The 133841-nt window shown below is 32.1% G+C and overlaps 8 protein-coding genes across 9 annotated transcripts; 2 read left to right on the plus strand and 6 right to left on the minus strand.

Moving 5' to 3' along the window:
• Positions 1–1314: 1314 nt before the first annotated feature.
• Positions 1315–4707, plus strand: LOC132750958 (uncharacterized). The gene is made up of 2 exons (XM_060741053.1): positions 1315–2257; positions 4477–4707. Exons 1-2 carry the CDS (start codon positions 1357–1359, stop codon positions 4635–4637), a joined length of 1062 nt encoding a protein of 353 aa, XP_060597036.1. The 5' UTR covers positions 1315–1356; the 3' UTR covers positions 4638–4707.
• A 3391-nt stretch (positions 4708–8098) lies between these two features.
• On the minus strand, positions 8099–36074 carry LOC132750913 (transforming growth factor-beta-induced protein ig-h3-like). Its single transcript, XM_060740984.1, has 13 exons — positions 35818–36074; positions 26928–27142; positions 26048–26234; positions 25539–25637; positions 25040–25156; positions 24569–24691; positions 13241–13254; positions 11945–12128; positions 11432–11646; positions 10535–10721; positions 10016–10114; positions 9245–9361; positions 8099–8899 (listed from the first exon to the last, which is right to left on the minus strand). The coding sequence occupies exons 1-13, from the start codon at positions 35957–35959 to the stop codon at positions 8766–8768; spliced, it is 1833 nt and encodes a 610-aa protein (XP_060596967.1). The 5' UTR covers positions 35960–36074; the 3' UTR covers positions 8099–8765.
• A 3101-nt stretch (positions 36075–39175) lies between these two features.
• Positions 39176–40780, minus strand: LOC132750914 (uncharacterized protein SYNPCC7002_A0175-like). Its single transcript, XM_060740985.1, has 3 exons — positions 40678–40780; positions 40170–40268; positions 39176–39297 (listed from the first exon to the last, which is right to left on the minus strand). Exons 1-3 carry the CDS (start codon positions 40778–40780, stop codon positions 39176–39178), a joined length of 324 nt encoding a protein of 107 aa, XP_060596968.1.
• A 3919-nt stretch (positions 40781–44699) lies between these two features.
• LOC132750932 (uncharacterized) lies at positions 44700–50566 on the plus strand. The gene is made up of 2 exons (XM_060741022.1): positions 44700–45687; positions 46341–50566. Exons 1-2 carry the CDS (start codon positions 44853–44855, stop codon positions 46499–46501), a joined length of 996 nt encoding a protein of 331 aa, XP_060597005.1. The 5' UTR covers positions 44700–44852; the 3' UTR covers positions 46502–50566.
• Positions 50567–54528: 3962 nt separating this feature from the next.
• Positions 54529–58415, minus strand: LOC132750933 (protein sll1483-like). Its single transcript, XM_060741023.1, has 6 exons — positions 57937–58415; positions 57435–57649; positions 56521–56707; positions 55910–56008; positions 55134–55250; positions 54529–54792 (listed from the first exon to the last, which is right to left on the minus strand). The coding sequence occupies exons 1-6, from the start codon at positions 58076–58078 to the stop codon at positions 54659–54661; spliced, it is 894 nt and encodes a 297-aa protein (XP_060597006.1). The 5' UTR covers positions 58079–58415; the 3' UTR covers positions 54529–54658.
• Positions 58416–63566: 5151 nt separating this feature from the next.
• Positions 63567–85636, minus strand: LOC132750934 (carboxypeptidase B-like). The gene is made up of 13 exons (XM_060741024.1): positions 85610–85636; positions 81641–81740; positions 80066–80141; positions 79468–79604; positions 75937–76051; positions 75442–75552; positions 74663–74770; positions 74178–74288; positions 71050–71073; positions 69216–69285; positions 68542–68744; positions 68245–68329; positions 63567–63824 (listed from the first exon to the last, which is right to left on the minus strand). The coding sequence occupies exons 2-13, from the start codon at positions 81718–81720 to the stop codon at positions 63625–63627; spliced, it is 1320 nt and encodes a 439-aa protein (XP_060597007.1). The 5' UTR covers positions 81721–81740; positions 85610–85636; the 3' UTR covers positions 63567–63624.
• Positions 85637–92368: 6732 nt separating this feature from the next.
• Positions 92369–109025, minus strand: LOC132750936 (uncharacterized). Of its 2 annotated transcripts, XM_060741028.1 has the most exons (15): positions 108908–109025; positions 104968–105109; positions 103934–104082; positions 103560–103649; positions 102929–103082; positions 102465–102507; positions 101823–101984; positions 101140–101195; positions 100630–100767; positions 100255–100426; positions 99150–99251; positions 98641–98689; positions 95519–95685; positions 95033–95249; positions 92369–92423 (listed from the first exon to the last, which is right to left on the minus strand). In XM_060741028.1, exons 2-15 carry the CDS (start codon positions 105036–105038, stop codon positions 92386–92388), a joined length of 1608 nt encoding a protein of 535 aa, XP_060597011.1. In that variant the 5' UTR covers positions 105039–105109; positions 108908–109025; the 3' UTR covers positions 92369–92385. The 2 variants fall into 2 exon arrangements, with proteins under 2 accessions (XP_060597011.1, XP_060597010.1); XM_060741027.1 differs by lacking the exon at positions 108908–109025 and having other exon boundaries at positions 104968–105190.
• LOC132750935 (uncharacterized) lies at positions 108830–119759 on the minus strand. Its single transcript, XM_060741025.1, has 5 exons — positions 119609–119759; positions 117246–118122; positions 115704–115862; positions 115170–115605; positions 108830–114183 (listed from the first exon to the last, which is right to left on the minus strand). Exons 2-5 carry the CDS (start codon positions 117789–117791, stop codon positions 111497–111499), a joined length of 3828 nt encoding a protein of 1275 aa, XP_060597008.1. The 5' UTR covers positions 117792–118122; positions 119609–119759; the 3' UTR covers positions 108830–111496.
• Between the last annotated feature and the right edge of the window lie 14082 nt (positions 119760–133841).

The following is a 133841-nucleotide window of genomic DNA, read 5'->3' on the forward strand; positions in this document are numbered from 1 at the left end:
TTCAAAATTTACAAAATTGTGCATAAAACTTCTTGCACACTTTTTCTTCTTTAAGCGATGACTGGTTTACCGTACCTTGTTTGCTAATCATTTACACGTCTCTGATGCTCCAACTAATAAATCATAGGTTCTCTAGCTACCTGTTATCATTTCAGATAATCGACATTTGTTATAAATTATTTTTAGAAGATATATAACACACTGTACATGATTCAAGAGGTGTGGGACCAATTGAGCAAAAAGCTTTCTGTGTCAACACTTTATCAGCTGACACTGACGTTACAACAGCACTATAAGCAGGTTCTTTCGTCGTAAGACGGGCTTCTTGCTAAATTAAATTCTTCAAAGCAACAACAATACTTTTGATGCCAGTAGTTATTGGGCTGACCAGATCTCGGTGTTATCTTTTTAGAAAGCTGTATTTTTAAATTTCTTATGCCACGTAAACATCGAAACCACGTCTTTCTTATATAATTTACCATGTATCTTTCTTTGAAGCTATAAAATAGTAAGGCATTTATTGTAGGCCTTTATTTGAATACATATTATACAGAGTAACATAACATAAAAAAATATCTAGTTTATCTTACAACTGCAACTATTTTAATTGGCACAACTTGAGAAATACATAATGAAAACGGAATGAATATTACAAATTACAATACTTGCAAGATAGTAGTAGCTTACTACATAAAATGTTGTTTGGACTTAATACATAAAACTTGCAAATTGGACGTGTAATTTACTTTTAGGAGAGACAAAATTAAATTGGTTTATTCTAAAACTGTAATCTGTGGGTCAAGAAATTTTAGAGAAGATGCTTCTAATTTTTAATTATTGTAACCGAGGGCTGGGACAGTTATAATCTCAGAGAAATTCTTCCGGGGCTTGAAGATTTTTAAATTTCCATTGACCTTCTTATGCATCATGTTATGGCTATGGCATATGGCATCTGTAGAAGGTTACCTAATGAGCATTGCTTTGAAGTATTGCCGAAATCTAAACGGTATTTAGGAGGAAACATTGTTAAAAGAATATTGTGAATAGCGACAATTGTTATAATTTAATCAATCCAAAAAGTATCATTAATGAATATATCGTCTTGAATGTAAAGGCGTATATTAAGGATCTTTTTAATGCATGAATCAATTATTATTATTTAAATACCTGTTTAAATGTTTTACATATACATGCACTAAAAGGTCCTCAGCAAAATTATTTAAACACGGCACGCAGTTTATGCACCTCCCTGTAAGATAAGAAATGATGTTGTGTCAATGCAATAACTCATGACTTGTTTTTTCCATACCTGTTAAATACTAGACGCAAACTCTTTGATGATAGTACATTTTAAAAATGACTAAATTGAGTCTTAGAATATTTTTTCCTGTGTGTTTATTCAGTCTCTTGACATTGATACTGTTTAAAAATCCTGCATGGAAATTAGTTAAATTTACTGAAGACAAAAAACATGATGTTGATTACGAAGATCTAATTAACAAGAACGCTAATAATGCTAAAAGTAATGCATTAAGTAAGGTTACAGATAGAAAAAGTTTTGATCTACGTATCATTGTACTAGTATATGACAGAGCTAAGTCTCTTCAACGACTTCTAAACTCTTTAAATGAAGCGGAATATGCCTCCGATATTATCAAACTCGAGATTTGGATTGACAGGTCAGAATATGGAAACGTTGATAACATCACTTTGCAAGCGGCAATAAACTTTAATTATCTACATGGCGATTTTGAGGTCATTGTCCATCAACACCATGTAGGTATCGTAGGACAATGGCTTACCACTTGGAAGCCGAATATAAACAGCAACGAAATTGTTGTTTTTCTCGAAGACGACGTTACTGTTTCAAAATATTTCTGGAAATATTTGAAAATGGTTCATCGGAAATTTGATAATCGTTCAGATATAAATGGATTTTCGTTGCAAGGTTACTCTAGAACATTTAGTTTAAAACACAAAGTTACAACGTTACGGGGACCAAAAGATTATACAGTATTTCTTTTTCCTGTCCTTGGTTCATGGGGATTTTCACCAAGTACAAAAAACTGGAAGCAATTTTTGGACTGGTTTTATTCTGAGGATAAATCTTCGTTTAACCCTTATGCTCCTGGAAATATAGCATCGAATTGGTATAAAACTTTTTCCAGTCAAGGAAAGGCAAACACAATGTGGACGATGTGGCATATTTACTACGCCTGGAAAAATAATGAATATACCTTGCATTGCAATTTTCCCGGTAAGTTTATTCTATCATTTAGATAAGATTGCCGGCATTTTTACAAATATATAGAGGATATTTGTTTAGTTCAGTGTAAGATCGGAATATATTTCACCGAGTTAGCACCAAAAGGTATATTTCACAAGTGGCGCAGCCACGAGTGAAATATGAACTTTTGGTGTTCACAAGGTGAAATATATTATGATCTTACACTAAACTAAACAAATTTTCTTTTTATTACATGCAAATAAACGTTTTAAAAAGACATTAAACCTAATACTGAAATAAAAGCGCGCCAAATAATAATGCAACGTGACGTCATCTACGACGTCACGTCATTAAGTTGGTACCCAGTACTGTGTCCGCTTGTATTTCACTGAAAAAACGTTAGGGGCTTAAGTTAAAAACAGTGAAATTATCAATGTGGTAATTTCACTGTTTCAAACAGTGAAATTACCAGTTTTATATCACTTATATATTTCTATAAACCACCGAAATCTTATGATCTCAATGTCTTATTAGTATGGCAGAAAATCTCCAAAAAAAAAATATTAAAAACAAAACAACAAAACAATCCTTATCTTTTCCATATCTTTATAGAAGCCTTGGTTACAACACCAAGGTATCTTCGTCTTCTGCTTTCAGTTTTAAAGGTAACATATAAACAAGAAATATCATGCATTTGAAACAGTTTTTTTCCCCCTGCTTTCCTTTTTTAAACCGAAAGGTGGTTTTAAAAAAAGGTGTTTTTTTTATACTGGAAATAATAAGCATTTGGGGAAATGTAAAGAATTGCTACTTTTCGTGATTTTTTCAAGGGTTTTTAAAAAAGCATTACATTTGTTTAATATTGACCGGTAAAATTTCATTTTCCTTTCCTCAAAAAAATAAAAATAAATTCATATTTTTGAGAAGAATAAAAAAAATAATTTAAAAAATGAAGAATGACTTTTCTATTTCGAAATTTAAAAGACAAAGGGGATTTTTCTGAAATTATATTAGGGGTTTTCCCTATTTTTACTTTTGACAAAAAAACTTTTGAAGGTGAAACTTAAAACAAAATCAGCTTTCAATTAAACTTTTTGTAAATCACAGTTTACCGAAAGTTATATATTTTTTTATTACCCTTCCAGATTTTTTCCGCCTTTTTGGTTGGTTATTGATCACCCGAAAGAAATTGATATAACCGAGCCAGACGGGTAATATACACACTAAATTTCCCCGTTGGGTACCCCACATTGTAAACAACATGCGCTGAGGTGATGCGTGTACGGTTCGATTTTACGCGGTGTAAATTCCGATTTACAAGCACTTTTTAACTGTCAAATGATAAATATTTACCAAAGTAAAGTAATGATACATATTCTCATCAGTATTGAAACAAATATGACCTTGTGAAAGCTTGATATTAATTACAAAAAATTGCGTTCAATAGACTACTCCTTTTCTCTTGTTTACATTCGTTAGGTACGGGAAAAAATACATCATGTATTTATATGACGTCATGTTGTGATGAAGGGGTACCCTAAAGGGAATCTTATTTCGACGTTTCATTTGAAACAACAATAATTTTTTAAGAAATCGTCTAAACTCGGCAGGGGAGGTAATAAAATTATTATTTTGGTTTTGGAGTGATATATGTGGATATATTACCTGCCAAGATAAAATATCACCCTCGCCTAACGGCTCGGTTGATATAAAATCTTAGCAGGAAATATATCCACATATATCACTCCAAAACCAAAATAACATATAATATATAAGCAAAAACGCTATTTAAATTTGCCGTAGCTTTCGGCCTTGTGGCCTTCCTCAGCAGTTTTATTTCACATACAAATATATCAAACAAAACAATGGAAGTGACGTAAAGTCAATGAACGATATAATGGGGCTGGAAAAGCTATACGGTAATGACCAATACAGAAAAACAATAGAAAATTTGTGGAAAAATAAATTAAGAACCTATAGACCGTATGGAGTAAATACAAAAGAATAACGCGGCAGACGGCAACCAACGCCACGTTCATTGTCGTTACGTCACTTCCATTGTTTTATTTGATATATTTGTATATATATATTTTATACGGCAAGTTAGAGATTAAGAATATATATATATATATATATATATATATATATATATATATATTATATATATATATATATATATATATATATATATATATATATATACACGTAAAAATCATAAATTAAAGCATGTTATGTAATAAAAATTACAGAGAACGCAGGCCTGACAACAAACTGGAGAGAAAAGGGTTTACACTATTCACACACGGAAGGATCATCTAACAAGCTCCTAACGGAATGGAAATCAGAGTATGACAATCTTCCTGACCACGTCCCATACCTTAATCTATCTGGACATGTTATTCACTATTAAGCTGGTATCGTTTATATTTTTCCTGAGTACAAAAGAAACTATATCAATTCCACATTGTACTTAAAGCTTCGTTTGTTTGTTTTTTTTGTTTTTTTTTTTGTTTGTTGTTTTTTTTTTTTTTTGTTTTTTTTTTTCAATTAAAAAAATTCACAAGAATCTTCCGTCAAAGTTCACGTCAAAAATATTGCACATTTGGTGTATAAATTTATAAACTCTACACGCCCCTGATATCAATTTAAACTTATTTTATCTTGTAAATTGAATAATGTATTATTGCTTAAGAATATATTCTCAAATCTTACATTTTTACTTTGCAGCAGTTAAATGAATGTACATATACTGCCTTTATTTATTAATTAATTTATTTCTTTATTTATTTTATACATAAATAAAACATGGCTGTATGCAACCACTCAATAAAAAATATTAAAGACAACATAGAGCTGTTATTTTCATAACATTGACAATCTGTCTTCATAACAATCTTTTTAAACTATCATTGGGGCCTGTTTCATTTAAGTAAAGCTTGATAATCAATAGTCATTTACACCCCCTTAAAACCTTGACACTTAAAAATCACAAAGAACAACATAAGAGTCCAGTACTTTACAGTATTTGAAATAAATAAAAAAATAACCTGTCCATTAAAGGGACTCCACTGAGGTTTGAAAGCCTAAAAACATAGCATTGGATTTTCTTACATAAATGAGCTGGGGCACTTTAAACAGAAATACATACAAAGATAGTTAAGAAATATACTTTGAAATAATTTGAAAATCGCATTTTTATGCTTTTCTTAGCCCGATTTGAGTGAAAAGAGTTTAAACGCTTTTCATTGTGGGTCATTTTTTTACAATTTGGAAAACAAAGTGCGCGAATGATCTGTAATTTTGCGCAAAGATTAGTGGTATGAACCTACATCAAATGGTACAATTATCTGGAAAAAATATTTTCAGTTCCATCATGTCTAAAAAACCTCAGTGGAGCCCCTTTAATCATAAGTGAGTGTTTGTGAAGCAAAAAGACGTATTTTATCTCAAATTTGAAAACATGTACTGGCAGTTGATTAAACTATGATATTGTTTCTTCCTGTAGTAAAGATTTTCATATTTTCATGTGAAAGTTTCAAATCTATCAAATATACCTTTGGTTTTGTTTAAATATTTTTCAGAAAGTGTAGAACTTATCTCTCATTGGATATTTACTTTTATCTTTTACCAGATTCACGTGCATAATTCACGAACACCCTTTAAGAATAGAGTCCAAAATTGTTTACCACGGAAAGAAAGATGTTGTCAATGTTGTAATAGTCTTGATATTGAAGATGAATTCCTTTCGTTCATTTATGTCCTTGAAAAAATAACATTTTTAAATAAAATAACTTTTATATGATATGTTTTAATATCTTCATTCTCGAGAACTGATGCTTATTTTTCACAAAACTACTTCAAACACATCTGCGAATGTTTTTAATTGACGGTAACTTGCATGTTCCATTACGGCCATGAATATGCTCACTGCAACATATTCAAAATATTTGGGCGTTCTTTAGGGATTCCCTTTTTTGTTCTATTTTAATATTGGTAAAATTAGCAAGGCACATCAAGTTATAAATTACAAGCAGTGTAATAAATTTGTAATAACATACTTAAATACACTTTAAAAGTATTTTTTTCTTTATCTGATTTAAATTTTGTTGTATGTTTTGCGAAAATTGAAAGTTAAACGAAAACTTTAAAGTCATACGCGGTGTTATTTTGGGATATATGATCCAATATTATCAATATAACAGATAATAAAGTGTTCTAGAAGTATATGTAATATAAGATCATGTATCTTACAAAAAAAAATACAACATCTATATAAAATCATTTTGTTGTTACATAAGAAACAAAGTTCTATCAAAATCTAATTCATGATACCACAGAACTCTAAAGGAGAAAATATTATTCATTTTTGAGACATAATCTGCATTTTTTTTATGTGTATCATATGACTGGACTGATAAAAATTGTGATTTTAAGTGGATTGGTCTTCAATTATGGCATATCTTTTAAAATATTTCAAAATATTTCAAATATTGATTAAAACAATAGAAATATATCATTATAGATGACAAAAATGTCGTTCACTATTAGTCATGTCATTTTTCTAATTTTGCAATAATTTTGTCCTAGTAAAATTAGAGTAGGGTTCTCATAACTAACATGATTAAAGCATTTAGACTCTTAGGTAAGATTTTTGGAAAATAGAATGTTAATAGAGATCTGAATTTATATGAACATGTTTATGAGGAATAATTATATTTTGTTTTAGAACACTTTATTATCTGCTATATATTTATATGTCATATCGTATCGTATCATGTATCCAACACAAAAAAATCATCCATATTTAACCTGTTTGTAGTTGGTTTTCACGTATGATACGTAATAGAAAGAGCACCGAAACACGAGGCTATCTGATTTGTACGAGGGGGCGTAGCCCCCGAGTATAAATCAGATTGCCGAGTGTTTTGGTGTTCTTTCTCTTTTGTATCATAGTCAAACATGACAGCACGTTCCCTGTTGTCATAATATGAAACCCCAGAAAAAATTAACCAATGAACGAGCATTTGAATATGATAGTTCTGCCCCTTTCCCTTTCTCTGCCGTCACAATATGTAAACCCCGACAAAAATGAACCAATCCACGGGCATTATCTGGAGTGCGGGTAACTGATACCCGCACTCCAGTTACCGCACTGTGCATGTATATGTATACGATTTAACTCTGACACTTTTTCAACAGAAAGGTACCCAAACTATGATACAATAAATATTATAAACATTATTATTTGTGGTATTGCAGATCTTTTATTATAGACCAATTCACATTAAAGAGATAATTACCATTCCAATAAGAACAACATTTATTCTATTTCCATGAACAATGTGTATAAATATCAATATTATACTACTTTCTTAGAGTGAAAATAACTTTCTCGGTACTTCACTACATTAAAGAGAATAATTTAGTTTGGAGTTGACATAAATTAAAATAGCTTGCTATTGCATAGACCAATATCAAAGTTTTAACTTGTCCTTGTCACATTGAATTATATGTTTGAATTTAGCTAAATATTTGAAAGAATCGATTAAAATCTGGAACACCATTGTAAGTACTAACAATTGAATTTTGTTACAAATTTATACTCAAAATTTAAATGATTTCTTGTATCAAATATGTTTTTACTCTACCAAATTGTTTTTAGAAGTGACATTAAATTTTTCTTTAACTATTGTTGCTCACCTTCCATCATTAAATGAAATTCAGTGCTTCATATCAAATTATTCTATATTATTTGTTTACAGTTTGTATATTTATATTGAAGTGATGATGTACTATGTACAAATCAAAAATAAAATTATGTTTTGTTCTGTTCTGTTCTGTTCTGCTCACATTGATTTAATAGAATTTAACGTCTTGGTTTGAAATTTAAAAGCGCAGCACAGTTATATATGCGTTTTTCATGTTCATGGACATCTTGGAAAATTCAAGCTCAAATGACAGAACAGCTCTTTTCTCGCCATTTTTTATCCTTAAAGTTAGGTAGTGCCTGCATGATGTGCCAAAAAGGCGGGTTTCTTTTAATTAAAGTTTAAAGTTGTTATAAAGAAGAATAGTAGTAAACAAAATCAGCGTTATGTTACTGTCGGGATGTCAGAATAGATGTACTCGTATATATGAGAACATGTATATTCCTTTCATGACACTTTGTCATTATTCTGTTGAGCTTTTAAATGGTAAATGTTCATGAAGAAAGTTTCCTTAATTGTTGATAAAACTCAGTCATTGATGTTAAATACAGTAAAATAAAATTTTAGAACTGATAGTGCGTTGAACTTATTATCATATTTATATAGCTTTGATTCGCCCCCTTTTTGTATCCAAACTTTATGATACAAACATATGTATACTGACTTAATGATTTGCATTGAACATACGATAAACACTTCATTATTATTTTTGTAATTTATGTATGTAACAAAACTTCATATAAAACAAACATTCATCTATCTACACCATCTTTTCCAAACAGTATAAAAAATAAATACATTTTTAAAAAAAAGTCTTTGAGTATTTCCATTTATTTTCGGCCAATGGCCAGCGTGAGGTAGTATCTGGCTGGAATAAGCACATGATCGATGAGGTGAATGACGCCATTGGTTGTTCCGATATCAGCCTTGGTCACGTGGGAGTTGGTGTTGATTCGGACTCCAGCTGCAAGAATAATTCATAGAATGAACGTTAATTAATGATAGTCAGATACTTTTCTTGATAATTTATCAAAGGTTGTTATCAGTAGATATGTTGTCATAACGGAAATCCTCTGACAATATTGCTTGGTAAAGCAACATATTGAAATTGAAATGTCAGTCTTTCGAGATATGTATAATTTACTTGCTTTCTATATCCTTTATTTTACTTATTCTTAAATTTGTAAGATAACAATATAATGTCATTTGCTTTAAAATATGTTCAAAAATAATATTAGGTACTTTTACGTACACTTATAGGGATTTGCAGCATTTTATTTGACTTTGTGTAAGACATACAAAAACTAACCTCCATCAAAGTGAATGCTCAATCTGTCATTGTGTCTATCAATAGTTCTCAGGTATTCTCTGTTGAACAGTCCAGCTGAATATTCGGTGTGTGGTACCACGTGATACTCTAACACCTCTGTATCAATAAACAAATCTTTATGTTACACAAGGATACAAAAGACATACGATTCTTCATGATAAACCACACCCGCTTCCCCTTGTTTCCTTTAATGGTTTAGGCATAAGGATATTGCAGCCATGGTTTGCCCCTACGTGATCATATGAGGCAACTAAATGGGTTCGAATAACTGGTGGTGAGGTGGTGTTGACCCCTGGTGTTGCTTTAAAGTTGGTAACACCCGAAGTTAGTCAAAGTTATCTTTCCTGTTTCGGCGTCATATGACCTATTCTGTGTTTGTGCGCTGTAAGACCATAAAAACAAGCACACCCGCCCCCTGTCTTAAGGATTTTTGGTTCTTTAATTCCAAACGCCACACATTTCAAATACGATCTAGACATTGCATTCTGTCAGTTTTATATATCCAGAACATTATCAAGTTCAGCAATTAGCATTTTATTAAAAACCTATAGACTAAACGTAACCGAGATTGACCAAGCAAGATACGTTTTAAAATCTAGAAAATGGGAGACCCCAGTGAAATCCAAAATAGAGAAAATCGCATATACTGTCTGCGTTCGACTTGGTCGTCTTATAGTGTAAATATATTGATCTTCAGGCAATAACGGAATTCATCAATCAATTTTATATTAATCATTTTTAAAGTCTCACCTGTAAGAAGATTTTTATCGTTGGTAAGTTTAGAGACGACGGAGCTGGGTAAGCGTGCAAAAGCATCATTAGTTGGAGCAAATACGGTTAAAGCATCACCTGAAATTAATCACATGAAAACGATATCAGGATCAGCTTAAATCCATTTCATTAAATATCAGATCATCGTTTGCGCTACCCTTCGGAGCGAAGGGTAGTGTAGCATCAGCTAGAATATCATTTTTATGAGATTGGTCTTAAATAAGCCTGTCTCTAAAAATATTCCTTTCGGTGACATATTATTTATCGTAATGGTGGAAAATATGAAAGAATAGTTTTTCAATCAGGAAAGAGCATTTACAAATATTTATAATTCTTTAGAAAATGTTCCAATTTAATTTCCTCTTTGAAATTATCTTATTCTCCATATTTTTACATCAGTGTATCATGAATGCTTAGCATACATTATAAGCATCTATACACGTCAATTTTAGTCAATTTGTCTAATTTCAGAAACAGATAGTTTTATTTTTGTCTTACCTTTCAGGGCATTAGCAATGCCAGCTTGCTGTACCAAACTCAAAAGTGTGCTAACATCAGATGTTTTAGCTACGATATCAACAATGTCACCCTCTGGTGGCATCATTACTTTATTTAGAACATGAATGATTCCATTGGATGCAATCTTATCAAGAGCAATGACCTGAGATCCTTGAACGGTTACAGCCTAAAAATGAAATCATATACGTTTTTTTGAATACAAATATCAATCTATAATACCACATATTGGTTGAATCAGTATTTATTTGTCCAACCAACATAAAAGAGATTTGTTCTCTTTTGATGATCATGAAATCTGGTTCTTATTACGGCATTTGTTATGTGAATCGTCTACGAAAAGTATTAAACATGTATATTTAAATGTATTGATAACAAGTCCGTGTTTTCTTTCCATATATACGTCTAGTTTCAGTTCCTAAAGCGGCATTCCGCATTTCTAAAGGTTATATATGTAAGTTTTTGATAAATCGTTACATATAATTGTCGAATTAAATAGATAAGGTGAAAAATGAAATTTGCCGACCATAATATACATCGGCTCTCTATATTTAAGTAAGTAAAGCGGACGATTCGTTTCCTGATATTTTTAGAATCGAACGTCACTGGCACGTTATAAATAGCTCCCTGTCGCAAATTTGAGGTAGGCTTAACATTGATATGATGCATTTTTTTAAAAAGATAAAATTACTTAAACAACACAAATTTTTTTTCCAAACAGAAAATAAAATCTGGAGGCCGCTTTAAATAAAGGAAGCCCTGGCTAGTTGTTGAAAATGTCATATATCTTTATATACGCATTTTGAAATATTGTCCAAATAATTTAGAAAATTTAAATGTTCAGGAAAATTAAAATTAAAGCATGAAAAAATGACTTACGTTGTTATGATCATAAATGTTAAATCTGACTTTGTCGCCGTTAAGTGTTGTCAATTGTAGTTCATTAGATGCAGCAGAGCTCGGAACTTTTCCTTGGACAACGTGGTATTTCAGTACATCAGCAAGAGCTGTGACGTCATTTCCGAGTGCAGTCAATGTTGCAGCAGGCAGAGCTGAGAAAGCGTCGTTGTTTGGTGCAAAGATTGTAAATTCACCTGAAATATAACATAGACATGTGTGATTTCTTTCGTAATGATGATTGTTATCCCTTTTACTAAAATGTTTTATCTTAGATAGAAGGAAAAAAACACTGTGATTGCAAAATTTCAAAAGAAAAGCAAAGGAAAAAGGAAACAAAACGAAAGTTATATAAATTACTTCATCATCAAAATAAAAAGTAAAGGCAAGTAAAACGTGCAAGCGAAAATTTTTTGAATCTATAAATTATCACAATTCATCTCGGTAGCTTTCAAGAGCTAATTCAAAATAAAATAACGAAAAAAGAAGACTTACCCCCGTTTATTGCATCAACAAGTCCGGCTTTTGTCACTAAGCTAACCAACGTCGACATTTTTGGGTCTGCCACCAGCGTTTCAATTGTCGTAGCCGCCAGGCACTGGCTGATGATAGCGCAAAGAATTACTGCAACCTTCATTTTGCGTTTCGTGTATTGTCTTGTAAGTACAGTATAAGAATGCTAGTGTCCAAATGATGAGAGGGAGCTCTTTTATAGAAGAACCACACATGGCAAACATGTGAGTCTCTTCATTACAAACTATAAAATCACGTTTATCAACGATCTCTCACGTTTCACTGACGGTCATTTTCGGACACTGGTACCGAATCTTTAAGTCTTTACATGGTCAAATTTAGATAACGGAATGTGATATAAGCGCTGCATTTGCACAACGTAGGAATGTCTGACCATCGCGTTTTTTATTGTACTGATAAATTAAAAAGACCCGTGGTTTAAGGCCTATAGTTTGAATAAGTTACTGCTGCATAAATTTCTTATATTATGTTGTGTACATGAAGAAAATAAAGTTGATTTTTGTTTGTTTGTGATAATAAAATGTTATTGTAGAAACGAAGGGATCACCGTTATCAAAAAACGAACGAAAATTACTTACGAATAGGATAAGCTTGAAAGGCAGCTTAATTACAGAGGGAACACACATCATTTTAAATTAAGAAATGAACCTTTGTTTCTAGTTTTTTCCGTTTTTTATTGGGGTTTTTATTGCTTTTTTGTTTGTTTCTTTTTTGTAATCAATTAGATAGATGAAAATATGTACTTTCCATGTATTATCGATTTCATCTATTGAAATTAAACATTCTTGTTTTGCATTTATTTATTGATAGCATCTGTATAAACATTCTATTTTGCTATACTAGAATTGACAAGACAATGTGGGGCTTTAAGAAATGTTGATTATGTTTTGAGTGATAGTGCGTTGATACTCAACAAGGGTTGTTTTATTTTTCGTGTGAGTTTTCATTTATGTAACTATTTTTCTTCTTCTTTTATATAACTGTTAAAATAGTTCCATTTATGTAAGCCTGAATGTTTGAAAGTGTGCAGAATTTAAGCAACGAGTCAAAACGAGAATACGATGAGTCAGTAGTTTTGATATCTACTAACGTCTTCATTGTTTGAATATAAATAAAACGACCTTGGGGGAACTAAATTTGACGCTTAATGTCCTAAATTCTTTAATTTGTCTAGTTTTGATATACAAGTTATTTAGATATAGGTAAGAAAAAGATTAGGTTGTGTATCTTTCTGCTCTATTTGAAAAAAGGGCTTACCCATGACCTCAAGCCTTCAATAATTTGGTGAAAAGTAATCTTATTTATTACTAGTATCCAAAAAGATTGAATGTATAGAAACAAAAAAGAACAAAATTTACAAGCAATAGCATTTTAACAAAATCCCTAAACGTATAACTACAATCTAATGATATTTGCACATATAATGTTTAAATAATGGTTTTAGAGAATGTTAAATGCTTGTTACCAGGAAAAAGTAGCGATAAATGTGAAATAATTTGTCAAAAATTTAGCAAAATGTAAACTAAATAGTATTTTGACTTCCATAACTACAACTGTACATATTGCAAAAAAGCAACAGATAAAAAAGAAGGTTTAGGAAATTGGCAAATGAATAACTTTTTGGAAATTATAAAGGTACACCAAATTAAAAGGTTTTGAGAAATGAAAATAAAAAACATCTCTGAGGCATAATGGGCATTTTAGATAAATTGAAACAAAAATACTATTCACCTTTGGATAAAATGCTACAGTACCGAAAGTTTGTTATGTTATAGTGGAGTATCAGGATATAGTATGTGGTATTGTCATGTACCTTGGAAGAAAATAAAGAGATATATTTTTCTTGCACATCAGACAGGATTATCTACCGTTTACACCGGTGCTAGAAAAACCTAACAACCCCATGTAAGACAAAATAGAGAAAATATGAATCCCTAATGAAAGCCCAACACGGCAAAATTGAAAATGTTGCAGGCTCGGTTTGATTGAGCCTGTTCATGGACGGTACTGTCAAGCGCAAACTACCGTCCACGCCCCCTAGCACCGCCTTAAGCAGAATTCAACATTTAAACATGAAATGGTTAAATTTTGAATTTAGAAACATCCGCAGATGTGGTCATACGACGGTTATCATGCAACCTTCAATATGACACTTCCGTGCCATTACATGAAAAGCGGCGTATGGTGCCCAAGTAATAGAAAGCGTGTGCCCTAAACGATGAGAAAACAAGGTGCAGCACTAAACAAAAATTGAATTTTGAAAGTGGATCAGAGGTTATGAACCCTGCATATCACAGATAAGACGCCAAAAGACAAAGTTAAAAAGCAGGCAACATATCCTAAGGGTGATTCAACATTATTCCAGAAGGAATATTGGAACCACCCAACTAGAAAATGCGAAACAGTTAAAACTAAAAATGCCACAAACAACAATAATGTTGTGCTGAATTATCTTTAGGGATCGGAAATATAACATATCTGGTTAAATGTACGGGGCGATTTTTTACAACCTCTACACGGCACATCTAGCTCTCGGGTAACTGTTAAGAGCCTCGATACCGCCGTAAACAGCTACCTTCGAGCTAAATATTCCGGTCGGTCAATTTAAACATAGTGCTGTGTTTGATACTTTGAACGTGAAGTATTTTACCTTAAAAATGGCCTTGGTCTCGCGTGGTGTAATCAGTTGGGCCGGCGTATTTGGTCTAAAACATTCCATTGTAAATTTGTTATGTCTTGTCTACAAACTCCCATTCAGGTACTTGATCATTTTAGAGGAAACGATTTGGATTCCGCAGCTGTGACCGATGTAATCTTCTAACAAAAAAAATCAAGTTGATTTTGGTGAATATTATGATGTTTTTTTTTCCATAATAAATGCTATTCCATAATACAGGAATACTATTGGTTCATGTATTTACCCAATTTGGTTTGTCGATATTCATATTATGATAAAACAGTTGACAAATCAAGGGTTTGTATAAATCGACACTACCCTTTTTTCGATAACACATTACCATAAACGCATATAGTCGTAAAACAATGCTACTTGTGATAAAATGAATGAGACGATGTACATTTATCACAAGAGAGACTTCCGGTTTGGAAAAAAGTGTAAACACCAAAAATTTTTTTTAAAAAGGAAAGGCTCAAAGGTGTCATCCAAATATTTATTTGTTTTTAATTTTGGTAAAAACAAAATTTTTAAAAAGATTTAAATATTCTCAAATATAAATAATGAAATAAACAAAGTTAAAAATATCGTAAATTTTCATACTAATGGAAAAAAGTTGGCCCTTTCTTTATTAATAAGTTTTTTCCCCGAAATACGTGCGGTTAAAATCCATGTAAGGATGTTCCTTTGGTTTTTTTTAAAAGAAATTTTTCTTTAAAATTTTTATAAATAGTCGTAAACACCCTTTTGAAGAAAAAAGTGTAAACGTTTAAAAAAATAAAAAAATTTTTTATAATTTATTAAAATAAACAATTTAAATTTTAAGTATAAAAGTATTAACGGGTATATTGGTCCAAATTTCGGACACTATTCTGGTAAAAACATTTTTAAAAAGAAATAAAAAATATTCAAGATTCAAATAATGATTTACATGTTATGTGCAATTAATGATTTTTCAGTATCTATATCTATACTTCTACTGCGTTACTAACGCAGTAAGGGCTTTTTTTGTATATTTTGTCCTCTTTTTAGTAATTTACGTGGGTTGAAAATGCCATTGATAATGTGTTAATTGCTTCCTTTTGGTTATTTCACTAAATAACACTTTTAAACACATTTCAAAATTTTCATGAAAATTAGCATGAATCTGGAGGCGTGCTGCTTTAATGGCATATATTTTTTTTTGCCTGATAATTCACATTTCATGAATGCATCGATGTCTAGTCTCTGAAAGTTTATCACTATCTTCAATGATTATTTTACAGATTACTAAGACAAATTCTGAGGATCAAATTATCCTGAATATGTATTCATTGTTTTATGAAAAATAAAAATTGATTTTTCTATTATTTTATAAACATGCTCCCTTAGGTCCACTTTAACTTATCAAGCTGATATTGAATATTTAATATATAAAAATGAACGATAGCGAATATTTAAGTTTTGAATTTTGATCCTGATCTTGATGCTGCTCCTCGATGCCAGGGTTTTACCTGGTGTAGCTGTATGATTGTCTGTTTGTTTGTTTGTTTGTTTGTTTGTTTGGGCTCAACGTTACATTGACACATTCTTTTTTGGGTTGGGTTCCAAATTTTGGTGGATTTAAAGTCGTACCAACTAAGTATATGCCATATTGGTTTTTGGCTTTACTTGTGGAGGTCCGTAAGCTAGCTGGATAGCTTTCACACATGAATGAAACCTAAGTCCCTGTGGGCATTCGAACACACAGCGGTGACGGGCAAGCCATTTAAAATCAACGACCTTTACCAATCGGCCACGGACGCCCCTCTCTGGCTAAATATGATGCAATGCAAAAAGGAACATCAGTATAAAGAAGATAATGTTTCCCCTTTTGACACATTACTTGTCATACCGCACGAAAAATATAATTATTAACATATCAGACCTAAAAATGGTAAGTGAACATGTTACATAGAATGTTATATTATCTTAGAACACAAGTTTATTTCTTTAAAATAGTTGATCAATGTTTTTTGAAGGAACTGAGTCAAAAGGTTCTGAAAGTTAATTTACTAGATAATATCTATCACGAATCGTACAAAATAGAGCATCGTCTCCTGTTAAAAGGTGATATGTTAAAAATTCTAGCGTGTCCATCCGACATCTGAGAAAAATCAAAGCACCGAAGCACTAAAAACAAAACAATGTGATCATGACGGTTCAGGGGAGAAAAAAGTGATGATACGTCAAACATTTTATGCGACTTTTTTCACCATACATATTACGTAATTAAAGATAATTAAGTCACTGATTAAGCTAATAAAAATCCCTGACACGGTTCCCTCCGTAAATGAATCCCCTTTCATGTGCTTTAAACCGCATGTAAATTGCTTGATTATTAAAAAAGTTATGCCTATTCAAAGTTAGTCCGACCCGCATCAAATGAAGTGTCATAAATCGGCTGTTCTCTCTCAGACCCCTGCGTTTCACGCGAAATTAGTGCATAACACGCAAATATCGCACCAAAGGGGGTCACAAGTTGCGGTAACATACTCTAACAACTTTTTATGACCCAGTGACATCTGACCAATTAAATATCTGCTGATTATTATCATTTTATTCCGCAACAAGGAAAGTCCACGAATTTTTGGAGAACCCTTCGTTTATACAAAAAGTTTCAGTTCTTAAAGTGGTCTTCAGCTTTTCTTAAGGTTAATTATGTAATTATAACGTGTGCTGATGTATTTGGTCCGAACTACATAAATACCCAACTACTAGTTTGTAATTCAAATACAACGTATCCTGATGTATTTGGCCCGAACTACAAGATGAAAACCGAACTACTAGCTTGTAATTTAAATATCATGTATGCTTATGTATTTGTCCGAACTACAAGCTGAATACCCAACTATTAGCTTGTAATTCAAATATAATGTATGCTGATATATTTGTCCGAACTACAAGATGAATATCCAATTACATCTTGTAATTCAAATATAGTGTATGCTGATGTATTTGGTCAGAACTACAAGATGAATACCCAACTACTAGCTTGTAATTTAAATATAATGATAACTGATGTACTTGTCTGAACTACAATATGAATACCCTACTACTAGCTTGTAATTCAAATATAGTGTAAACTGTTGTATTTGGTCTGAACTACAAGATGCATATCCAACTACTAGCTTGTGATTCGAATAAATGTATGCTGATGTATTTGTCCGAACTACAAGATAAATACCCAACTACTAGCTTGTTATTCAAATATAATGTATGCTGATGTATTTGTCGGAACTACAAGATAAATACCCAACTACTAGCTTGTAATTTATATATCATGTTTGCTTATGTATTTGTCCGAACTACAAGATGAATACCCAACTACAACCTTGTAATTCAAATATAACGTATGCTGATGAACTACAAGATGAATACCCAACTACAAGCTTGTAATTCAAATATTGTGTATGCTGGTGCAGTTAGGGTGAACTACATGCTGAATACCGATATACAAGCTTGTAATTGGCGAACTACAAGTTAAATTACGATGTACAATGTACAAGCCGATCTACAAGCTAAATACCCACTTACAAGCTTGCAATTGGCGAACTACAAGTTGAATAATTATGTACAATATACAAACTGAACTACAAGCTGAATACCAAACTACAAGCTTGTAATTGGCGGATTACAAGCTGAACTACGATGTACAATGTACGAGCCAACTTCACATACCTATTTTTCACGAATAGTTTTTAACATGGACAGTTGTATAGAACGGGCCTGTAGAGAAAACCTTTCATGACGAAATTTCATCTCCTGGTAAGACACCTACTTCCACTCTGGAGCATTATTTCAGTCTCTAGACACCCTAATACGCTAAATTCGTAATAGAGCTTAAAAAGAGAACCCTGACTGAAGCTTAAATAAAAAATGACAATGAAATTGTAAGTACTATTAGAAAAACATACAAGGTGCGGTACGAGCTTATAGCATATTGCCGCATATAGCATACTGCGTCGGGACCAACAACACACTATGCTATATGAGGAAAGTCGACTTAAAAACATCGTATGGCATAGTGCGTCGTTAACAAAGCATGTGTAAAACATTGTTTAGGAAAACCCTTAATCTTTAAAACAGACAATCGAATGACAATTGTAAATTGATTTTTTTATTTTTTAAGAATTACACTAAAACGTTTTCAATGTATTTAAGATAAGTTTTACAATTCACCTTTTTGAAACAAGAGCCGGTAGAACCAGTGATGTTTCCCGAGACCACCTCTTGAGTTCAAAGTTGACATCTCTAGTAGTTTAAGAGTAAAGTATGAAAAACTACAAAGGGCAATAACTCAAAAATTAGTTAGATAGTTACGGCTCTTTAGCGCTGCACCTCTCTAAAATGAGATCTAGCTATCTGTGAAGTTTTAAGATAGTAGCTTCAATAGTTTTTGGCTTCAAGTTCGGACGGACGGACAAAGCGGCGACTATATGCTCTCGGGGAGCATAAAAAATGTTTGGTCGGTCTGTTTGGCTTGGCGTTTTATTCCGCTAAATATTGATAAAGGATTCTTTCTGAGGTTTTCTATTATGCAAAAAAAACTTAGAACTCTTAACATTTTTACAACACTTTTATTTGATATTTTTAAAATATCGACGAAGTGCTGCAGTATGCCATTAAAACATCATATGACATACTGCGTACCCCCTCCAACGCAGCATGCCATACTGCGGCAGTAAGCATTTAAAGGTGCGGCAGTATGCCCTATAACCTGCCACATATAGCATACTGCGTCGGGACATTGCCGAAATCTAAACAGTCTTTGAGAGGAAACAATGTTAAAAGAATATTGTGAATAGCGACGATTGTTATAATTTTATCAATCCAAAGGGTAAGATTAATGGAGATATCGTCCTGAATGTAAAGGCTTATATTAATAAATGATTTTAAAATATTTGTTTAAATTGTTTACATATACAAAATAGCCCTCAGTGTAGAATTATTTAAACACGGCACGCAGTTTATGCACCTCATTGTTAGATAAGAAATGAGTTTGTCTCAATGCATACCTGATAAATACTAAACGAAAACTCTGTGTTGATAGTGAATTTTAAAATAATGAATAAATTGCGTTTAAGAATATTTTTGTGTGTGTGTTTATTTATTTTCTTGGAATTGACACTGTTAAAAAATCCTGCACGGAAATTATTTAAATTTACTCGAGACAAAAGACATGATGTTGATAGGACAAGTTTTGATCTACGTATCATTGTACTAGTATATGACAGAGCTAAGTCTATTCAACGACTTCTAAACTCTTTAAATGAAGCGGAATATGCCTCCGATATTATCAAACTCGAGATTTGGATTGACAGGTCAGAAGATGGAAGCGTTGATAAGATCACTTTGCAAGCGGCAATTAACTTAAATTACCTACATGGCGATTGTGAGGTCAATGTACATCAGTATCATGTAGGTATCGTAGGACAATGGCTTACCACTTGGAAGCCGAATATAAACAGCAACGAAATTGTTGTTTTTCTTGAAGATGACATAACTGTTTCAAAATATTTCTGGAAATATTTGAAAATGGTTCATCGGAAATATGATAATCGTTCGGATATAAATGGATTTTCGTTGCAAGGTTACTCTAGAACATTTAGTTTAGAACACAATATTACAACGTTACGGGGACCAAAAGATTATACAGTATTTCTTTTTCCTGTCCTTGGTTCATGGGGATTTTCACCAAGTACAAAAAACTGGAAGCAATTTTTGGACTGGTTTTATTCTCAGGACAAATCTTCGTTGAAGCCTTATGTTCCTGGAAATATAGCATCGGATTGGTATGAAACTCTTTCCAGTCAAGGAGAGGCTAACACAATGTGGACAATGTGGCATATTTACTACGCCTGGAAAAATAATGAATATACCTTGCATTGCAATTTTCCCGGTAAGTTTATTGATTCAATTATATCGGATCACAAAGGTCAGACACTCACATTGATTTTCCCATAGACTTACATTATAAGAAATGGTCCCTAATCCTACCTTAAAATTTAGTTTTTATGCTAAAGATGTGATTTTTCTAGCAGAATGAAATGCCTGACACATAAAAATGTCCCTGTTATATAGGGGATACCAACCAAATTTTTTGCAAAATGACTTCAAAGAGGATTACCCTCCATTTCATTGAAATTTTCTGCTGATCACAGGACTTACATGCACTTTTCATAAATGCAAATATCCAAGTCAAAAATTATCATAGAGACTTATGAAACAGAGAACAATGTAGTTAGTTTTTATACTTAAAAATACCCAATCACCTCATGTCCAATTGAATCATACGGTTTTCCCTGCACTTTTTCAGCCAATCGCTGGCCATGTTACAATGCGAAAGTATGACCACAAGGGAAAAACTGCCGGGATTTTTACAAATATAATCTTATAATCTCAATGTCTTTTTAGTATGGCGAGATTGCAGGGAGAAAATCTCAACAACAAAAAAATAATTAAAAAAGCATCTGTCATAGGGTTGAATTATTTGATAAACGCATTATACACGTAATTAAATGACATATACACACAGTAACTAAACATACACTATTTATAAAAGTACCTAATCTACATGATTATATACACGTATCTACATTAATATCAATCATACACTAATAACAATAATATTAAACATTCATAATTACATTATAATATAGTATAATTTGAACACCAAACTAAAGTAGATAGTTTATAATGTAGTGGTAGCTTATAGTAAGTGTAGTCAGACCTCCTTATACTTTCGTTCTTTACTGTATTTATTTCGATTAACCTCCTCTCTGTCAATAACAAATCAATAACCAATCACTATTGAGTAATCGATATCCGCCATATTTTTGAAAACAAATGTAAACAGCCCTTTATGCTTTAATAACTATTATCATCCTTTTTGTAGTTATTTATTGATATATCTACAGGTAAACGTTTGTCTTTAATGCCTTATATGTATTTGTGTATTGTACTTCAATTGATCTGTATTATTGTTTATGTATGTCATTACAAGAGCGTATTTACCATGTAAATATAATAGAATCTGTCGAACCAACCCAGTGCTTTCGTTATCATTACCCATTGAGTAGGTAACATATATAGAAACAAGAAAATATCATGCCATTTGCAAAACAGTTTGTTTGGCTCCCGTCTTTCCTGATTTACCGAAAGGTTGTGTTTTCAAAAAAGGTGTTATTTTTTAATACTAGAAAATTATACGCAGTCTGGGGAAATGTAACAGAAGTTTGCTACTTTTCAATGATTTTTTGCCACGGTTTGAAAAATACATGTAAATTTATGTATAAGTTCAAATTGATAAAAAAGTCAAATATAATTCATCATTTATTGAGAAGAATAAATTGAAATGATTGAAATAAATAGAATGAATGGATTTTCTATTTCGAGTTGAAAGACAAGGGGCATTATTCTGAAAGCTATATTGTTGGAGTTACCCCATCTTTTTACTTTTGACAAAAATACTTATTAGAAGGATGATCTTAAAACTATATCAGCTTACAACTTAAAACTATCATGTCAAGTCACAGTGTTATTATTGGACAATACCCTGAAAGTAATACATCTACTTTTACGAGCTACGCATCTTTTTAACGTATAATTATTATAATCATATCTATAATAATTGGTTTTTGATAGTAGTTGCCCTTTACAGACGAGCGTTGACATTGCATGCGGAACTCTTGTTTTATATTAAATACATATACAGAATAATCATAAATTATAGCATGTTATTTATTAACAATTACAGAGAACGCAGGACTCACAACAAATTGGAGAGAAAAAGGTTTACACTATTCACAAACGGAAGGATCATCTAACAAGCTCCTAACGGAATGGAAATCAGAGTATGAAAACCTTCCTGACCACGTCCCATACCTTAATCTATCTGGACATGTTATTCACTATTAAGATTGTATCGTTTATATTTTTCCTGAGTATAAAAGAAAACTATCAATTCGACATTGTACTTAAAGGTGCTCCGCTGAGGCATGGTCGAATGTTACAAAAAAGTAAATTTTCACGAATCGATAATTTGTTGTTACCTGCGTTTTAGGAACATTTAAACAAAATCAGTGATACAATGTTATGTGTTCTTTGGCTTGACAATTCGTTTGAAATATATATTTTCTTCAATTTCGTGGGAAAAGCGTTTAAACGCCTTTCAGTTTGCAAATCTGAATATAAACAACGGTCACGTGATGAGTCTCGGGATGACTAAAAGCGAAACGGAGATTTGTTTTGTGTATCGGCAGCAACGGAGTGAGAAAGTGGAATATACCAACATGGCATAAATTTAAGAACAAATTATGGGTTTGTTTGTTAAATTTCTTGTTGTGCACATGTGTTCTTGTGAGAAAAAATGATTCAAAGGCAATTTAAATACATTTAAAGCATTATATTGTAGTTATCATGTTTTTTTACTCCGTTACAATGATGAATTTGGCTAAACGTACAGAGTTGGAAACTGACAAACACGAACTTTACAAATAGAGTGCGATCGTGTAATTAATAAATATTATGTATTAACTTTGTTATGGTTAAAATATCAAGATATCTAGGCTAAGAAAACTTCTTTTATCAAGACAGTGTGATGATTCCTATTTCAAAGGTCACTTTAGTGTGATGATTCCTATTTCAAAGGTCACTTTGGTTTATCTGACACCCGTTCAGAAAAAACACACCGTAATACCTTTGATACAACAAACAAGACCTTGAGTATTGTAAGCATCAAAAACCACACACATACACAATACACAGAAAACGATTTCGTTTTCTCTTTAACCTGGATCAAATCACTGAAAGCACTGGCTAAATAAGGAATGAATCAGGCCACAAGTTCGTGTATGTCAGTTTCCGGCTGACCGGCTAACATCTTAATCTTGGTTTGAAATTTAATAGGGTGTGTAGTAAAGTAAGCTTAATTCACCAACGAATGATATTCATTTAAGTGTGTCTCTGTACACTTGTATATCATGTAGTTGTAGTAAAGAGGAAGTAAAATAGATACGGTCATGTATACTTTTGAATAAAAGGCAATCACAGGAAGATATAGCCAAATGTATTTTAAAAATGAACAAAGACTATTTCAAACGCCGAATTTCTAAACTGCTTACATGTGAAGAGACTTGGATTAATTAATTAATGGACTGGGACCTCTACAAATGAGGTGTCATTAATTAGCTTACATTACTAACTGTATGAAAAGCGCAGCAAAGTTATATATATATATGCGTTTTTCATGTTGATGGACATCTTTGTCAAATTCAAGTTCAAATAACAGACAGCTTTTTTCTCGTCATTTTTTATCCTTAAAGTTAGGTAGTACTGTATTCCAGTATCTGTATGTTATGCCAAAAAGGCGGGGTTATCATTACAGTTTAAAGTTGTTATAAAGAAGAATAGTAGTACACAAAATCAGCGTTATGTTACTGTCGGGATGTCATAATAGATGTACTCGTATATTACAACATGTATATGCCTTTCATGACAATTTGTCATTTTTTCTGTTGAGCTTTTAAATGGTAAATGTTCATGAAGAAAGTTTCCTTGATTGTTGATAAAACTCAGTCATTGATGTTAAATACAGTAAAATAAAATTTTAGAACTGATAGTGCGTTGAACTTATTATCATATTTATATAGCTTTGATTCGCCCCCTTTTTGTATCCAAAACTTTAATGATACAAAACATATGTATACTGACTTACTGATTTGCATTGAACATACGATAAACACTTCATTATTATTTTTGTAATTTATGTATGTAACAAAACTTCATATAAAACAAACATTCATCTATCTACACCATCTTTTCCAAACAGTATAAAAAATAAAAAACATTTTTAAAAAAAAGTCTTTGAGTATTTTCCATTTATTTTCGGCCAATGGCCAGCGTGAGGTAGTATCTTGCTGGAATAAGCACATGATCGATGAGGTGAATGACGCCATTGGTTGTTCCAATATCAGCCTTGGTCACGTGGGAGTTGGTGTTGATTCGGACTCCAGCTGCAAGAATAATTCATAGAATGAACGTTAATTAATGATAGTCAGATTTTTTTTTGGATAATTTATCAAAGGTACTGATTAGTAGATATGTTGTCATAACAGAAATCTTTTGACAATATTGCTTGGTAAAGCAACATATTAAATTGAAATGTCAGTCTTTCGAGATATGTATAATTTACTTGCTTTCTATATCCTTTATTTTACTTATTCTTAAACTTGTAAGATAACAATATAATGTCATTTGCTTTAAAATATGTTCAAAAAAATAATATTAAGTACTTTTACGTACACTTATAGGGATTTGCAGCATTTATTATTTGACTTTGTGTAAGACATACAAAAACTAACCTCCATCAAAGTGAATGCTCAATCTGTCATTGTTTCTATCAATTGTTCTCAGGTATTCTCTGTTGAACAGTCCAGCTGAATATTCGGTGTGTGGTACCACGTGATACTCTAACACCTCTGTATCAATAAACAAATCTTAATGTTACACAAGGATACAAAAGACATGAGATTCTTCATGATAAACCACACCTGCTTCCCCTTGTTTCCTTTAATGGTTTAAGCATAAGGATATTGCAGCCATGGTTTGCCCCTACGTGATCATATGAGGCAACTAAATGGGTTCGAATAACTGGTTGTGAGGTGGTTTTGACCCCTGGTGTTGCTTTAAAGTTGGTAACACCCGAAGTTAGCCAAAGTTATCTTTCCTGTTTCGGCGTCATATGACCTATTCTGTGTTTGTGTGCTGTAAGACCATAGTCTTATAGTGTAAATATATTGATTTTCAGGCAATAACGGAATTCATCAATCAATTTTATATTAATCATTTTTAAAGTCTCACCTGTAAGAAGATTTTTATCGTTGGTAAGTTTAGAGACGACGGAGCTGGGTAAGCGTGCAAAAGCATCATTAGTTGGAGCAAATACGGTTAAAGCATCACCTGAAATAATCACACGAAAACGATATCAGGATCAGCTTAAATCAATTTCATTAAATATCAGATCATCGTTTTCGCTACCCTACGGAGCGAAGGGTAGTGTAGCATCAGCTAGAATATCATTTTTATGAGATTGGTCTTAAATAAGCCTGTCTCTAAAAATATTACTTTGGTGACATTTTATTTATCGTAATGGTGGAAAATATGAAAGAATACTTGTTCAATCAGGAAAGAGCATTTACAAATATTTCTAATTCTTTAGAAAATGTTCCAATTTATTTTCCTCTTTGAAATTATCTTATTCTCCATATTTTTTACATCAGTGTATCATTAATGCTTAGCAAACATTATAAGCATCTATACACGTCAATTTTAGTCAAGTTTGTCTACAGATAGTTTTTTTTTTGTCTTACCTTTCAGGGCATTAGCAATGCCAGCTTGCTGTACCAAACTCAAAAGTGTGCTAACATCAGATGTTTTAGCTACGATATCAACAATGTCACCCTCTGGTGGCATCATTACTTTATTTAGAACATGAATGATTCCATTGGATGCAATCTTATCAAGAGCAATGACCTGAGATCCTTGAACGGTTACAGCCTAAAATTTAAATCATATACGTCTTTTGAATATAAATATCAATCTATAATACTCACATATTGGTTGAATCAGTATTTATTTGTCCAACAAACATAAAAGAGATTTGTTCTCTTTTGATGATCATGAAATCTGGTTCTTATTACGGCATTTGTTATATGAATCGTCTACGAAAAGTATTAAACATGTATATTGAAATGTATTGATAACAAGTCCGGTGTTTTGACTAGTTTCAGTTCTTAAAGCGGTCTTCCGCTTTTCTAAAGGCTATATATGTAAGTTTTGGATAAATCGTTACATATAATTGTCAAATTAAATAGATAAGGTGAAAAATGAAATTTGCCGACCATAATATACATCGGCTCTCTATATTTAAGTAAGTAAAGCGGACGATTCGTTTCCTGATATTTTTAGAATCGAACGTCACTGGCACGTTATAAATAGCTCTCTGTCGCAAATTTGAGGTAGGCTTAACATTGATATGATGCATTTTTTAAAGATGAAATTACTTAAACAACACAAAATTGTTTTCCAAACAGAAAATAAAAGCTGGAGGCCGCTTTAAATAAAGGAAGCACTGGCTAGTTGTTGAAAATGTCATATATCTTTATATACTCATTTTGAAATATTGTCCAAATAATTTAGAAAATGTCAATGTTCAGGAAAATTAAAATTAAAGCATGAAAAATGACTTACGTTGTTATGATCATAGATGTTGAATCTGACTTTGTCGCCGTTAAGTGTTGTCAATTGTTGTTCATTGGATGCAGCAGAGCTAGGAACTTTTCCTTGGACAACGTGGTATTTCAGTACATTAGCAAGAGCTGTGACGTCATTTCCGAGTGCAGTCAATGTTGCAGAAGGCAGAGCTGAGAAAGCGTCGTTGTTTGGAGCAAAGATTGTAAATTCACCTGAAATATAACATGGACATGTGTGATATCTTTCTTAATGATGATTGTTATCCCTTTAATAAAATGTTTTATCGTAGATTTACGACATATTAAGAAGGAAAAAAAAACACTGTGATTGCAAAATTTCAAAAAAAGAAAAGGAAAAAGAAACAAAACGAAAGTGATATAAATTACTTCATCATCAAAATAAAAAGTAAAGGCAAGTAAAACGTGCAAGCAAAGTATAAGTTTTTTGAATCTATTATTCGGACACTGGTACCGAATCTTTAAGTCTTTACATGGTCAAAATTAGATAACGGACTGTGATATAAGCGCTGTATTTGCACAACGTAGGAATGTCTGACCATCGCATTTATTATTGTACTGATAAATTTAAAAGACCGGTGGTTAAAGGCCCTTAGTTTGAATAAGCTACTGCTGCTTAAATTTCTTATATTATGTTGTGTACATGAAGAATATAAAGTTGAATTTTGTTTGTTTGTGATAATAAAATGTCATTGTAGAAACAAAGGGACCACAGTTATCCAAAAACGAACGATAATTACTCACGAAGAGGAAAAACTTGAAAAGCAACTTAATTACAGAGGGAACACACATCATTTTAAATTTAAAAATGAACTTTTGTTTCTCTTTTTTCCGATTTTTATTGCTGTTTTATTGCTTTTTTTTGTTTGTTTCTTTTTTGTAATCAATTTGATGGAAATAAAAATATCTACTTTCCATGTGTTATCGATTTCGACTTTTAAAATTAAACATTCTTGTTTTGCATTTATTTATTGATAGCATCTGTATAAACATTCTATTTTGCTATACTAGAATTGATAAGACAATGTGGGGCTTTAATAAATGTTGATTATGTTTTGAGTGATAGCGCGTTGATATTCAACATGGGTTATTTTATTTTTCGAACGAGGTTTCATTTATGTCACTATTTTCTTTTCTCTTTTATATAACTTTTAAAGAGTTCCACTTATGTAAGCCTGAATGTTTGAAAGTGTGCATAATTTAAACAACGAGTCGAAACGAGAATACGATGAGTTAGTATTTATGATAGTAATAATATAGTCAGAAGAATGAATTAAAACGTGTCGATACCAAGAACAAATAGATGGCTATTTCGATTTGAAAAAGGGACATTATTCTGAAAGCTATATTTTTGGAGTTATCCCATCTTTTAACCTTTGCCAAAATTGCTTATTACTAGGATAATTTTTAAAACTATTACAGCTTACAACACTTCAACAATGTGTCATGTCACAGTGTTAATCGAAGGACATTTTACTGAAAGTAATACATGTACTTTTACAAGCTATGCACCTTTTTTACTTATAATTATTATAATCATATCTATAATAATTGGTTCTTGATAGTAGTTGCGCTGACATCGCATGCGGAACTCTTGTTTTATATTCCTTATATACGGAATAATCATAAATTTTCGTTCTGGACGTTCTTTAGGGATTCCCTTTTTTTGTTCTATTTTAATATCTTTATTGGTAAAATTAGCAAGGCACATCAAGTTTAAATTACAAACAGTCTAATAAATTTGTATTGTATCATAGTTTGGGGACTTTTCTGTTGAAAATGTGTCTGAGTTAAATCGTATAGATATACATGTACAGTGCGTTAACTGGGGTGCAGGTATTAGTTACCCGCTCTCCAAGTTATCTAGCGATAACAGGGAGCGTGATTTTATGTTTGACTATGATACAAAGAGAAAGAACATCAAAACACTCTGCAATCTGATTAATACTCGGGGGCTATGCCCCCCTCGTACAAATCAGATAGCCTCGTGTTTCGATGCTCTTTCTATTACATAGCCTACTTGAATACACTTTAAAAGTATTTTTTCTTTATCTGATTTATAATTTTGTTGTATGTTTTGCGAAATCATGGCCAAATGACGTGTGAAATTGTTTTTATCTATTGTCATAGCGATGTATTATGTTCAATGTTTAAAGGCACATTTTGCCTAAAATTGAATATTTTTTTACTTCTTTTGAGAAGGCAGACATGAAGTTTATATAATTTAAATAATGGTTTAAGATTATATTAGTTGTTTTTACCTGAAGAAAGAAGCGCTTATGTAAAATTAGTTGTCACTCTAATGCTACATAATTTTTCCAATACAAGTGTTGTACTTTTTCCTTTATGTTTGTAGAATTTTTCTGTATGGTAAGATTTCGTTAAAAATACACGTTTGCGGTACCACTGTGTCAAAAAATTCTGCAAGCATATCTTAAAATGTACAATAGCTACATTGAAAAAATATGTATCTTCCGAATTAGCAAATATCTGCCTGGAACATTGTATATGTTTATTACTCGTATTATAAAATTGAAAGATATAACGAAAAATAACTTTAAAGTCATGAGCGCTTAAAGTCATATATGCGGTGACCCAATGTATGTTTACATAGCAGATAATACAGTGTATGAATCAGATATCTGACAAAAACCAACAACATGCATATAAAATTATTGTGTGTGTGTGTTTTTTTTTCTTTTTTACAAATGAAACAAAGTACTATCAAAATCTTATCTATCCATGATAACACAGAACTCCTTCTAAAGGCAGCACACCACACTAAATTCGAATGGCCAGGGAGGATTTCATGGATATAGTGACTATTGTGGATTTAAATGACTGGTTGTCTTCAAAATGCATTTTCAGCGTGAAATTTGTTTTTGTGACATGTAATATGATTATTGGCAAATTCGAAAACATGGTTAGAAATCACATGCTGATAATTATAGATGTCAAGGCCGTCATTGTTTGTAAACATTGCTTTTAAACAGCATGCTCGGTGAAAACAAGTAATTTTACAGGGGGGTACAAACTTTCAGCAATAGCAAAAAATCTACAAGGCCAAGCACCTATTTCTTTGTGATATTTTCCATGTATAGGGAGTTGCTAAAGCAGTGACATAGTTTCTGTAGCCCGTATATTTGCAGGTATTTTTCGCGAGAGGGACGAAATATGTTGTTTTGGGTCTCGGACCACTATTGATTTTTCGCTTTTACGGAATGAATTGGATTTTTTTAACTGCCTGACAGTTTCACATGGGATGATTTCATTACAGATTTGCAATGTTATGACATATATGTTCTTAACAAAATGTGTTTTCTTTTTCCAGGTTGTGTAGTTTGGGATCAGATTTATCAGACATATTGCTTGTAGGACATTGACGGCAGAAACTTGAAATTTAGTGTTGAGTGCTACCTAAAGGAGAAAATATTATTCATTTTTGAGATATAATATGCATTTCTTATGTCTATCATATGACTGATAAAAATTGTGATTAAAAGCGGATTGATCTTCAATTATGGCATATCTTTTAAAATATTTCAAAATATTTCAAATATTGATTAAAACAATAGAAATATATCATTATAGATGACAAAAATGTCATTCACTGTTAGTCATGTCATTCTTCTAATTTTGCAATAATTTTGTCCTACTAAAATAAGAGTAGGGTTCTCATAACTAACATGATTAAAGCATTTAGTCTCTTATGTAAGATATTTGGAAAACAGAATATTAATGGAGATCTGAATTGATGAAGTATCAATATGTTTATGAGAAGTATTAATATTTTTTAAAACACTTTATTATCTCCTATATATTTATATATTTATCTGTCGTATTATGTATCCAAAAAATACCAACAACATCCATACATAATATTTGTTTTGGTTGGTTTTCACATAGAATACTAAATAATATCAACATTATTTTGTATGGTAGTACAGATCTTCTATTGTAGACCAGTGTACTTCAAAGAGATAATTACCATTCGAATAAGATGACATATTTCCATGAACATATGTATAATATATTAGTGTCTATGAGTGAAAAAAACTTTCTCGGTACTGAATTACATTATAGTGACGGCATGGCAGAGTGGTTAAACCGTCGGACTAGTTATCTAATGATTCAAACCCCGTCAGTGGCAAGTCATTGTTTCCTTGAGCAAGAAACTTTACACTCATTGCTCCGTACTGGTTGATTCGAAAGTGTGGCTTCCAACACAGTCAAACTAGAATAAAATCTGTATAAACCAATTACATTAAAGGTAATAATTACGATTGAAGTTGAAATTAACAAAATTAGCTTGCCATTGCATGTTTGAAGTTATAACTTGTCCTTGTCACATTATAATATACTTCTGAATCTAGCTAAATATTTAAAAATAATCTACTCAAATCAGTACACTATTGTTGGTACTATCAGTTCAATTTTGTTACAACTTTATACTCAAAATTTAAATGATTTCTTGTATCAAATATGTTTTAACTCCACCAAATTGTTTTTAGAAGTGACATTAAATTTTTCTTTAACTATTGTTGCTCACTCTCCATCTATAAATGAAATTCAGTACTTCAAATCAACTTCTATATTATTTGTTGAATATCAACTTGACATTTTTACAGTTTGTGATTTTATATTGTAGTGATGATGTACTATGTACAAATCTAAAATGAAATTATGTTGTCTTTTTTTCTATTTTGTCACATTGATTTTAATAAAAATGTTTGAACCGTCTAACATCTTAACCTTGATTTGAAATTTAATAGGATGTGTAGCGAAGCAAGCTAATATCGCCAATGAATGATATTCATTTAATTGTGTCTCTGATACACTTGTATATCATGTAATTTTAGTAAAGAGGAAGTAAAATAGATACTTGTATACTTTTGAATAAAAGGCAACCTGTGGAAAATATAACCAAATGTATTCTACAAAAAGGACAAAGACTATGACAAACGCCATATTTCTATACTGCTGACATGTGAAGAAACTTGGATTTATCAAATTGTCTATCAAAGAGATGTAATTAATTAGCTTATGGTGCTTAAAGATAAATATAAAACTGAATTTACTAACTGTATTAAAAGCGCAGCACAGTTATATTGGCGTTTTTCGTTTTGATGGTCATCTTGGTCGAATTCCAGCTCAAATAACAGAAAGCTCTTTTCTCGTCAGTTTATCCTTAAAGTTAGGTAGTGCTGTATTGCAGTATCTGCATGTTGTGCCAAAAGGCGGGTTTTTTTATTAAAGTTTAAAGTTGTTATAAAGAAAAATGGTAGTATATAAATCAGCATGTTATTGTTGGGATGTAAGATTAGATGTACTCGTATATTACAACATGTATATGCCTTTCATGACAATTTGTCATTTTTTCTGTTGAGCTTTTAAATGGTAAATGTTCATGAAGAAAGTTTCCTTGATTGTTGATAAAACTCAGTCATTGATGTTAAATACAGTAAAATAAAATTTTAGAACTGATAGTGCGTTGAACTTATTATATATATCATATTCATATAGCTTTGACTCGCCCCCTTTTTGTATCCAAATTTTATGATACAAATATATGTATACTGACTTAATGATTTGCATTGAACATACGATAAACACTTCATTATTATTTTTGTCATTTATTTATGTAACAAAACTTCATATAAAACAAACATTCATCTATCTACACCATCTTTTCCAAACAGTATAAAAAATAAATATATATTTTTTTAAAAGAGTCTTTGAGTATTTTCATTTATTTTCGGCCAATGGCCAGCGTGAGGTAGTATCTGGCTGGAATAAGCACATGATCGATGAGGTGAATGACGCCATTGGTTGTTCCGATATCAGCCTTGGTCACATGGGAGTTAGTGTTGATTCGGACTCCAGCTGCAAGAATAATTCATAGAACGAACGTTAATTAATGATAGTCAGATTTTTTTCTTCATCATTTATCAAAGGTTGTTATTATTACATATGTTTTCGTGACTGAAATATTTTGACAATATTGTTTTGTAAGACAACACGTCAGTCTTTCAAAGCATGTTTAATTTACTTATTCTTTTATCTCATTTATTCTTAAATCACAATATCATGTCCTCTGCTGTGTAACATGTTCAGAAATATTTTCAAAAGTTTTATAGAGATATGCTCGTTTAATATTTGACTTTGCATAAGACATACAAAAACTAACCTCCATCAAAGTGAATGCTCAATCTGTCATTGTTTCTATCAATTGTTCTCAGGTATTCTCTGTTGAACAGTCCAGCTGAATATTCGGTGTGTGGTACCACGTGATACTCTAACACTTCTGTACCAATAAACAAATCTTAATGTTACGCACGGATATAAAAGGCATCAGATTCTTGATAATAAACCACACCCACTTTCCCTTGTTGCCTTTTATGGATTGCATTGCAGCCATCGTTTGCCCCTACGTGATCATATGAGTCGACTAAATGGATTCGAAGAGCTGGTTGTGAGGTGGTTTTGACCCCTGGCATTGTTTTAAAGTTTTTACCATACGCCGCTTTTCATGGAATGGCACGTAAGTGTCACATTGAAGGTTCCATGATAACTGCCGTATAAATCGGTAACACCCGAAGTTAGTCAAAGTTATCTTTCCTGTTTCGGCGTCCATATGACCTTTTCTGTGTCTGTGCGCCGTAAGACCATATAAACAAGCACACCCATCTCCTATCTTAAAGAATTCTTGGTTCTTTAATTCAAAACGCCATTCATTCCAATATGATTTAGACATTGTATTTTGCCAGTTTTATATATCCAGAACATAATCAAGTTCAGCAATTAGCATTGTATTAAACACATATTGACTAAACATAACCGAGATTTATCAAGCAAGATACGTTTTAAAATCTGTGTAAATACTGTCTGTGTTCTACTTGGTCTTCTTATTATGCAAATAAATGGATTACGGAATAAGGGAATTTTCGTCAATCAATTTTTATATTTTCATTTTAAAGTCTCCCCTTAAAATTTTTTTATCAGGGGGTAAGTTTAGAGACACGAGTTTTGTAAGCGTGCAAAAGCAAAATTAGTTGAGAAAATAGGGTTAAAGCACACCTGAAAAAAACCAAAAACTGATATCCCGGATCAGCTTAAATCAATTTCATTAAATACAAATATCGTTTTTGCTACCATAGGAGCGGAGGGTGTGAAACATCGGGTAGAATTCATTTTTTTGAATTTGTCTTTAAATAAGCCTGTCTCTAAAAAATATTCCCCTTTACATGTTAATTTTCGTAATGGGGGAAAAATGAAAGAATAGTTGTTCAAACAGGAAAAAGCATTTACAAATATTTTTAATTCTTAGAAAATGTTCCAATTTATTTCCTCTAAAATTATCTATTCTCCTAAATTATTTTATTATCCATATTTTTAGGGCCTTGAAACATTAATAAATCTTTAGCAACGTAATTATTCTAGATGGGTTTGTCTTAATTTCAGAAACATATTTAGTTTTGTCTTACCTTTCAGGGCATTAGCAATGCCAGCTTGCTGTACCAGACTCAAAAGTGTGCTAACATCAGCTGTTTTAGCTACGATATCAACAATGTCACCCTCTGGTGGCATCATTACTTTATTTAGAACATGAATGATTCCATTTGATGCAACCTTATCAAGAGCAATGACTTGAGATCCTTGAACGGTGACAGCCTGAAAATTGAAATCATATGCATTTCTTTAATATGAATATCAATCTATAATACTCACATATCTGTTGAATCAGTATTTATTTGTCCCAACATCATAAAAGAGAGATTTGCTGTCTTTTGTTGACCATTAAATCTGGTTTTTACTACGGCTTTTGCTATGTGAATCGTTACGAAAAGTATTATACATGTATATTGAAATGTATGGCTTGTGTTTTCTTTCCATATATACATATAGTTTCAGTTCTTAAAGCGACCTTCAGCTTTTCTAAAGGTTATATATGAAAGTTTTGGATAAATTGTTACATAAAATTGTCGAATTAAATAGATAAAGTGAAAAATGAAATTTGCCGACCATAATATACATCGGCTCTCTATATTTAAGTAAGTAAAGCGGACGATTCGTTTCCTGATATTTTTAGAATCGAACGTCACTGGCACGTTATATATAGCTCACTATCGCAAATTTGAGGTAGGCTTAACATTGATATGATGCATTTTTTAAAAAGATAATTACTTATACAGTACAGACAGAAAATAAAAGCTGGAGGCCGCTTGAAATGAAGGAAGCACTGGCTAGTTGTTGAAAATGTTATATATCTTGATATACTTATTTTGAAATATTGTCCAAATAATTTAGAAAATTTCAATGTTCAGGAAAATTAAAGCATGAAAACATGACTTACGTTGTTATGATCATAGATGTTAAATCTGACTTTGTCGCCATTAAGTGTTGTCAACTGAAGTTCATTGGATGCAGCAGAGCTCGGAACTTTTCCTTGTACAACGTGGTATTTCAGTACATTAGCAAGAGCTGTGACGTCATTTCCGAGTGCAGTCAATGTTGCAGACGGCAGATCTGAGAAAGCGTCGTTGTTTGGAGCAAAGATCGTAAAATCACCTGAAATACAACATGGACATGTGTGATATCTTTCTTAAGGATTACTGTTATCCCTTTTACTAAAATGTTTTATCGTAGATTTACGACGTGTTAAGAAGGAAAAAAATACTGTGATTGCAACTTTTTCTAAAAAGCAAAGGAAAAAGGAAACAAAACGAAAGTTATATAAATTACTTCATCATAAGAAATAAGAAAAATAAATGGCAGTAAAACCTGCAAACAAAATTCTATAAATAAACATAATTCATCTCGGCAGCATTAAATAGCTAATTTAGAATGAACAACTTAAAAAGAAGACTTACCCCCGTTTATTGCATCAACAAGTCCGGCTTTTGTCACTAAGCTAACCAACGTCGACATTTTTGGGTCTGCCACCAGCGTTTCAATCGTCGTAGCCGCCAGACACTGGCTGATGATAGCGCAAAGAATTACTGCAACCTTCATTTTGCGTTTCGTGTATTGTCTTGAAAGTATAAGAATGCTAGTGTCCAAATGATGAGAGGGAGCTCTTTTATAGAAGAACCACACATGGCAAACATGTGAGTCCTTTTATTTCAATCTATAAAATCACGTTTATCAACGATCTCTCACGTTTCACTGACGGTCATTTTCGGACACTGGTACCGAATCTTTAAGTCTTTACATGGTCAAAATTAGATAACGGACTGTGATATAAGCGCTGCATTTGCGCAACGTAGGAATGTCTGGCCATCGCGTTTATTATTGTACTGATAAATTTGAAAAAAAAAATGGTTAAAGGGTCTTAGTTTGAATAAGTAACTGCTACATAAAATATTATGTAGTGTACATGAAAAAAATAAAGTTGATTTTTTTGTGATTATAAAATGTTATTGTAGAAATAAAGGGATCATCGTTATCCATACAAGAAAGATTATTTCTCACGAAGAGGAACACATTGAAAAGCAGCTAAATTACAGAGGGAAATTTAGAAATGACCTTTGTTCCTCCTTTTCAGATTTTATTGTTTTTATTGCTTTTTTGTTTGTTTCTTTTTTTGTTATCAATTTGATGGAAATAAAAATATCTACCTTCCATGTATTATCGATTTCATCTCTTGAAATTAAACGTTCTTGTTTTGCATATTGATAGCATCTGTATAAAACATTCTATTTTGCTATACATGTACCAGAATTGACAAGGCAATGCGGGGCTTTAATAAATGTTGATTATGTTTTGAGTGATAGTGCTTTGATATTCAACAAGAATTAGATTAAATTTCGTGCGATTTTTCATTTATGTAACTTTTTTTCTTTTATATAACTGTCAAAATAGTACCATTTATGTAAGGCTGAGTTTGATAGTGCAGAATTTAAACAACAAGTCAAAACGAGAATACAATGAGTAAGTATTTTGATAGAAATAATATATTCCGAAAAATAAATTGAAACGTGGCGATTCCAAGAACAAATGGATTGCTATGTCGATTTGAAAAGCGGCATTATTCTGAAAGCTATATTTTTTGAGTTATCCCATCTTTTGCCAAAATTGCCTTCAACAAGGATTATTTTAAAAACTATAACAGCTTACAACACTTCAACACCATTCGATGTCACAGTGTTAAACGAAGGACATTATCCTGAATGTAATGCATGTACTTTTGCGAGCTATGCAACTTTTCAATGTATAATTATCTTAATATTATTTGTAACAATTGGTTTTTGATAGTACGTAGTCGTAGTTGCCAATTACAGATGAGCGTATACATCGCATGCGGACCTCTTGCTTTATATTGTATATATATATACGGAAAAGTCATAAATTATAGCATGTTATTCATTAACAATTACAGAGAACGCAGGACTGACAACAAATTGGAGAGAAAAGGGTTGACACTATTCACAAACGGAAGGATCATCTAACAAGCTTCTTTGGAAATCAGACTATTTTCATGTGTATAAATAAAAATATTTTATTACTCCGTAAGAGTGAAAATAACTTTCTCGGTACTTCCCTACAATATAGATATTTATTTAGTTTGGAGTTGACATAAATCAAAATAGCTTGCTATTGCATCTTTGAACTTGTCCTTGTCACATTGAATTATACGTTTTATTTAGCTAAATATTTGAAAGAATCTATTAAAATCTGGAACACTATTTTTGTGGTAATGTAATATGTACATGTCCAAAATATTTTTTTCTATTCTGTTTACATTGATCTCATAAAAATGTTTGAACCGGCTAACATCGTTATCTTGGTTTGAAATTTAATAGAGTGTGTAGTCAAGCAAACTAAATCGCTTCATCTAATTGTGTCATAGATGCGCTTGTATAATTACCATTTAGTTGTGATAAAGAGAAAGTAAAATAGATACTTTGAACAAAAGGCAACATGTGGAAAATATAGCAAAATATCTTCTCAAAACGGACAAAGACTATGACAAACGTGAATTTCTTTATTGCTTACATGTGAAGAGACTTGGTTTTATTATATGGTCTACAAAAGGGTGTCATAATTAGCTTATGGTGCTTAAAGACCAAGATATAACTGAAATTACTATCTGTATTAAAAGCGTGGCAAAGTATATATGTGTTTTTCATGTTAATGGACATGGGTCAATTTACGGTTCCATTTAACTGAACAGTTATTTTCTTGTCATTTTTATCCTGAAAGTTAGGTAGTGTTGTAATCCAGTATCTGCATGTTGTGCTAAAAAAGGCGGGTTTTTCCATTACAGTTTAAAGTTTAATAAAGAAAAAATGACAGTACACAAATCAGCGTTATGTGACTGTCGGGATGTAAGATTGGATATACTCGTATTTTAGTACATAAATATTCCTTTCATGACAATGTGTCATTTTTCTGTTGAGCTTTTATTTGGCATATGTACAGGAAAAAACGATTCTTAAGCGTTGAAAATACTCAGTCATTGATATTAATGCAGACTTTTTAAAATAGGATTTTAGAAGTGTTAGTGCGTTAAACTTATCACATTCAAATATTTTTGATTCGACCCTTTTTTTGTAACCAACTTTATGATACAAGCATATGTTGACTGACTTTAACCTTTGCATTGAACGTACGATTAATATTTCATTATATATATTTTTTTCATTTATTTATATAACAAAACTTCATATAAAACAACCATTCATCTATCTTAATCATCTTCTCCAAACAGTATAAAAAATAAATAATTATATTATTCTTTAATGTGTCTTTGAGTATTTCCGATTATTTTCGGCCAGCCATCGGTTGTTCCGATATCAGCCTTGGTCACGTGGGAGTTGGTATTGATTCAGACCCCAGCTGTAAGAATTATTCATAGAATGAACGATAGTCAGATTGTTTTCTTTATCATTTATCAAAGGTAGTTATTATTAGATATGTTGTCATTGACAAAATTGCTTGGTTAGGCATCACATTAAAATTGAAATGTCAGTATTTTAAAGCATGTTTTATTGTTTGCTTTTTTATATCTTTTATTTTAATTATTCTTCAAGTTCCTAAAAGGACAATATCATGTCCCTTGCTATAAAACAATTTCAGAATTATTTGCAGAAAGTTTAAGTGCTTCTTATAGAGATATGCAGCATTTAATATTTGACTTTGCGTAAGATATATTATTAGGTACGTTTACGTACATTTTATAGTAATTTGCTGCATTCAATATTTGACTTTGTTTAAGACATACAAAAACTAACCTCCATCAAAGTGAATTCTCAATCTGTCATTGATTCTATCAATTGTTCTTAGGTATTCTCTGTTGAACAGTTCAGCTGAATATTCGGTGTGTGGTACCACGTGATACTCTAACACTTCTGTATCAATAAACAAATCTTAATGTTACACACGGATATAATAGACATCAGAATCTTGATAATAAACCACATCTATTTCCCCGTACGTGTTGCCTTTAATGGTCGAGGCATAAAGATTGCAGCTACACGATCATATGATGCGATTAAATGGGTTCGTTTACTGGTGGTGAAATGGTTTTGATCCCTGGGTTTGCGATGATTTTTGTAACGACCGCCTCCGTGGTCGAGGGGTTAGAGTCGATGACTTCTAATCCAGTTACCTCTCTGGCGTGGGTTCGATCCCCGGGAGATGCTTTGGTAGTCTAGCGGGGAGGAAGGTAGTCTAGTACTGGTGTAACTCTCCAGGAACGATGGTTAGGAAACTACCCGCTTATATGACTGAAATACTGTTGAAAAAGGCGTAAAATGAAACAAACAAACAAACAAACAAACTAATTTTTGTAACATCCGACGTAAGTCAAAATCATCTATCCTGTTTTGGCGTCATACGACCTATCCTGTCTTTGTGCACCTTAAGGCCATACAAACAAGCACACCACCTCCAGTCTTAAAGGATTTTTGGTTCTTTAATTCCAAACGCCACACATTTAAAATAGGCTCAAGACATTACATTCTATCAGTTTTATATATCCAGAACATTATCAAGTTCAGCAATGAGCGTTTTATTAAAAACCTATAGACTAAATTTAACCTAAATTGACCAAGCAAGATACGTTTTTAAATTTGGAAAATTGGTGATCCCAGTGAAATCAAAAATAGACAGATGAAAATGGCATATACTGTATGTGTTCGATATAGTGCAAATATATTGATTTTCAGGCAATGACGGTACTCATCAATCAATTATATCTTTATCATTTTTAAAGTCTCACCTGTAAGAAGATTTTTATCGTTGGTAAGTTTAGAGATGTCGGAGCTGGGTAAGCGTGCTAAAGCATCATTAATTTGAGCAAATACGTTTAAAGCGTCACCTAAAATAATCACATGAAAACGATAGAAGGACTATCTTAAATCAATCTCATTAAATATCAGATCATCGTTTTCGATCGATTAGTATTTGCAACCCTTCGGAGCAACGTAAGCTAAGAAATCATGAGAGCCTGTCTCTAAAAATGAACCATCGGTGACATGTTTTTACTGTAAATATCACAACAATCCAAATAACGATATCAAGTGGAAAACTTGAAAGAATATTTGTTCAATCAGGAATGAGCATTTACAATGTTTCTTATTCCTATTAATTTCTTCTTGAAAATAATCTTAATCTCCATATTTTATGAGCCTTGATTAACATCAGTGTATAATTCATACTAAGCATATATAATTATCATCTAAAAACCTTAATTGTCTAACTTGAGGAAAAGGTTTTTTTTGTTTTACCTTTCAGGGCATTAGCAATGCCAGCTTGCTGTACCAAACTCAAAAGTGTGCTAACATAAGATGTTTTAGCTACGATATCAACAATGTCGCCCTCTGATGGCATCATTACTTTATTTAGAACATGAAAGATTCCATTGGATGTAACCTTATCGAAAGCAATGACCTGAGATCCTTAAACAGTTACAGCCTGAATAATGTGGTCATTTGCGTCTTTTGAATATAAATATCAATCTATAATACACTCATATATTGGCTGAATCAGTATTTATAAGTCCAAGGATCATAAAAGAGATTCGATCTCTATTAATGACCATGAAATCTGATTCTAACTACGGCATTTGTAATGTAAATCGTTTAAGAAAAGTATTAGGCATGTATATTGAAATGCATTGAAAACAAGTCCGGTATTGTCTTACCATACGATGGGTTATCCAAAAGTTCGTGGACATTTTTATTATATATACAAGGTGTATTGCAGATGCCACTTTATCAACATACCTTGTATAATATTAGCAACACATTTGGAAAGAAACACCTAACTGCGTCAATTAGTAATGGCATGAGTTTGATATGTAAAACTATACATTTTTGCAATATAGGAAGCTTCTAACATTATTTTTTTCTATGCTTATTTCTTAAATATTCTTCAGAGAAAGAATTTCAAATCAATATCTAAAATATATTTTCCGCAACAAGGAAAGTCCACGAAGTTTTTTAGACCCCTTCGTTTATACATATAATTCTTAAAGCGGTATTCAGCTTTAATTGTGTTATTATAACGTGTGCTGATGTACAAATGAATATCCAACAATTAGTTTGTAATTCAAAAACAACGTATGCTGATGCATTTGGTCCGAACTACAATATGAATACCCAACTAGATCTACTAGTTTGTAATTCAAATAGAACGTATGCTGATGTATTTGGGCCGAACTACAAGATGAATACCAAACTACTAGCTTGTAATTCAAATAGAACGTATGCTGATGCATTTTGTCCGAACTTCAAGATGAATACCCAACTACTAGCTAGTAATTCAAATATCATGTGTGCCCGAACTACAAGCTGAATACCAAACTACTAGCTAGTGACTCAAATATAATGTATGTTGATATATTTGTCCGAACTACAAGATGAATATCTAACTACAAGCTTGTAATTCGAATATTATGTATACTGATGTATTTGATCCGAAGTACAAGATGAATACCCAACTACTAGCTTGTTAATCAAATATAATGTATGCTGATGTATTTGTCCGTACTACTAGATGAATACCCAACTACTAGCTTGTATTGCAAATATCATGAAAACTGATGTATTTGTCCGAACTACAAGATAAATACCCAAATACTACCTTGTTATTAAAATATACTGTACACTGATGTATATGTCCGAATTACAAGATGAATACCCAACTATTTGCTTGTTATTCAAGTATTACGTATGTGGAGGTATTTGTCCGAACTACAAGATGAATACCCAACTACTATCTTTTAATAAAAATATAATGTATGCTGAGGTATTTGTTCCGAACAACAAGATGAAATCCCAACTCCTTTTTGTAATTTAATTATAATGTATACTGATGTATTTGGTCAGAACTACAATATGAATACCCTACTACTAGCTTGTAATTCAAATATCATGTGTGCCTATGTATTTGGTCCGAAGTACAAGCTGAATACCCAACTTCTTGCTATTGACTCACATATAATGTATGCTGATGTATTTGGTCCGAACTACAAGATAAATACCCAACTACTAGCTTGTTATTCAAATATACTGTATGACTATGTATTTGTCCGAACTAAAACTGAATACACAACTATTAGTTCGTAATTTAAAAATAACGTATGCTGATGTATTTGTTCCAAACTTCAAGATGAATACTCAACTACAAGCTTGTAATTTCAATATAATGTTAACTGATGTATTTGTCTGAACTACAATATGAATACCCAACTAACATCTTGTAATTCAAATATAGTGTAAACTGTTGTATTTTGTCTGAACTACAAGATGAATATCCAACTTCTTGCTTGTAATTCAAATATAATGAAAGCTAATGAATTTGGTCAGACCTACAGTTAAAATACCCAATTACTACCTTGTAATTCAAACATAATGTTTGCTGATGTATTTGTCAGAACTACAAGATAAATACCCAACTACTAGCTTGTAATTCAAATATCATGTTTGCTTATGTATTTGGTCCGAACTACAAGATGAATACCCAACTACTAGCTTGAAATTAAAATACAACGTATGCTGATTTTTTTGGTCCGAACTATAAGATGAATACTCAACTACTAATTTGTAATTTATATATCATGTATGCTTATGTATTTGTCCGAACTACAAGATGAATACCCAAATACTGCATTGTAATTCAAATATAACGTATGCTGATTTATTTCGTCCCATCTACAAGCTAAACACCCAACTACATGCTTGCAATTAGCGGACTACAAGTTGAATTATTATGTACAAAATACAAACCGAGCTACAAGATGAATACCAAACTGCAAGCTTGTAATTGGCGGATTACAAGCTGAACTACGATGATGTACAATGTACAAGCCAACTTCACATGCCTATTTTTCACGAATAGTTTTTAACATGGACAGTTGTATAGAACGGGCCTGTAGAGAAAACCGTTCATGACAAAATTTCATCTCCTGGTTAGACCCCAGCATTATTTAAGTCTTTAGACACCCTAATACGCTTAATTCGTAATCGAGGTTACAAAGAGAACCCTGACTGTAGCTAAAATAAAAACTTGACAATTAAATTGTAAGAACTATTAGAAAAACATTCAAGGTATGGTACGAGGTTATAGAATATTGCCGCAAATAGAATACTGCGTCGGGACCAACAACACACTATGCCACATGAGGAAAATCGACTTGAGAAACATCATATGGCAAAGTGCGTAAAACATTGTTTAGGAAAACCCTTAATCTTTAAAAAAGACAATCGAATGAAAAATGTAAATTGATTCTTTTATTTTTTAAGAATTACACTAAAACGTTTTCAATGTATTTAAGATTTTTTTATACTTAACCTTTCTGAAACAAGAGCCGGTAGAACCGATGATTTTTCCCGAGACCACCCCTTGAGTTTAAAGTTGACATCTCTAGTAGTTTAAAAGTAAAGTATGAAAAACTAAAAAGGGCAATAACTCAAAAAATACGGCTCTTTAGCACTGCACCTCTGTAAAATGAGATCTGGCCATCTGTGAAGTTTTAAGATAGTAGCTTGAATAGTTTTTGGCTTAAGTTTTACACTTCATCTTTTTGAAACAAGAGCCTGTAGAACCAGTGATGTTTCCCGACGCCACCTCTTGAGTTCAAAGTTGACATCTTTAGTAGTTTAAGAGTAAAGTGTGATAAATAACAAAGGGCAGTAACTCAAAAACTTAAGAGTTAAGGCTCTTTAGCACTGCACCTCTCTTAAAAGAGATCTAGCAATCTGTGAGGTTTTAAGATAGTAGCTTCAATAGTTGTTGGCTTATGCTCCGAATTCGGACGGACGGACATAGCGGCGACTATTTGCTCTCGGGGAGCATAATAAGTGTTTGGTCTGTTTGTCTTGGCGTTTTATTCCGCTAAATATTAACAAAAAAGTGTTTCTGATGTTTTCTATTATGCAAAATACTTAGAATTCATAACATTTTAATAACACTTTTAAATGATATTTTCAACAAAAAAAATATCATATGACATAGTGCGTATCCCCTTCCAACACAGCATGCCATACTGCGGCAGTAAGCCTTTAAAGGTGCGACAGTATACCCTATAACCTGCTGCATATAGCATACTGCGTTGGGACATTTCCGAAATGTAAACAGTCTTTGAGAGGAAACATTGTTAAAGGAATATTGTGAATAGCGACGATTGTTATACTTTTATCAATCCAAATGGTTAGATTAATGGAGATATCGTCCTGAATGTAAAGGCTTATATTAATGCATGATTTTAAAATACCTGATTAAATTGTTTACATAATTATACAAAACAACCCGCAGTGTAGCATTATTTAAACACGGCATGCAGTTTATGCACCTCACTGTTAGATAAGAAATGATTTTGTCTCAATGTTAAAATTCATTTTTTTTTCATATCTGATAAATACTAAACGAAAACTATGTGTTGATAGTGAATTTTAAAATAATGAATACATTACGTCTAAGAATATATATGTGTTTGTGTTTATTTAGTTTCTTGGCATTGATACTGTTTAAAAATCCTGCATGGAAATTATTTAAATTTACTCGAGACAATAGACATGCTGTTGATAGGACAAGTTTTGATCTACGTATAATTGTACTAGTATATGACAGAGCTAAGTCTCTTCAACGACTTCTGAACTCTTTAAATGAAGCGGAATATGCCTCCGATATTATCAAACTCGAGATTTGGATTGACAGGTCAGAAGATGGAAGCGTTGATAAGATCACTTTGCAAGCGGCAATTAACTTTAATTACCTGCATGGCGATTGTGAGGTCATTGTCCATCAGCACCATGTGGGTATCGTAGGACAATGGCTTACCACTTGGAAGCCGAATATAACCAGCAACGAAATTGTTGTTTTTCTCGAAGATGACGTTACTGTTTCAAAATATTTCTGGAAATATTTGAGAATGGTCCATCGGAAATATGATAATCGTTCAGACATAAATGGATTTGCGTTGCAAGGTTACTCGAGAACATTTAGTTTAGAACACAATATTACAACGTTACGTGGACCGGAAGATTATACAGTATTTCATTTTCCTGTCCTTGGTTCATGGGGATTTTCACCAAGTACAAAAAACTGGAAGCAATTTTTGGACTGGTTTTATTCTGAGGATAAATCTTCGTTTAAGCCTTATGTTCCTGGAAATATAGCATCGGATTGGTATGAAATTCTTTCCAGTGGAGGAAAGGCAAATACAATGTGGACAATGTGGCATATTTACTACGCCTGGAAAAATAATGAATATACCTTGCATTGCAATTTTCCCGGTAAGTTTATTTATTCAATTATATCAGATCACAAAAGTCAGACACTCACATCGATTTTCCCATTTACGAAAATCATTATGCAGTCAGTCTGGGAAATGTAATGCTACTTTTCAATGACTTTTTCAACGGTTTGTAAAATACATGTACAATCATGTATAAATTCAAATTGATAGTTATGGATTCATGTCAAAATTTGATTTACCTTTCCAAAAAAAGTCAAATATAGTTCAACATTTATTCAGAAAGAATAAATTCAAATAATTGAAAAAAAAATAGAATAAATGGATTTGCTATTTCGAGTTGAAAGGCATGGGGCTTTATTAAGAATGCTCTACTTTTGAAGTTACCCCATTTTATTACTTTTGACAAAAATACTTATAAGAAGGATGATTTTAAAACTATATCAGCTTACAACTAAAAACTATCATGTCAAGTCATAGTGCTATTATTGGACAATTTCCTGAAAGTAAGTTATTACGAGCTATGCACCTTTTTAATGTATAATTATTTTAATCATATCTACAATAATTGGTTTTTGATATTAGTTATCTGTTACAGACGAGTGTTGACATTTCATGCGGAACTCTTGTTTTATATTCTTTATATATACTGAAAAATCATAAATTAAAGCATGTTATTTATTACAATTACAGAGAACGCAGGCCTGACAACAAACTGGAGAGAAAAGGGTTTACACTATTCACAAACGGAAGGATCATCTAACAAGCTCCTAACGGAATGGAAATCAGAGTATAACAATCTTCCTGACCACGTCCCATACCTTAATCTATCTGGACATGTTATTCACTATTAAGTTGGTATCGTTTATATTTCCTGAGTATAAAAGAAAAAAATCAATTCCACATTGTACTTTTTTTTTGTTTTTTTTTTGTTTGTTATTGTTATTGTTGTTGTTGTTGTGTGCTTGTGCGTGTGCGTGTGCGTGTGTGTGTGTGTGCGTGTGGTAAAACATTCACAACAAATCTTTATTATACTCGAAGTAACAAAGTACCGTCAAAATATTGCACATTGTTGAAATAATCATAAAAAACCTACTCAGCCTGTTATCAATTAACTTTTTTCATGTTGTAAATTGAATAATGTATTATTGCTTAAGAATTATGTTTAATATTCTAAAATCTTACATAGTACTATTCATAAACTGTCAGTCTGTTTCATCTTCATGTTGTTTCTTTAGTAATGCTTGATAATTAATAGTTATTTACATTCTCTTGAAACCTTGACAATTAAAAGTCACAAAGAACAACATTAGGCTCTTGTGTAGTATCTAAAATAGATATAAAGAAATAACCTGTCTATAAATTATAAGTGAATGTATTTGTGCGGCCGTATTTAATCTAAAATGTGTAAAAATATGTATTGGCAGTTGATTAAACGATGGTATTGTTTCATCCTGTCAAGATTTTCATATTTTCATGAAAATGTTTCAAAACTGCCAAATATACCTTTGGTATTGTTTAAATATTTTTCAGAAAGTGTAGAACTTATCTGTCATCGGATATTTACTTTACCAGATTCATGTGCATTATTCACGAACACCCTTAAGAATAGAGTTCAAAATTGTTATTTTGAATGGATGGTAACTTTCAAAATCAATAACCAGGCATGAATGTGCTCAATTAATCCGAGCCTGTAAACATTTTCAAATTTTCGTTTTGGACGTTCTTTAAGAATTTCCTTTTTTGTTCTAGTTTAATATCTTTATTGATAAAATGAGCATGGCACATCAAGATTAAATTACAAGCAGTCTAATACATTTGTATTTTATCATAGTTTGGGGACCTTTCTGTTGAGAATGTGTTAAATCGTATACATATACATGCACAGTGGTTTGCTTGGGTTTACGTATTGTGACAGGCGAGGAAAGGAAAGCGATAGAAATGTCATTTTCAGATTTTTCTTAATTTAATTTAAATTTTTGTTGTATGTTTTGCGAAATCATGGTGAAATGACGTGTTAAATTGTTTTTATCTATTGTCATGGTGATGTATCATGTTCAATTTTTAAAGGCACATTTTGTTTAAAATTGAATAAATTTTTATTACATCTTTTGAGAAGGCAGATATGATGTTTATATCGTTTAAATAATGGTTTAAGATTTTATCAGTTGTTTTTTTTTACCTTAAAAAAGAAACACTTATGTAGAATTAGTTGTCACTCTAATGCTACATAATTGTTTCCAATGTTTGCAGAATATTTTCTCTATGGTAAGATTTCGATAGAAATGCATGTTTGCAGTACACAAATTTCTGCAAGCATATATAAAAAAGTACAATAGCTACATTGAAAAAATATGTTCTTTCGGAATTAGCAAATATTTGCCTCGAACATTGTATATGTTCAATACTCGTATTCTAAAATTGAAAGATGCATGTATAACGAAAATAGATGTTAAAGTTATGAGCGCTGATATATCCTGTTAACCAATGTATGTTTACATAACAGATAATAAAGTGTATGAGTCAGATATCTTACAAAAACCAACAACATGCATATAAAATTATTTCGTGTTATCATATGACTGATAAAAATTGTGATTAAAAGCGTTGGGACTTCAATTATGGCATATCTTTTAAAATCTTTCAAAGTATTTCAAATATTGATAATAAAACAATAGAAATATATCATTATAGATGACAAAAATGTCATTCACTATTAGTCATGCCATTATTCTAATTTTGCAATTATTTTGTCCTACTCAAAGAAACAATGTAGGCTTCTTATAACTAACATGATTAAAGTATTCTGATTCTTATGTTAGATTTCTTGATAACAGAATGTTGATAGAGATCTATATTGATGAAGTATGAACATGTTTATGAGGAATATAAATTTTTTTTAAACGCTTTAATATCTTGGGGTAGTACATCATTTAGATTAATTGGTATTAACTTTCACATTTAGAAAAAGTGATAACATTGAATTACTATATCAAAAATATATCCAGTGTTGGAAAAGAAGGGCTTTAACACCTATTGCTAGAATAACCGTTGTAAAGTCAGACCGCAGGGTATTGGTACGCGTTTAACTTTTGAGCCATGGAGGAGCACGTGACCTGTGCTCGGTACATGGAGGAGCATGTGATCTGTAAACCGTACATGATTGGTTTATTGACCTTTTCGAAAACCTAGCTAAATACCGTTGTCGGTACGTTACGGATTTACCTGTAGGGAATTAGTCCGAATTACACCTATTAAGAACAAAAAACTATTATGTGATATTTCTTATTTTCTATAATTATTTTAACTTAAATGATGTGTTTGAAAATTATCAATATTTCTTTAATATCTATCTCAAATTTTACAAACAATAAATTGTTTATACTGAAAATCTACAAAATTAAAATATTCGTAGTGGCATCTGCCATAATAAATAGAGATATTTTCTGCGTAAACTTGTGTGTTTACTTTATTTATATTTTTGCTCGGAATTATTCATAAAATGGTAGGCCTATTTAATCATTTTCTTAAAAAGAAATAATTGTTTTACGTTCGACCTTCTCCGGTCTTCAACGGTCACCAGTTTCCAAAGACCTTCTTCTAAATTGATCGTTTATTTAATTGTCAACTGTATTCCTGATACAAACGTTTATTTACCCCCCCCCCCCCAATAATAATAATAATAATGTTGAAAATAGTTAAATGAAATATCCTTACATCATTAAAATGTTCACCGCAGGAAACCATTTTACTTGTAAACTAACTTGTCTATGTCACTTCCAAATCCTAATTCTCAGATGTTAAAGGAAATACATGATATGATTTATGATTTTATGTTTCAAGGTCCACCAAAGATTAACTCTTCTGTATTGGTGAAGGAATATGTAAATGGTGGTCTAAAATAATTGATGTATGTGCTTACACGAAAAGTTTAAAACTTTCATGGTTAAGAAGAATTGTATCATCTTAATCTGATTAATGTTACACTGTTTTAGATAACTTTTTAGATATTAAGAAGCTGTTTAATTGTGGAAATTATATACAGCACATATATATAATATTTTGAAAATTCATTTTGGAAACTTAAGATGTTTAGGTGCTTATGTAGAATTGTAGAAAAAATTCTATGGAGATGTTGTTAGAAATGCCTCTGTTCTATAACCAATATATTTTGATTGATAGAAAACATAGTTTCATAAAAACATGGTATGATAAAGGTATAAGATTTATCAAAGATATTATGAATGTGAATGGTACTTTCCTTGAAAGGAATGAATTGGAAGCAAGATTAGGTATTAAAGTAAACTTCATTTACTATGAATTAAGTACCAGTGCTGTCAAGAAATACAGAAGTATATTAAGTTTAAAGTTATGTGATAATTATGAAATTGCTCCCTTTTCTCTCATAATATGCTGCTATCTAAAGCCTATACTACTTACAACTTTCTATACGACATTTACAATGTATAAATAAATTAGAAATGTGTCATCATGCCACGGATGCCCCCGCATGCAGCCAAAATTTTAGATGTTATAATATTTTGTTCCAAATTTGTTTGCACAAATTATTTTTTTCATTTGCAGTTCAAAACCCTTAAAACTTTTCAATGTTAACACAAACCATTTTCATACAATGTTCAAAGCACTGAAATTATTTAGTCTTAACCTTTTGAAAATAGCATATATCATATTTGTAGCCAACATAATGTAAGTATGAGTGCTGAAACTAAAAGTTCAAACTATTTTCCAACATTCAAGAAAGATTAGTTTGTCCAAAATCATTGAACAACGACCAAATTCAAACTTTCCACAAAAGAAGGAGTGCTGAAACTGAAAGTTCAAAATTTTTCCAACATTCAAGAAAGATAAGTTTGTCCAAAATCATTTAACCACGACCAAATTCAAACTTAAACTGCTTATTCCTAAGATGTATCTATATTATTTTCAAAGTGAAAGGGACATAACTTTGCCAAAAAATCATCGAACCATGACCAAATTCCAGCTTGACCTGCCCATTCCTTTGACATATCCATATGTCAAATTTGAGTTGAATATGTAACACTGTTGGGTAGATATTGAACAGAAACTGTAAATTTCATATTATTTTCAAAGTGAAAGGGGCATTACTCTGCCAAAAATCATTGAACCATGACCAAATTCGAAATTGACCTGGGCATTCAAAAAACATATCCATATGTCTAATTGGAGTTGAATGTGTTGTACTGTTGGGAAGATAATAAACAGAAATTGAAAATTTCATATTATTGTCAAAGTGAAAGGGGCATAACTCTGCCAAAAATCGTTGAACCACAACCAAATTTGAACTTGACCTGCGCATTCCTTTAATGTATCCATATGTGAAGTTTGAGTTTAATGTGTTGTACCGTTGGGGAGATAATGAACAGAAAATGAAAATTTCATATTATTTTCAAAGTGAAAGGGGCATAACTCTGCCAAAAATCATCGAACCATGACCAAATTCAAACTTTACCTGAATTTTCTCAAGACATATCCATATGACAAATTTGAGTTGAATGTGTTGTACCTTTGGGGAGATACTGAACGGAAACTGAAAATTTCATATTATTTTCAAAGTAAAAGGGGCTTAACCTGTATTTTTACATGACATATCCATATGTCAAATTTGAGTTGAATGTGTGCAACCGTTACAAAGATAATGAATGGAAACTGATTATGACGGAATGACAGAATGACGGAATGACGGAAGGACGGAATGACGGAAGTACGGAACAGGGTTACACAATATTCCCCGGCCATTACATGGGGGGGCATTATAATGATGATATTCCAACTTGGAAAACTTGCTTTCAATTAAGTCAATCTGACTGGAATAAAATACATAGTTGGGTTTTTGACATTACCATTGATTCTTACTTGCAATGGTTTCAGACAAGACTAACACAGAATATTAGCTGCTAATAATCTTCTTTGAAAATGAATTTATCAGATACAAGTATATGTACTTTTGTAAATCAGAACATGAAACAATGTTTCACCTACTTTGGGAATGCTCATTTGTCAAAATATTGATTACAGAAATTATTAAATTTGTTAGAAATCATGAAGCTTAATTTGATATTGATTGTCAAACTTTTATATTAGGTAATACAAAAAAGCCTGTCAAAGTACAATATCCTAAAGAAATATGTTTATTTATGTAGGAGAAAATTATTTTACCAAATATAGATGGATTAGTTAGAAGTTTTGAATTAGCCTCTTCAATAATTGATGCATGTGCAACAAATACAAAAGATAACATAATAATTTTGCACAACTGTTCAAAAAATCATTTAATTCTTTTTAAAGTAATGTGAATTTATAATTTATGAATATACACCCATTGCTTTTTGTTTAAAGTAAAGTTTGAGTATAAGGAACAACTATGTAATGCTTTCTCTGTTCAATGTATGAATTACCTTTCCTTTCTTTTCTTTTCATTTTCTTCCCTTGTGATTTTGTTTGTATATCATGTTGTGTATGTACATGTGTATATATTAATCTGGAAATGTGAAGTTTGTGATAAATACTGAATGACAATAATTGTTACTTAATCTACAAATATTTGATACTTGGATATATATATATATATATATATATATATATATATATATATATATATATATATATATATAATATATATATATATATATATATATATATATATATATATATATATATATCATTCACACATATCTTCAATTACGGGGCCTATTTATAAGACCGAGTTGAGTGGCATTATTTTTTGCAGTCAGTTTTTATATATGCCACTATGTAGGCATATAATGACATTTCCAAACAACAGAACTAAGGGGTACTAAGTTATATATATCAACTATATATTTAATTTTACCATAGGTGAAAACATATTGACTATATATATATATATATATTTATCTTTGCATTGTTATAAAAAATAAAATAATTAAACGCTTTATTTTTATATTTAAATGTCATAATATGTACTTATGCAACACATACCAGCGAAATCCAGTTAATTTGTTTTTTATTTTGGTTGGATTTAACATATGAAAGAAAATTATTTTTGGTATAACAGATCAATAACTTTCTCAGTACTTCACTACATTAAAGAGAATTATTTCGCTTTGAGTTGACATCAATTGAAAAAGCTTGCTATTGCATGGATCAATATCAAACTTTATAGATTTAACTTGTCCTTGTCACATTGAATTATACGTTTGAATCAAGCTAAATATTTGAAAGAATCGATTAAAATCTTGAACACTATTGTTAGTAATGGCCCTTTTCACTACGATTTCTCACGTAAATTAGCGAAGTGCTACGATCAGATTCCGAGCATATAATCAACTGACCAATCAAATGCTGGTGGATGCATGTACAATCTATAGTAACATAAAAATAAACAAAGGAAATTTACATGGCGGATTCTTATCACTCGAGAAATATGCCATTATACTGCATAGTTAACTCATTGATCCTTCACGCCACGACAATGCGTCAGTTAGATAACGAGTGTCGATATCGACTTTACACCTGACCTGCATGCCACATACATGCGGCTAGATAAGACTTGCTTTACTTCCCGGTCGCCACGTTGTAGCGTCGTAAATCATTGGTTGTTTTCAAGGTATTCCCCGAGAATATTTAAATATTAACCAATCGGAAATCGGGTTATATTTTGAAAAGAAAAACCGTAATTGAATGGTTATTATAACATTGATTTGAGTTAAAAAAAAAAATCATGGAAAACGACGAAAATCGGCCGTCATTATTTGAGCTTACATTTGAGACCGATGCGAAGGATAATCCATTGGATTCTGATAAAGAAATGTTTAAATTTGACATCAGAAAGTAGTTTAAAAAGTGAAAGTAGGGATTTTGACTGAGAATGTCCGTACACCAAAATGAAAGTGTTTGTGGGAGTTTTCCAGAAGAATAAGCATTTATTAATTCAATAAACACTTTTTCGTCAGCCGTTGAATCACCCGCCATTATCGTAAATATAAACAATACATGTACACTCGAGAACCAGTATTTCATTGGTCAAACATATTTGCACTTAACCTCCCACGTGATGCGCGTCTACAAATGTTTCCGATAAATTACGAAAGGCTGGTGAAATGGGCTATAACAATTGAATTTTGTTACAAATTTATACTCATTATTGTAATGCCTTATTGTATCAAGTATATTTTTACTCTACCAAATTGTTTTGAAGTGACATTAATTTTCCTTTAACCATTGTAATTCACTCTCCATCTATAAATGAAATTCAGTGCCATATATCAAATTCTGTATAATTTGTTGAATATAAACGTGAAATCTTTACAGTTCGTGTATTTATATTGTTGTTATTGTTGTGATGATGTACTATGTACATGTTCAAAATATTTGCTTCTATTCTGTTAACCTTGATTGAATAAAAATGTTTGAACCGACTAACATCTTAATCTTGGTTTGAAATTTAAAAGGGTGTGTAGTAAAGCAAGCTTAATTCACCAACGAATGATATTCATTTAATTGTGTCTCTGTTACACTTGTATATCATGCATCAGAATCAGAATGCTATTGTTTGGGTGTAAAATTAGATGCACTCGTATATTAGTACATGTATATTCTATTCATGACAATTTGTCATTTTTCTGTTGAGCTTTTAAATTATAAATGGGAAGAAACGATTCTTAAGCGTTGATAGTACTCAGTCATTGATGTTAAATACAAACTTTGAAAAAAAGGATCATAGGACTGATATTGCGTTAACTTATTATCATATTCGTAGAGGTTTGATTTGCTCTTTTTTTGTAAACAAACCTTATGATACAAATATATGCAGACTGACCAAATGCATTGCATTCAATTTGAACATATTATAAAGACTTCATTATTATTTCATTATTTATTTATATAACAAAACTTCATATAAAACAAACATCCATCTATCTACACCATCTTTTCCAAACAGTATAAAAAATAAATACATTTTTTAAAAAAGAGTCTTTGAGTATTTCCATTTATTTTCGGCCAAGTGCCAGCGTAAGGTAGTATCTGGCGGGAATGAGCACATGATCGATGAGGTGAATGACGCCATTGGTTGTTCCGATATCAGCCTTGGTCACGTGGGAGTTGGTGTTGATTCGGACTCCAGCTGCAAGAATAAACCATAGAATGAACGTTAATTAATGATAATCAGATATTTTTCTTGTTCATTTTTCAAAAGTTTTTATTAGTATGTTTTCATGACGGAAATCTTTGACAATATTGCTTGGTAAAATAACATATTGAAATTGAAATGTCAGTCTTTCGAGATATGTATATTTTACTTGCTTTCTATATCCTTTATTTTACTTATTTTTAAATTTGTAAAGTAACAATATTATGTCATTTGCTTAAAAATATGTTCAGATACAATATTAAGTATTTTACGTACATTTTATAAGGGTTTGCAGCATTTTATTTGACTTTGCGTAAGACGTACAAAAAACTAACCTCCATCAAAGTGAATGCTCAATCTGTCATTGTTTCTATCAATTGTTCTCAGGTATTCTCTATTGAACAGTCCAGCTGAATATTCGGTGTGTGGTACCACGTGATACTCTAACACTTCTGTATCAATAATCAAAATTTAATGTTACACAATGATATTATATACATCAGAATCTTGATAATAAACCACATCTGTTTCCCCGTGTTGCCTTTAATGGTCGAGGCATAGGGATTGCAGCCATCGTTTGACCCTATGTGATCATATGAGGCGACTAAATGGGTTCGAATCACTGATGGTGAGGTGGTTTTGACCCCTGGTGTTGCTTTAAATTTTGTTACACCTGGAAGTTAGCCAAAATCCTCCCTGTCTCGGCGTCATATGACCTTTTCTGTGTCTGTGCGCCGTAAGACCATACAAACAAGCACACCCATCTCCTATCTTAAAGAATTTTTGGTCCTTTAATTCAAAACGCCGCACATTTCAAATAGGATGTGGACATTGTATTCTGCCAGTTTTATATATCCAGAACATTATCAAGTTCTGCAATCAGCATTGTATTAAAAACATATACACAAAACGTAACCAAGATTGACCAAGCAAGATATGTTTTGAAATCAAGAAACTGGGTGACGCCTCTCAAAGCCAAAATAGACAGTTGAAAGTTGCATAAACTGTATGCGTTCAACTTGGTCTTCTTATAGTGCAAATATATTGATCTTCAGGCATTAAAGGAATTCATGAATCAATTTTATATTAATCTTTTTAAAGTCAGTCTCACCTGTAAGAAGATTTTTATCGTGGGTAAGTTTAGAGACGACGGAGCTGGGTAAGCGTGCAAAAGCATCATTAGTTGGAGCAAATACGGTTAAAGCATCACCTGAAATAATCACATGAAAACGATATAAGGATCAGCTTAAACCAATCTCATTAAAAATAAGATCATCGTTTTCGCTCGATTAGTCTTCGCTGCCCTCCAGAGCGAAGGATGGTAGATCGTATGCAAGGATATCATTTTACTGAGATTGGTCTTAAATACGTCTGTCTCTTAAATGTTCCTTCGTGGTGACATATTTTCATTGTAAATATCACGAAAATTCAAATAACGATATCAAGTCGAAAATATGAAAGCATATTTGTTCAATCAGGAAAAAGCATCCAAATAATAATCAAGTTGAAAATTTGAAAGAATATTTGTTCAATCAGGAAAAAGCATTTAAGAAATAATTATAATTGTTTTGAAAATGTTCATTATTATTTCCTCTTGGAAATCATCTTATTTTCCATGTTTTATGAGCCTTGATTAACATTAGTTTATGTTAAATGCTTAACATATATAATTATTATCTAAAAAGGTATATTGTCTTATTGAGAAACAGATTTTTGTCTTACCTTTCAGGGCATTAGCAATGCCAGCTTGCTGCACCAAACTCAAAAGTGTGCTTACATCAGATGTTTTAGCTACGATATCGACAATGTCGCCCTCTGGTGGCATCATTACTTTATTTAGAACATGAATGATTCCATTAGATGCAACCTTATCAAGAGCAATGACCTGAGATCCTTGAACGGTAACAGCCTGAAAAATGAAATTATCATATGCGTCTTTTGAATATAAATATCAATCTATTATACTCACATATTAGCTGAATCAGTATTTATTAGTCAAACAAACATATAAAAAAATGTTTTCTCTTTTGAAGACCATGAAATCTGTTTTCACTACGACATTTGCTATGTGGATCGTTTACAAAAAGTCTTATACATGTATATTGAAAAGTACAGAAATCAAGTCCGGTGTTTTGTTTCCATATACTAGTATACATCTAGTTTCAGTTCTTAAAGCGGCCTTCAGCTTTTCTAAAGGTAAAATATGTTAGTTTTAGATAAATCGTTTAATATAATTGTCAAATTAAAAAAAATAAGGGGAAATGAAATTTGCCGACCATAAGTACATAAACAATAGGGTCCGCTTTCTATATTAAGATAAGTAAACCAACTGATTTTCTATTGTTAGAAACGAACGTCACCGACTCGTTATAAATAGCTTCATGTCGCTGGTTTGAGGAAGGTATAATAGTGATATGATGCATTTTTGTAAAGATAAAAATACTGAAATACCTAATTTTGAAACAACACAGAAAAATAAAAGCTTGACTCAGCTGTAAATAAAGGAAACCTGGCTTGTTGTTGAAAATATCATATATCATTACAGAAATCTACACTCATTTTGAATTATTGTCCAAAAAATTTAGATAACTGCAATTTTTTAGGAAATTAAAATTAAAACATGAAAAAAGACTTACGTTGTTATGATCATAGATGTTAAATCTGACTTTGTCGCCATTAAGTGTTGTCAACTGAAGTTCATTGGATGCAGCAGAGCTCGGAACTTTTCCTTGTACAACGTGGTATTTCAGTACATTAGCAAGAGCTGTGACGTCATTTCCGAGTGCAGTCAATGTTGCAGACGGCAGAGCTGAGAAAGCGTCGTTGTTTGGAGCAAAGATCGTAAAATCGCCTGAAATATAACATGGACATGTTTACATAGTAAAAGTATTTACCGGTATTGAAAATTTAAGTCGTTTTTTTTAAAAAACAAACAAACAAACAAAAAACAACAAAATGTTAAATAAAAGCTAACGAAACAAGTTACATTTATTTCTTCATATTAAACAAAAACAAGTAAATGAAAGTAAAAAGTAAAACATGCAAGCGAAGTACTCATTGAATTTATAAATTAACACAATTCATCTTGGTAGCTTTCAAGAGCTAAATCAAAATGAACAACTTAAAAAGAAGACTTACCCCCGTTTATTGCATCAACAAGTCCGGCTTTTGTCACTAAGCTAACCAACGTCGACATTTTTGGGTCTGCCACCAGCGTTTCAATCGTCGTAGCCGCCAGACACTGGCTGATGATAGCGCAAAGAATTACTGCAACCTTCATTTTGCGTTTCGTGTATTGTCTTGTAAGTACAAGAATACTAGTGTCCAAAAGATGTGAGGGAGCTCTTTTATAGAAGAACCACACATGGCAAACATGTGAGTCCTTTTATTTCAATCTATAAAATCACGTTTATCAACGATCTCTCACGTTTCACTGACGGTCATTTTCGGACACTGGTACCGAATCTTTAAGTCTTTACACGGTCAAAATTAGATAACGGACTGTGATATAAGCGCTGCATTTGCGCAACGTAGGAATGTCTGACCATCGCGTTTATTATTGTACTGATAAATTTAAAAGACCGGTGGTTGTGATAAGTTACTGCTGCTTTAATTTCTTATATTATGTAGGGTACATGAACAAAATAAAGTTGATTTTTGTTTGTTGTGAAAATAAAATGCTATTGTAGAAACAAAGGGATCACCGTTATCCATATACGAACGGTAATTACTTAAGAAGAGGAAAAACTTGAAAAGCACCTTAATTACAGAATTTAAATGACCCTTTGTTTCCCTTTTTTATTGCTTTGTTGTTTGTTTCCATTTTTGTTATCATTTTGATGGGAAAAAAATCAACTTTCTATGCATTATCGATTTCATCTATTGAAACTAAAAGGTTTTACATTGCATTTATTTATTTATAGCATCTGTATCAAAATTCTATTTGCTATACTTGAATTGATAAGATCATGTGGGGCTTTAATAAATGTTGATTATTTTTTGAGTGATAGTGCCTTGATACTCAACACGGGTTTGTTTTTTTACGTTTGAGTTTTCATTTATGTAACTATTTTCTTCTTTTTCTTTTATATAACTGTTAAAGAGTTCCACTTATATAAGCTTGATTGTTTGAAAGTGTGCATAATTTAAACAACGAGTCAAAACGTGATACGATGACTCAGTAGTTTTGATATGTACTAGCCTCTTCATTGTTTGAATATACCTAAAACGACCTTGGGCGAACTAAAATTGACGATTAATGTCCTAAGTTCTTTAATATACTTGTTCAGTTTTGATATACAAGTTACTTTCGATGTTAGAAAAGGTTTACGTTGTGTATCATTCTGCTCAATTCGAGACAGGGCTTACCCATGACCCCAAACCTTCAAATTTGGGTGAAAAGTAATCTTTTTAATCATTAGTATCTAAAAAATAATTTTATGATTGAATGTAAAAAAAACAAACTTTACATGCAATAGCATTTTTGCAAAAGGCCTAAACATATGACCACAATGTATTGATATCTGTATTATATGTGCAGTTATGATACCTTTAAATACCAAGATAAATTGGCTGCCGGTACAGACCGAGGATAACTGGTAACATTTTAACCTTTCCCACGATTTTTGTCTTAAACTGTGCAAGGTGGATTAAGAATATACTGAAGGAGGCTATAATATTAGGTAAACTGTGTACAAAAAGTATCCGAGTTAACCGTGCGATTTAGAGTATTTTTCTGTAGCAAAGTCCAATAATTGAACTTAAAATAGTCAAAAAATAATAATGAAAATTAGAATGAAATGCGTTCAATTAATTGTTTGAAATGCAACAGCTTAACAAAATAACAACAATATAAATAATAATGATGGTGATGGTGATAATAATAATAATAATAATAATAATAATAATAATAATAATAATAATAATAATGATAATAATAATAATAATGATGAATATAATAATAAAAATAATTACAATAATAATAATAATAATAATAATAATGATGATGATGAGAATAATAGTAATAATAATAATATTTCAAAATGACAGTCTTGGCAATGGTGAACATTCAATTAGCATGTTCCTTGTAAAATTCGTTTTTCCTCATAAAAATAGGTTTTAAACTTTTAATTTAAAATTGTGCTGCATACTTTGAACGCGAAGTATTTTACCTTTAAGAATTGCCAATTGGGCTTCATCTTGGTCTCGCGTGGTGTAATCATTTAGGCCGGCGTATTTGGTCTAAAACATTCCAATGTAAATTTGTTATGTCTTGTTTACCAACTCCCATTCACGTACATTATCATTTTAGAGGAAACGATTTGGATTCCGCAGTTGTTACCGATGTTATCTTCTAACAAAAAAAAATCAAATTGAATTTGGTGAAAATTACGATGTTGTTTTCGATAATGCATGCGCTTTTGGTTCATGTATTTACCCCATTTGGTTTGTCGATACTCATATAATGATAAAACAGTTGACAAATCAAGGGTTCAAAGTGTTCGTATAAATCGACATCACCCTTTTTTAGATAACACTTTACCTTGTCCGCATAGAGAGTCGTAAAACAATTCTACTTTTTGTGATAATATAAATGAGACAATGTTCATTTATCACAAGTTGGAAAGGATTTATCTATTTCAATCAGTTTTAGAAGTGTTGCATACTGGCAAATCTAATCTCTTTATATCATTTTGCTTTAATGCATTTTGGCCTAATAATTCACACTTCATGACATCATTGATGTCTAGTCAAAATGTATCAATATCTTCAGTGATTATTTTACAAATTTAGTTTTCGTGTTAACTAAGGAAAATTCTAAGGATCAAATTATCTTGAATATATGTTTTCGTTGTTTTATGAACTAAAAATGTCTTTTCTATTATTTTATAAATATGCTCACGTAATTCCACTTTAACTTATGAAGCTGACATAGAATATTTAATATATAAAGATGAACGATTGCGAATATTTAAGTCCTTATCTTGATCCTGCTCCTCAATGCCAGGGTTTTACCTGGTGTAGCTGTATGGTTGTCTGCTTGTCTGTTTGTTTGTTTGTTTGTTTGTTTGCTTGCTTGCTTGCTTGCTTGAGCTCAACATTACATTGTCACATTCCTTTTTTTTTTGGTCGTTTCCCAACTATAGTGCGACTTTACTAGTGGAGGCAGACCACCGACGTTCCGTAAGCTAGCTGGATAGCTTTCACACATGAATAAAGTCCCTCTGGGCATTCGAACTCATAACAGTGTCGATCAATCCATTTGAACTCAACGACCTTTACCAATCGACCACGGACGCCCCTTTCTGACAAATACTTGCATTGCAAAAAAGGAACATAAAAAAGGGAATTTAAAGAAGTTGTTTCTCCGTTTGACACATTACTTGTCATACAGCGCAAGAACTATAATTATTAACATATCAGACCTAAAAATGGTAAGTGAAAATGTTACATAGTATGTTATATTATCTTAGAACACAAGTTTATTAATTAAAATAGTTGATCAATGTTTTTTGAAGGAACTGAATCAAAAGGTCCTGAAAGACCAGTGTATGATGAAGTATAGAAGAAGGAAAATATCCATTGCAAGCTCTACAAAAATCGAGCATCGTCTCCTGTTAAAAGTTGATATGTGTAATAAGTGTCCATCAGACATCTAAGAAAAATCAAAGAACCGAAAGCACTAAAAACAAAACAATGTGATCAAGACGGTTCAGGGGAGAAAAAAAGTGATGATACATCAATGCAGGGGTCAATATCATGAAGATTGTTAAATATGGCTTAATCAAAATTTGATTTCTATGTAGATGATATAAGTTTACTTATAGAAGGTCGAAAATACTTTTTGTGATAATTATGAAAGTCTACTTAAGTAGTTAACATTTTTTTTAACCAAAGCATTTACTTTTCCTCTTCTTGTTTGGGGTTCAACATTATTTCACAAACTTATTTCTAAGATATCAGGAAATCCCAGCAGGATTTCGTTTATCGTAATATTATCAAATTATCTATTGATGATTGAATCTGAAAAAAATGGTCACACAATTTTTACGCTGTAAAACGTAAACATGGATTTTGCTTCAGCAGTAAATATAGATTATTATCAACTTATCTATGTATGAGCCGTGTCACGACAAAACCAGCATAATGCGTTTGCGACCAGCATGGATCCAGACCAGTCTGCGCATCCGCACAGTACGATCAGGATCCATACTGTTCGCTTACCAACCATATTACAAGTAGAGAAAATGATAGCGAACAGCATGGATCCTGATAAGATTACGCGTATGCGCAGGCTGGTGTGGATCCATGCTGGTCGCAAAAACCCACTATGTTGGTTTTGTCGTGACGAGGCTTATATGTTAAGACAGTGGCACCTACATTGCATCCATCCTTTAATGTTCTTTAATTTTTGAAAAAAATGTTCTTTAAAAAAAGTTCAGGAGAATTGCACGAATTTTCAAAAGTTGAAAGTCTTAAATAAACTTCCATGGAGGAACATCTTTAAACATTTCTAAGAATTTATTTTGGTCAATTAAAGGTTTTTCTTTTACACGCAGGCATAATGATTTAGTTCCTTTGAGTTGTTTAAAAACATGTTGCTATAATTTATGTTTAAAATACCTGTTCCTGGCAGGATGCTGACTATTTGACGATGGTCTAGCTGTACACTGAAGAGAAAGCTTTTATTCGACGTAGATAAAAGGAAGGTTTCCTTGTCCTGTTTTTGTTTGGGGTCCGCCTGGGCTCCTTGCCATTGGTTCTTATTGCTGGGTCATATGGGGGTTGCATTCATTGAACGCCGCCTTTCCTTGTTGATCTTGTTTATCATATTTTCTCCTGCTTCAGCATAGAGTTTTTCTATAGGCAATGTTCGGAATACGCCTAAAACCTAACGAAGGCCTTGATGCATTTGTAAATTCGATTTCCAAGCTGAACCGTTAACTATAGTATCTTATCTAACTTTGTTCGGATGAAACGTTTGTGAAATTAAAATATGTAAAGGAATTTGATCCCAAGTATCTATAGGTAAAACATTTAATAAATTAAAAGAAGCTTTAAGACATTTAGTTTTTTTAACTGTTTATATGCGGAATAAAGGGGTGGGTCTTCCTCCACCAGTAAGTTGTGTTAATGAGAAATTTGTGTTTGATAAATCGTGATATTTAGCACACATGTCTTTTAATGTAGTAAATACCCGCACATTGTATCGTTCTTTATTATATGACAAAACCAACATAGTACGTTTGCTAGCAGTTTCTCTTCTTATAATAGGGTTGGTAAGCGAACTGCATGGATCCTGATCAGACTGCGCGGATACGCCGGCCTGTCTGGATCCATGCTGGTCGCAAACACATTATGTTGGTGTTTGTCGTGACACGGCTCATATCTATTTAGCTTCTGATACCCGAAGCGTAATTTGATTTTTAACTTTATTTTATTTTAGACGTTCTGACTAACATTCTAGCAAGTCTAATGGTTTGAGGATGAAACAGCATATTTTAAAGAACAAATCGTTTAAGGAGGGGATAAACCATTTTTTCATATCATATAGTGAATAAAGGATATACCAATTAGGGATATTTATATCACTTAACCATCATCGGCAATATAAAACAAAATATTTATTTCTTAAAATGCTCATAGACATATGTCTATCCAATGTCGTGTATCTTGGTTAGCACACGCTGAAATATATTTAGAAGATAGTACAAGAAACTAAACATAATTTTGCAGTTGTCTTAATATTAAAAAATATCAACAACTAACACATTGGTTGTCTTTAATTAACAATATTTTTCAAACTGTATATGTTTCATTGCAAGTTTATTTCTTTCCAGTTTCCCGGGTATAAATATTGTCGGCAAGCGCCGTTAAACCCGCGACGAACTCTTCGGCTGTCGGTATGATCTCAGAGGTGGGTAAGGCGAATCCATATCTACCAACATCCCTGAGTTCGATCGTGTATGCGTACTTAATTCCTGTATCACCCTTTGCAAAGTCGTCCGAACCACCAGCGGCGGCGTCTGTAAAAATAAAAAAAATCATCTATTTAAAGATACTGTATTGAAAACGTTTGTTTTGTATGATGTAAAATAATTTGTTTTTGATCCGATTAATTAATGATATAAATCTGCTTTTTTCACATGTCAAAATATTTTTAATTACGAATGATTTCTTATAAGAAGGAATGTTTTCTTATAAATACGATTTTTCTTATAACTACAAATTCTTTAAAAATACAAATTATTTGTTATAAATACGAAATTCTTTCTTATAAAAGCGAATGATTTCTTATAAATTAGAATATTCTTTTTATAAAACTTATGATTTTGTCATAAATATGAATGTTTTTTTTATAGAAACGAATTCTGTTTTATAAATTTGAATGTTGCCTTATAAAATACCGCGCTGTCAGATATTTAATAAATTACGAATGTTTCCTTATGAATTAAAATTCTGCCTTGTAAATACGAAATTCCTGCTTTCTTGTAATACAAGATTATGTTCTTTTTGAATAGGAATTCAGTGCTATATACGAATGCTGTATTAGGAATGGGAATGTTGTGTTTTAATACGAATGTTGTGTTATGAATAAGAATGCTGTGTTATGAATACGAATTATGTGTTATGAATATCACGACTATGTAATGAATACGAATGCTGTGTTATAAATACTTATACAGTGTTATGAAGACGAATTATGCGATATGAATACGAATGTTGTGTTATAAATACGAATGCTGTGTTATAAATACGAATTTTGTGGTACTTAGTATCTATACAATAACAGTGTAATTCATGTGAATACAATGTTATGAAAACGCATAATTTGTTATAGATATATGCGTTTTTCCATGAAAACACAGAGCTTGATTTAAATACAATGTTATATAAGTCTCTGATCAATACAAATGTTTGATATGAAAATACATGTAATCATTTGGTATCATATTTATCAATTTGTTTTTGTGAAGAAAAACAAGCACTCTACTATTAATGCAATTACAATTTTGTAAATAAATTTACTTTGGTCTTAATTTGGTTGTTGGTATTCATTTTAATTATATTTCTTTGTTGCAAAAATCACTTGTTTTCCCTCAATGTATACGCTTAAGCTAAAAATTTATCAAATTACAAATAACGAATTTAGAATATAAGATTGAGTACTATATATTATCTGACTTTTAACATATAAACTCCCAACATTTTCCTAGAAATATGCACATGTATACATAATTTTTATTATCAACCATAATGACATCATAACTCCAGATCAAACTTTCCAGACTAACTTTAGAAGTTAAAGCTCAAGGGAAAAGTTCAAATAGCGTGCAGGATATAATGGTATTGACATAATAAAACTTATGAAACGAATAAACACATAATTAATGGGGAAAAAATGAAAAAAAAACCAACGTTATTTAAATAGAATATTTGATCCTATATAAATCATAATATAACAATACGCGCATGCGTTTTACGACATCATCTACATACTTCAAACCGGAGTAAAAGGAATAATAAATATTAACGCAATATGTGATTTTATCAGATAAAACTTTACAAGTCATTAGTCTTAATTAAGTAAAAAAACATACATTCAGGTATATATTTCTTTTAAAGGGTGAGGAACGTGAAAACATAAGAGAAAAGGGAGATAAAAAGGAGGAAAAGAGAGAATACAGGGGAACAGAGAGAAAAGAAAACTAAAGAAAATGATTGAAAACAGGAGAAAATGAAAGCAGGGAAACAAAATTGAAGAAAGGAAAAGGATGAGAAGCTGAGAGAAAGGGGAAGAGGAAATGGGAGAAAAGGAAAGAAAATGAGATAAAATGGGTGGAAAGGAGATAATAGGATAGAAAATACGAGAAAAGAAAGAAAATGAGAAAGAAGGAAAAGGAGAGTTAATGAAAAAAGGAGAAAATGGGAGAAATGATAGATATGGGAGAAAATGAAATAAAATGGGAGAAAAGAGCTTCATTTAAAGGTAACTGAAGACCAGTTCTTTTTTTTTCAGACGGTAAGGTCCGCAGTTTGTTTTTATATATAATCTTTTATTTATTTCTTTTACTTCGGTTTAATTACACATCTTATTTACATAAAGTTCTTGTAGCTGATCCAACAATATAACGTGTTCCGTGAAGTTTTCTTATCTTCCGAGTTGAGAGCGAGGCAACTCTATGCTATATTGAAATAAAAATCACATATATTATCGTTCTTGACCACCTTTGTATTGTTAAAATGTTATAACTAAATTACTTGTCCCTCACCGCCGAGGGTTCGAATCCCGACAGGAACTTTGGATTCTTTAATGTCAGGTAGATGAAGATAGCTAACGGAACGTCGGTGGTTCTACTCAGACGCCCGTTCGTGCCTGAAATAATGCACGGAAGGGCACTTGAGGTCTTCCACCACCAGGAATGCTGGAATGTCGCCATATGACCTAAGCTGTGTCGGTGTCACGTAAATCTCAAACAGCAAACTATATTTTTACAAATAGTAAGACATTCAGTGGTGCATTTAACTTTAAAGCAGTATGCCTCAAGATCTTTGCAACATATTATATACAGTGAAAACCCTTAATTAAGACCACCTTTGAGACTGATCCAAAGTGGTCTTAATTGCGGGGTGATCTTAAATTTGAATATTCTTATTGCTTACATACTTTATGACAACGGGAAATTTTAGTCATGTTGCATGAACAAACAATATGTATTTTAACAATATAAAAGAATGTTATAATATTTAATCTGATGAGAGGTAGATATATTTCTAATGCACATTAAATTCTCTTTGGTCTGATTTCAATATTAATTATCATATGATGAACATAGTTCACCTTTTTAATACAACATTTATTCATCACAAAATAAATGTGCTGGGACCACTCTAAAATTTACTTTTTTCAACTTATATCATATAATAACCCAATTAACAAGTTTTTCACGCTTTGTGAAATCAAGTGTCATGCCTAAGAGCATTAAAGCAGACGATAACAACAACTTTAAGAATTAGGTAGGTGTTAACTTTAATATCAGTGGTTTCAATAGTGTGGTCAAATAAAAAATTAAACAATAAATTGGGACTGAATCTGGTGGTCTTAAAAGTAAATAAGCGAGGTGGTCTTAATTCTGGATAATGGTACCATTGATATTAAGAACGGAACATTCCGTTCTTTTAAAAAATGGTCTTAATAGCGAAGTGGTCTTAATTCAGGGGTGGTCTTAAGGATGGATTCTACTGTATAAAACAAGTATGAAAAAAAATGTGATATGAACAAAAAAATAAGTAAAATTAAAATGGTGACTTCATGTTTTGTGAAAAACTCCATGGTTACGTTTGGCATAATGAAAAAACAATGGTTTTCTTTATAGCATTTGCCTCGCCAAGCCCTTGCCCAGACTTGGATCCGAGACCAATAAAACAGTAGAACGGATCGAAAGAACAAACTTGCGTTCACAAATAAAATTTAATTTTAGTATGTTTATTTAACCTTTTACCCCATGAGAATATTGTGAAAAATGGCCGATTTCATTGAAAAGCCTCCTTTTACCAGTTCCAACTGCTATAAAACTATCAAAAAATCCTTCAATACTAATGAAACTTGACAAATATGTTGACTGAACCATAACTTCTGTAACATCATGCTCAATCTTAAATTTCTTGTCACCATGGCAACGAGGGGACGTTTCAAAATTGCGAAAAAACACTATTTTGCACTGTCTTTTTTACATCAAAACTGATTTCAAAGTGCTGCAACTTCTCAATGCAATGAGTTAGAGTTAGAGTTTAAGACTTTTCAGCGTTGGTTTCACGTCACTTCAAGATCGACCTGAGGCCATTCAAAGCCTGTCGCATGTCAAAAATTTTCTTGGCGATGAGGGGGACTACCGCCCCCTCCAATCCCCCTTCTGGCAACTCCCTGTTGTATTATTTTGATGGGGGCTGCACCGAAAAAGTGGTCAAAAGTAACAACATTAATTTTCCCAAACGAAAAACAGTGCTTGGGGCCTAAATAGGGCTTTTTTAACGTTTTGATGCCTCAAAAAGGGGGTCGGGGACAAAAAGCTGTCAAAACACGTCTATATCAGGGAAAAGGGTAAAGCGATGTAACGTATGCGATATCTTTTACATCAAAACAAAAGAACGTAAAGAAGAAGCAATCTTTCATTTCACAAATAACAATTATTTTAACATGTTTATTTAACGCGATATATATAACTTGTGCGTGAACTTTTACATCTTGTGACTGCATGTAATTCACAAAACTAAAGTGAAAGTAAAACTGAAACTGAAAGTAGAAAATTGCTATAATTTTAATTTCATACTCTCGAGTATGTTTGTTGGTTCCATGTTTTACACATGTGATTGATGACTGTACCACCAGGGAAAGCGGGGAGATGCGAAGCTTCCATCACCCGGATAAACTAAAACATAACTTACATAACACGTTTGTTGATGACCCTATATCGTACCTCTTGTTGTGCGTATTTCTTATAGCAGTCACAGCTGACAATGCTGCACTGTCCTTGAAACCCCAAGTACATCAACATTAATTCATACATTTAAAATAATACATATGACGTAGATATTCGTGCCTTAAAATATGTGTAAAAAATTTCAAAATGTTTCCATGTTGCTGATAAACCTAACAAATAAACATGAACCAATCTTTAAAACAGGAAATAAGCTTCATATATATAACAATTGTAAAAAAAAATAATTTACGATATAACATACCAGATCTAAGTAATCGGCAGGCAAAGCAGACGTAAATCCCCATGGATACAACCACATTTGACCATAAGAATGTACGGTTAGATAGGCATCGATATTCTGTCCATTTTGTCGGAGGAAATTAACAATATTGGCTGTCTCAGCTTCGGACCCTGGGCTATCACCGCTGAACGTATCAAAGCATGGATTAGTGCTTCCACCTATAGCTGAAAAGATTGACGAAAAATCAAATGACAAATACGAGCATGATCTAATAGTAAACACAAACATAAACGCGACTTTGTAATGACAAACTTGCTGTGACAAACACAAGTCAGTATAAATAACAAACAACCAAATCACGGAAAAACAATTCGTAAATGTGTTGTCCTGCCACATTTTCTGGTGGTTGGTTGCAGTATTTTTCAAAGTATTTATTACATGCTTTTCGGTGGTTTATAGAAATATATCAGTGATTTAAAAATGGTAATTTCACTGTTTGAAACAGTGAAATTACCACTTTGATAATTTCACTGTTTTGAATTTAAGAGAATATTTAATATATAAAAAGACAATAATAAGTGTCTTATAAGTTTACACGCAGTGCTTATTTAAAATAATCAAGAAGAGAATACATAGTAACAGATTTATTATTTCAATATGCATGTACATTTATTTGAATAAATGCGGCTATTTACCTGGTGCCCATTGAAAGGGAAAGTTTCTATTAAGGTCCACGCCGACACAACTGCTTCCAGTATTGATCTTTCTAGTACAAGTGATTGTATATTTTTATTACATACATTGATTCAAAATATTTTATTTAACAAATCTAAATTATTTTGTGTTTTTATAGATTATGAAAAGGCGTTCGATACTGTTGTTCGTGAAGCTTTGTGGATTAAATTATGTCAATCTAATATTAGCTGTAAAATCATTACAATGTTGAAATCTATTTATGCAAATGTTAAAGCATGCGTTAAATTGTCTTCGAACGTAAATATGTCAGATTTTTTTGATGTCAGTATTGGTTTAAAACAAGGGGAACCACTCTCGCCTTTACTATTTATTTTGTTCCTCAATGATATTAATACTTGTTTAGATTTAAATAATCTATCGGAGGGTGATTTGAACCAGTTATCAATGTATATGTTAATTTTTGCTGATGACATTGTTTTATTTACGACGAATGCAGCCAGCTTGCAAGCCCAACTTGATTGCATCTATCATTACTCGATTAAATGGGGCCTTAAGATAAACACCAAAAAGTCCAAAGTTTGTATTTTTGAAAAAAGAAAACAATCTAATTCTTTTGAATGGTTTATAAATGGTGAAAAATTAGAAACTGTAGATAATTTTTGTTATTTAGGTGTAAATTTTATTTACACTGGGAATATGAAAAATGCTGTTAAGGTGCTCTCTGACCAAGCTCTCAAAGCATATAATTGCCTCTTGTCATTATTTACTAGAATAAATCTTGATATCAAAACGAAACTTTCACTTTTTGACTCTATGGTTCTACCTATTTTATTGTACGCCTCGGAGATTTGGGGCATTTATGAATTTAAGGAAATAGATAAACTTCACATAAAATTTTGTAAACATATTCTTGGGGTTCGAACACAATCTTCAAATTTAGCAGTTTTAGGTGAATTGGGTCGTTTCCCTTTATCAGTTTTAATGAAAGAGAGGGCATTGAAATACTGGATAAAAATAATGAGTAATCAACACATGCCTATGTATACACTTTTTAGAGAGCAATGTAATTCCCAGAACGCAAATTCTTGGTCAAATAAAATTAAAAATTTACTTGATAGTCTAGGTTTCAGCGATATATGGTCAAATTTTGACTCTTCCTGTAACTATTTTTGTATTTTGAAACAAAGACTACGCGATCAATATATTCAAAACTGGCAAAATGGAGATTCGTAATGTAGCTAAAACTTGAATACTATAAACAATTTAAAGTCGATTTTTGTTATGAAAAATATCTAGATATTTTGACTAATAGTAAACAAAGAGAGCTATATACTAAATTTAGAATATTCAGCACATAATCTCGAAATTGAAGTAGGTAGATATACTGGCATTGAAAGACAAAATCGTATATGTAAACTTTGTCAATCACAATCTGTTGAATCTGAGTACCATTTTTTGTTATGTTGTAATAAATATTATGACCTACGACAGAAATATTTTACAAATAATGCTTGGCCTTCAGTACAAAAATTCATTAATATTATGTCATCAAAACGTAGAACTAGTATTGTAAAAAAATGCAAAGTTTTTAACAGAAGCTTATAAATTAAGAAGTCTAACCCTTGAAAATAATGCTGCTTCGTAGGACTTATTACCTTTGTGAGTTAAAAATTGTGTTAATGTTTGATATTTGGTGATTATTTATTATGTAAAGATTAAATGTGTATTTATTTGTGTATCTTTTATGTATACTGTATGTCTTGACCATGTGTATTAGTATGTGTAAATGGTCAAAGGCATTATTATGCCGATTTGCCAATAAATGAAATGAAATCTATTTTTTCTCCACATACGTTCCTGTAAACATTAAAGAAATACATTTACATGTTACTCTTTTTACGTATATAATTAAAGTTTACCTTTTAAGAGATAAGACATACCTTACTGTTACAATAATTGAAAATTTAATGTATCATTGAAACACATATATAATGTTTTAAATCTTCAAAAATGGAAAGATAATTTGACGGCTTTTTCGGACCTTTTTTTTTAAAAAAATAATAATTCAATATATGATATGGTTCATAGATATACAAAAGATCAAAAAAATCATATGGTTACAATTTAGAATCAACCATCAAATCCTTGAAACAAACTATTTACTTAAAAAAATGAATATTATTGATGATGATACCTGTACATTTTGTCAAAATGAATCAGAAACTTTGTTCCACCTGTTTTGTGATTGCCCAATAATAAAACAATTCTGGTTACAAGTTCAAAATTATGTTAAAGAGAAATGTAATATTGATTTCCATAATTGGCTGGCAATAGATATCTTATTTGGCAGTACAAAACTTGATATTGTGTTAAACAAAATAATTTTGATTGCAAAAAGTCATATATATTACAGTAGGATTAAGAAAATAAGGCCTAACCTAGAAAATTTTAAGAATGAAATAGTAGTCAACTATAAGATTGAAAAATATACTGCAAAACAAACTTCAAAGTATGAGTTTTTTGAAAAGACATGGGAGAAGTATGATAATTTAGTCTTTCAATATAATTTAGAACATTAATTTTCTTTTGCATAGCAATCTCATATGTACTCAGACTGGACATTTGGTAAAATTGCAATGTATGGAGCCTTCCACCAACCCAAAACACTGTTTAAAGATATGTTTTTTACTAAACAGCAGAGACGAAAGCCAAAGTAGTTTACACCAATAACCTTTTATTTGATATTTTCCCTATTTTCCCCCTCTTTCCTCCCCCCTCAATTCCCCCTCTCTCCCACCATGATCCTTCCTCCCTTCAGTAGAATATCGTAGTTTTAAGCAAATTGTTGCTTTGTTTTGTGTATTAGGTTTATACAGTTTAAGAAACAGTAATGATTAGTTTCAATGACTATCACACAGTACATTTTTGCTCTTTACAATTAAATATTTAAGTTGTCTTGAGTAGATCAATGGTCAATGTGACATCACCAATTTTGAAATACACACTTTTCATTTGTTTTTAATAGTAGGAAAACAAAACATGTTAAAACTAAAAAGATTACATGTTTCATTCCTATTGAACCTGATAGCAGAACGATAAGATTTATTTGAGACCATCTCAGTCTTTTGTAAAGACTCAGTTAATTGTTTTATGAGATTTTTTTTATCTATTTTAAGAAAAAAAAACAGTAGGTAAATATTTGGGTAGATGTAACAACTTTCTTTTAACATAAATTATGTTTCAAACATTTTTGTGACATTGAATAAAAAAGAATACTACTTTAATTTTGCTGAAAATATTTTTTGTTCCAAAAAATATTAGGTCAATGGGAAGCAACTCTCAAGAGGATAAGTTGAAACAAAAAAATGGTTATCTTTTTCAAAAGGAAGTAGTTTGATAAAACTTTTATTTTTACTTTATGTTTAAGAAAGTCTTTGGAAAATGTTTGCTTTAGGATTATTTCTGTATAAATTTGTTTGTTATTTCTCTTCTATGTTATAAAAACAGAAACCCCATGAACGTAATACAAATTCTAAATAACACTTTTATACCAGTCATGTTAAAGTAAATAAAATTTTATGTGAAGAGTTTTTGTAAGTGGCAGAAGGGATGGGATGGTTCTCCGACCCTACTCTCCAAATTTGACGGGGATCAATAAACGGGCAAAACTTGTTTTAGCTGAAATTACAAAAAAAAAATGTTTTAATCTTTAATGTTCAAATCCAAGCCATCTCATTCGGCTGGGAGAAAAGCAAACTTTGGACATAAAGGTTCGAGCAATACGCTAAATTGGTATCCAATTCAATAACAATCTCTTTATTCAATACATAATAATCCTACAAATGCCCTCCATCTATAATTGTAACAAGCGAAGATGAATACACTGACACGCGGAAATGATGTCATTAACACGTGGCGAAAATGACATTTACAAGCGGAAATGATGACATTAACACGAAGACAAGTTGACATTTAACATACGGAGATGACAAACGGAGATGATGACATTAACAAGTAAGAAGATGACATTAACAAGCGGAAAAGAAGACATTAACATGCATGCGGTCAAGATTACCTTTCAATGTTGACAAGATGACATTAATATGTAGAGATGATGACATTGACATGCAAAGAAGTTGATATTTACACGTGGAAACAATTACATTAACATGCGGAGATCACATCAACAAGTGAAGAAGATGACATAAACGTTCGGAGGCAATGCCATAGTATACGATAAAGATGACATTAATATTCAGAGAATATGACATAAACAAGCGGAAAAGACAAAATTAACAAGCAGATTATATGGCATTTATATATGGAGAAGATGACATAAACACGCGAAGTTACAGTTGCATGTGATATGGAGAAGATGGCTTTATCAATCGGAGAAGGTGACAACGATATCTATACGCGGGAAAGATGACACAAGTATGCGAAGAAGGTGATATTAATATACATAGCAGATGACATCAGTACGGAGTAAAGTGAAATTAAACTGCAGAGACGATGGCATTAGCATGCGGAGAAGATGACATTAACATGCGGAGAAGATGACATTATCATGCGGAGAAGATGACAATAACATGTGTAAAAGATGACATTAATATGCGGAGAAGATGACATTAACATATGGAGAAGATGACATTAACATGTGGAGAAGATGACATAAACATGTGTAGAAAATAACAATAACATCAGGAGAAGATGGAATTAACATGCGGAGAAGATGACGTTGCCATGCGGAGAAGATGAAATTTACATGCGGAGAGATTACTTTAACATGTTTAAAAGATGACATTAACATGCGGAAAAGATGACAATGATATGCGGAGAAGATTAAATGAACATGCAGAGAAGATGACATTAACATGCGAAAAGATGACTTTAACATACCGGAAGATGTTTCATAACAGGATGGCAATAAAATCATCTTAGTAAAGAAAGCATTTACTTACGTTCGTATGAGAGTATTCATAACCATCAGGATTGACAACTGGTACTAGGAAAACATCGTAGCGCTCAAGTAGTGTATTAATACCAACGTCGTATTTCGGATTGAAGGCAAGCTATAATAATTTTTTAAAAAATGTTTAATATAACATTCCACTATCTCATTTTTAACTCATTAAGTTTGTTTACATTTTGCTGTGACGACATTCTTGTAAAGGTACTGTACAACATAATGCTTGTTCAACAAAATAACAAAAAAAAACTTCAAGATTTTAGAGTCAAGGTTTTAAGAACTTCTAGTCCCCTCTCCTATATTAATTAAGGTGAAATGCGTGACCAACGCAGTAAGGGCTGACTTTGTATATTGTGACCTCTTTCAGGTAAATGGCGTGGATTGTAAGTGTTTAAAATAATAATAATAATGATAACGATGATGATAATGAATATAGATTACAAATGTACATTGTAAACGTAGCCTGTTGTAACTTACTTGCTCAATGGTGTAAATCACCGTGGCAGGCGACACCCATTCTCTGGCGTGAATCCCACCGTCTATAAAAATACCGCGTTTTGCAGCAAGTCCAGTTGGCGAGCTAATCTGTTGAAAGATATACATGTCTATAGAAAATGACATCTGATTTTGTCAAATAAAAATGTTTCAAGAGAGTTTTGTTTAACTGAACCTTTAGCCTGTTACTAATATTACCAATGTGATGAGTGCAGACCAAAATCAACCGGCTCATCTGTGTCGTATATCTATTGTCTGCACTTTACCCTATTCAGTCAAGGTCAAGTCAAGGTCAAGGCATCTCAAGTACCAGAGAAGATTGGTTGACCTGCCGTGACTAACTTGGGAGGGTGTGGCTGCCAAGAGCCGGGTTTTTAGGGGTTTTTGTTTTTGTTTTTTTAGTTATGTTGCCGTCATAATGGTGATGCCCTTGGCATCATTGTCGTATCTCCACTAACCACCTTCGAACGAAGAATATGCTACTAAAACCTCGCCTTGAAAAGACGTCCCTGGTGAGAATACTACAGTTGACCGGCAAAGAGGCTGAAACTAGTACATCTCGGACATATGGTTCATTCGGGTGACAATTATAAATAAAACTAAACCCAAGCAAACACTATTCAGTCATTTTACATCTTGATTTTTTCCCTAAAAGAATTGTTTGGCCAAATTAAATGCAACAACACAAACAATGAAAAGTTTAAATTCGGAATTTTCAAATGTAGAAATTCAGTGCCCAAAAATATATATAATTCGTTAACCTTAATTAATTTGACGTCCCTGTTCTCTTCAGAAGTACCGATACTCTGAACTGTGGCGGTGACGCCTCGAGGTAGTACAAGCTGCGTAAGGTCATCTAAATAATTGTTTATCTGTAAAAGTATAATTGTATATTTGTAAAAAAGTAATTGATTAAAAGTATTTATCTGTAAAAATTTAAGTATCTGTTTTTAAAGGGTTTTTAATTGTAAAAATAAATAAATAAGTCTTTATCTGTTTTAAGAAAATTTTTATCTGTAAAATTATATATCTGCAAATTTTTTTCTGTAAAAAAAAATAAGTTTTTATTTGTTAAAAAGGGTTTATATGATAAAAATCAGGTTTATCTGTTGTATATGTTGAGCTGTAAAATATATATATATAGATAAACGAGTATTAGTTTTATTTTGGTTAAGAATGTACAATCATGTAAATAAATCCTTAATTTTTTACTTCTCTAAATACAAAATGAAAATTAAAAATAGAAATAAACTTACGGCAACATATCTATGATAAGTATTTAATACCATGCCACTACTTAAAGCACTGGCAGCACGACGGCTCTCGTGTATAGTTTGGCCAACACTGGGACTTGACTGGCTGTCGAGGAGACTGAAATAGTGTATTACAAATATCAGAAGTTGAACTTTCTCGTAACGATATCTGCATGTACCTTAGCATATGAAGAAAACGAAAGAAGGCGAACTTTTGCTTTGATAATTTTCTATGTATGTTTTTTCCATTTCATTTAAATTGATCTAAATCATTTTTCTCAGTGAAAAGGGTGACTTGAGAAATTAAGTGGGTGTTATTTTTGTATCAATTATTACTGTATACAGATGATACTTCACTGATAAGTATATTAGCCTCACGGGATAAAATTTTTACTAGCCACGGTGTGGTGATAAAATATTTTTCTTGCTACAGTGTGGATAAAATTGCTTTTGCCGCGATGTGGATAAAATATTTACTAGCCACGATGTGTGGATAAAACTTGTACTTGCTGCGATGTAGATAAAATATGTACAAGTCGCGGTGTACAAGCCGCGGTGGTACAAGCCGCGGTGAGTATAAAATATGTACAAGCCGCGGTGAGTATAAAATATGTACTAGCCGCGGTGAGTATAAAATATGTACTAGCCGCGGTGTGTGTATAAACTATATGCACTTGCCGCGGTGAGTATAAAAATATGTACTAGCCGCGGTGAGTATAAAATATGTACTAGCCGCGGTGAGTATAAAATATGTACTAGCCGCGGTGAGTATAAAATATGTACTAGCCGCGGTGAGTATAAAATATGTACTAGCCGCGGTGAATATAAAATATGTACTAGCCGCGGTGAGTATAAAATATGTACTAGCCGCGGTGAGTATAAAATATGTACTAGCCGCGGTGTGTATAAAATATGTACTAGCCGCGGTGAGTATAAAATATGTACTAGCCGCGGTGAGTATAAAATATGTACTAGCCGCGGTGAGTATAAAATATGTACTAGCCGCGGTGTGTATAAACTATATGCACTTGCCGCGGTGTGGATCACAGGCGCTAGTCACATAATCAAATATTTTACATAATCGGTCTATATATGTATATAAAGATATATCTTTATATACATATATAGACCGATTATGTAAAATGTTTGATTATGTGACAAGCGCCTGTGGTGTGGATAAAATATGTACAAGCGCCGTGTGGATAAACTATGTATTTGACGCGGTATATGGATAAAATATGTACCAGCTGTGGTATGTATATAATATGCTTATACTAGACACGGTGTGGATACAATATGTACCAGATGTGGTAAGGACAAAATATGTATAAGCAGCGGTGTGGATAAAATATCTACTAAACGCAGTGTAGATACTTTGCTGCGGTGTGAATGAAATATGTACTAGCCGCGGTGTGGATAAAATATGTAATGGCCGCCGTGTGGATAAACTCACAGGCGCTTGTCACATAATCAAATATTTTACATAATCGGTCTATATATGTATATAAAGATATAAGGCCCCCAACGAAACAAAAACATCATGCAGAACAAACAAGAACACTGCTGCAATAAACGACCAGATCACGGTTATCTCTTTCTGGTCGCCATCTGAAAGGACCAATCCAAGTGCCAACGCTTTTTATTTCATTAAAATCCCTCAAATAGCAAAGAAATTGGGAAAAGTTTCGCAAAATGCCATTATTTTCAAATCATGTCGTTTTCGACGTCCAGTCCATTCATTTATACAAACACGATTTCTGATCGATTTTTACGGAAAAAAAAAACAACAAAAAAACGGCTAGAATTTCCACGTACGTTCCATAAACAAACTCTTTTCCTATCGACCTGCGAAGTTTTCACTGATCAAATGCCGTCTTCGTACGTATTTCATTAAAAAATACACAAGGATCTCGCTTGTGACAGTATTTTATCGCCATGTATAGCGCATGTATATACTGTTCCGCTCTGAATATTATATAAATATTTGATTGGTTAAGATAATTACCGGAATACTATTAACCAATCGTATAATACTATTTCTTTGCTTCATTTATCTGTCACTTCAAATTACAAATGGCGCACTTTACTTGACCTCCGCTTCCAAACTCCTCGCAGCGGTTACTTCCCCTGATCTGTACAGTAACCACTGCCACCACAAGTAAATTCGGTCGAATATAGCCGGATATATTTTTTCACTTCTAATTTTAAAATAGAATACTTAATATCATTTTAGTTTTCTTTCGTTAAATAGTTATGCTTAATGTACAAGAAAGTAAAAAATTATACGTTTAAAAATTATTTTGTAAACATAATGAAAGATATTTTCACTATGACACCGTATGCATAGTAACAACCAGTAAACAATGCCAGAATATAAACAGTTATTGAACGATTGCACAAAAAGATTTGATCCGGCACTTGTTTTAAAGTGATAACAAATTGTGTGTCTTGAACTTATTTTGTCTGGTAAGGATGTAATTATAAATCTGCCAGTTTGATATGGGATCCTTGGCGTTCTGAAACTGGCCGCCATGTTTTTGTCACATGATACAACTATCATCACGTGATTTCAGTGGTGGCAGTGGTTAAAGTAGCAAAGCGTGACGTAACCGCTGTGAGGAGTTTGCTCCGCTTCTACAACCAATATTTTTTAAATATTTGAGTACAAAGAGGGCTCTAGTTCAATTTAGACTTCGCAGATTGATAGAAAAAGAGTTTGTTTATGAATTTTATGAGGAAATTTTAGATGTTTTCTATTTATTTCGTAGAAATCGACCAGAAATCGTGTTTGTATACATGATTAGATTGGACGTCGAAAACGACATGGATTGAAAATATTGGCATTTTCTGAAACTTTTACTCATTTCTTTGCTATTTGAAGAATTTTAATGAAATAAAAAGCTTTAACGCTTGGATTGATCCTTTCAGATGGCGACCAGAAAGAGATAACCGTGATCTGGTCGTTTCTTTCAGCATTATTCTTGTTTGTTCCGCATGATGTTTTTGTTTCGTTGGGGGCCTTATATCTTTATATACATATATAGACCGATTATGTAAAATATTTGATTATGTGACTAGCGCCTGTGGATAAACTATGTATTAGCAGCGATGTGGATAAAATATGTACTACCAGCGTTGTGGATACTTTGCTGCGGTGTAGATAAAATATGTACTAGCCACTCTGTGGATAAAATATGTATAAGCAGTGGTGTGGATAAAATATGTACTGACCGCGGTGTAGATACTTTGCTGCGGTCTGGATAAAATATATACTTGCTGTGGTGTGTATAAAATATACTAGCCGCAATGTGGATAGTCTATTCGTAATTAAAAGAAAAACTTTGAGATAAGTTCTTCTTATGTTTGGTTTAACGGCGCATCAAAACAATTCAGTGTTGGCAGAAACAGGAAAGATGATTTTAGCAAACCTCGGTTGTAACAAACTTGAAGCAACACCAGGGGTCGTAACCATCACCTGCTTGAGCTACTAGATTCGTAGACTACAGGATTTGAGGTTAAAAATCATAAACTTACTCTTGGACGTCTTCTATCAGCGTAGAGAACACCGTGTTAAGACCAGTGAGCTGCTTTACAAACGAGTCATAGTGCTGTGGTCCCACACGTACGTACATAGAATCGTTTACGTGCTTAGGCAACTTCCAAAAGTCCAACTGAAATAGTGTAAAGAAAACAAATCAGATTGGAAATGTCTTATATAAACAAATGAAATGGGGGGACTGTATCTTATTTTTGTTGGGTTTTACGGAGGTCACTTAAATTAGTTAATGCCAAATACCAACTTGAGTGATTGATTAATTGATTAATTGACAACGACATGGTTGGTGTCCTCGTCTCTAACGAACATTAATATTTTGGCTAGCTGCGGCTAGGCCCATTCTGCCATAAGATACTTTAGTTTTCATTTTCTAAACTTTAAGTTCGAATTTGTAACTTGAAGCAAACAAGGGCTTGCATATGGCAGGGTTTGAACAAATGCGGCTTACATTAGTCCGACGTTTTTAACTACTTGGCCATGTTTTTTCTTTTATTTCGTTTGATGTGATTAAATGAATTTCTCACATACCAAGTTGTCTAAAATTATAATGATATGATAAATATTACTAGAACCTACACCAAACTGTAGTTCCATTCTCAGAAGTTTTCTGTAGTCGTCTTGCGTGTGGTGAAGAATTTTGAGGACCTTGTGTCTGCATAACAAAAACATGACATGAATATCATGAGGATATTTAAAACCATTACAGCTATTTAACGATAGATAAGCTCAAACATTGAAATACAATTTAAGTTTTTCTGTCCTTCTTTCTTTCTTTCTTTTCCTTTTCTTTCTTTAAATTATTTATTTAATTATTTATTTTTTTTTATTTATTTTTGTTGATTTTTCCCAATAATCTTTATTTTCACTCTGAACTCGACGAGATTCGAAAGACATACAGTGCAATCTTGTTAGTTTATTGCATTTGAAACCATCACACAAATATTGCCCGACATATATATTTCACCGTAGTGAAAATTCGCCAATTGGAAAAAAAATCAAAGTATGAAAGGTAAACTATGAACCTAATTATGATCATGCTGACATGTTTTGTAAACCATAAAGATTTTTGGTCATGTTTCAACCATGTTTCATTCTATAGTTTACTTCAAACATTGCTGACGACCATTTTGAGACAAAGATAATCACGGAAATTCGCATAAGGTTGTCATGAATTTAACACAACATATTAACACCATGTATAGTTCCTGATAAGCGAACCTTTCATGTATACGAAAAAGATTTGGCCTACATCTAACGATTTAGAGAGTTCAATATAAATATAGATATACGTAGATATAAAAACACATTTTTAATTTTATAATTTTGAATTTGAATTTAATAAATGCATTACACCAAACATTAACATAATTTGTTTTTATGGCGACAGTTTAAAAAGTTAGATTTTGGTCGGGGTTGTTTAATGTTACTGATTTTTTTAATCCAGTCATCATAACGGGGAAACATAGCGACATAGTTCTATTCAATGGGCGTCACTAAAGACTACATGGCTGGCGGGTACTGCCGGTAATTCTAGATATAGAAACATAGGAATTCGTAGGCCTCATTATGAGTGGAGTAATTTTCTGCTTGTGCTTTTTTTATCAGTAACAGCCGTCGCCAAGTGATATTCAAAATGGCTAATATGTCACATTTTAATCACCTTTTATGTTATGCAAATAAATGCCAGTGAGATACAAGAGAGATTCTAAATGTTTAATGGCAAAAATATTTTACAATGGCCATTGTCATTATTGCGGCGGTCCATTAGACAAATAGTGAGAGAAGTATACACATATATACATATGATATAAATATTATAATAGATTTATATACTTTTTGGTATCTTTACACGAATATGGACAAGGATAAAACTTTAATTGAAAATAAATTCCAATTTTAATATATAAAATACAAATCACAAAACAAATACATAGAAAATAAACAGTAAAGAGAGAACTTCTTACACATTGCAATTCAGAAAATGTTTAAAGATTGATTTAAACGATATTATGGAAACATGATTATAATTCACATACTATGTTTAAATATTAACAGCGCATCTAATTATAGCAAACATGTATTTTATCTAAGATAAGAAGCCAAACGCTAACATGTAGATGTACGTCCTTATGCTTAACTATATCTACATACCCATCATAGGTGACCTTTGGTGAAGGGTGACCTTGTGCGAGCTGGACCAAAATACAGAGACATCCTAAAATCACCAACATATTCCGAATATCTTTTTACCCTGAAAAATGAACATACATTTTTCAGTTTTGGTGATTTATTAGTTATTACTTGAGACAAAAAAAATGTTTGTCCAATTTAATACCTAGGCATATATTTTGTCCAAGTAAGAACCTAGGCATATACATGTATATAAAACAGTAAAATATATTTTCCGTTCATTATAATATCTTTCCATAAGAGACAGATTTTTCGCAATCTTGTATTTTAACGTGTAAACTAAGCCTTTTTACCATCTAAAGAAAAATGTATAAGTTGTTCACGTCTTTGTGTATGAGAAAATCTGTAATGGAAATATTAATCTTGCACAATGCAGTTTTAAACGTTTTTCTTATTGTATTTTTAATCTATTAACCAATGACAGTAAATGCTATTTCAAAAGGTTAAAAAATAACTTACCCAAGACATATTGTTGATGTAAAATTTTAAAAGTAAACATAGCGTTATTATTTATTCTATACTTAATTTGTTTATGTCCAAATTTATCCGATTAATTTTTGAAGTTATATCTATAAGCGTATATTCTAAATATTATTACTATTACAGTAAACTAAATACTCCAAATATATACTATACTCTAATATGGTAAGAAAATTTGAAGTTTATCAAAGAAAATTATTTATCTGAACACAGCACCAACAGTTACTTTTAAAATAGTTATTTTAAGAATTCGTTCCATGTAGCAGACGACAAAATTTCAATTATATATAACAGTATTACTTAGGAGTTTATTAAGTGGTTTAAAGTGGATTGGTCTACAATGTTCAGTTAGAATTTCAAATAATGATAAAAAGCAGTGAAAATGTATTATTTGGATATTCTTATAACATATTTATTCACACTGACTAGTACGCGAGCACTTTTGACTTGTACTTCGATTCTCGGCCACACCGTTGCTTGGTTACGCCGAAAGATTTTCAGTCTTGGCCACGCCTTCTTTAGATAATCTATGAATGAAAAACCATGCTTCCCGTGCGCCAAGCACATTGATATAGTAAAAGTTGTAATAATTATTTCTCAACGGTGTATTGATTTCAGTTTGTCCCGTTAGATTTGAATTTAACTATTCAATTTGTTTTTATATACGAAGATACTTTATTTATTTGGGAAAAAAAAAAACCTTACTACTACAATTACACATTGTATCTTGTTAAATTGTTACATACTAAAACTTTACATATTATATTTTGTTAAATTGTTACATACGAAAACTACTGTCCCCACCTGTTCCATATATCATTTTCATTATAGCTATAGTCATTCTATGTTATTGGATATAGTTTGAAAATATAATTAAAATGCCCACAATTAGAAAAAATCTTTTTGATCATGTTGTTGCATTTATGTGACCTGATTCTAAATAAAAGTATTTGTTGTTGTTGTTGTTGTTGTTGTAGAAAAAAATGATATATTACGAACATTTATGTAATGAGTAATAATGTTTTGTTCTTGAACAATTTATTATCTGCTATAAATAGATGATATAATAACAGATAATGTACCTCACACTTACAAACAGCATCCCTATATAATTATTTCGTGGTTTGTTGTCACGAAACATACTTAATACTACAAGTATCATCATAATTGTTTATTTTGTTATATACCTTCACTAAGAGACCAACTCACTTTAAACGTCAACATTTAAAACTAATAAAAGCTCACAATAAGTGCATTTTGATTTCACCAGGTGAATTTCAAATAATCTTAGCTTACCTCAGATATTTTATTCTATTCTATCGTATAACAGTTTGTGTTTGTATATTTTAATTTGTAAAAGCTATACTATGCTAATCTTTGGGTAAAATACTTTATTTGCTTAATTTTATTGAAATCTTGTTAATACTTCCTGAATATGTCTATTTTGAATAAGTGAAGGTTTAAACTATGTCTTGGAAGCTACATTCCCTATTACTTGGTCTATTCTTATAATAATAAATGCAGATTTTTTTCTAATGGCAATATGTAATAATGCTTTGATTGCCTGTAGCTTTTAAGATTTAAAACGTAACATATTGTGTATTCAAAAGATGTTCGATTTATATTTCAAAAGAGAAAATAGGGTAATTATCAGTCATGTTTTTTTTCTTCAAATATCAAAGTTGAGCATTATGTATCTTTAAATTTGTTGTAAAAACATATCCGTTTAAAGTGTAATAAGTCCTTTTGAAAATAAAACCGGTTATTTACCTTTTAATACAGGATCCTATTTTCTTTTAAAATATATCTCAACACTGCCAAAATTTTATAGACTGATTCTTGGATATATAAATATCCTTAAAACTAAATCAATGACAAAATGATGCATAAATGAGCCGCGTCACGACATACGGACATTGTGCGTTTGCGATCAGCATAGATCCAGACCAGCCTGTGCATCCGCGCAGTCTGATCAGGATCCATGCTGTTCGCTTAGCAACTCTATAACAAGTAGAGAAACCGGCAGCGAACAACATGGATCCTGATCAGACTGCGCGGAAGCGCAGGCTGGTCTAGATCCATGCTGGTCGCAAACGCATTATGTTGGTTTTGTCGTGACACGGCTCAAATATTATTAGGATTTTCGATGGCCGGTGGCATCAGGTGCTTGAATATAGCTTCTGCCAATTAAACATGTTTGAATTAATTGTCAACTTATAAAGAAATGAAATGCAATACAGTCTTGGGAATTCATCATCAATCTAAAATTATATTGTCAGCCAATTAAACCTGATTTTGTAACTCCCAAGTAAACGACATTTTTATTTTACGTAATAAAAAGGAGAGAGAAAAAAAATTGCAATTGTTGAAATGACATTTAATGAGAACTTAAGTCATTTAAACAAGAGTTTATGAACGATCGTTTCATTCATTTTCATTTTCAACACGCTAAGACATATCCTTCTGCAGTTTATTCCTTTTGGGACAATCGCCATACAAGAATAAACAATTTAATTAATACACCGTCGATCGGCACGTGCTGCAAAAGCCCGTGTAACGCCGTACTTGTCACTGTAAAACCGTGTTTTTCTATGTCGACAGAAAAATTATAATTTTTCTTTAACACTTTTATTGTGTTTTATGGACGATTTGCAGACCAAATAACAATGAACATGTTTGATTTTTCCTCAATCACTATTTGTTATTAAAGCATGTTTCATCGGTCCGTAGTTCTTCATCTCTTAATATGTATAACGACATTTTGTTAAATGTTTAATGAACACTTCAAAACATGTATAGTAATATAATTATGTGCTAATGTTACCTATGAATCAACGTTATTGTATTTTTTGTAATTTGCATGATATTGAAGAAGAGTATCATTTCATTATATCTTGTCAATGTTATAACCGGCCTAGAAACTTATAATATTGCGCTAAACCTTGTTGATACTTGTAAAAAAAAACAATTTATTTCGGACGGAATTATTTCTAATATTAAATTTGCAATATATCAAAAACATTCATTTAAACTTGTTATTTAACGTCCTTACATATGGACTGTTTATAGAAAGGTAGCGGTGCTACTTCCTAACTGATGCTAGCTGCAAGTCTATTAACTCCAACTTTTCTCCTCCCACGGGCTTCTTGAATTTAACAGCGAATTCCTTAAAATTCACTATTGGCAAATCAATTTTAAGGACCGCAAAAGTGCATGGTTCATTCAAAATTTTTTAGAGTGTCAACGGTAAAGTATGCTAAAACTAAGATGATTACATGATTGCATTTAACTTTAATCAAAGACACTGGAAAAGCAAGTCATATGTTGAATTACATTACATCATTCTAAAGATTTATGTTCAAATCTATTTCCAACAAATGCGATAGAGTCCATCTATAAAACATGAATTTATATGTTTATAATTTTGCGAGATTGAAAAATGTACATTACCAACGCCTGAAGAACGGATAAGAACTAAAATCTGTAAGTTTAGGAACGTCATGTGTGCACACATCTGTTGATTTTTCTAAAGCTATCTCCTCAAATAATGGGAGAATATACAAATCTGTGGGTGTTTTTTTTCCAATTAATTAACGTCAATAGACACACACTTTTATTATGTAGCAAAGTCGCTGACGTTTTAATTAAAAGATATATCATGTTCTACTTTAATAGAGCTTATTTTTCAAGCCGTTTTGTGTAAAGTGAACACAGAAAAATAAAAACAATTTTAATTCAAATTTAACTTTAATTCGTCTTTGCCTATTTAGAATTAACATTTTTACGGCCTGTAAAGTACATTTTATTGATGAAGATAAGAAATCATGCCTGGAAACGAAGTAAACATGTTTACATGTATGTAAATTACAAATCAAATGCTATCATGTTCCGGTACAGGAAATTAAAGATGTGTGGACATGTCGTAAATAAAACACCACCGGTCATTTGTAAGTTATCTGAAATATTAAAAGGCGTAACATGAGTTTTCTAAATGTATAATACTGGACGGCTTTATTGGAAGTTACAATCATTCAACTTAATCACAGTCAGTGGACAATGGATGGGGAAACCTATAAAGGTCAAATGAAATATTTGTAATAAAAAGGGAAAAAAAGTTGCAGCAATTTGACTGTTTTACATTTTAAAAATAAAAAACTGACATGTTAAATCTAGCCAAGTGGCAATGGACAAGTCTTAGTGACTCGAAACCAGAAAAATCTACCACTCGACCATGGAGGCCTCTATTTTGAAAAGTATGAGACAATGAGAAGGGTCTTTTCTCTTACAATTTTGTACACAAACCAAATTTTAAAAAGCTATGCGAAAACTTCTTTAGTGAGCTATGTTGAAATCTCTTCAAGATAAGCAGTGACTTTTTCGGATTCCTACTAGATTTATCATGTCCTTATTTGAAGACGTTAGAGGAACTATCTACATGTTTATACTAGTGTCATTTGTAGGGCCATGCATGTAAATCTTTAAACCGTTTATGTCATATACTTTGTAAATGAAACAGTCTGTTTGAAGTTTAAGGAATCTCAAATCAAAATTTAAAAAAACAGCAACCGAAAGGAAAGCGCCAAGTCAAAATGCATAGATGTGCAGTCTGGCCTAGATTCTAGGCTATCAAGAAATTCTCCAAGCTCAAACTCATATCTCAGGAATCTGATTGGTCAGAAACTCCCACAGAATGTACACCAACCAATACTTGCACCAAAAAAAAGCTCGAAAGACGTTGTACAAGACTCTACCCTACGGTTGCGCATTTTTGGTATGTTTATGTTGAATGTTTTGTACTATTACTTTATGTTCAAATTTGAAGTTGTGTATTACACAGAACCAATATAATAAAGCTTAACTATAAACATTTTCTAGAATGTTATTAAATAAAAAGGTGATAATGATAGTTAGAAAATGTAAGGAAGTTTCGACCGCAAATTTCTGTGTACGTTGTTTTTACTATTATTTATTTATTTATTTATTTATTTATTTATTTATTTATTTATTTATTTATTTATTTATTAAATATTATTATGTAAAATTCATTTTTGCACTACGGACATATTTAAAAGACATTAACCTTTTCAATTTCAGATTGGATTTATCTTATATGACTTATTCCTTGCATCTTACTTTTGTAGATACGTATTACAACATCGTCAGCCAATTAATATTCTTCCCATCATATACGTCATCAAGTATCGTCAACAAGTGTTTATATTCACGGTGTTTTCTGTGTTGTTCTTTTGGTCTTTTTGCCGCTATTGTTACTCTTTATGCACGATGATCTATATTTTGTCTTTAGGTAATGTATTTTAATCATATTATATCATTTGTAATACAATTAGTATAATGTATGTTTATGCTCTTAAAGTTTCAATTTCCTCAAATCATACATGTACATACACACACGCCCGAAAGAATAGTGTTATAAAAATCTTATTGGCATATGAAACAATAAATATCTCTATTGTCTTTTTTTCTTTATTTGTTTGTTGTTGTTAATTAAATATTTAAAATACTTTACTTTTATCATACCACATTATCTAAATATTGAATGTATAGCCTAAAAATGTTATTGTTGTTTTTTACAGATATGTATGTAAAAGTTTTCTTCAATTTAATTTGCACTATTGCATTTCTTTTTCTTTTGTTGTTTTCTTTTACCTTAATTAATCTAAAATGTACTTACGTAAGGCAACTGTTTCTCTGTAAATCCATAGTTTTGTTGTCAAATATTTCCTAAAAGATGACATTTTTTGTACGGCAAACCATTCATGAGATGAACGAGGCTTAAAATGTTGATATTTGAATAATTAACGACGTCCAAATTAGTATTTCTCTAACCCGACATAATGTACGCTTTTAATTTATAATAATAAATAAAAAAAACGCGTTACACGCAATGAATATGTCGGATCTGCAGTGATGAAGCTACTGATAGAAAAATGGACGATTCACGGTAACCTTTTGTCATAAATGCCATGTGATGATAATCAGAATTTTATACAAGTTCATTGAGGGATGTCAACTTATCTATTTTACGATTACAGATAAGCATTTATTGGCAGCAATTTACAGCTATTATCAATCTATTAATGAACAATAACATAATAATAGCCGCCCAATAGAACCATTTGGAAGACAGAAAAGGAAATGTTTGAGATTACACCTAATAGTAATCTATTGTCAGGCTAATTGCTTCGTAGCAGTTACCGATAAAGTCCGGGTGTAACCGATTATTGCGTTAATTAAAAAAAATCTAACTATAGAAATGGACATGTCAGTGATCATTACCTGGACTGAATATTAGATGCTTTTAAGTGTTTGATAAAAATGTTGCTGTTGATTAATAAATAATTATACAAGTATATTGAAAAAAAAAATTAACGGAAAACGTAAAAAGTAGTCTTTTATAGGACAGAGGAATAGAAAGGCACAATGACACATAAACATTTTAACAAGAAAGAGCCAGACATTTAATTCTTTATACTTGTATAATTATTGTTGTTTGTTGTTATTGTTGTTTTTCGGATATCTGAAATAAATCATTTTAATCTTAGGCTGTTGAGTTTAACTTATATTAATATATAGCATGTCAATGGCATTGTGTTTTAAGGCGTAATGTATCATTCAATAGACAGGAAGTATTTATTATTCTCACTTGGGCCGTAATTGTGAGGGAAAGAGTGGGCGGTAATTGTGAGGGAAAGAGTGGGCGGTAATTGTGAGGGAGAGAGTGGGCGGTATTGTGAGGGAGAGAGTGGGCGGTAATTGTGAGGGAGAGAGTGGGCAGTAATTGTGAGGGAAAGAGTGGGCGGTAATTGTGAGGGAGAGAGTGGCGGTAATTGTGAGGGAAAGAGTGGGCGGTAATTGTGAGGGAGAGAGTGGGCGGTAATTGTGAGGGAGAGAGTGGGCGGTAATTGTGAGGGAAAGATCGAGTGGGCGGTAATTGTGAGGGAGTGAGTCGGCGGTAATTGTAAGGGAGAGAGTGGGTGGTAATTGTGAGGGAGAGAGTGGGCGGTAATTGTGAGGGAGAGAGGGTCGGTAATTGTGAGGGAGAGAGGGGTCGGTAATTGTGAGGGAGAGAGTGGGTGGTAATTGTGGGGGAATGAGAGGAAGGTAATTGTGAGGGAGAGAGGGGTCGGTAATTGTGAGGGGGAGAGTAGGTGGTAATTGTGAGGGAGAGAGAGGAAGGTAATTGTGAGGTGGAGAAACTCTAAAATGTATAGTAATATAAAGATCTTACCCCGGACGCAGGTACAGACCGGAATATCTAACTCGAGGATAACTTTTTACGGCGGTAACGAGTAATTTTCGTGTCATAACGATTTTTTATCGCACATGAAGAAATAATAAGAGTAATTCCACCCACTAAAGATATAGAAAATTTACGTAACAATATTTGCGTAAACATTTTTATGATAATTGCTGCTGTAAATATCTATTCTAGAAAAAGTACACCAATTATAACAAGCACGACAATATGCAAATAAGACATAATTCTGTGATTCAGAAAAGCGTGTAGATGTAAAAAATGAAAATATTAATAGAATTATTTGTCTTTATCTTCTCGTTATATATGTCACAGAAGAGGGTTACATAGAGAATAATAGGTTGGTGCCGTGGATGGAGAAAGTTTATCTGGCGAGGCGGAGGAATTTATTGGGTGAGCCGAAGGCGAACCCAATAAATTCCGGAGCAGAGCCAGATAAACTTTCTCCATCCACGGCACCAATCTATTATTCTATTTATCCTGTCACCGTTTTTTTTAAGAATTTTATTAGGCAAACTACCTTTAATCACACTATCGAAATGTTTCTATATAAACGAAGAAGGACCGAAGCGTGCATTATTCTACAACAATGCACTCGCCGTTCTTATTATCTCCCTGTGTATTTTCACATTGAGGGCGCCATTTTGTTTGAAAATGTGATAAATAAAAAACAATGTTTTGTCGAATTTTGTTGTGAAAACTATCTAGAATGAAAGAAAATGGTCTAACTAAGAAAATGAATTCGAACACCAATATCTTTTATTCAGTCGTTAACGCTGTACAGACGTTTAAAGTATTGTTTACGTGACGTCACAATGTAGCGCCAAACAGCACGTGCAAAACAATCAAATCAAATACGCTATTTTAATGTCGCAACGTTATTGGCATCAACGTTTCCAAAATTTGTTATTCTACACAGAAGATTTAACGACAGTTTTTTTTTTCATACCACTGGAACGGCCTGTAAAGAACGTTTCTATTGGAAACTCTGAGGCGAAAACAAATTTAACAACCAAACATAAAGTCCAACATTATAATAATAATTATATTTTTTCTTGAAAAGTAGGCCGACAATCATGCATACCACGTGATCAAGTGCCGTAGATCAGTAAAAATATACGGCACCTTGTTATCGGGCCGAAATTGATACAAGTGACAGGATAAAAACAAAGAAACGCCTACTGAGGGCTTTCTATCGCGAACATTCAAAAAATTTAATTGCTTGCTTTGTTGCAAAACACTTTTTATTTACATTTTCTTCAAATGGAAAGACAAATAATGGACTGTACAACTGTCTGTAGTTTACATGTAGGTTACAAATATTGACATCTTAAAAAGCAACATTTCATTTTTATAAAATTAGTTAATAATATATCCCTATGGACAAGACTTAGTCATTGAAAGGGATACTTTTACTTCTTTTCAAGCGTTGATATTTTATGGTGAATGAATTATGAATGATATTTGAAATGACACAGTTAAATAATTTGGTAGTTTATATCTTATGAGACCTATTTTTTATTATTTTTATTCAATTATTAATTTCTCCCTGTTCTTTTGTAATAATCACGTGACTACACGTTGCGTTATGATTGGCAAAAGGTATAGCGACTGATAAAATGCAAATCATAGTAATTTTGTATAAATCATTACAAAGTTATTTTTCATTAAACAGGTCAATATTCTATATCATTAGAAAGGTTTGTACTCATACTTTACACATAAAAAATGAATTATCAGAACCTTTTCCTTTTTTCTTGGTAAAGGGTTAAACTTGGTCCTTTCCGTCAAACTTCGGACATGAACATCCATAGTTTAGACATGGTTGAACATCAAAAAATAAATGTATGCTAACGAGGCACATCTATTTAAATAAATAGTGGAAATCGTTGAATTCGTTATATTCCGTTCTCCGTTTCAATTATAATGTTTAATTGTGAATAAACAGTTACTCAACATATGGTTTTTCACCATTAAACTGATATTTTTATATATTTATGTTAATCATTTTTCTATTCGGCGATTTTTTATTCGGCGATTTGATGCTTAAGCATCAAAACCCTCTACTTGTCATCTAGGTAGCATTTCATTCGGTTTATGCGGTGCCTGGCTGTCCATTCCTTGTATTATTCGACTGCATATGCGTATTCAAGTGTGAAATTTACCTAAAAACGAAGAAAAGTAGGTGCTAACCATGTGCCCACGCGCGAGAAGTCCACGTTGATCATCACGTTTATTCCTATATCGAAGTGCAAATGAACTGACAAAATAACAAAGTAAATGTATTTTATACAAGTTCTTGCTGTTGTTGTCATACACTATTCTAAATTCGGTCAATTATAAGTATACATGTATAAATAAAAAATACAGTAACATGAAGGTTGATATGAGTATGAATTGTCACTCGAACTTTTCTATAGACAATCCCCAAAATGCAAATGATGCTATTATAGTTTTTATTCAGCTTTGTCATTCGGAACACCTCTACGATTATTAAAAATAATACGGCTTAAAAATAGTTCTATCACGTGATGATGTCAACAAAGACAGAGATGTAATTTTTGTATAATGTTGAATGAAATGTATTTGTTTGACATCCATTAGTATATCTACTTCGATAATATAATGATTAAAATTTATGTACGACAATAAAAATCAATTTACGAATGTCCACATACATATATGTGTATATAAATCACCATTAAAGGTAGTATGATTGGGTAACTTATAGACATATTGCAGAAATCAAATAACTTGTGTTGAATGGTGTTTGGCAAGTCTACTTCCTGTATATAACTAAAGGTTAAAAAACAACACATGAAATGGACAAAACACTTAAACTGATTTCATAAATGAGGTAGTGTGTGAGCTCTATTCAAAACCAATTCCATACATCGATTTTATCATAATTTTATTCATTAATTTGTTCCACTTTGACACATTTTTTTCTTCAGCTGACCAGCACGTGGGAGACGCTCGGGGACCCACCTGTAATGAAACAATAAATACACACATTATTTTTGTTATTTATGACAATTATATAGTGTGTGCTCTAACAGACTGTTGTGGAAGACACTTTAAACCATTCTGGAACCGAAATCAATTAGCATTTTTCATTGTGATGTCTGACGTCAGCTCAAGCTCTATATAGAGGATATTAATTGAGTGTAGTTTCATACTAAATTAATTGAACGAGTTGAATAAGATCATATTATCACATAAACCGCGGCGCAGGAGTGTAATAAAGCCATTTAATAAAAACGATATTACACTAGACAATATTACACTATAAAAAAGCGTTAAAGCGCGCTAATATTAGCGTTACACTATAGGCTCGTCAAAGAAAAATGACTTTTGTTAACAGTTTGCCGTTCTTATTTTTATATATATATATGCTCGCATAATATGATTTTATTCAACTCGTTCAATAAATTTAGTATTAAACCTACACTCATTCAATATCCTCTATTTATGCGAGCCTCTGGCGAGCATAATATTGTTTTATTCAACGAGTACAATAAATGTAGTATTAAATCTACACGAATATTATATTCTATTTATCACATATATAAAATAAGAACAGTAAACTGTTAAAATGAGTAATTTTAAAATGACGCGCATATAGTGTAACGCTAACATTAGCGCGCTTTAACGCTATGTTTCTATATAGCGCAAATGACGTCACGTCAAAGTGTTATTACACTAGTTTATTATGCATAATAAACTAGTATAATAACACTTTGACGTGACGTCATTTGCGCTATATAGAAACATAGCGTTAAAGCGCGCTAATGTGAAATATATCAGTGATATAAAAACTGGTAATTTCACTGTTTGAAACAGTGAAATTACCACTTTGATAATTTCACTGTTTTGAATTTAAGCCCCTTACGTTGTTTCAGTGAAATACCAGCGTGCACAGAACTGGGTACCAACTTAATGACGTGACGTCATAAATGACGTCACGTTGTATTATTATTTGTCATTTAGTTGGTTTCCAGTACTGTGAACGCTTGTATTTCACTTAAACAATGTGGCCATACCACGTGACTTTTCGGGTACGGAGCACGCCGATTTTTCACCCAATTCAGGTACGTTTTTTATTTATAACTTATTTATTACTCAACCGATTTTGATCAGATAAGGCGCAGAGTACCCGTAATTATTTCAGCTTTACACGGTATATCAAAATTCTGAAAACCACTGAATGGTTTTTGAGAACATTCGAGTACAGTTTTCTTCTCATAGCCGGGGCCGAGGGGAACGGTACAACTCATTTGTCATAACAAGCGATTTCTAGCAAGTCATATGTTTTTTGCCACTATTTCATAGAAAAATACATGTTAAATCTGATATATTTACTATGTCCAATGTATTGAGTGAATGCAGTGATGTTTTAGCAGATTTTCATAAAGTTATGTTGAAATGGTACGGAGCACACTGTTATTTAAAAAGATACGGTACACACACAATTTCTGTCTTTGAAATAATTCTAAAATAAAATATATAAAAATTTTATTTGAATTATAATGTGAGTGATTTTTTTTTATAATCATACATTTTATTAGTTTAAACGAGAACTTTTGGACCTGTTTTGCAATGTATCATTATGCTTACAATAAAAAAACATTTTGAGAGTACGTCGCGCAAAATTCGATTTTAAATGTTGAGCAAATAATATTTGGCTATAAAATGATGATATTTTAGGGAGGGATACGGAAGACATTCAAAATTTTGGTTTAAGTTCATTTGAAATGATTATGTATATTTTTTCGGATTATAAAACGATTTGTGAAATTCATGGACATCTGTTATGTGCGATTATTCTTTCATTTAATTTATTTGTTCGAATATATAAATGACTGTCTAAGTATAGGTTAGAGTGCATATTGGGTGTTCTTCGTAAATAAGAAAGCTAAAAAGGAGCGGAGCTTGCGAAGCGACTGTAATTGTACTCGAATGTTCTCAAAAACCATTCAGGGGTTTACAGAATTTTGATATATCGTGGAAAGCTGAAATAATTAATGGTACTCTGCGCCTTATCTGATCAAAATCGGTTGAGTAATAAATAAGTTATGAATAAAAAACATACCTGAATCGGGTGAAATATCTGCGTGATCCGTACCCAAAAAGTCACGTGGTATAGCCACATTGTTAAACAACGTAACGGGCTCAAATATTCAAAACAGTGAAATTATCAAATTGATAATTTCACTGTTTAAAACAGTGAAATTATCAGTTTTTATTTCACTGATATATTTTATAAACCACCGAAAAGCATGTAATAAATGGCTCTATTACACTCTTGCGCCAGAGGCTCGCATAATATGATGTTATTCAACTCGTTCAATAAATTAAGTATTAAACTACACTCATTCAATATCCTCTATATCTGTGTCCAGTAAGTTTAGAATTTTTCATCTTGATATTTCAAAAATTAGTAGTGGACATTAAGAGACCGTTAATATGAGCATTTCCAACTATATATGTAGGGATAATGTAGTGACCAAAACATGCTCCCGAAAAAATATTTTATGTGGTAGTGTGTACTGTACAAAAACAAATAGATTTTTTTTCTAGAAATTTCACGATATTACCAGATGTTCCATTTAAGTGAATTTCTAGATCGATTCCTTCGTCTGACAACTGAAACTCCTGCGTCAGTAAAATTTCTCCTCCGTGTTTCACTTTGAGCAGATAGTCTCCCTTAAATCCTGTCACTGTATATTCCTCGAGGCCTCGAAGCGTTTGAAAGTCACGTGTTCTCCACGTGTTTTGATATAATTCCTGGTATGCTAAACCGGCAGCGTTTGGCTGGAAATAAAGAACTTTTATTAGGATAAATGAAAAAAAATCAATCATCCAACAGTGTTAAAATCCATAACTTAGGTTGAATTGTTGATCTATCTAGTGATATATTTCCAAGTAACAGTTATTCTGTTCATTGGATATATTTTCAAATATAAAAAATGACATGTTTGGGTGCAATTCAGAACAAACGAACCCACATTATCATGTCTAAAACTTACATGAACATTTTTAAATCAAAATGTAAACATTTTATGCTTAAAAACAATACTGACTTCCACATTTTTCCCTGTAAATTTTGCAGCTTCCGGTTCCCATATCTGACCGTCCCAGAATCCCCAGAAAACCACTCCGTCAATTGAGGGGTGTCCAAAAAATATAGTCATAAGATCCACTAATTTTTCAGCTTTCAACGTGTCATTTATCTCGTTCACCGCAAATTCTGTAATAGATTTTTTTATTTATAAATAGGTACCTACTATTGTTATTGTGTAAACAAAATAAAGATCAAAGCACAGAGGGCGCTGAATTTGTTTGAGTCTCAGAATGTCAGGAAGGTGAAGGCTGTGAGATTATAAACGAATTTGTTTGTATAGTGTCACCAATGCTGTTTCCAGTGTTATAACTATAGTAAATTGGCTATAAGACTAATTGCAACACTAATATTCAATTCAATGTGTATGTATTTAGCTTAAACAACTAAAAAAAAATAACAAAAACAAAACAAAAAACATGAGTCGTCTTAACTCGGATTTGAACTACTGATCTCTCGCTTCCAAAGCGAGCGTGTAAACCCCTCGACCACTGGGAGGTTATAAGATAGTAACCTGAAGAAAACCTTATTACTCTAAATTAAGGTTTGTAACCCTTATTAATTTCGATACATTTTGTTCACGGTAAACCTGTTGTTTAACACTGATGTAAATAATCATGGAGCTTAATATAAGCATGTATATCTTTAAGAATAACATAATCGCACATTCTCAATAAAATAAAGCATTTCAGGTTGAAAAATAATAAAAATTTGATGTTGTCATTGTGTCATTTTTTATCGCTGAAGTAAAAGTTTAGGGTATTTTGCAAGTTTGCCAGAAATATTTTGAACAAGAAACTATAATATAACAGGATGGCATTTATTTCGGTAATGACACTGTGTTTCTTCGGTAACGTAGATTTCAGATCAAATAATGTAACATATTGGCTGCATATTAATAACAAATGTCTGTAAAATATATCAAAATCTGTAAATTATCTATCTAGAGGGACTTTCTAACCCAGCAATATTCAAGGAAGTTGGGTACCTTGCTAAGTTTCAGTTAATTTCTTCAAAGTTAAATATTCGTAGAAAGCAAAAATAGTCAATTTTGGAAATGATTATTTTATGTCTTCATTCAAAGGATATATATCATGTAAAATATATGAGAGGTCGAATGCATACACAAATCTTGTATTAGCATATTTTTTTTCCAAAACATTCAAATTTCCACTTTCTTAATATTTGGAATATGTATTGCTAAGCAGTTCTATATTTATTCCCATATAGGATGTCACGTATGTTTAATTTTTTTTCAAATGCAAGTAAAGGTTGAAAAAATAATTTTATTTTTTGTAAAATAATTTATATTTATAAATGGATATTATTTTAACATTATTATATATAGAATGAAATACGGCCAGTAAGCTCTTTGCAGAAACGAATTAGTTGTTGCTGAGAACTTCAATATCTTGTAATATATTTTAACATTTCTGCTGGTACATCAACATATTATTAATATATCTTTCCTTTGTAAAAGCACGTTTGTATCTTCTTACACCTAATACAAGGTAACCGTTGCTAACAGGCATGCTTATCCCAACTTTATCTTTAATTTTCAAAAATTGTTGAATTGTAAGTTGGAGTAACGTATGTTTCACACCCACTTATTTATGAACTTTATCACGGAATTGAAACTTACATGTGAAATCAACTTTTTTATTTAGGAATCAAATGTACATCATTCTATTGTCATAAAAATGCGATTTTATGTTTTTATATATGCATGTGTAAACAATATAAAATCTGCTTGATAAAAGTAACGTTTGTTTCACTGTGGTTACTTAAACAAGTTAAAACTCGACCAAAGTTAACAAAATTTACTTACTAATGTCAAATTGAAGTTAATGTTGCTGTTATACGTGCTTTCTGACTTCAATTTCCCTTTTGATAGACTTACTTTAAAAAGTTGATAACGTATGTTTCTGTAACGTATGTTTCATTTTTACATTGAAAGTGGGTTAAAAATGACGCAAGACCATTTAACCCGCCATAATTTGTGGTTAATATATCAGAATTACACACATGTTAATTTTCTTTCTTGTTTGGATTATTCTTTGAATGGATTGGCTCTTAAATAATGGTAACGTATGTTTCTTTTTAAAATGCTGTTGAAAAGATTTGAATAAAAAATGAAAATTTTCGAAAATTGAATGATATTTGAGTGGCTGCAAGCTTATTTTTACTTATAATTATATATATGCTGTATTATTAAGCATGCATCGATTCAATTATGTAATTTCGGTTTCACTTCTTATTGTTTAAGGTTTGTCACTATTTATTTATATGCATTTGGCGACATTTGATTATCCATTATATCAATGAGATTTTATCAGTCAAATATAATTTTTACCAATAATCAAAGTGCATATACACACAGCAATGACTAATTGCACATGTTTTGTTTATTCTGGAACTTATTTTTCTGAAACACAATTTCAAAGTTGAAAATTCTAGTTGGCGACAGTAACGTATGTTACATTTTAGGGCATAAATGCTACTTGTAAAAGAAAAATAACAGATAGAAATGTAAAACTGAGAGAGTCCCCATTAGACAAAGTGGCAGCCACTTTTCTATTGACATTTTGACCTCAAGAAAAACCTTCGTATAAGAGCTACCCAGTGGAACATCAAATGCTGTGTTTTATTGAGAATGAGCGAATATTAGAAATATTCGACCAATCGGGAACGTTTTTTTACGAAAATTAATGCGCATGTCATTTGACAATCTTTACGTAGTGATCTCCCCTTAATTTTTCGGTGTTAGTGTACATATAAAGGGAAGTAACTTCGAGGAGTTTGGACTACTTTCGGTATTTGCAAATCAGCACATCAGGGTCTGAAATTTCGCTACCATTATTTGTTTGTTCTGACGACCCAAACAAATAAAAACAAGCGTTGCAGAAACAGTATACCACGGCCGTGCATATATTTTGATGTGACGTCACATAACTTTATGAAACTATTAAAATTGAGAATTCTATTATTATCACCGGTAAAATAATGCCATTATACTTTTCATAACTTATTTGAATATGCCAGATATTACTTCTATTGCCTGTAAATTTTATTTTAAAACAATACCTGTAATAACTATGGGTAGATCAGCCTCGGCTAAAATGTCAAGTCTAGCCTACAAGAATAAGAAAACAAATATATTTAGCCTGGGTAAATAATAAAATTTGCTTGCCATGTTAAAAGTGTATAATCATAACACAAATAATACTGAGTAATAGCATAATGTTTTTAATAATACCTAATACTTGTTCACGAAAACATATGCAAATGAGATTAGGAGCAAAATATGTTTTGAGTGAATTTTAACTTTATTTGTGGTGTTTGATAAAACAATTAAATAATCGCTAATTCCGAAAGCGATTTTACTATTGTATTTAGTCAGTGAGCATTCTATGATATTCTATGTTGTATTATTCCCATTAAACTATGTTTTTGTCGTTGAAATGCAAAATAATTATTGTACCGTTCCGGATTAGTAATTGGATGATTTTCAAAACGAATATATTCTAAATCACATATAATATACCCCGCCTCTCTTTTAATCCTCGGTATATTTTGAAAAGAAACTCGAATACCTGGACTAAGGTCAAATCAATGTCGCGCATATGACCTTGAACTCCGATCCCACCAATAGGCACGCCTGCCTGCTGAAACCTAACAGCGGTGTCCTTCATTGCCTGAAATTGTAAAAGTAATTAACAACATTTACCGGGTTGTTTTTTTACTATCTTAAGTTATACAACTTGGCCCTTGATGCTCTTATGTTCAGAGTCAGCATTGTTCATTGCGTTCATATTTTCTCACAACATCGTCAAAGTTTACTATGTCCCTCTTCACTGCCCAATTATGTCAAAGTCCATGTAAGATTTATTTTATTTTGAAATTGTTTCCAATTTTCATCACCCCTCGTTTAGTGAATTCTTTCCATAAGATTCATATAAATAAAAATCAGCACACTTCCCGGGTTTATCATACTCGGCAGCTATTGGTAGGTGTTAATGATTAACACGTTTTTACTGCAAGGTGTTCCCTGCATCACCATCCATCAACATATCACCAGGTACAACTTCCAACTCTTCTTCTGGGAGACTCTCACCGTCTGCCATATCTACCTCCAGTTCTTCCTGAGCACGTGGGGTATCCGCCTTTTCTTCATTTCTAGCCCCCCATTTTCGAAAAAATCTAAATCTTCTCTTGCTTTTGCCCGATTTATTTTTCACTTTTTTCTCAGCCTCATCGGCTGTGATTACACTGCGGACTGCCTTTGGTGATTTTGATTCCTTTCGCAGCTGAGCGAGTTCTGATAAACTCTTCGACTGGTATACTCTTGTTATAACAAGGTCGTGTACCTTGTCGTCGTCGTCATCACGTTTACATTTCGAAGCGCAACATATAAATGCGAGAAATTTCGACATTTTAGATTTCTTATCCTCTTCGTTTGCGATCTTTGTTGTTACTAAGGAAACGGACGTTGTATCTAACGAATCACGTGATGTTTGTAACGTCATGATGTCATAAATACACCGGAGTAAAAACTTTAAAGTAATTTTATTGGATAAAATAAGCATATCATATTTTTATATTTTAGAACGTTTACAATGTATGCAAGTATTACGAAGCGGAAAGTATCAATTCACTTTTAGTTAATCTTTTTTTTTAAAGTGAAAATAATTTAATTACCACTGCGACGTCACAATTACTAATGACGTTATAGTCGTTAAGAAAGAGCGTCGGGTGATCGTCCCACTTGTGGATTTGCCTGAACATGTCCATAGTAATGTCAGGATTACCAGATTCACGCTCAAAGAAGTCTCCATGTAACATTTCATTGTTCACATCCCAATGTTCACATCTGAAATATAATTCAAAGATAACGTGCATATACAATATTGAATACAAAATTGAGGTATAAAAGCAATATTTCTGAACATGAAAGCACTGTAGTACAAGTTCTTCTCCTTCTATATAAATCTTCTGTAAGTGTCGTTTTTCATAAATCTTTGCAAATCATTTTTTTTTTAAATAAATTACAAATATACATTGAAATACACTCACAGTCCCTTTGTTTGGTTGACTACGCCTTCGATTCGCTCGGCAACAGCATCAATTAAATCTTGTCCCTTTAGAAGTTTAACCCAGTCTGGTACTCTTTCATCTACTCCCCAGACAGCGCAGTGACATCTTAGAAGAATTCTGTATAAATAAATCATCAGTTTATACTGCAAATGTGATGATCAGAAAAAAAAAAATCATCATCATAGTAAGTATTAAAAATTTTATATTAATTAGTTTTACTATTGTTGTCATTATCATCAGCATAATCTATCATCATTAGAATTTTTAGCATCATCATTATCATCATGATCATTGTTAGCATATTTTTTTTCATCATCAACAGCAGCAGAAGCATTATCATCATCTCCTTCCTCTTCTTCTTCCTCTATTTCTTCTTCTTTTTTTCTTCTTCTTCTTCATTATCATCATCAGCAGCAGCAGCAAAATCGATACCACAACCATCAAACCTCTAAAAAAAGTGTTTTGTTATGTCTTGAAAGTTTTACTTACCCCTTTGAAGCTAAAGTGTTCATTGCGGTAAGGGGCGTCGGATAATCAATGAAGTTCTAGTTAAAACAAAAATACATTGTATATATACATTGTAAATTAATTTAAAATACGATTATCGATTGCGTTAATAAAAAATCAAAATAGGAAGGCTTTACGTTATAATTATGGCGGAATAGTTGTCGTCGTTTCTGAGAAAGACAATCAACATAAGATTTGATCTTTTCTGTGCCTACACTGGAGAATTTAATATCACAACAAACAAAAAAGGAGCGCCTATGACGCGCGCCATCGGATAACTATACAATTGAAATACTATTTCCATGTTCGAAGCACAAAACCAGTGTGTATGCTTAGAACTGCGTTGTAAAAACAAAATGCGGAATATTTCTTTTAAAAGAAAAAAAAAACAACATTAAAATTGTTCAGAAAGGAGACTTTTTTTCACGAAAAGGGCCTTTAATTCGCATCCCCGGTATAAACTGAAATTTCTCACAATGTTTGAAAATGCTAATAATTTTCATCAATCTAGACTTGCAGCTTGTCTATAAACTGTTCATCAGAGGTACGAAATAGGAAAAAAAGCCTTTGCGTCAGCCAAAAGTTGTTTTCAAAAGTTTAATACAATGTAGAGTGAATTGGGGCCAATGCAACTCTAAATAAATCATAAAATGACCACCTCATACCTCCTTTCGCTGCATTTGCTTCCACTTAAGTGCATTGCCTAGCACGCTCCACTCATAGTTCTCATAGAAGACCTTCTGGTATGGCAGGTTCAGATCGTCGTCTTCTAACAATGCGGCTCGAACCACTGACCCAAAGATAAACTCATGCTTTGTTTGCTGAAGCTACCATTAACGGTGTTAAATATATTTTATTATATTATATCAATGAAATATTGAGAAATATTGATAAAATAAATTGCATATTTTCATTTTCCGTATTTTCACTGTACAAATTTAGATTTCACTGCTATGAAACATATTTCTTTATTTTCTGTATTTCCTATGGTGTCTTGTCGAACTAATTTCTTCTATATATAAAATACAAATTTAACGGGGAAGTCGTTGTAAGGTCAAAGAAGTAAAGTAAAGTCAATAAACAAAAGAAATTGCAAGTGTTATAAATACGGGATTTATTTTCATCTCGTGGTTTGAAAATCTCGAGACAACCACCACTTGAATAACCGCTTTGTGTTACAAATGTATATGACCGACAAAATTTACAAACACAACATATATAAAGAAAAACAAGGGGATAAATTAAATCCGTTTTATGGAGATTATCTTTAATCTATACTATAAATGGTAAAGAAATTATGGGTATACCTCGATATCTAATGACGTAGATTCAGCGTAATCTCCGGTCATCCTTAAATGATATGTATATATATACATGAATATACATATTAATTTATGACATTTGTTTTCATTCTAATTGTTTAAATATATTTTTTATCACATTTCAATACAAAAAAGTGTGATCTACGATATATGTATTATTACTCTACTAAATTTCTTCTTTCATTTACAATTCCGAGATACAATGATTATATGGTATATCATTCAATTGGGTGACTCAACCGTTGTCTGCATTGTGTATGGTCAAGGCTGCAATGGAAGTGTAGACTCGAACTGGCCCTGCACCATTTTCAATTTTCTCGTCTTCGACGTTCTTTGTCGATTCTTGTTTTTCTCTTTTTTTCTCAATAGTTGTAACAAAAGATACTCAAACAGTGTCAATTATTGTAACTCTTGCTATTAAGGAATAAACATGTCATACTAGTACTAACCTAACAGTGATGTCAGCCTTCCTATGTTGTTTTATTCTATCATTGGCTTTTATTCTCCAGTCAGGATCCTCGGTTACGAACACTAAACTGGCATCATCAACAAGATAATCTGTATGAGCCTCTGTCGACACGTAAAACCTACATGTGTGTAGTCCTTCAAAATGACAAATCAGAAAATTCGTGTTTAAATATTATAATCTGACATCTTTGTCTTATTAAAGACCCGTCTTTGTATTAAAATTACATGTATATTCCTATCAATTCATTGAATAGTAATAGTAATTTGTTTTATTTCGTATATCTTCACATTACCTGCATCATCAGTTTATCTTTTATCAGTATCAATATATAACAATATAATGGCGTTTGAAAATGAAACTGTAAATGAAAACATTTGGTTTTGAGACTTTGTATACAAGAAATCTAAAGATTTGGAATTTGAGACATGGTATAAATTACCATATAGCCGAGTAGTTAACTCCTGTATCGAAACGTACAATAGGATTTTTACACGCATTTCATAGGGAAGATTATAACGTTTGAATGGCTCTTCTGTCACGTGTTATTCCCCTCAAAAAGGGTCGAAAATGAATTCATATAAAACCCGACGAAGTTTTAAAATTGACCCTACCTTCATTAATCTTTCTCACACCTCCAACTTCATACCATTGCCCTGCTTGAACCAGTGGAGTTTTTCCAAATTTCATATATTTTGCTGTCTCTGAAAAAAGAATCAAATTAAATTTTGTGTCACTTAGGCGTTTCCTAAAGACATTGTAGAATGTTAGAAATAGTCAAAATTATGAAATGGTGGATACACGATTATCTTAAAGATATTGATTCTAGATACAAGAATCGTCCTCAACAAAGGTTTAAGGGTTGTATTTTGTTCTGATTTTATCAAACGCACTTTGAAAAAATACATGTAATATATTTACAAAATAGGGAAAAAAACATTGATTTTTGCTAAATTTATTGTTGTAATTGTGATATTTTTATACGAACCATTTTCATCCTCACATTTCATGATCAGCTGCACATCCTGGTAAGTTTTGTTGTTGGCAATATTGAGTAGCTTCACAAAGGCGGTCAATTTATAACGAGAACCTCCATCAACATTTACAAATTGAGCCAAGCCTTTCCAGTTAGCATCCCTAAACATAAATAGATTGTGTATAAAACAAATAATGATGATGATGATGATGATACTAATGATGATGATGATGGTGATGATGATGATGATAATCGTGATGATAATGATGATGATGATGACGATTATGATGATGATGATGATGATGATGATAATGGTGATGATAATGATGATGACGATGATGATGATGATGATGATGATGATGATGACAACGACTAATGCAACTTACACGGATTTTATATTTTATTATATACTAATATATGAAATATTGAGTAATATTGATGAAATAAAATGCGTGTTTTTATTTTCCATATTTTCACCATAAAAAAAATATTTTTCATTGCAGTGAAAAATATTTTCCGTATTTTCACTGTTGTCTTGCCGGAGTACTTTTTTTCTAAATTCAGCCAATATACAAAAATAAGGGAAATTATTTCAAATTGTAATGTCAAAAAAGAGGAAAATGTATATAATAAACAGAAAATTTCAGTTTTTTCTATGAATACATGATTTATTTGAAAATTATCATTTTTCACTCGTGGCTACAACCACTCATGAAATATTTATTTTCATACCACTCGATGAAAATAAATCCTGTTTTTTTAGTAAAAGCTTGAATATCATCTATTATATCTATTTATCACAAACTAAAAAATAGACTGTTTGAAGTGAAAAAGAACCACTTTTCATTGTCGCCCCCTATAGTATAAAATGCTTACATTTAGCGCGTCTTAACGCTACAGTATGTTTGTATAACGCAAATGACGTCACTTCAAAATATAAATATAATAAGTACTTGTAGGCTTTCAAAAAGTCTGTTTAATTTAAATGGATATTAACTAAACATAACTTATTAAATTTAATTGTTAAACGTAATAAAGTACCGAACCTGTTAGAGACTTGCATACTAAGCGAGCCAGTGCGGGCATCACCATTTGGAGTTAGTGTACATCCTCCCATACATATCCAGTTTCCTAAACCAGAACAGCTTGACTCAAAATCTCCGTTGTCTAATAAATTTGTTTGTGCCCCTACATCGTGAATTATAAAAAGGATAGAAAAACATAAAATATTCTTCAAAAATATCATTGTCGGCTTTGCTTAAAATCTTATTCGGACCACACAGGTTGGAGAAGTGTTTTTCAATTAATTTTTCATGGACTGTAGTGGTCAGTATGTATTGAATCGTTATGACTCAAATGGAACCTACAGGGATTCGTGACGTTGCTGATAGAGAATCAACATGTACAGCCGTAGGCCGTAACACGCAAAATAATCTCACTCTAATAAGATGAAAGATATCTCGATATAATAGAGAGATAAAAGTCAGTAATTATAAACAAGTATGCTGCACCCACGAACGCTGACCTGCCCAAATGACGTATCAGGCTTGTTTTAGTTCAAATGCCCTCGTTTAAACTAACATCACAAAAAATCACAATCTGGTGCACGTTCTATGCCTGTTATACCCGGAATATGAAATAGAGGTCTGATTTTTTTTAACCTTGAACACAGTGAATCCAAACAATACGCTAAAATCTTATAACGCGTGTTACGCCCATGAATAAAGGATATATGATCTAGGATTGCACTTCATGAAGAAAATTGTTGCACCTGCATCAAATTCTAGTTACTTTGTTCCCTTTCATTTCACTGTGAACATAGGAGGCATTTGTCTAAATAAATTTCGAAAATAGCAAATACATGTAGCAGCAAGAAATCAAAATATTCAATATGAAGACATTTCAAGGAATTTACAATTACATTTTGATTTTTTTTTCTTTTTGGTCTTTATACATTTATCCATAAATATGCACGTAAGTTTTAGTAAATTTAAAATGGGCAAACATTGCAATTTATAAGTTTTCCACTTTGTATTGTGTCTAATCTTAATAGTAAAAAGATATGCCATATTTATATCTGAGTTTGAACATTTAGAATGGCCATTTGATTGGATACATATTTTGTTTTTCATCTAAAGTGACAAACAGTAATTTATCTAAAGGCTTGTACTATCTGTCAGTCACCTGAGCTAAATCACCGTTTGTAAACAAATTGTCGCCTGCTATTACCGATTAAACAGCAATAAGATTAACGCGGTCAGAAAATGCATACTTCTAAGTTCTAACAAATATCAAATTATCTAATCTATATTTTTTTAAAAATCAAGAGGATAAAAACTTTAAATTATTCCATAAGTATATGCATAGAATAAAAACAAATATCATCATCTGCATATGTGGGCTCAAATATTTGTATGGTGGGCGATCATCGCCATCTAAATATTCGTTATCAAATTTATTCAGAACAAAGTTTCGAAAGTTTTTTTCATTGTAAGACAAAAAAAAATCGAAAAAACACTTAGTTAAGTTTCGAAAAAAACTCAATCTGACCCAAGTTCAGGTCTACTTATTTCCTACTTCCTACAGTAGCTGGTTTTGATCAGATTGCTATTAACTTGACTCTCTCTTTCTCTGGGGTATAGTCAAATGCGTCTGCAATTCGAATTTATCTATTTCGTAAAATAGAATACACTTGCGTAGATACATGTAGGGTAGGATCTCACACAAGTTAACATACACTATTTATAGGATGTTTATTAATTAAAACTTTTTTTTACAGTACTGTATACTTGTAATACCGAAATATTTTTGGACAAGTACACAGCTGCAGAAACCATATTGGTTAAGGCGCCAGCATATATGCAAATCATAACGAACAAATGCAGATCTAATATGTAACTTATTATTGTAGTTGTCGCCTATCTTGAACGGCAACAGGACAGTTGACTAGATTTGACCATTTCTACACGTACACCGCCTACCCTAATCCAACCAGAATGAAGAACATTATACCACATGGTAATAAAATGGACAACAAAATAAAACTCAAAAAGGGGCGCATTAATTCGTTGTGGAACGGATCCTCCACCATAGGGCTGACAAACCAGTGTCCGGCTCTAATTTCAATTCTAATACTGTCGGAAAACTTTCTCTATATATTGTCCAACAATATTGACCTGGCACTTCATTACGTTGTATAAACACTGACCAGTATCTATCGAATATATCGATATATTTTAACTAGTCAGTGCATGTGTGGTGTATTGGTATTGATGTCGGACTGTCGGATTACCGATCTGAAGGTCTCTGGTTCCAATCCTTACCAATACGTTCTGATTAATTTTATTAACTTGCAAGAATGAACTTAAAATCGTTTTATTACACCGTGTTTTGGAATACCTTTTAAGTGGTGTTTTTATATACATTTTTTTCAACGGTTCTCACTGTGACATTATGCAATCGTAAATGCTTTAGAGCATACATGCTTTATTAAAATACTACACATACACACAACAGGAATAATTTTAAGAAAATGGCAGTTTAAAAAATAAAATCGAAATCGCTGAAATAGGATTCGAATCTACTAGTTTATGTTTATAGTCTTCCACTGAAACCCCTTCACCAATTGCGCAATGAAGGATTTCTATTTCATAACATTTTAACATTTCGATATTTACACTCATATCTATTTACAAGTAGATCGTAACGTTTACGGTAACGTTTACGGAATATACCGACTACAGGGTAAAGTGCAAGAGTGCCAGGTCAATGTTGTTGGACAATATAAATAAAGAAGTCCGGTAGCGTGCGTTATTCTACAACAATGCACTCGCCGTTCTTTTTTCCTCCCTCTGTTTTTTCAGTCCCATACATTGACTTTCAAAAATCTTATAAATAAAAACAACTTTTGTTGAATTTCGTTCTGAAAACTATCTAGAAAGACAGAAATGATCTATCTAATAAGAAAATGGGCCTTCGTGGCTATATTCCTACGCATTTGAACCCAAATCGTGCATTATTCTACAACTGATATTTATTTCCTAAACAGACAACATCATGGTTACGTATAGTTCAGCTGTTTATATCGGGTACATATAAGCGCTGATTTGATACATATCTTTCGTGTCATTAACCAGTTATACCTTTAATATGTGACCACTATCACTTTCAAATACATTGTATATTATTAATAATTAATTGTTTTCTAATGACAATAACAGCTGTTTGTCAATAGGCCAAACATGAATTATGTCCAATGTCGTCACCAATACACATGAACACATGGTGTCCCTGTTTTGCAGACACCCCTTATTTGTATTACAAGAAAGGAACATATTACAATTTATCGTGAAAAATAAGTTAAAGGAATTTCACCGAGGTAAAAAAGCATAATAATATAAAATTTAAAATTTTCCATTGATAAATTGGGGCACATAGAATCGAAAGATTTACAAACGATAATTAAAAAAATATACTCAGAAATAAATTGCAAATCTTTTTTTTGTGCTGTTCATGGCCCGATCTGAGCCAGTATTCAGAAATTTTGAACGTCTTGGTCTACATCGAACGGAAAAATAATCCCGAAAAATCATTAATTAACAATCCCGTCATGTCAAAAAAACCTCAGTGAAGTCCCTTCAAAATCCGGCTTCCGCCATGTTTGATGAATACAGAAAAGAATGTTTTGAAAATTAATCAAATATTACGTATGTTGAAGATATTGGTTGATAAAGTGGGATGTATTTTGGTTATTAACCTTCCCATTCACATTATCCACTAAAACTTTTTATTGTCGTACATGTACTTATTTTTCACTACCGGCAGTTGTCACATTGACTTTCTATGGACAAATTGTCAAAAGTTTATTTACTTTATAGTATTCAATGCTTATAAACAACAAGCCATATAAACACTTTAACAGTAAGATTTTAATGTTGCTTAATATTTTTTATTCTATATAATAAACTAAACAACAAAACAAATTACTTTAAAATGATGGTCAATATTCCGGCCAGCAGAATGACCTGTTGAATCACATCTAAATTCACAATATGTGTATGTAAATGCCTGTACTTGCAGGACATTTTATCTTTACCATCATGAATCATGCAATGTTTATAATTTAAGGTGACTTACGTCATAATCACACTTATCAATGTACTAATTGGTTAATACAGTTTATATACAGTGTTTAAGACAAAATACGACTAATTCAAGGTTCATGTTGCAATGTCAAAACATGTATTATCTTACACAACAAAAAGTGTTTACATCACTGAAAAAAAATTCATGTACTTGTATATCTAACATATTTCATTTGTAATTAAGTGCAAAAAAGATCTAATAAAAAATTCATTCCGTCACAGAATTTTAACATGCAAATAGTTTTCCATTAAAAATAGACTTATTTATATTTATTGCTCGCCAATTTTTTTAAGCCAATCACCGACGAGGACTTTTCAAATTTTCAGGTTTCAAATCTTAATAGAACAGATTTTATATAAACTGGACGTTTTATATTATAAAACGCAAGTGGGCGGAGCACTAAGCCGGTTAGAATGCATATTGGATGTTCTTCGTAAATAAGAAAGCTACAGTCGCTCCGCAAGCTCCGCTCCTTTTTAGCTTTCTTATTTACGAAGAACACCCAATATGCACTATAACCTATACTTGTATAACGTTGCGAGTTCTATAAAAAGCACATTATGCTTTATGGATGAACATATATTTTATTCTTTAGAAAGAGAAAACGTGGGTTTTATAACGTTTAAGCTTTTTAAAACCTTGTTCGTGTCTTTGAGCGCATGTTTAAATATATACATGTTTAAATGGCGTTTAGAGGTAATCATGCACATAAGAAATAGAAACAGCAAAAATAACAACGTGATGAAATAAGTGTTAACAAACAAATAAAAATCAAGCGGCAAAAAGAAAAAAACAACAACAATCTATATAAAATAAATATAAACTAACAAGAACTTCACAGGAAAACAAAAGTAGATATACATGTATTTTTGTTTACAAAATATAAAAAATAAAGATTATCAAAAATATTGCAAGTGTCTTAAACAAAAGACACAATCAATTGTCACTAAATGTAAAAATCATAAAGCATTTAAAATACAAGTGAGCAAAAGCCAAACGTCTTAAAACATTACTGGAAACATAATGCGATATTACTCTATGTATAAAAATGTAAGTTTACAGAACTGTAAGTATAACAAAAGTGTAAGTTAAAAATAAATGTAAGGTAATGTATAGAGTAAACATTAATATAAAATAAGTTTAAGTACAAAAACAAGAACTTTCACTAAAAGGGGCGAATATACTTCGCACCCAGCTTCTTTACCGAAAACAAGGGCCACAACAAGCGGGAAGAGGCGGGGGCACCCTTCACTTTGTTCTATGACTTTTAATATGGGACAATAAAGATGTAAATAAAATATACTTCAGGCCGTATGATGTTATCAAATACGCCATTATATTCGATATGTATCAAAGCTATGCATAAAGTTCTACAGAATTTAAATATATTTTCATATTTGACTTCGGGGTAAAACATTTGATGACCAAAATCAGTCTTGGAGACCTCCTCCGCTTCACAGTTTTGTTTTAGATATGTTTTAGCCTTTCAAACGGAACAGCTAGCGCCAAAACATATCATAGAACTGTCATGATAAAAGTTTATACTCGAGGTTACAACACAGGCGGATTTCTTTGATTTTGTGATAGGATAAATGTTATACCCACATAAAGTGGCTCCTGATATATACCACATGGTTCAGGTGTGTCCTGACATAAGTATTGCTTGCATGTTCACTCACACTTCTGGCAACCGTCTCAAAGTCTACAATAGAAACTTGTTCGTGTATCTGCTTTAGTACTAGTTAGGTAACGACAGGTTTTATAACATGTTAAAGATTGGTATAGTTGGTGAGCTGGTAAGCACATCCTACAGATCTTATTATGGTCAAATCGTTGGGATCAGTTTAAGTATTGCGCTCTTCTGAATGTCTTTTGAATTCAACCACTCATCTTAAATATGATATCTTTACTTTATCAATACAATTATTCCGCCAGCTTTTATAACATGTTAAAGATCCGTCTAGTTGATGAGCGTTGGACTCATGTAATAGAATCATTGTCTATCAAACATTTTCTCCACGTCTCTTAATAGAACTAAACGATTTGCCTCATAATTGACCGATTCTTAATCTCTGGCCGTAAAATGCCATAAAATATTATCAAAGTTCAATCTATAAATTTATTTCTTCTCTATGGCTTAAAGAATATTTTAGCGTCACCGGCACGTTTGCAAGTTATCTATACATAACATACTGACTGCAGTACAACTCCAGATTTTAAAGATTTTAAAAGAAAACAGGTTCTCGTGATTGTCACGTTTGCAAGATTCCCACACCAAAGATGCTGACTGCAATACAACTCAATGTTTTAAAGTTTCTCGTGTCACGTTTGTAAGGTGTCAATACCAAACATGCTGCTGACTCTGCAATACAACTCCATGTTTTAAAAGAAACACGTTCTATTACCGCGACTGTCAAGTTTCAAAGATTTCTATACCGAGCATGCTGACTCTGCAATACAACTCCACGTTTTAAAGGAAAACACGTTCGCGTGACTGTCAGTGTACTCATCGTTTATTACAACAAATTTTGCAGATTGCCTTATGTAATTTTTCATCTCATCAAAATGACTCACTGGTGTGATCTGACAATTACGTAGTACTACTGTCACAGCGTTTTCAATTATCTCAGTTTTTTCTAAAAGTTTCCGTAAAGCGTTTGCTGACAGTTTCATGTCCTCCAATTGCACATACTCTAGATTTTTCATTTCAGGTGACAATTCAAATAACTTATCACCTATGTCAATTCTTTTAAACACCATAAATTGTAACTGTATCAAAGTTGATAAAACATTTAAGAATTTTTCAGCATCTTGTTCACAGAAAATGTCAAAACACCCGAATAGCTTTAAATTTCTCGCTTTTGGGAGAACGTCAAGAATTGCAGACTGCACTCCGGCAGAAACAAGTTTTCCCATCCCGACCTTTTCTAGAGATGTGGCGTTTAACTTTATTTTTGACAGTGGTACAGTGCCTATATCGAACACTGCAAGATCACCATGCTCTGAGAGATCGAGCTCTAATCCTTGACAACTGTCTCCATGTGTACTACATGAAATTTCCTCTAAACATATCTGTGTCATATTTCTTTTCATTGAAATCAGTTCTATCAGTTTTTCTAACTGTTCGTGTGTCATTTGCAAACATTCAAGAAGGATCGCTTCTAAATGACTCATTTTGATAACTTGTCCAAGCACCTTTTCTGGTAGGGATGTGTGACTTGGAATCCATCTGTTAGCCTCCCAAACGGAACAGCTAGCGCCAAAACATATCAAGCTGTTCAATGATGCCTCAGAAAGTTTGTCCAGTTCGTCTTTGTCAATTTCACCAAAGATTTCAAACTTTTCTAATTTTTCAATCAAGCTTATATCGACTATGTCTTCTAGTTTTGGCTGACGTCCTGATGTCCTAATATCATTCAAAGATTTTATCTTTCTTTTGTTCATCTCAATCAATTGTCTTAAACTGTCGGCATATTCTTGAGATGCAAAATCGCCGTCAAGAACAAAGTCTTCAATCCATAACTCGGGAACTGTTTGACCATTCCTTAAACATTCTTTGACAGAAGCTATTTGCATATTCTGGAATTCTTTTAAAGTTTGGGCATTTTGGTTCCATTCGCTCCAAGCTAGAACATCGCGTCTGCATTCAATAACAAGGGCATCTTTTGCAATAGTGTCATTCATTTTTTCTGACAGAACTGTTAAAGCATTTGGACAAACTCCTGCTAGGTACACAAAGATATTGCTGAATTCAAGAATTCTTTCAATGGAGCAGCATACCTTTAAGACGGTTGTCATTATATGGTCAATGTTGCTGAGAGATTGAATATACAGCGCGCAGAAAAACTCTTGAAAAGTTTTATGGATGAAAGAAACAGTGAACTCCCTTGATGAAACTGTTCTTGTCTTGTTCTTTGTCAAAAGTCCCATTTGGAGACAGCACCATAGCTGATCATCGGTTAGGTACGTATTTACCACATCCCTTTCAAACACAAGTGATGATTCCCTATGCTGTTCGAACAGTGTATGAAATGCCAACTCGCCTAATGCTGAAATAAGTCCATAATTCTTCTTGCAAAAGATTGGCAGCGGTATATTTGGAACTCTTGAGCAGTCAGCATTTGCAATCTCAAGAACTGGTCCTTTCTTAAGTTCATTTATCTTAAGTTCGCCATGTTGAAACAGAAAGTCTATAATGCTGAGATATACTTGACATTTTGATTCATCAATTGGTCGGTCATCATGCCAGAGACATATCAAATGAACAAGTATGACAGGTGTTGAAGTAAACTCTGCTAGCTGATTTCGTTCAGTTAATTTCTGGAAATGTTCAATCTTCTTTTGCTTATCATTAATCTTATTAAGGGAATAGATAACATTTCCAGTGAGTTTCTCGACAGACATTTTCTTCAACATTTTCATCTCAATATGCTTATCGATCATACTGGAACTTATCTTTGCCTCGTGTAATTTCCATGGGCGTGTTGTATAAAGCATGACAGAATTCGGTCTTGCTCTTCTATGAGGAATCGAAGACAGCTTTCGACATCGTGTAAATGTCGGGTGTGACCATTCATCCAGCCCATCCAAAATTATCAAACATTTCTTATGATGCAGAAGTTCCTTTACAATACCTGACTTGTACAGATGTGCTCTTGACAAAAATGATATAACTTGGCTAATAATCATTTCATCAACATCACATTCACGACCGTGCTCATTTCGAAGAAAAATGAAAAATAATAGGTCGAATCCATTTATAGCGCTGATTTCATCCTCAAACACTAATTGAAGTTGATCATTTCTATCATCAGAATTTTTACAATGACACCAAATCATGCAAAGGTGTTTTGCAAATGTTGTTTTCCCGAGACCAGCATGGGCTGAAAGAAATATATTCTGGCACGGTTCAGAACCATTTGAGAATATATCATGGCAACAAGTTAACTCTTTACGGCCATCCGAGTTTATCTTCCTTTGATAGTTTCTATCAACTTCTTCTATATTCGGCTGTACGAAAAAGTCCATCAGTTTGGTATCGTTTTCTGGAACAAGTGGTGTAACTGGTATTGATTCAAACTCATCTCGGTAAAAAGCAACAAGATCTTCCTGTAAACCTATAAAAGAAATATACATAAGTTTATACAAGAGATATCCATTTAAACATTTTAAGAAAAGCAACACATAAATAACACGGACATGGTCTGAGTCTGTACAACAGCCATGTCGAAATACGTCCACGTCCCTTCGCTCTATGTAATCTTAATTAGGTAAGACAACAATTCTTTAGAGCTTTAAGTACTTGACAAAATCATCACGAACGACTACAAATAATAAGAAAATGATGCTTATAAATAGGATGGCTTTTCCAGTTGAAACACGCTCTTTAACAAACATGCCAAGACCCATTTGACTTTATTGAAATAGAAACACATGAGCATCACGCTATTTTATATGCACAACAAAACATCGTTTTTTAATACTTACTACATTGTATTTAACTGGTTGAGTTAGAACAAATTGAAAATTCTTACAAAAAATGGTGAATCAAATCCTATTTTTAATTCCCCAAAGCTATCTCTGACGAAACATGATTTCAAACATCTAATCATGGTTATAAAAACTTCTGAGAATCATTCGTGGCTATATTTTGCAGTTTTATAATACAAATCTCGAAACGAAAAAGTCCGTCCAAGGTTAAAAAAATATACCTTTACATTGATAAGAAAGTTAATTTCGAAACACAAAATTTGTGAAACAAGTTTGAAGTTTGAATATTAGAATGTGCCATTTCTGTATTAAAATGTTTGACAGGTTTAGATTCATATAAGAGGGTGTCCGTGGCCGAGTGATATTAAGGTCGTTGACTTCAAACCACTTGATTCTCCCGGCTGTAGGTTCGAGCCGCGCAAGTGTCTTTGGATTCTTTCATGTGATAAAGATATCCAGCTAGCTTACGGAACGCTGATGGTTCTACTCGGGTGCTCGTTTCTGCCTGAATTAACACACAGAGAATGTCGTCATATGACCTATACTTTATTAGTGCGATGTGACACCCAGTGAAACAATACAATCAAATAGTCTCTTCTTCTTTCATACTTACAGTACATGACTTCATCAAGTTTAACATCGTCCTTAACCGTCTTATCTGTAAAGATGTGATTAGAAGAGTGTTCCTCTATTTCAGCTATGGCAGATTTTGTTACGTCTTGAATGTCGTCTATAAAGTGTTCTTTCCTCTTTTCAACTTCATGAATCGTATCTGACTTTAAACGCTTAGCCGCTGTCTGCATTTCAAAAATGGCTGCCCGTTTTGACGAGTCGATTTCTGTCACAGCTGTCGATTTTGCATTCACTATATCTGCGATCGACTGACTTGTCTTTTGTTGCAATTTGCTCAAAGCATCACTGATTCCTTGGAGACAATCTGCTTGTTTCTGATCAAGCGTATGAAGTGAATCTTTTGTGTTGTCGTGTATTACACCATTCAAAACCATTGTGACATCTCCTGTTGTCAGAGTCAAACTATCTGTTTTCAACTGTAAAAGAAATTGAAATCGAAACAAAAATGCGACTTTCACTTTCTGAATAGATTTGAAGACCGAGAAAAAATTAGAGAGACTTTACTTCTGCTTACCTTTTCTATTTTGTTTACGGCTTCTTGAACTTCCGTTTTACTCCTCAGGTGATGCGTGCAAGTCAGAAATTCCATTAGGGTATCTAGGTAGTGAGTAACTTCTTCATCTCGGAAACAGAGGTTTGGAGAATGTCTGAATTTCTTACATATATATCTTGCCTATAAGAAGGAAACAATATTTTTGGCTCAAAATTAATATACAAAGAACAAAGCACACAAGAAGAGACTTGTTGGTCAGAGGTAAAAAAATCATTTTGATGAACGTTTAATTTTAGCTGTACTCAAAGGTAAATACCCTCTTTATAGCAAATGTTTACCACGATTGAACATACTTTAAAGTTTACGGAGTCTAATATAATTGTACTTCTTTTGTAATCTTGCTCTTAATTAAAAAATAGAATATCATTTTATAACATACTGAATGCTTAGTGTGGCTTTTTCTGTAAATTCGCTTTCTGAAAGTTATTAAGAACAGTTTCTATAACTTAAATGTAGTTAGTATTTTTTATATTACACAAATTTTAAAACAGACACTTATAGAAGTGCATTTTTTTCGGGTTTTTTTTCTGTTAATATATTCGATAACAGTCCGTTTATTTTAAATATTTCATTTTCTTTAATGCTGAAAATAATCAGGTTCACTGCCAAAAATTGATGAAATCCCACCTTAAACTATATTCGTTTTTTAATTTTTTTATTTATTTCTGTTTCAAATATCAATGTAATGGGTACCCTTAACACACAGTTCAAATATTTGAATTTAAGTGAATGAATTTAAGTGCAGGCCATATAACCACGACCCAAGACATCTTACTAGCTATCCGAATTTATGTCTGCTAATAATTTAAGGTCTGTATCATCGTGAATTTGGAAAAGGTTCTCGCGAAAGACATATGTAGGTCCGCTAAGCCCTTAAATGTAAGCTATTATTGTTATTTAAAAAACATTTTCCAGACCCCACTCTTTCGCTTTCTCCAGCTGTATGTTCGGTGCCCTGCTGGGTTCCTTTGAACCGTGTAGTTTGAATCTGTGTTGCAATGTTTGTGGGCTCAACAAAACAACATGTTTTGATATAACAGATTACAATCATTATCACATTATAATTAAGATAAGCATTATAATCAGATGTAGGTGGAGTCACATACATGCAGTATATGCATATCATTATATGTGCGATGGACTTTGTGAAGGTTTGAGTTGATACTAAACGTTAAAGGAGACGATTTGCTTCATTCCTTTTCTTTCACAAAGGTACAAAACCATTTATTTCTTTAAATTTTTAAGGTTATTCCTGGATAAATGCCCGAGGATCATTCTTACTGTTTCTTGTAATGCCCGGCGGACCAACATTACACAGAACTCACAACATCATTGTACATAGCATCATAACTATCATAACTTTAACATATCGTCATCATTATCATCTTCGGCATAATCATCATGATACACGTAATTGTCATTATCATCCTTATAACATTAAGATTGACAATAATAACTTGCATTATTATCATCAACATCATAGTTTTCTTTAGTTTTTCTTACCTCTTTGCAGTCTTCTTCTTCAACTTTTCCTGTGAACTCTGTATGATTTAACATTACACTGAGGATACCATTCAAATCTGTTTCAGACGCTGAATCTACCCCAATATAACCATCTGGTGGCATGTAGCACTTTGCTAGCTCCCATGGGTTGTCGCACCACTTCTCAACGGATGTGTTATTCCATGAAGGGAAGAAGTATTTATGATGTTTTCTAATTTTATCTCTAACTTTGTCACATATTCCTTTTGGGCATGGTCGATGGATAAATTTATGACCATGTAAAGAGCATGTGCCTGATTTCATAACACATATACATGTACCTCTTGTTTGACATGGCAGCACACTCTTTTTAGAACAGTGTAAGCACAGTTCATTTTTCGATATCTGTTCTGATGTTCGGACTTCATTCAAACATTTGCTATGGAATGTTTTAACAACATATGTCACTTCTGCCTCAATGCCTTCTTTTGTAATATGAAGGGCTAATCCTGTTTTCAACCAGTTGTGAAACTCCTTATCCACCAGTTTATAAGCGTAGTCTGACATTTTTTTTTAATTATTGCTCCGCCATTTTATTAATTAATATATCAATTTAAAAAGCTCTCTATACCCTAGTTCTTAAATAGAACATGTGTCCTGAGAATTATTCGACTTACTGGTTCATTGTAGATTCTTTATAGCAATTTACTTGTTTAGCACATCTTATCATCCAGCAGTTTGCATCAAATATTGCCATGCCTTTTGACTGTCATCACCACCTTGTAAACTTGGTCACTTTCAACAAATCTCTTAAATCTCTTGGAGTATGACGGAGGTGGGTTAAAATATTTGTGAAATATGCATGCTCACCCATCAGCTTTCTTATGAAGACTGTTATCTACAAATACATGTATAATGTATAAACATTTTAAGCAATCTAATAAGGAGTACAATATCAAACTGACTATTTTTCGGCCGTTAGTGTTATGCTCTAATTCGTTACACTCAAACGAGCATAAATCATTTACATACCTTTATAATACACCTTTGAAATAATAAACAATACAACACAGAATTTAAAGAGGCTAGAGGGAGTATTTGTAAGTCGTTTCCACTAACCGTTTATTTTCCCAACCAACTAAGACAAAAATCTGGATTTAAAGCTACATATCAATTTTTGTTAAGATAAAAAATCCAAACAAAGCTTCCACATGACTTATATTAAAAAATTTTCTAAGTAAATTCATCTGTTAAAATATGCCAAATATTTCGTGTACTAAAGGTAATGAAAAATAACGTTCCAATATAACTGAATAATAGTTTTGCGATAAACTGACGTTTTTGAAAATGTTCGAAAGTCAAGTTGATGCGAACGGGATACCCAACCCTACTCCAACGTGGGATTGGGAGGTATTGTTGAGGGATGAATCCAGGTTCAAGACATAAACCCAAATTTAGCGGTCTAAAATTTTAATGTCATAATGGAAAAAGGAAACAAATTTTGGAAATTATAAAAAGGCAAAGGCACAGATCATTTTTCCCTGAAATGAACTCATTTCATGTACATAATTGTATGCAAACAGAATAATAATTTACAGTGAATCAAAACAGAACTAATTGAATATGCCTCATCGATTTTTGAAAGTCCATGGATCATATTTATTTCGCGTATCAAGGCAAAATTTTACTTTGCTCCAAGTTGTACATTATCCTGAAAACGAAAACAATTGTAAGAAACATTTACAAAACTTTCTGTATAATAAAATCAAAAATATTTCAATATTTTCGGAAATTTCACATCTAAACGGCTTGACAAATAAACCTCAAATGCCCGCTTTGTTAATTAAAGAAACTCGTGCACTATTGCCGCCAAAAACATAACTTCCGATTACTTCCTTATAAGGAACTACTAAGTTTTATTTATTGTTTTCGTTTGTCTTTGAGCGTGCGTTATCGATGCATATTACGGGTTAAGTGCTTTTAATTCATGTAATATATGTAAAAATATGGTATTAAATTAAAGTTAACCTTATTCAAAATGATTTACCCACAGACAAAATCAAATTTTAAACCATGTACACATATATTTTGTATCTTTATCCTAAGAAGAGATATAACTCAGAAGGGAATAATTTTAGATGCATAATATCTTGATTACGATCAATAAATTAACGTTGTTTACATACTCTAAATTTTCCTTGCATTGTTTATATCATTGACACATTCGAAACTGCCCCTCTATCTAAGGTAGTTCTTAACCAAGATACAAAATGTACCACGTGCATGTTAAAAAGCAATTACTATTGTTATTTATTTATTAGCTATACTTGGAGAGAACAACAACAACATCAGACTAATGACAAAAAAATACTCAACTAAATTACCTTCTGCAAGAAATCCGTTGCTAAGTTTTCATTTACACCAACTTAATCATACATTAAAGATGTCACTTATCAATGAAAACAATGAATAAAGTATGTAAACAAGTCATATGATTTTTGCTATAACTATCTTGGGGAAAACCCTCGGAAAAACAGATCTTTAAATAGTTTAATACGCTCCATTTGTTTCTAAGGGAGAGAATTTTACCACACATACACGAAAGCAAACTCTACGCAATGGTCTCCCTTTGCTTTGCAATTGCCAGAATATCACCATATCCCAGGATCGTGCACCACAAATGCTTTTATTTTCATTTCTCCAAAACTTTTGTGTCTTGTTAAAGATTCCAAAATGCCACTCACTGGCCAATTTTCTGAACGACCTGTTGCTATTGTTGCCTTTTGGTCTTTACTATAGTTATAGTGATTTAGTATTTTGTGCAGAAGTCAAAATACCAGTTTGTTTACATTTTGCTACTTTTATTATAAATAATTTCCCATCCAGCTCTACTTTCTTTAGGTGATAAAAGCCGGTCATATGTTGTAACACCTCAAGTCCTTTATTTAAACATTAAAAACCCATATTTTCCTTTCCAAATAAAGAAAATATGCGTCTCTTAAGCATAATGTGTCTGTAACAGCAATAAATATCGATAAAAAAATTCGAAAATTCAGAAAAACATGATTTCTATGAATTGTTAGACCACATATAAGATTGGACCCTGTGAACTACCCTTCAACATGGTAGGTCAACTGGGCTCTGCCCAATCCCAAACTTTACTTTGTAAATCTTGTTCACTTGTTAAATGTTTTGTTGAATAAATACGTTTAAACAAACTATAAAATTATTTTGGCGTATACAACTTCATAGCAGAAGTCTCCTATATACAATGTACATGTATGTATATATAAAAGAAAGAAAGTCAGCAGCGGGAAAAATCGCACGAAAAATTGGCACCTAACCACGCTGCAGCTGGGACTTGAACTACGGGCTCTGGATTGCTGGTCCAGTATGGTAACCACTACAGCACGAAGAGATTTGACAGTCACAATCATTAAGAAATAAGACTTTCTTTCTTTCCCGCTTGTTTACACTGACGGAGTAGACTTACTAAAATGAGCGATAAGTAAACATCCTAGCACTAGAAGTAAGTATATTTGACAAATTTTACTTTTACCTGAACCATTTTGATTGTGACCAATCACTAATAATTTGTGAGACCATGCTGGGATATCACAGGTTGGTTTCAATTTATCAGAATTGTTCAGTAAATTATTGTACAAAATGATGGAGTATCAACCATTCCCCAAACCTATGATTTTTATATGCTAACAAAATCATGTACCGGTATTTAGAATAAATTGTCCTGTGTGACCTTAATGATAGGGACTAAAACGCCATTAAATCCGCATATCAATTAATAAATCAGCATTTACAACTTGTCCTTGTCACTTCATAATATTGTAGATAAATATACATATGTCCATCATGTAAAAGTAAGCAATCAAAATCAGAATTTAAGGACAAGGACAATCCAATGATCACAATTCAAGATTAGGACACCCAAGGAATACACTTTAAGTTGAGAACAACCTAAAGGATCACAATATAATATATATAAATAGGACAACACAACATTGGACAACCAAGATTACAATTTAGGACTAGGATATCCCAATAATTACTATTTTAGACAAGGACAAACCCAAATACCATAAATTATAACTAAGACAACACAAGGATTACAATTTAGGACTATGACAATCTTTTGATTACAATTTAGGACTAGGATACCCCAATAATTACAATTTTAGACTAGGACAACCCAAATACCATAAATTATAACTAAGACAACCCAAGGATTACAATTTAGGACTATGACAATCTTATGATTACAATTTAGGACTAGGATACCCCAATAATTACAATTTTAGACTAGGACAAACCCAAATACCATAAATTATTACTAAGACAACCCAAGGGTTACAATTTAGGACTATGACAATCTTATGATTACAATTTAGGACTAGGATACCCCAATAATTACAATTTTAGACTAGGACAAACCCAAATACCATAAATTATAACTAAGACAACACAAGGATTACAATTTAGGACTATGACAATCTTTTGATTACAATTTAGGACTAGGACACCCCAATAATTACAATTTTAGACTAGGACAACCCAAATACCATTAATTATAACTAAGACAACAGAAGGATTAAAATTTAGGACTATGACAATCTTATGATTACAATTTACGACTAGGATACCCCAATAATTTAAATTTTAGACTAGGAAAACCCAAATACCATAAATTATAACTAAGACAACCCAAGGGTTACAATTTAGGACTATGACAATCTTATGATTACAATTTAGGACTAGGATACCCCAATAATTAAAATTTTAGACTAGGACAACCCAAATACCATAAATTATAACTAAGACAACCAAAGGGTTAAAATTTAGGACTATGACAATCTTATGATTACAATTTAGGACTAGGATACCCCAATAATTACAATTTTAGACTAGGACAAACCCAAATACCATAAATTATAACTAAGACAACCCAAGGGTTACAATTTAGGACTATGACAATCTTATGATTACAATTTAGGACTAGGATACCCCAATAATTAAAATTTTAGACTAGGACAAACCCAAATACCATAAATTATAACTAAGACAACACAAGGATTACAATTTAGGACTATGACAATCTTTTGATTACAATTTAGGACTAGGACACCCAAATAATTACAATTTTAGACTAGGACAACCCAAATACCATAAATTATAACTAAGACAACCCAAGGGTTACAATTTAGGACTATGACAATCTTATGATTACAATTTAGGACTAGGATACCCCCAATAATTACAATTTTAGACTAGGACAAACCCAAATACCATAAATTATAACTAAGACAACCCAAGGGTTACAATTTAGGACTATGACAATCTTATGATTACAATTTAGGACTAGGATACCCCAATAATTAAAATTTTAGACTAGGACAAACCCAAAGACCATAAATTATTACTAAGACAACCCAAGGGTTACAATTTAAGACTATGACAATCTTATGATTACAATTTAGGACTAGGACACCCCAATAATTAAAATTTTAGACTAGGACAACCCAAATACCATAAATTATAACTAAGACAACCCAAGGGTTACAATTTAGGACTATGACAATCTTTTGATTACAATTTAGGACTAGGATACCCCAATAATTACAATTTTAGACTAGGACAACCCAAATACCATAAATTATAACTTAGACAACACAAGGATTAAAATTTAGGACTATGACAATCTTTCGATTACAATTTAGGACTAGGATACCCCAATAATTAAAATTTTAGACTAGGACAACCCAAATACCATAAATTATAACCAAGACAACACAAGGATTACAATTTAGGACTATGACAATCTTATGATTACAATTTAGGACTAGGATACCCGAATAATTAAAATTTTAGACTAGGACAACCCAAATACCATAAATTATAACTAAGACAACCCAAGGGTTACAATTTAGGACTATGACAATCTTTTGTTTACAATTTAGGACTAGGATACCCCAATAATTACAATTTAAGATTAGGACAACTCAAGGATTACAATTTAGGACGAGGAAACCCCAAGGATCACAATGTTATATTTGGACAACACATGGATTACAATTTAGGACAAGTACATTCCAAGGATCACAATGTAAGATTAGGACATCCAAAGGAATACAATTTAGGATTATACTAGGACAATCCAAGGTTAGCACAGCACCTTAGTCTCAATAAAAACACAATGACACAGTAATGAAATATAAGCAAACAAAGCAAACTGTTTTCATTATATATTGCACATGGCATATTTTCTATAAAAAAACATTTCACATGTAATAAAATTCCATTAATTCATATGACTTCTCAACATGACAACAAATGTTAAAACTAATAATAGTTCATTAAGAGCTAGGTAAACTCTGGTACACAATAACACACTAAGATACAATTCTTAACAACAAAACTATAAAACATCCAGACAACCATTCAAAACAACTGATATATTTTGTTTGATATTACTACTGTACTATTTTACATACTACATGTAGTTATTTTTCCCGAAAATATTCTTACAACAAATTAATGGAAGTTACATTTTTTTAATCTTCATTCCATTCAAAAAGAGAAATAAATTTATCGAAATTTTAATTTATTCATTTAGATAACAATGAACAAGCCTTTTGAAAACCATGATTTGTAGAATATATCATGTCACATGAATGCTTTTTGAATAATTAACAAAAAGACATTTTCCAAACATATAACATTCAATTTTTTTTAAACATTTGTAAGCATATCCTCCTAACCTTATACAAGAATCTCAAAAATTTTCATATGTTATATAAGCAAAATTAATATAACTTTTTTATGATCATTTTTTTCTAAAAAGTTGAGTTATCTTTGCTTTTTTTTACTTTTAAAGAAATTGTAGCAGGGCCCATGGAGATGGGAAAGGGCATCGCAGAGGCGAAGGAGAACATTATAAACAGATAAAACTGTTCATGTTATGTTAATTGTGATGCAATACGATTAATTACTATAACCCTCTCTACCCAACTCATAATTAAATGGATCTTTTCTGAAGATTTTTGTAAAAGATTTTTTTCAGAAATAGAATAGGACTGAATTTAAGCACAAAATTGATCCTAAACAAGATTGCATTTGAGAAAAATGCTATGCCACCGCATTAATACAGCACTAAATAGTAGTGTGCATTAATACAACACTAAATAGTAGTGTAGGAACGGATATTTTTGTTTCTATACAATTGAAGATTGTCATAATGCATTGATCCCTGACCTATCTAATTCTTATCAACAGATTAGTGGTTGAATCTATTGTTAATCCAACAAAAGATCAGAGTAGGAATATATCAATGCACTTGAGTCTTGTTAATTTGGTGGTGAAGGTCATATTTCTCACAGCCTAAATTTCATGACTATATCAAAGGACAACACAGTAAGACACTTTGTTAAAATCTAAGTCAGCTAATATCAAAGTTCACTTTACATCTTAATCTGTGCACATGGTTCAAATTTCATAGCTGTACATCAAAGGACAAGAGAGTAAGTCACATCATCAAAATCTAGATCACCTGATATCAAATTTCAATTTTACAACTTAAACTGTGCACATGGTCAAAATTTCATTGCTGTACATCAAAGGATAAGAAAGTAGGTCACTTTCCCCTTGGGCAAGGCAAAATTTTGACCCAAGGGTTTTATTCAAACAATCTTGATACAGGTCCACCAAACAACATTTCAAGTCAAATATCTAAGCTGTAGCTTCTCCCATTCAGAAAACATTTGTTTTATTTTCTGTTTTTACTATGTGTTCATAATGAGAATCACTGCCCCTGGGCAGGGCCAATTTTGACACCAAGGGAAAAATTTGAACAACTTTGGTAGAGGACCTATAGATGATATTATAAAGCAAACATCAAAGCTCTATGCCTTGTACCTTCAAACAAAAATACTTTTTTTTTTTACTATATGTACATAATGAAAATCAATGACCCCCGGGTCGGAACCAATTTTGACCCAAGGGCTATAATTTGAACAATCTTGGTAGAAGTTCACTTCGCAAAGTCTCATGCCATATATTTAACCTCTAGCCTTTGTCAATTCAGAGAAGAAATTTTTCAAGTTTTAACTTTATTTTTTTTGTTTGTTTTTGGGTTTTTACGTCACATCAACACAGTATAGGTCATATCGCGACGTTCCAGCTTTACTGGTGGAGGAAGACCTCAGGTGCCCCTCCGTGCATTATTTCAGGCACGAACGGGCACCTGAGTAGAACCACCGACGTCCCGTAAGCTAGCTGGATAGCTTCCTCACATGAAAGAATCCAAAGTCCCTGTAGGGATTCGAACCCACAGCGGTGAGGGGCAAGTGGTTTGAAGTCAACGACCTTAACCACTCGGCCACGGACGACCCAACATTTTAACTTTATACATATAAGGAAAACTATCGCCTCTGGGGCAGGGCAATTTTAACTCTAGGGGCATACTTAAAACAACTTTAGTAGAGGACCCATGATTTTACATACCCAATATAAAATCTCTTAAGCCTTAAAGTACCTTCAGACAAGACATTTTTTTTACTATAATTTTATGTACATAGTGAAAATCAATGACCCCTAGGGGTGGAGCCAATTTTGACCCAGGGCTATAATTTGTACAATCTTGTTAGAGGTTCACTACACAATGTTTCATGCAAAATATCTTAACTCCAGCCTTAATAAATTTAGAGAAGATGATTTTTAAATTTTACTATATACATATAAGGAAAACCTATGGCCCCCGGGGCGGGGCTAATTTTGACACTAGAGGCAAAATCTGAACAACTTTGGTAGAGTACCTATAGATTATATCATTTAACAAATATTAAAGCTCTAAGCCTTGTACCTTCAGACAATAAGATTTTTTACTATATGTATATATTGAAAATCAATGACCCCCGGGGTGAGGCCGATTTTGACCCCAGGGCTATAATTTGAACAATCTTGCTAGAGGTTCACTACACAATGTTTCATGCAAAATATCTAACCTCTATCATTTGTCAATTGTTTTTACTATAAGTTTTACTTTATACAGTGGAACCTGTCTAATCCGAACTCGTCCGGACCAGAAGAAAAGTTCGGATTAGAGAGGTTTCCGGATTAGAAAGGTTTCCGAATTAGAAGGTTCTTTTACATGTTTTTTCATGTTGTAGGGAAAGAAAACGGGAATGCATTTGAAATTGCAATTTAGATATTTTATTTTTGCAATCTCTTATCGTTCAGTCTAATACATGTGAATACAAAAATAAAGAAATGAAAATAAATAAATAAGCAAAAAAATATTAAGGGTTAACCTACGATGTAAAACAGGAGGCGGAGACATAATTGAATATTCGTACCAGCATTTGTCAATTGTTGTTTACTCTTATCCCATTCAGCGACTATCCGAATTCACTGACAGTTTCTATTAATTTTCATTGCTTAATCACGTATCATTGAATCCATTACAAAGGATTAAAAGTAATTTTTATTGTGTTATATCAAAATATTTATTGAAGGTGACGAAAAACAATCAATTAAGCAATTATAGAAGATATGAAGGCAAGCTAAGTGTAATTTTCACACCTTCGCAGATCATACGTTTCACCCATTAATCAAGTGAAATAACACATCAGTTTGGTGTATGTTTACACCTGCAAGATGTGCGATTATTTTGTAAAAGGTGTGACATTTGGCAAAATCTGTTCGGATCAGAGAGGTAAATTTTAGAGTAAAATTAGAACAAAAATTGAAAAAATCGTCCGGAATTCGGAGTAGACAGGTTCCGGATCCGAAAGGTTTTTTACTATTGAAAATAGAACAAATAAAATCGGGACCGGACACTTCGTTCGGATAAGAAAGGATTCCGGATTAGAAGGGTTCGGATTAGCAAGGCTCCACTGTACATCTAAGGAAAACCAATGACCCCCGGGGCAGGGCCGATTTTGACACCAGGGCTATAATTTGAACAATCTGGGTAGAAGTCTACCAGACAATGCCTTATGCAAAATATCTAACCTCTAGGCCTTTGGGTCTTTACAAGAAGGTATTTTAAGTTTTTAACTATATGTACATATAGTGAAAACCAATGACCCCCGGGGCGGGGCTGATTTTGACCCCAGGGCTATCATTTGAACAATCTTGGTAAGGGTCTACCAGACAATGCCTTATGCAAAATATCAAAGCTCTAGGCCTTTTGGGTCTTTACAAGAGGGTATTTTACGTTTTTACTATATGTCATATAGTGAAAATCAATGACCCCCAGGGCGGGGCCGATTTTGACCCCAGGGCTATAATTTGAACAATCTTGGTAGATGTCTACCAGACAATGCTTTGTGCAAAATATCTAAGCTCTAGGCCTTTTGGGTCTTTACAAGAAGATTTTTTAAATTTATTCTTATAATTCCTTTTGGTTGCCATGGCAACCAGATTTCTGCATGGAATGAAATTCTTTGAACAACTTTGGAAGCCCTTCACACAAGGATCAATCCTGCCAAGTTTGGTTGAAATTGGACCAGTGGTTTTTCACAAGAAGATTTTTGAAGTTCACTATATAATCTATATAACACACACACACACAAACAAACAAACAAACACACACACACACGCACACACACACAGGTGAATCGCTATATGCCACCGCATCGCAGATGCTGCGGTGGCATAAAAAGCACTGGTAATGTAAGTAAATTGTTAATTTGAGTTCTTAAGCATGTTTTGTTCAAAGTTAAAAAAGAACAGATTTTCTCATAATGTTATAAAGTAAGCAAGTGACCAAATAACAAGAAACATGGCAATGCCATGAAACCAGGTTTTCAATTATCACCATTGTAGATAAATATGTTGTATTTGAAATACAAATACAAGCAACAAACAATGTAACTATGTGCAATGTAAAACATGAATAATGTAGGAGGAATTGCCACTGAAGAAGTGTTCACTATAATATTATGTATAAGGAAAAAAACAAAGGGCCATAATTAGGTCAAAAACTATCCAATCACAAAACCCCGACAATATGTGCCAGGGTGCTTGATGACAAAGCTTCTGTGAAAGTTTGAACAAAATCCGTTGAGAAATGTAGGACGAGTTCAGCACAGAAGAATTTGTTCACTATAATTATATTGATAATTCTGTATAATGAAAAACAAGTTACAAAGTAGACATGAAATAATATATCATATCTTTTTTTAAATTACCTCCAAAGATGATATGACCTTTGACTGCCAAATCAAGTTAAAATCATGTAAACAGGATTATTCAATGTAATGTCACTGTGACCTTGACCTTGGAGCCAGCCATGCGGAACATGCGTTCTGCACGTCATCTTGATGTGGTAAACATTTGTCTGAAGTTTCATCAAAATTCTTCAAAGGGTTGAAGAGTTACAGAGCGGACAGGATTTTCAATGTTAATGTCACTGTGACCTTGACCTTGGAGCCAGCCATGCGGAACATGCGTTCTGCACGTCATCTTGATGTGGTAAACATTTGTCTGAAGTTTCATCAAAATTCTTCAAAGGGTTGAAGAGTTACAGAGCGGACACAATTTCAAGTTAAAATCATGTAAACAGGATTTTCAATGTTAATGTCACTGTGACCTTGACCTTGGAGCCAGCCATGCGGAACATGCGTTCTGCACGTCATCTTGATGTGGTAAACATTTGTCTGAAGTTTCATCAAAATTCTTCAAAGGGTTGAGGAGTTACAGAGCGGACAGGATTTTCAATGTTAATGTCACTGTGACCTTGACCTTGGAGCCAGCCATGCGGAACATGCGTTCTGCACGTCATCTTGATGTGGTAAACATTTGTCTGAAGTTTCATCAAAATTCTTCAAAGGGTTGAAGAGTTACAGAGCGGACACAATTTCAAGTTAAAATCATGTAAACAGGATTTTCAATGTTAATGTCACTGTGACCTTGACCTTGGAAAGCCAGCCATGCGGAACATGCGTTCTGCACGTCATCTTGAGTGGTAAACATTTGTCTGAAGTTCAACTCAAAATTCAAAGGGGGTTGAAGAGTTACAGAGCGGACAGGATTTTCAATGTTAATGTCACTGTGACCTTGACCTTGGAGCCAGCCATGCGGAACATGCGTTATGCACGTCATCTTGATGTGGTAAACATTTGTCTGAAGTTTCATCAAAATTCTTCAAAGGGTTGAAGAGTTTACAGAGCGGACACAATTTTGTTTGAACGCCCACCCGCCCATCCGCCCACCCCGCCCATCCGCCCCCCATCCCCCCAACTAATAACCGGGAAATTTTAAAATTAAAAACCCCTGGTTAATAAATAAAAAATTTAAAAATATTGCAAAGAAAAAAAGGGGCAAAAATATTAAATTTAAAATATAAAAAGTGTAAAGTGTATTACTCCCCCCTTTTTTCAACAGAAAAAAATTTAAATACATAAAATAAAAACCCTGTTTAAAACCGTTTATAAATTGATCCCTTTTTTTTAATACAGAATTTTTACACTTTTTAAAAAACCCTAAAATGCCAAAAAATTTTTTTTTTTTAAAAGCAGATTTTTAAAGTGAAATTTAAATTTTTTTTGCTCACCCCAAAAAGGACACATGCCCCTGATAAACAAAAAAATTACTTTAAAACTTAAAAAAATAAAAGAAAAATTAAAAGCTGCCCTAGTGACTGTCTCATATGATAAGAACAATAGTTTTAAAGCTGCATGCCTCCAGATCAGCCAAAATATTGCAAGACCAATAAACTTGAGAAAAATGTACTGCAATTTTAAGAAAAGTAAAAAAGATTTAAGTTCAAATGATAATTTAGAAAAATGTACTTTAGAAAAATGTACTAAGATTTTAAGAAAAGTAAAAAGGTTCAAGATTCAAATAATAACTTACTAAGTATGTGCGAATTATGCCTGATTTTGCAGTATTTACCACAACATTTTACTGGGTGACGAACGCAGTAAAGGGCTATTTTTGCATCTTTTGACCTCTTTTTGGTAATTTATTTAGTTTGCAAGCATCGCTTGCAATTTGTATATGACTTCAATTGTTCACCTCACAATATTTTACTTTTAAATATATTTTTCAAAATGTTCATAAAAATAAAGCATGAATCTGGAGGTATGCTACTTTAAACTTGCTCAACTATAGTGGCCATAATGCCTTGCCGCATAGAGAGCTAGGCCCGTCTATATTCAACACACAATTTGACACAATTCTATCTTCTCGACTGCAAAATTCATTACACTTAAATCTAGAAAATTTCTTGAATTTAACGAAATGGACAAAAGCAATGGAAAATACAATACACAGAATCCACACAGGGTTAAAAGGTAAAACAAAACAAATGTGCCGCATCATGACAAAACCAACATAGTGCGTTTGCGCACCAAGCATGGATCCAGACCAGCCTGCGCATCCGTGCAGTCTGATCAGGATCCATGCTGTTTGCTATCAGTTTCTCTACTTGTTATAGGGTTTGTTAGCGAACAGCATGGATCCTGATCTGACTGCACGGATGCGCAGGCTGGTCTGGATCCATGCTGGTCACAAATGCACTATGTTGGTTTTGTCATGGCGCAGCTCAAATAAATACTCACTATGAACAAATAAAACAACAGCATACACGAAAAGTAAGCTACATGTTTAAATAAACATAATCATCAATCTAAATAAGTTGAGCAACAAAAAACTACCAAAATATCTACAAGAAAATATTTTAAAGTTCATTATTATTATTATTAGGTATTTTATTAAAATTATTAAAATAAAAATACAAATGGAAAGACAGACAGGAAACTATATACTTTCTTCATAATTTGAGAGCCATTGGAACAAACCATCATGAAATAAATTTTACATCAATAAGGTTTTACAATCATAATGTTTGTATTAATCCTTCATCTGTGGGAAAACAGAACTTAAGAGCCTTTGCCACAAGTTAAGTACTTTTTTTATCATCCAAGTCCAATTTAATTCCATTTCTTTCAATAAATACACGGTAAAATTACATACTTTTAAGAGCCGTTTTTTTTTTGTTATCTACTATCAAGGGAGGTTACTTTCGGATCAACATTCTTTTGACAGTTACCGACTAGCAGACGACAGGCTATTCTTATCAGGAGAATTACCAATAAAGATAACCGGTTGCATATCTCACTGTATAAATCATATGTAAATGGTCTGACTTGTGGTAGGTTTAACAGTAAATTTAAATACCTTTAGTGTCTAATGATGTGTTGAAATATTTACTGAGACGAAGCTAAGATCACAAGCTTTATATTGGTGTAATAAATTTTAAAATCAGACATTAAATCGCCCCAAACTAGCGGTTTAAAAACGGCTTAATTTGTATTGATTAACATTAGAGATATTAATATTACTCTAAGATAAGGGAAACAGCTCGTATATTTTCACTAGATATACCTCCGTTATTTAAGTAGTTTATATAGAGACTTGTTTGCATTCAATATACATGTAATAAATATGTGGAATTTTAACTTTTTTAATTATTCATATATTTCTTTTTTTATTTTGATGGTGCTGGGGGGTGTTGAGGTAGGGGAGGGGAGTAGGTCGTAAATCTGACTGGCAGTGTAAAGGTCATAAGTCTGCTTTTAGCGGTGGAAGAATACCTCAGGTGGACATTATTTCAGGCAAGAAGGGGTATATGAGATTAACCATCTAAACTCTTTAAAATAACATTAATTAAACACATGGTTTTCAGATAAACATAGAATAAAACCTTAAAACAATCATAAACTTATAAATTATTCCAAATAATTATCTTAAAATCCATAAAAAAAGTAAATGACAAAAGGCTGTTAAAAATATCAATTAAAACAACAATAACAACAAGTTTACAATTACTTATTACATAGAACTTCAAGGTTATAAGTCTACAGCAATGTTTCTGTCATTGTATAACTGAAGATTCCAAACAAATTAACTACGAAAAGTGACTAGCCCTTTGCGCCAATACAGAGCCGAGAGAGCCTGCTAAGTTAACATAATTAATTGTTTTGCTTAGTTTTTGGGTGATCAAAAAGACATTTGAGATGGTCAGTGAGACCTTAAACTGCCTCCTAATAACAACCTTGTACACTGTATACACCCATACTTAATAATCCACATTATAACCATTCTAAAAGAACTTTGCAGTTTTTGTATATTGAAGACAACATCCCTTGAAACAAAATTAGACAAATCCAAAGTTAAAATGATTATGTGTAAGAGGAATATTTAATGAAAAGTTTCTTAGACCATATATTCCAGAATTTCTTAAGAAATATATTTATACATTAACGCATAACTTTCTCACCAGCAACTTCATAGCTTGAACAGTTCATTAACAACTACTACACAAGTCACTACATAGAAAAGAACTTTTTCACAACTACTTCTAAAGAAGACATAGGTCTATTCTGTGTAACAATATTAAAAAAAAAAAAAATGTTTTTACTTATAAACTGTTGGATTCAATATACGTATGTACAATACTATTTTACACACATAAAACTTGAACAATATGTCATATACTATTTACAATTAATACGCGAAAGGTTTCCATTTTTTCTTTAAAGCTGTAAAATTCAGCCAACTTTGTTATATGTAATATCAAATGAATATAACATGGCAAGCTTCTATACGAACAAGATTTCTACAAGTAATCAAGGTCATACAAATGCTTTCAAAAGAAGACTTAATTTTTACTAGCAGTACATGTAAGAGAATGGTAACTATTAAAATAAATAATGATAATGAGATGACATGCTACATATATGGTGTGTGTGTATGGTAATATGCCTGAAAAAATATATACACATATGTATAAACTTATGACACATTTTTGATGATAAAATGAACAAAAATCATTTACGACATATCAGTAATGATTACACATGGATGTAAGTTGGTGAAATGTGTACAAATTTAACAGTGTAAATGGCAAAAACACACATATATATGTTATGACATAGGGTGTATATGTGTTAATGTAAATTTAAATGTGTAATGTTTTAAAATGAGTAAAAAAAAATGTTCAGGCTGATTCCAATGAAAAATTATTTACACAATTATAACTCTGTAATGGCAATATGTGTTCATGTCATGTAAAAGTAATTATGTACAAATAAAAAATACTTTAACAACATAATACAAAACCATGGTTTTTACAATGTGCAATAAAAGCCGAAATCTTACATGGCAAATGTATGTTATGTGAATAATATGTTTAAATAATAAAAGAAATAGTTCAGAATTTTTATTGTATACATAAGGCCTGAAAACCTAAATTTTTAGTAATTATTTTAAATTGATTTTAATAAAGAAAAAAGAGTGTTTATTCTGTTTTCTTAACTATAGCATGTAACTTCAAATGACACATTGTTTGGCTTAAAGTAATTTTCTCAAGATTTAACTGTAAGAATTCATAAGCTTAAACATAATTAAGTAAAGTGTTTTTGCAATAAGTTATAACACTGTACTGCACTTTAATAATGTTGGTTTTCATTATATTATCCTTAATAATACTTTTTTACTTGTTATATGACCATTTATAAATGGTTGTTTTCAAATTCTACATAACCTGACTAATATAAATAAGCTTAAAACCCTTTACATTGTTAGTGTTGAGTTTTA

Source organism: Ruditapes philippinarum, unplaced genomic scaffold, assembly GCF_026571515.1.
Source record: "Ruditapes philippinarum isolate M1 unplaced genomic scaffold, ASM2657151v2 ctg795_1_1_1_1, whole genome shotgun sequence".
Lineage (NCBI taxonomy): Eukaryota > Metazoa > Mollusca > Bivalvia > Venerida > Veneridae > Ruditapes > Ruditapes philippinarum.

Coding starts and splice junctions, on each gene's coding strand:
- LOC132750958 (XM_060741053.1), top strand. CDS start 1,357: ATGACTAAATTGAGTCTTAGAATATTTTTTCCTGTGTGTTTATTCAGT. Junction 2,258..4,476: donor CTTGCATTGCAATTTTCCCG/GTAAGTTTATTC, acceptor TAAAAATTACAG/AGAACGCAGGCCTGACAACA.
- LOC132750913 (XM_060740984.1), bottom strand. CDS start 35,959: ATGAAGGTTGCAGTAATTCTTTGCGCTATCATCAGCCAGTGTCTGGCG. Junction 24,692..25,039: donor GAGCATTCACTTTGATGGAG/GTTAGTTTTTGT, acceptor TTATTCTTGCAG/CTGGAGTCCGAATCAACACC. Junction 11,647..11,944: donor TGTTGATGCAATAAACGGGG/GTAAGTCTTCTT, acceptor GTTATATTTCAG/GTGAATTTACAATCTTTGCA.
- LOC132750914 (XM_060740985.1), bottom strand. CDS start 40,780: ATGCCATCAGAGGGCGACATTGTTGATATCGTAGCTAAAACATCTTAT. Junction 40,269..40,677: donor CATTGCTAATGCCCTGAAAG/GTAAAACAAAAA, acceptor TGATTATTTTAG/GTGACGCTTTAAACGTATTT. Junction 39,298..40,169: donor CGATAAAAATCTTCTTACAG/GTGAGACTTTAA, acceptor TTATTGATACAG/AAGTGTTAGAGTATCACGTG.
- LOC132750932 (XM_060741022.1), top strand. CDS start 44,853: ATGAATACATTACGTCTAAGAATATATATGTGTTTGTGTTTATTTAGT. Junction 45,688..46,340: donor CTTGCATTGCAATTTTCCCG/GTAAGTTTATTT, acceptor TTACAATTACAG/AGAACGCAGGCCTGACAACA.
- LOC132750933 (XM_060741023.1), bottom strand. CDS start 58,078: ATGAAGGTTGCAGTAATTCTTTGCGCTATCATCAGCCAGTGTCTGGCG. Junction 57,650..57,936: donor TGTTGATGCAATAAACGGGG/GTAAGTCTTCTT, acceptor GTTATATTTCAG/GCGATTTTACGATCTTTGCT. Junction 56,708..57,434: donor ACATCTATGATCATAACAAC/GTAAGTCTTTTT, acceptor TTCATTTTTCAG/GCTGTTACCGTTCAAGGATC.
- LOC132750934 (XM_060741024.1), bottom strand. CDS start 81,720: ATGTTGGTGATTTTAGGATGTCTCTGTATTTTGGTCCAGCTCGCACAA. Junction 74,289..74,662: donor TGATTTACACCATTGAGCAA/GTAAGTTACAAC, acceptor AAATTATTATAG/CTTGCCTTCAATCCGAAATA. Junction 68,330..68,541: donor CTGCCGATTACTTAGATCTG/GTATGTTATATC, acceptor TGGGGTTTCAAG/GACAGTGCAGCATTGTCAGC.
- LOC132750936 (XM_060741027.1), bottom strand. CDS start 105,167: ATGATATTTTTGAAGAATATTTTATGTTTTTCTATCCTTTTTATAATT. Junction 104,083..104,967: donor AGTATGCAAGTCTCTAACAG/GTTCGGTACTTT, acceptor ATTTATGTTTAG/GGATGCTAACTGGAAAGGCT. Junction 95,250..95,518: donor TTACAGGGAAAAATGTGGAA/GTCAGTATTGTT, acceptor CTTTATTTCCAG/CCAAACGCTGCCGGTTTAGC.
- LOC132750935 (XM_060741025.1), bottom strand. CDS start 117,791: ATGTCAGACTACGCTTATAAACTGGTGGATAAGGAGTTTCACAACTGG. Junction 115,863..117,245: donor AAGAAGAAGACTGCAAAGAG/GTAAGAAAAACT, acceptor TCCTTCTTATAG/GCAAGATATATATGTAAGAA. Junction 115,606..115,703: donor CCGTAAACAAAATAGAAAAG/GTAAGCAGAAGT, acceptor TTTCTTTTACAG/TTGAAAACAGATAGTTTGAC.